The following is a 130587-nucleotide window of genomic DNA, read 5'->3' as shown; positions in this document are numbered from 1 at the left end:
ACTTGATGTACAAAAACTTGTCAAAACCTACACATCTATGTGGCAGGAGCCATCTGCGCTTCAGTTAGTAATCACTCACTTAGAATCATGAGCAATTAGGTTGCAGATTTTGGTTTTATTATGACTAATACTAGTTGCAAATCTGTGCTTTTTCTCCCCTTTGTTATAATTATGATTTCTGCTTCTTTGGAAGCTACTTTTGCTGGTTTTCTTTTACTAATTTCAGACAGATCTGTTTCTGTCATAGAGTTGCTTCAAAATTATTAGACTTTTCTCACTCCTACTTGGAAAGATGCAATATTTTTTTGTGAATCATTACTAAGGACACAAGCAGGTAAAAAGTGACATCACAATCAAGGAAGGACAAGACAGATTCTTTTCTCTCTTGGAAAAGTGAAAGGGACAGATAATTTTTGTTAGAAGAGCTTAGCTAAAAATTTGGTTAAAACTTTTAATTTTAGTCTGAGGATTACATGGAATTAGACTGAGGACTGGATCACTTTGTGGGGACCACAAATTGGTTAATCTGGGTCTGGACTTCGTTGTTAATATCCTGACATTGTGGGAAGAAATAGAATATCCATCTAATTCAGTTCCAAGCTGGGAAAAAGACACTGGAAACATGGAGGGTTGGAAAGATGGTTTATTGATGAAGCAGAACCACATGGGCTTGTGGTTCTGGGCAGCTGACAAAATGGAATTGAGAGTGAGGGGTTTTTATACCTTCTTTGAACTTTGTATTTGAGTTTCCTGTTCCTGTGCAAGAACATGTCTTCTATTGGCTGTTGTCGGATTCCTATGGAGTCATGTAGAGGTTATGTAGCTGGCTCTATAGGCAAAGAGGAAATACAAATCCTAGGTGGTTGTCTGAACTAAGTTTGGTTGAAGTTTGGACTGCTCTGAAAGGGTGTTGGGCAACTCTATTTTGGCTTAATGGCTTTCTTCCTGTTTTGGCTCTTGGGTGAGGGTATTTGCTTATGAATAGAACTATCTAGATACTTGTCTTCCTTTTTCAATAAGCTTTTTATCCCTTAAGTGCTGACATCTGCTGTAGGCTATTAAGGAAGGCTCTAAAACATGTTTCTCTAATTCTTATTTAGGTAAATATAATAGTCTGCCTTTTTAATATTTCTCAAAATATTTCATTCTTCCAGAAGGGTGGTAGATACACTACTACACTAGATAATTAGCTGGAATTAGCTTCAATAATATAAAAACAGCAAATATTTGTTCTATTACTATTTTAGTCTTGTGTTAGTATAATTTCACTAGTCTTAAATGCAATTGAGAAATAATTCATTGTCCACTTTGCAACATTCCCTCATGAAAATTATTCATTTTTCAGGATGGTAAGAAATTACCAACAGGATTGTATGCTATTCTTTTATTTCCTGTCAACCTTTGATTCATGCTGTTTGATCACCAGCAGCATAGGTGACCATAGGTTGGGAAGTGGAAATTATGTTGGGCTAGAAATATCTTAAACCAACAATTTATTATCTTTTTAGATGTCTGTCAAGATCATAAGTGCAGGTAGTCCTCAACTTATTACCACAATAGAGCTCCAAAATTTATGTTGTTAAGTGAGACATTTGTTAAATTAGCCTTGTCCCATTTTATGACCTTTCTTGCCACATTTGTTAGGTGAATCAGTTAACAGTTATTATGTTGGTAACAGTTGTTAAGTAACAGTCTTCCCTATACTTTGCTTGTCAGGTCATAAAAACTGAACACATGACCCCAGGACACTGCAGGTGTCATAAATATGAACCACTTGCAAAGCATCCAAATTTTGATCATGTGACCATGGGGAGCTGCAATGGTAATAAGTGTGAAAAATAGTCATAATTACCTGTACTTGTGTATCATAAGTATAAAGTGATGCCTTTGTGCCTCTAGAAATTAAATTGTGCTCGAACCATTTTCCTCATCTCTTTTAAAATTAAGCATAGGACTGATATTACTGTTGTCCTCTTTCCCTTTTACTAGAGCTGTTTTAAAAACTGTGACATCTATAGAGACATAACCAGTGCAGTATTTCAAGACATAAAAACTCTGGGAAGAGAATAGGGGAAAGATAGGAGAGAGAGAGAGGAACGTTAACTTTTCAAGGAATCTTGCTTTGCAGCTATAGAATCAGAGATTTATTTACAGAAAAAACAATGGCACCATATCTGATACAGGAATAATACCTCTGTCACAGAAAGAGAAACGATAACAAAACTAAAGAAATATTAACTATACATCCAGTTTAAAAAAAACCGTAGCGCCTTACACCTGTGTGCAATTGCTGGGAACTTAATTGCGTCAACGGAAGCATTATTTCTGTGGAAAAAGGGACTCAACCGCTGTCGATTCCAATCGCTTTCAAGGTAGGCCTAGTTGCAGAACCTGGGGCAGGTGGCTCTAGCTTAGAGATTTTGGAACGAGTACGGAGTTTCTTTTGGTCGCCAGCCTCTTCTTGCTCTTCTGCCCAGCCAATTGGCAATCGTAACAGCTTTGCCCGGCCAAGTTCTCCAGATTCCCACGTTCTGCCCCAATTCGCACGGGGGCGAGAATTCCCACAATGCACCGGGCTTCTCCCGCCATTTTCTGGGGGAGCGAAGGGTCGTCTCGGGGACTGAGCCTGGTGGGAGTGGGAGGTGTTTTCATAAGCGCGGAGACAAATGACAGGAGTGTGAGGAACAGCGATGATGGAAGTGGGGGAAGTCTCCGATACAGACAGCGATGAAACGATAGTTGAAGGGTTCGTGGTTGAGAGCCACCTGGAAGAAAAAGGGCTTCGTGCAAAAAGGTGACAGTGACAGTGACTCATGTGGGAGTATAAGGCGACGCTTGAAAGGTGTCTGCAAAAGCGCTTTGGCAGGACTTCATTCTTTACATGAACATTCCTCAACTTGGTGTCGCTTTTAGGCTGGCCTCCATCATGCCCAGAAAAGCGTGAGGTAGATTTTGGCTTTGGTCGATGGGCGTTGTACATAAATGCTTGGGCGGCTGCATTACTCTTTGAGGCGAGCTGCCAAATAGTCTTAATATTTACAGCCCTAAACAAGGTTATGCCCAATACTTTTTTTGCGGGTTCTGAAATGTTTTGTACCAAAGCCAAGCATGTAATAAGAGCCTTCTTGAAGCATTGTGCACCCTATGTCTCCTCTTTATTCATTTCAATTTTGCTGCTCCTGGACTCCAACATTGGACTGCTCACAATATAAAAGCAGAAAATACAAATAAAATAATGGAAATAACAAAATAGACAAATAAAATAAAAATATACAGTCTCAAATACCTCTATCAAGCTTCTTTTCCATGTTCAAGGTTTTTGTGGGCATATCTAATGTAAACCCCTCCTATTAGTTTACAGGGGCAAAGACTAAATGGCTAAGTTTGGGTGCTTGAATAGAATATATTCTGTTGAATATAAATATAATATCACTGACAATATACATTACAAGAGATTGTGGCAGTGGAATGAGGAGGTCTCGAGCATTCATTTTTATTTCCTCTTTGAGATGTTTAAATCTCAAAACAGGATTTGGGAATTAAAAAATGCTTTGTGCTAAGTATAAGAACTATTTATTAACTAGTCTAATGGAAACAAATATAATTTAGATAAAGGAAACCATGGGAAAGTCAACATGGCTAAAGTCCTGTTCTTTTTTAATGTGCATTATGTGCATCTTACAAAACAAATTATGGGGTTCTAGTTAGCCTGCCATTTTAATATTATTGATCCCCTCTAGATGTCCATAATTTGTTATTACCTTGATATGTATAATTAATAGTAGCATTGGGTAATTAATAACTAAATGGTCTACTATTTTTTTCAGACTTTTTTTTACAGAAAGCACAAGATTGTTTTGGCCAAGATATAAATAGATGAAAAATATCTGCTAACTGAAAAGTATAAAATATTTCATTGGTATATGTTTGTGAAATAGAACTTGTCAAGGCAGTACTTATTGACTGCTCTGGTATTTTACTGTATCCATGGATTGTTTTTAAAATATAGTTTGCAAACATTATTTATAATTACAGAGGAAATGTTTATGTATGAGTTCATTAATTAAAAAATTTTAACGGTTGTATTTTGGCCAATCCAAGACACTTACTTCTTAAGACAGATAAGAAAAAGTCTTTGCCTTCCATCCTATGTTTTGAAACTAAGCAAAGAAGTTCAATATAATTCAAACATTAGCAGTTGAATACTATTCTATATTTCATTACACTTTTGAGTATAGGCAATTCTCCAATGCCCTTAAGTTGCTTATTTCATATTCAGAACACCTTCATACTATTATTAGTTTTCTAGCACTTGTATATATGATACTTTCTAAAACATCTGTCCTGGGCGATCTGTTTTTTTATCAGCTCATTTAGAGTATTTTTCACAACATGTTTATCTTAGTTAATGAGAGTGCACAGTCTATGTTATGTTCCATCCTATGTGTTCTTTAATTATGGCTCTCCATTTATCAGAGACAATTACTATTTCTGTTTATCACAAAACCTGTATTTGTAATCAAGGCTAACTACTTAGAAATGGGGCCACTCTGACTTCAGAATAGTGAAGCCTCACATGAACATGATTAAAGTATCCGTCCTGTATAAGGGAATGTAATGTATAGATTTTTTAATGGCGCCTTCTCAATGATGGCCCCTGCTGTGAAACAGCTTAATTATCTGCCCTATCCCTTTTCTGATAGGCTTTACAATAGCTATGAAGACCTGCCTATTAAAGAAAGTGTTTAGAGACAATATGAAGGGAGACGGTGAGATGGTGGCACTTGCAGACTGGTTAATGTAGGAGACCCACTTTTTAAAATGGCCCTAAATGTATATGTGTGATACAACAGAAAAAAATAATGATGTTATTCATAGGAATAGAATCCGTTTTTTAGCTCATTGAGAAAAAAATAAGGCTGATTTGGGGGTGAGAAGTGTTCAGTCCTCCCTTCTAGCTCCCCAAACAAGTCTAGATTCCTGGATGTCAGATTGCTAAAGGCTTTCTTCTTGGATTGGTTCTTTGAATACTTTGTTTACTTGTAATAAGACCATGCTCCTCCATGAATTATTCTTCTGCTTTAACTATTTAAATATATACTTTGTACAAAGTATAGTAAGAAGAATAGTAAGTCAAGATGGCAGCCATTTGAGAACTGGTAAAAATTGGAGCTACCAAAGACAAGCTGTAGTTGGTAATAGCCTTTATGAAATATTGTCATTAGTGGTAGTCTTTGTAATATATTGTCCTGCTTTAATTATTTTGAAAAATAAAAATTCTACAAAGAACCTCTTTGATTGCCCAAATAAAGACTGCACCCCATTGAAACTAGTAAAAACTGGAATTACCAGACATAAGTTGTTAGTAATAGCTTTTGCTATCAAGATTTATAACTGAGTTCAGTACTAAATCACAGCTGTCCAGATACTACCCTTTAATTCATTTGGCTTAATTTGGAATAAGTTTCTCAGAGATTCTGCTACATTAGGATATTTACTGCACATAAGAATGATACCTTAAATGTAACAATTGCTTGCTTAGTGCAAGGAAAGGCAGTCAGAATCTTCTGCATTTTTTACTTAATAGATACTTGGTCAGTCTCATATAGCTTGAAATACAACTGATATATTTGTATAATAATTCTATCTTGAGAACCTCTGGTTTCTGCATTGCCAATATCAATCCTTATACTATGTGTAATAGAAACTAAAACTAAAATGTGTTCTATATTTTTAGATTCTCTTCAGTGGATAAAGACATGGTGTTAGCAAGGGAAACCAGCATTACTTCAGAAGTAGCTAATACATATGGAGGTAAGAAGAAATATTTTTTCTCTCTTATATTTTAAGAAAAGGAAAAAATACAAAATTAACAAAAATACACAAATAAAAATTAAAACAAACAGGCAGAAAATAATACATATTAAAAAAATAAATATACAATGGAAGTTAAGTCTAAAGAACACATTACTTTAAATATAATTTTATTGAAATATTTAAAAATGGTTTTATCACAGAAAATGCCCTCATTGATTTCTCCCGTTTTAACATAATCTTTTTAAGCTTTATTCCATATCTTAACATAATTATTTTAAAATAACATATAATTCACATTTGTCATGGTGATACAAAAATATTTTACTTTTTTCTCAATCTTAAAACCCATTTTCTTAATCCATTCTATTTGATCTTTTTGCTATTTTTGATTAACATTTTAAAACCTGCTAGTGTACTAAATTCTTTTAATTTTCCTATTAATGTCTCTCTTCTCTTTAATGGATCCTCCAAATCACTAAATCAAATCTTCAGCAAATGCCCTTACCTTATAAGTTTCTTTTTAAAATTTTACTTCCTTTTCAGTCTATCAGCAAAAATCTGATGTTTCTTTTTACAGAACAAATCAAATCTTGTTATGTTATGCTATATTAATCTCTTTCCAGCTGTGTAGCAGGTAAAACAGAATTTGTGACATTTTGTAAAGGTCATTAATAAAGTTCATCTTCAAAGCATTTATGGTAAGAAGTGAGTAAACACCTTTCCTATTTTAGTTTTCTTTTATAGCTTCACAAACTTCCCTTATTGTTTTTTAAAAGAGTTTTTATTTTTTTTAAACAAACATACACATACAAAACATAAAAACATAAAACCGTCTTCCATTTTATATACATACAGTGTGTCAGTTGGTTACAAATCTTTTGTGCTCAAACTTCCCTTATTGTTATGGATCTTATTCATAACCTCTTTCTGTTTGCCTATAATCTTTGGTAAATTTTGTTTCTTTAAATATTTTTCAATTTTCTCCAGGGAATTTTTTTATCCTTTATGTATTTTGTATAATATTGATAAAATACTTTTTGCATATTTACACTATCTCATCTTGTAATTTCAGTATTTACTTTTTTTGTAATTTGCATGCGAACCATTTACATGGTTTATTTGCAAACTCATAATTTTTTATTTTGCATAATTCATCTTTCATTTCTCTCAGGATTCTTTAACATAACTGTTACTCTAGATGCTACATTTGTTGAAAAATATTTATTTTCTCTGGAAACATCTTTAATTCCTTTTCTTTTTATCTTTATATTTAGCAGCTTGCGTTTTCTTTTGCCACTTCTTTGAGTTCTTTAAACAAATTTATAAGAAATTGAAAAAGAATTTATGGGAATGTGAAAGTCTTAAGTGTTAACCTAGGATTTCCTAGACACAAACTTGATCATTCTCATCAGATATCCTCATCATTTTTCAGAAAGATGCGTTTTTTCTCTTTCTGCAGTTAGCTGTGTGGATTTAATGTGGCAAAGGTAACCTTTTTTAATGCCATGTGCCATATGTAGATGCAGATGCATGTATATGGCAACTATTTTGCTCTCTTTGTTTCAATGAAGCAGTTTATTATTGCATCAAATTTTGTTGCCAAGATGGCGCTGATGATGACTGACTCGGTGAAATGCTCTCTAATGGTTTCTTTATTCCATATTATTATCTGCAATTCACTACGGATTTCATACTCATGAGACCATCTGCTAAGAATTAGGCAATGTTTCCTTAAGGAGCAGCTTTCTGATTCCTCACCCCCAACTGTCTTTGCAAACGCGGAGGAGATTCTAACTAATTCCCCGGTGCTATGGATTACAACAAACAAAGGAGGAAAGTGGCAAGGGCGAAAAAGGAGATGAGGTAAATGAGCAGGAATTTTAAACAGACTAAGGAATAGGATGGAAAAAACTCCTCTCCCTTCAATCTTTCTGACTAATTTACACTCACTTGCTAACAAGATGGATGAAATTCATCTGTTAAATAGATGGAATTCTGATTTCTATAATTCTGCAGTTCTTTGTTTTACTGAAACCTGGCTTAATCCACAAATTCATGGGACAATACCATATACATCCCAGGATTTTAGACATTTAGATCAGACAGAATTGAAGAGATATCAGGTAAAAAAAGGGTGGAGGATTATGTTTATATATCAACAACAGATGGTCTCAGGATATAACTATAATATATAAGTTCTGTGATGAAAACTTAGAGTCTTTACACATCAAGTGCAAGCCATTTTACTCTCCATGTGAGTCCTCCTCATTTCTCCTAATAGCTGTGTATGTTCCTCCACAAGCCTGTGATGACCCGTAGTCTCTCAAAATAACCCAAAGCATATATTAAAGTCCGCTAAGGCCTTCAACTTAACTTCACTGTTTTATTAGGCACAGTTTAAAGTCACAAAAGTAAATAATGAGGCAAACAGAAAACCAAAACAAACTGCATTGATGAGAGTTCCAAAGCAAGCCAATTTAACTAATCATAAACTCCAGAAAAATAACTGAGAAAAGTCCATGGGAAGAATGCCAGCAAAGATAAACCTCTTTCAAGGTGAACACTAAATTGACTCCTGCAAATTCTAACTGCACAGTTGCAAACTTATATATGTAGCTCCCACCTGCAAGCCACGAGGAGGATCATGGTAATTTCCTCTTGAGTAGACCTCGTTTTTCCCTAATCCTCTCTTCCCTGCGTGACCTAGGATGGATAGGGGATGGGCCTGGATCCTCTTCTGACTGCTCAGCCGGACTCTGCCCTTCCCCAGCCTCCTCCACCTCTGGAGCCATACTCCTACTCCCTGTTGGCTGTTCCTCCTCTTCCTCAGAGTCAGTCTCCACCAGGGGCATGACAAAGCCTGTGTAAACAAGGCATTATGAACTCTTGCTGATTAAATTATGGAGGCTGAAGCCAAACACCCAGATTCCCTTTCCATCATTTTAGGAGATTTCAATCAAGCAAATTTAAGGAAAGAGCTCCTAAAATATTTCCAGCATGTAAATTGTCCCACCAAAAGCAAAAATACTTTAGACCACTGCTACACAACAGTAAAAGATGCTTATAGGTCTTTACCACGAGCAGCTGTGGGGCACTCTGACCACTGCATGATTCACCTTGTACCTGCCTACAGTCAAAGACTTAAAACCATGAAACAAACAATTAAATCAGTGAAGACTTGGTAGGATGTGGCAAAGCTGAAACTCTAGGCCTGCCTTGATTGCACTGATTGGAATGTTTTTGAAGATGCCTCTGCAGACCTAGATGAGCTCACAGATACTGTAACATCATATGTCAGATTCTGCGAAGACTTATATGTACCAACAAGGAACCTGCAAATATATAGTAACAATAAACCTTGGTTCACAGCTAAACTTAAGCAGCTACGTCGTTCCAAAGAGGAAGCCTACAGAAAAGGTGTCAGAATGCTATACAACCAGGCCAGAAACATATTAACAAGAGAGATCAGGGCAGCAAAAGGAAGCTACTCTGAAAAGTTAAGTCATCAAAAAAGCACAACAAAGAATGTTGTTTCTGCGCCAACTCAGAAAGCTCAAACTGCCCAAGGAGCTGCTGATCCAGTTCTACAGAGGAATTATTGAGTCTGTCATCTGCACCTCTACAACTGTCTGGTTTGGTTCTGCAACCTAACAGGACAGACACAGAATTCATAGAGTAATTAGAACTGCAGAAAAAACAATTACTACCAACCTGCCTTCAATCGAGGACCTGTATACTGCATGAGTCAAAAAGAGGGCTGTGAAAATATTTACAGACCCCCTCACATCCCAGACATAAACTGTTTCAACTCCTTCCCTCAAAATGATGCTATAGTGCATTGCACACCAGAACAACTAGACACGAGAACAGTTTTTCCCGAAAGCCATCACTCTGCTAAACAAATAATTCCCTCAACCCTGTTCAACTATTACAAAGTCTGCACTACTATTATTGTTAATCTTGTCATCACTCCTTATCACCCATCCCCTTGCACTTGTGACTGTATGACCAACTTTGTCACTTGTATACTTATGATTTATATTGACTGTTTCCTAGTATGATTTGATTGCTTATTGTACCCTATGACCATCATTAAGTGTTGTACCTTATGATTCTCGAATCTTGATGAATGTATCTTTTCTTTTATGTATACTGCGAGTATTTACACCAAGACAAATTCCTTGTGTGTCCAATCACACTTGGCCAATAAAGTATTCTATCTTCTATCTTCTATCTAAATATCCCTTCAGACCAGTTGCTTTAACATCTGTAGTTATGGAAACCTTTGAAAGATTAGTGCTTGGCCCACCTGAAAACCATCATGGATCCTCTGTTAGACCCCTTGCAATTTGCATACCGAGCAAACAGATCAACACTGCTGCTGCTGCTAATATGACTCTACACTACATCCTACCACATCTTGAATCTCCAAAGACCTATGCAAAGGTCATCTTTGTAGACTTCAGTTCAGTATTCAATACCATCATTCCAGATATTGTTATAACTAAACTAAATCAGCTAGTTGTACTGACCAAACTTGTAAATGGCTCATAAGCTTCCTAACAGACAGGAAGCAGCAGGTGAAGCTGGGTAAAATCACTTCAGATACCTATACAATTAGCACAGGAGCCCCCCCGGGCTGTGTGCTCTCTCCACTTCTCTCTATACACCAATGACTGCATCTCAAAAGATCCCTCTGTTAAAATACTGAAGTTTGCAGATGATACAACAGTGATTAGTCTCATTTGAGACAATGATGAATCTGCATACAAATTGGAGGTTGAACAACTAACCTTGTGATGCAACCAGAACAATCTTGAATTAAACAGACTCAAAACCATAGAAATGGTGGTAGATTTTAGGAGAAACTCTCTTATACTACCACCTCTTACAATACTAGACAACATAGTATCAACAGTAGAGACCTTCAAGTTTCTAGGTTCTATGATATCTCAAGACATAAAATGGACACTTAACATCAAAAACATCAAAAAAGCACAACAAAGAATGTTCTTTCTGTGCCAACTCAGAAAGCTCAAACTGCCCAAAGAGCTGCTGATTCAATTCTACAGAGGAATTATTGAGTCTGTCATCTGCACCTCTATAATGGTCTGGTTTGGCTCTGCAACCAAACAAGACAGACACAGACTTCAACAGATAATTAGAACTGCAGAAAAAACAATTGCTACCAACCTGCCTTCCATTGAGGACCTGTATATTGCATGAGTCAAAATGAGGGCTTTGAAAATGTCTACAGACCCCTCACATCCTGGACATAAATTGTTTCAACTTCTAACCTCAAAATCACGCTACAGGCACCGCACACCACAACAACTAGACACAAGCACAGCTTTTTACAGAATGCCATCACTCTGCTAAACAACTAATTCTGTCAAATTATTTACTAAGGTGGTATTACTATTATTCTCATTCTTCCTAGTACCTATCTCTTCCCACTTATAACTATAACCATGTTGCTTGTATCTTTACAATTTATATTGTTTTATTTGTTTCCTAGTGTGATTTGATTGCTTATTAGTAACCTATGATTATCACTAAGTGTTGCATCTTATGATTCTTCATGAATGAATTTTATTTTTCTTTTATGTACACTGATATGGTATATACACATATGCACCAAAGACAAATTCCTTGTGTGTCCAATCACAGTTGGCCAATAAAGAATTCTATTCTATTTGACTGGTCTCTCCAGAGCTGGCGTCACGACGATACGGCATGCGATCTTGGAGGTCTGAGATCGCTGCCGATATCTTTGCTCCTGGACGGTCCTATCAGATCTAAACCGTCCCGAAGAGACGGTGAAAGTGAAGAGCACATCCTGTCGATCCCAGGGATACTGCAAAGTCCCTGGTAGATCCAGGAGAAGCTCTTCTTGCCAGCGGCAAAGAGGGAGCCATTAAAGCTGCTGAAGTTGGGACAGCTCCGAAACAGAAGAGAGCAGAAAGAGAGAGTGTGCCGGTTTGGTGAGAACTTTTATTTTTTCTAAGATCTGAAAGGACACCCTAAGGAAAAGAAAGAATCTATAAAAGTTTTGACAGAAGTAATTAAGCGGCGATTTTAAACAGGAATGTCAAAGTAATGTTTTGTTTTGTTTTCTCATCGCTGGATTTTCTATATATGATCTTGTATTTTGAAACTGGACTGGTTTTTTCATTTATATCTATTTTTTTCTTCTCCTTTTTGATTTTGTAATATTTTAGGCTAGAGGCTCCCTTTAGTTATTTCATTTTTTAAAAATATATTTTTGTTTTTTTATTAATTCTTATTATATCCTGCTCGGAAAAGGAGGGGGAAAGTGAGAGCAAAGAAACTTTGTAACACTGCCAACTAGAGGCTTGAAAATATTCTATTTCCCTGTGACCAGACAAAGCTGAGAAAGAAAGAACTGATACTCTTTTTCAAGGACATTGCTATTTGATAAGATAGAGGGAAGAGCATGGGAGAGTATTATTGCAGGTGGTCTTCTGGGTTTCTATCAACAGCTGGAGTCTGGTGTTGAAACGTAGGGGGGAAAAGGTGATAAGTTTTTGGAGAAGAGAGTTGTAATAAGAGCCTTGGATAATCAAACAAAGTGCAGTGTGCCCTTTTTACTTTTCCTAAGTTGTGCTATCCCTCCTCACCAGCTTTATTGTATTTTTTTAATCTTTTTTTTGTAATAACTATTTGGGTTTTTGGCTTTGTTGGAGCTTGTCTTTGTTTTTCTTACTTTCTTTCTTTTTTCTTTTTGGAAGTCCAATCTCTACGTTTGCTTTTTATTTTAAAGGGAAAGCCTTAAAAGCCTTTTTTCCCTTTCCTGGTATTTTTGTTTTTTTTCATCTACCTTTCTGGTTTATTTTTATGCACTTTTTTCTATTTGAGACCTTTCAATTGGATTAAGGTGTTGAAGAACCTGAAGAATTTTTCCTTTCCTTTTTTTTCCTTTTTGTTTTCTTAAGTCTTTTTCTTTATCTAACTATTGATTGGATTAAGGTATACAAGAACCTGAAGAAATTTTGTCCTCCCTTTTTTTTTCTTTATTATTATTATTGGGCTTCTTTTTTCTACTATTTTTATTTTGAACTATAATTGGTAACTTCACAATTGGATTAAGGTTTAGAAGAACCTGAAGATTTTGAATTGCTTAAAATGAGTAGGAAATTTATAGCGCCTGGTTCTTCAACTTTACTTCTTCCTCTCCACCATTTGGAGGACAACGTTCAATACAGCCAATGTTAAAGCAAGAAAAAGAACAAGAAAAAGTGACTCTGCAGATGATTATGCAAGGAATTCAAAATATTTAAGCAAGATCAGAGAATATTGAAAAGAGAATAAAGAACATCGAACAGAGAACATTGAACAAAGAACAGAGAACATTGAACAAAGAACAAGGAAAACCGATGAAAAAGTGGAGAACATCCAACAAATGATGTTGAAGTATGATGAGAGATTCCAAAAAATTGAAGAAGAAGATAAACAAAGAGACAAGAAGATTGGAGATATTGATAATAGATTAACGGTGGTTGAACAAGATAAAAGTGGTATGTTGAGATGGGAGATGGATAGATCAGAATTCCATCTTAGATTCCAAAACGTAGAGGAAGAAAAAGGATAAAACCTAGCTGAGATAATGATAGAAATACTGGCTGAAGCTTTGGAAATAACTCAAGAGAAGATGATGGATGGAATAGATGAGGTTTATCGAGTTTTCACAAGATATGCGATGAGAAATAGCTTACCAAGAGAAGTTCACATTAGATTTACAAAGAAAGCCATTAAAACGCAAACATTGCAAGTGGCAAAAGAGAAAACATTGAAATACTAAGACAAGGAGATTGTGGTCTTGAAACAAATACCCAGAAGAGTGAGAGAGATGAGAAGAGAATACCGATTCCTGACTAAAATGCTACTTAAAAAAGAGGTGAATTATAGATGGCTGATTCCAGAAGGTTTAATGTTCACATGGCAAGAACAGAGACATAGAATTGACTCAATTGAGAAAGCGGAATTATTTTATACAGAATTTTTTGGAAGGAAAGAGGAAGAGGCAGAAAAAGAGATCTCACTAATTGAATTCCAAGAGGACTGCCAAATGGCGACTGAAAAAGAAGAAGGCGCAGTAGGTGGAAAGGTGGAAGCCAAAGAATAACGTGAACTAAGATCTACGAGAGCTGCTAAACCTAACTATAAAATATAACCATGGAAGAGAAAAAATTGATTACAATTAATATAAATGGACTTAAATCAGCCGTTAAAAGAAGGAAAACTTTTCATAAATTAGAGAAATTAAAATTTGATATAATTTGTCTACAAGAAGTACATATTAAAAAAACAATATGAACAATTGTTGGTACAGAGAAAATTAGGGAAAATATTTACTTCCTTGACCCAATGTAAGAAAAGAGGAGTGGTTTTATATATTAAAGAGACCACCCCAGCAAAGTTGATCTATACCAATGATGATGGAAGAATACTAATGGTGGAAATAATGGACAATAATATGAAAACACTCCTGATTGCAATTTATGCTCCAAATGACAAACAAGAAGAATTCTACAAAAAATTACATATGAAAATAATTGAACTGGACTATTCTAATATAGTTATGATGGGAGATTTTAATGGAATTGTAGACAATAAATTGGACTATACAGCACAGAAAACAATAAAGCAAAACAGAAAGACTCTCCCTAAATCTTTTTTTAAAATGGTAGATGAAATAAACTTAAAAGATACATGAAGAGAAAGAAATGCTAAAACTAAACAATACACATTCTATTCAAATAGACACTTATCATGGTCCAGAATAGATATGATATGGATGTCAACAGAATTAATATCTAACATTCAAGAAATAAACATTGAAACAAGTACTTGGGCAGATCACAATCCAATGACAATTAAATGGAAAGGACAAAAAAGAAGATCTAGATGGACGTTAAATAATACTATTTTAAAGGAAAAAGACTTCACACAGTGGATGGAGAAAGAATTGGCTTTTTTCTTTAGAGAAAACAAAAAAGAAGATACATCAATTCAGAATGTGTGGGATACAATGAAGGCATATGTTAGAGGCTTGATAATAGACTATACAAGGAAAAGGAATACTATGAAAAGGTTAGCCTCTAAGGCCCTAGAGGATGAGCATAAAAGACTTGAAAAAGAGCTACAGAAAATGCCACAGAAAAAGGACATCAAGCTAAAAATGGATGTAATTAAACACAAAATGGGTCAAATAGAAAAAGAAGAATTAGCACAGAAAATTAGAGGTGCTAAACAGAACTACTTTGAAAACGCAAACAAACCAGGTAGATGGTTAGCATACAAATTGAGAAAGAATCAAGGAAAATATTGCAATTAATAGATGACCAAGGCCAAGTTTGCCATGGTAGCAAAGAGAAGAAGGAAATCATTCAAGACTTCTATGGGAAATTATATATGCAAGAGAATATTGATGAGGAAAGAGTTAAGCAGTACTTACAGAATGCTAATTTACCTCAGATACCTAAAGAGACTGAAAAAATGTTAGAAAGCAATATAACGATGATGGAGTTAACTGAAGCACTCAAGAAGCAAAATAATGGAAAGGCACCAGGCCCAGATGGACTTCCGGCAGAATTTTATAAAACATTACAAGAATCGTTGAACCTTCCATTGCTAGAAGTTATGAATGAAGTTATGTTAAAGAAGAAGATACCTAAATCATGGTCAGAAGCCTATATTACACTTATTCCAAAAGAGGAGGCCAACCCATTACAAATTAAGAACTATAGACCCATTTCTCTACTAAATGCAGATTATAAAATCTTTGCTTCAATATTGGCAGAAAGACTTAAAAAATATTTAAATAATTGTATTCATCCTAATCAAAATGGATTTCTGCCAAAGAGACAAATTAAAGAGAATATGAGAGTAATCTTGGATACTTTGGAATACTACGAGGCACATCCTGAAAAACAAATGACTCTGATATTTCTAGATGCACAGAAGGCATTTGATAATGTGAATTGGCAATTCATGTTATTACTGTTGGAACAGATGGGTTTTGCTAGAAAATTTATTCAAGCAATAGAAGCTGTATACTATAAGCAAATGGCAAAGGTAATGATAGAGGGAGAACTGACAGACTCTATCAATATAAGAAAAGGAACAAGACAAGGGTGCCCACTATCACCTTTGTTGTTTGTGTTAACTTTGGAAGTGTTAAATAGAAATATTAGAGATGAAAAGAATATAAAAGGAATGAAAATCAAAAAGGAAGAATTTAAGCTGCAAGCATTTGCGGATGATCTGGTTTTCATCTTAGAAGACCCTTTAAAACAGGGGTCTCAAACTCAATTTACCTGTGGCCGCTGGAGGCAGAGGCTGGGTGAGGCTGGGCCGCATAAGGGATTCCACAAAAAACGTTGTTAAAAAAATATCCTCAAATGTCATCAACAGTTAATGATTTCTCCAATACATGAACTGTCCTGAACACATGAATGGAACATTGAATGAAGATCATGAACAGTTCCTCAGAACATGGCTTCTCCAGCTTACTCCTTGCTGCCAGAGACTTGACAAAGCTTCCTCTCACATATCTGAGCCACATTTGGCTTGAGAGAGGAGGCACTTGAGACCTTCAGTATGGCTTGAAGATGATCATCAGTAAGTCTGGACCTGTAATTGGACTTTTCAGAGTGGAGAAGGAGCCATGACGAGGAACGGCGGGCGGGACTTCCTTCAGAGGTCCATTCCCCCTGCGGGCCGCACTAATATTATACTTTCATATCACGGTGGGGGCCACAGGATATTGTCCTGCGGGCTGCAATTGGCCCGCGGGCCGCGAGTTTGAGACCCCTGCTTTAGAAACAGCATCAAAATTGATAGAAAAGATAGAGACATATGGAAAGGTGGCTGGTTTGAAAATAAATAAAGATAAGACAAAGATTTTGACAAAGAATATGCTATTAAGACAAAAGGAAGAACTGGCAGATCTATTGAAAATTCAGGTCACGAATAAGATCAAGTACTTGAGGATATATTTGACAGCAAGATGTAGTACATTAAAAGAGAATAATTATATTAAACTTAAACAGCAGATAGCGCTAGATTTGGCAAAATGGAAAAACTTACAACTGTCACTAATAGGGAGAATTTCAACAATCAAGATGAATCTATTACCCAGAATTTTATATTTGTTTCAAACAATTCCAATTAGGCTTGGAAAAGACTACTTTGAAGATTTAAATAAAATTGTGTTGAAATATATATGGCAAGGTAAGAAAGCGAGAATAAAGTTAAAACTTTTGCAAGATGCTAGAATTAGAGGAGGATTTGGTTTGCCTAATTGGGAGTTGTACTACCAAGCTACAAATCTGATGTGGGTTAAGGAATGGATAACACTAAGAAATACTAGATTGTTGACATTAGAAGGACATGATTTGTTGTTGGGGTGGCATGCTTTTTTATGGTACAAATGAACTAAAACACAGGGGTATTTTAGAAGACATTATATACGGGAGTCTCTGTGGTTAAACTGGGAGAAGATTAAAAGACAATGTTATTTGAAAATTCCAGTCTGGTTATCGACTATTGAAGCATTTTCGTATCCTATAATATACAAAAAGGAACAAACAGATATGGTGAAATATTGAATGAAAAGGGTGAACTTAAATGCTGGGTTGTTGCCCTCCTACGGCCTCCTCCACGTCTCCTGATGTATGGCCTGTCTCCTGGTGGCGCCTCCATGCTCTGGACACTATGTTGACAGACACAGCAAACCTTCTTGCCACAGCTCGCATTGATGTGCCATCCTGGATGAGCTGCATTACCTGAGCCACTTGTGTGGGTTGTAGACTCCGTTTCATGCTACCACTAGAGTGAAAGCACCGCCAGCATTCAAAAGTGACCAAACCATCAGCCAGAAAGCATAGGAACTGAGAAGTGGTCTGTGTTCACCACCTGCAGAACCACTCCTTTATTGGGGATGTCTTGCTAACTGCCTATGCTTTCCACCTTTCCATGTGAAATTGATTGTCAATCAGTGTTTTTACCTAAGTGGAAAGTTTGATTTCACAGAAGTGTGATTGACTTGGAGTTATATTGTGTTGTTTAAGTGTTCCCTTTATTTTTTTGAGCAGTGTATATTGAATCAACTATGCATTATGCAGAAAGATTTTTAATATTACATTTGGACTTGGATTTTCTGAGTTAAAGAAACTGATGCATAATTAAAATCCATCTTCACCCTGGATTTGGAATAATGCAGAAAGCAAATGAAATTTTGATTTTTAAAAATAAATATAATGATAAAATCTAAAATAATCTTATTCAGAGAAGTTTAAAGAATTCTTGTTTGTTATTTTTCTAGATTTAGAACATAAAGTGCCCCGAGTTCTCAAGATGTCATACCAAAATGTCGGTGTGTTAATGGTTCTCTGCTTGTAAATAGTTACATTTGTATTGTTCAACTAAAGATTTATAAATTAATACAAATCTTTAGTTGAAGAACAATATTTTACACAGATCAGGAGCATTCTAAAAGTCATATAATAACCTAGTGCCTAATAAAATAGAATTTTACTTTTGAAGCAGTGCTTTTATATATTGCTTAAAAATCGTAACACATTGGACCGATCAAGTAATCTATGTGGCCATTAAAATAAAGTCATGTAATTTTCTATAACCCTTCCATTGTTCTTATTATACTGGACTAGCATAAAAACCTACATCTGACATCATTATCCAAAGTTTGTGCTATAACACAAAATAATAAATATGCCATACCTATGGCTATAATACAAAATATTTACAGAGCTTTCTAAATGAATAATGCTATGATTTCAGCATAAAGAACTTTGGAAATATTAATTGGAAATACTCCACAATTAATAGAGTTGCAATGTAAATTATAGCTGTTACTACAACTTTCTAGGCACTGTTGCCAAACAACTATTTTAGATCTACAAATAATTTTGGTTCCACAGAGTAAACGTGAAAAAAAAGGAAAAATTCTAGTGAAGCAAATTTTCAAATCCAAAGTATTTGAGATTTTTTACTCGGCTTAGTACTCATACTTAGCAGATTTGAGGTTTTCACTCCCAAGAAATACATTGCACAACAAAATTCATCCTCCCTTCCCTTAAATTAAATAGTATTTTTTTTAATGTACAAGGCAGCGATTTTATGTTATCATTCTAGAAGGCATTGAAAAAGGAGTAAGGCTCTTTACAAATATTCACTGCTGCCACATACCAGGCTTATTAAAAGTTAAAAGAAGTTGCCAATGATATTTCAACTATACATTATATAGCTTCATTTACTCTTTTGGTTTGTTGATCTTTTTTTTTAAATCTCAAAATATCCATCAAAATGCTAGACTCAAAAATTGTTCTGCTAAAATGGACAGTAAAACAAACAGGATTTTCGAGGTTTATCTATTTAAAAATACCCAGATTTTTATTCCAAAATTTTTAGTACTTGTTCCCTATTCCCCCCCAACCCCAGAACTTCAGCATAGATCAATATAATAAAGGGGAATTAGCTGCTGTGCCCTGTTTGGAATTATTATATATTTAAATTAATTAAAATATTGATATTACAGAACTAGTTGCACTTATCAAACTGCCTTACTATAGTACATCACTATATAAATAATTATGCTAAGAATGAAATGATTATTTTTGTATATATGGCCGATGAAATCTTAGATAATCTTCCATAATTTATCAGAAAAGTCAATTAAAGATAATAATAGAAACTACTGGAAATTTTAGGTCATTGTGTTGTGGCAGCATAAAACGTTTTGTAAAAAAAACATCCTTAATTACTATTAGATTAACTTGTATTGAGAAATATAAATGTGTTCAAATGGTTGTAATAAAATGATAAAATGCCAAAAAATATAATTAAATTTATACTAAAGAGTATCTTTATAGAAATAATGTGAGTTCTTCTTTATTGTAACCATGGCATTTTATTTTTATTTTGGGGTGATTCTCTAGAAGAAACTCTTCCCTCAAATATGAATGCAGTAAAGTCATTCTCAAATGATGTGCCAAAATACCCAGGAACATCAGTGGCTTTCCAAAGTGTTGGAATGATCGGTGGCAAGAGTGATGCAGCAGATAACGATCTAATTCATGAAGCAATAGCATCTAATGAGACTATAAATAGTGTGGCATCTAAAATGTTTGTAGTAAAACCACTTGATGAATTTGAAACCAACCAAATACCTGACATGTTAGAGTATCAGAATGATTATTTTTCTATAGATACATCTGTAAATGAGGAGAATAATACTTTGCCAGAAGAACTTTTCACAGCTCTAAACACCTTGACAGAATCTGTAGTTGCAGTAGAAGGCATGACTGGATCAAGCACAACAGTGAAGCAGCTAACACCCGAACAGGCAGGTGATGATGCCACAGAAATAATAAAAACTGATTTGAAATCTCAGTGTTATTTGCAATGCCATGAAGAACCAAAAACTGTAATGATAGCCAAGATGTCATGCACTTCAGGCGAACAGGTATGTACATACATGCATACATACATACATACACACAGTATATATAGAGAGAGTGTGTGAGAGTGTTATTAGGAAACATTTTCATCTTATGTTCACAAGTTTATATTCTTACATCAGCAATGTATATTTTATATCTTGTTATCTCAGAGTACTGGCTAAAAAATATTTTTCCAGAACCCTCCTTGGGCTTTGCCAAAATGTTTCCTGGGGATTGGGAATTTAGTCTGCATCTTCTCTCATAAACTGAAGGACTGAGAAGGGACAGAGAGAGAAGGACTGAGAGAAGGGAAATGCATAAGCAATATGTTAAATTGACCTGTCAGAGTCATTCATTTAAATTAAGTGTGCTAAAGTTATTCTATATGCCCTGGTTCCTTTTTATTAATTTGGCCACATACTTGGAAAAATTGCAATTTACCCCTTTAAGTCGCTCCTGCTGCTTTTACTCCTGAAGAGCTTCCCTATACAGTATGAGATCCCAGGGGTCATATGTTGTATCACCCGTCCTTCACTCCATTTCAAGTGCTCACTCATACCTCCCTATCTGTCTTGGCTCTATGGCAACTACCTGCAGCTTCCCCCACAACACATACACACCATCTTCCTTACCTGGGACTTTCGCCTCTTCCCACTTAATGATTTGCACAGTCCTGAGATTATAATACCTGTCAGGATTGCTGTCACTGAGGAATTCATTCGTATGATCCATCATTTACAAATACATCACTTAGCAATGGCAATCCCAATCACAAATGCCATCATAATCTGAGGACCACCTATACTTAAAACTTGGTAAGGTCATGTTTTTAAAATCTGTTTATGCATGCACAATTGAAATTAAGTTTGAAATAAAAATGTTGTAACGAGACTTTTCCATTGTATTAATTGATGTATCATATTTTCCCCAAAAACTTTGATCTGAAGTCTCATGAATAAAGTAGCATAAGAGTGCAGGTAGTCCCCAAATTACGACCACAATTGAACCCAGAATTTATGTTGCTAAATGAAATGTTTGTGCCATTTTCCTTGCCACAGTTAAGTTAATCATTACATTCGTTAAGTTAGTAGCATAGTTGTTAAGTGAATCTGGTTTCCCCATTGACTTTGCTTGTCAGAAGGTTGCAAAAGGTGATCACATGACCTCAGGACACAGCAACCATAAATATGAACCAGTTGCCACCTATCGGAATTTTGAACATGTGACCAAGGTGATACTGCAGCGGTTGTAAGTGTGAAAAACGGTCTTAAGTCACTTTTTTCAGTGCTGTTATGAATGGTCCCTAAATGAACTGTTGTAAATTGAGGATTACCCATGTGGTGAATTCTACTGTATATCCCTTTTTTCCCCAAACCTAGAATATAGTTGGAATTGAAGAGACTTTCTTTGTAAGTCTAACATTGTTCCATGTTGAGAAGCTGATCATTAGTTATGTATTCTTAAAACAAAACAAAACAAAACAAAGCAAGTCCAAACTTTATGTTTGTAACAGGAACATAGGGGCAAGTCCAGTTTAACAACTTTTTCCTTCATCTGTCAGCAGGAAATTTAATGAAGAAGAGGAAAACCTCACTGCTATTATATACACTATAATGTCATGGCTAACATATCTTCTTTAAAAATACTTGAAAAATAGTACAGAAAATGCAAAAAAAAAAAAAACCTAGTGATTGCAAATTTGTTTTGCATAATTTCTCAGATTCAATTCCTGATATCTCTGGGTAAAGAATATCATATAAAGAAAGACTATCTTTGAAAATATGTAAAGATGCAGGCTGCTTTGAGTTGAGCTCAGCTCCTTATGACTTAATGAACAATGCATTTTTCTGGGAAACAGTACAAAAATAATTATTAGCTTCAGATATGAATTTTGTCTCTTCAATCTGGTACTGGATCCAAATATTCTCTGGTAGACTCTAATGCAGTAAAATATTATTTAATATCAATCTAGTTTAGTTCCTGTACCCAAATAGGATTCATTGAGTGCTCCCAACTGCTGAGGCATTCAGAACATGTACAGCATTCATAGCAGACAGTTCAAGTCTGTTAAATAATTTTTAATGCATGTATGTGTTCAGTGTTTATTAAAAGAATATTTGATTTTCTAAAGGATCTCAATGATTAATGAATAATTTATTAGGATGGGCTCACTTTATAATCAGAAATTTGATTTTAATCGCTTCGTTTAAGTATAATTTGTATAACTAATATCAGCAGAACTTCAGAGACAAATATGGCCTTTGGAAAGAAAGGAAGCATAATTTGTGGATCATGACCAAATCTGATTTTCAGGGTATGCAATTATTTGAGTAGGCCTCATACAACAAGACTGAATATGTCAGTGAAATATCAATAAAGATAACTGGATATTTTAACAATAACTCTATTACATCCCCATATGTATTTAATTATTTTATACCCTCTGCCAATAGATATTCAGCATTTGGGCATCTAGTCTTCATCTTTGTTTTGATTTACCAACCCTTGAGAATCTCTTGTTTTGTTACATATATTTCAAGCCTGCTAATTTTGTGTTTCATATGGATTTGGATACATAAAAGAGGAGATATACTATATTAAGTTATACAGTATAAGTTAACTTAGCTCCTTCTTAGAGAGTTTATATTTGTTAAAAACAAAATCCTAAAAATGTGAACATAAACTGAGAAAATCCTTTGTTCTTGAAACTTATATTTTAGGTTATTACCCAAACCTCTTTCTAATTTAAGTGAAGAGATCTCAAATTTAGCATGACACCCAATAAAAACCATAATCTACTTTGCCTTAAAAAAGGTACAAGGTGGATCAGAATTGCAATATCAGGTTTCAATTCAATTGTATAGAATGTGAAGGATGTGTGTTTGTGTTTTATTTTTATAGTTATAATGTAGACTGAAGATGACAATGACAATAAAGTAAACTAAACTAAACTAAAATTACATATATTAAAGTTTCTCTTTAATCATTGACACATTTTGGAGTTTTGTTTTTATATTTTCCAATCCAACTGAATTTTGGAAAGAAATTATGCAAAGGGCCCTGCAACTTTATCTCTCTGTTACCAGGATAACACTGAAAACTGAACATGATGGGAACAAATTTTCTATCTGGGGAGAAGCTGTTTAAAAAAAATCAAGTTTGAAAATGGCCCAGATCAGCCTGGGTGCTGTGGAGAAAATTTCAGAAAAATAAATCCCCAGTGCTTCCCTAAGGGAGAGACAATTTTCTTCAGAATGTTATTGATTATTGCCTTCTAGGGCTTGCTCCATCTTGGAGATGTGATCCAGAGCAAAAGACTATGTAGCTTACCCAGTGCTGCTCAGGGTGCATAAATACAAACACAAAAAGGTGCAAATGAGGGGAGAACAGGCACATGCAAACAATTGCAACATGTTAACTTTGTTATGCAGAAAATTATGCCTCTTATGACCGCTGTTGGTAAAAAGATTAGAAAGAATTCCAAAATCATCTTATTTTTTCTACTGTATGTTTTTTTCCCAATGAAGAAAAATACCTTGAAACATCTGGGTGAGCATATGTACCATAACTACTCAAACTCAGATGTAATTGAGATGGTTGTAGAAATTTTAGTTAAATCTTTTGACTTTAGTGTGAATGATTAATATAATAGCAGTATTGTATGTCTTACAAAAAATCATACTCTGTAATTACTGGGGCCCAGGTTCTTCAATTGAGTAATGGTGAGGGTTAAAACATAAAAGGTTAAGAATTACTTTGCTGAACTATGACTTGCAACATAACTTTAATGGAGATTTCCTCTAGTTTGGTTTTTGTTTAGAGAATGAGGAAGAATGGTCACAGCAATGCTGTTACTGACAGCATGCTGTTACTAAATGCTGTTACTGACATAACTTACAAATGTGAAGTTAATAACTGGTTTTGTAAGGTTTCTAAGCAAAGTTATGCTCCATAAAATTGTTTTAAAAACTGGACAAACTAGTTGATTATGTTACTTTCCTTAAGTGGGTCAAGAAAATTGACATGTCATTTTGCTGGAATACATTTTTGGCAACTAGGAATATGTAGCTATTGAACTCTGATCCAGGATGAGCAGCTTCTTTAGTATGGCATTGACAGGAACAGTGGATGTGTCTACATTAAATTTTACATTCTTTTCCTTTGTGGGTCCAAATAGCTACATTTTCCTATTAATAATATAGTCAAAATGAAAGAACATTAAGACATTTCACAAATACCACTGATAACACATTTGCTTGGGTCAGTTTTTGTAAATTGTAGTTAAATGAATGTAAATGCATGGATGAGTTTCTAGAAGAAATTCGTTTTGTAAACCTTTAGAATCGGCTTTAATGGCATCATAATCTATGTCCCTAAGACTGAAAATGTTGTATATAACTGCAAAAAAGATAGCTATTCAACTAGCTGCATATGTAAAGTTGTTTTCCTTACCAATTATCAGGTTTATTTTTTTAAAATCCTTTATTTTTAAAGCTACAGAAAAAATAATGATTAGAAGTGTCAATATTTTAAACTCTTACAAATATTTTGAAACATTTTGCAATTTATTTTTCATAGATCGACTATGAACAATGTATGCATCCATTGTGCCATCCAGATCCTCAAAAAACTGGTTTTCCTGACAGACCATTTAAAAAAGGAAATTCCAGTTTAAAAGACATTCATTCATGTGAGCATCTCTTTGAAGCAACTTCATATACATTAAAGAAATCAGAGCACCAAAGAAAGACCGTTGTGATAAATGATACAGATGCTACTTTTGAATGCCAACCATTTTTAGAAGGAATGCATCAGAAGATGCACAGGTATAATAATTGGTTAAATATTTGAATAAAGTATCATTAAGTATTTTTTACCTTGGGGAATTTTATTTTTACATATCCAGTTTAGGGTACTTAAATGTACAATTCCAGTTTAAAATTTAGGCAAGTTTAAATCTTATCCTTGGTGATAAAATTTCCATTTTAGTTAATTACAAGAAAAAGTTTTGTGGCGCTTTCAAAATATGTTTTGTAATTTCAAACCATTTATTTGTCGGCAGATTTAATGATAGAGATAAAGAATATGAATCTTTGCAACTGGGAATTTGCACATACCATTGCTCATCTTCAGATGCAAATACCAAAATTGAGCAAGTAAGAAAGAGCCAGAGGATTGCCAAGAAAACCAGTAAGTATTGTTTTTGATGGTCTGTTTATAGCTAGAAGGCAATTTACTTTTTTAAATATGTTACTGTAGCAAAGTGTATGAGTTTATATTACAATGTACAACTTTGTATTAAAATGTGAATATTTTTTAAAGTTTGCATTGTTTTGGAGGAAATGGTTTCAATTAAAAGTAGAATTTCATTGAGACAAAGGAAGATTTATTTTTTTCAGACTCAGATGCAAAAGCAATCAGCATAAATACTTTCAGATTATAGTGTACTTTGATATGTCATCTTCCATCAAATCTGAATGGTAAATTCTCATCATCTGCATTTAATCCCTATTTATCCAAGGACATACAAGACTGATCTAGATAATTTGTATGATTAGATAAAAAGTTTAGTAGTGGGAATGTGGGCCACTATAGACGTACTTGTAGTTGTGATCTGAGAATCGTACATCCCACCCCAACATATATACACACACATACACATATATATATGTTATGACTCCCCTTCAAAATTCAAACGAGCAACACAGAAAGCAGCCGTTTCAAAAGTAAATCAAACAGAAAGGAGTCTCACAGGATAACGGCTGCCATAAATCACAGTCCACAGCAACAAGCTTTGCTCTGTTCAGCAAACCAGTCCTGGCAAAAATTCTCAAGCCTCAGAGCTTTGGCTGTAACTTCTCCACGCAATCAGTCACTTTGTTCCTGGCAAATTTTACCAGCCCAGCTGTGTCCTTTTATACTTGTTGAAGTAACGGGCTAATTTCCTTAATTACTGGCTCGCCCTCCTCCTTCGTTCCAGCTGGGTTTGCCTCCTCAAACGTCGTCTGTTTCTGACGTTTAACCATAAGTCTTCCAAGTTCTCATCTCCACTAGAAGACTCTCTCAAAACTTCCCTGTCAGCCATTCCCGGCTGTTGATCAGATAAGGAACCAGAGGAGGTCAAAGGTCCTGACAATTCCAATACTTCTGGTCTGTCTTCCTTTGTCACATCCATCTCCTCATCCTGGTTACTATTCCCATCACTGAGCAATGCCGGCTCATATTGTTCTGCCATGTCCTCCTCACTTGAACTCAGATCTTCCACAGGAGCTGAATCCAGACCCGGAGCCACAACATATATATATATATCGAAATACCACTCACTCATCATCACAAAATCTCCAAAACTATAAAGCCTATAAACTTGAAATTTGGCATGTATGTTCCTCTTGGCTTCTAGGTGCTCACTAAGAAAGAAATTTTTCGAAATGACCATCAGAGCATTAGTATTTCGTATATTATTATTAACACGTTCTGATGCTAAGGAGTTCTACTCCCCTTCCCCACCTGAAAAGAAATCTGTTCTAAATGCAAAACACAAGCAGAGGAGAGGAGTTTCAGTTTCAGTTTTAGTTTCACAGAACCAAGCAGCTTTAGTACAGAACAGTTGAGCTAAGCCATGCCCAGTCTCCTTGCTGTCTCCTTGCTCACACAGCAAATACTGTTTCAGTTTCCAAACAGCCCTCAACTCTAGCCAGATGGATAATGATGGATGCTGGTACGCAGAGGCAGAATTTTTCCCCTAATTTTCCTCCCTCAAAGCTAAGCCCAACCACATACTTTCGTAGCGAAGCACGGAGATATCTATAATCATTTTCAAATTGTTTCCCCTCAAATCTGAATGGTAAATTGTCATATGGCAAATATTAAGATATTTTTTTAATTTATTTTAAATAATTAAATTGAATTGTTAAATTGTTCCATAGTGAGTTGACTGTGGTGAGTTGTCCTGTGGCAAATTGACTGTGGCAAGTTGTCCCATTCATCTTCAGGGATACATTTCTTTGGGGAGTTAAAAACACAGCATTAACAAAAGTTTTTTCATCTCAACCACCATATTCCTCTGTTCTTTTGTAGGCTTCACTTAGCATATTATCAGATATATGAATAACATCAGTTGATGCTTTATTTAATATATGTCCTTTTAACCTTATATACTACTATATATATGTTGTAATGACGAGGCAGTCGAGGTGTTTGATCATGATCAAATGAATCATGATGACTTTATTGGAGTCTAGTCTTGTATTTATACACATTTTTAGTAATCCTCTAACATTGGTTAACTTTGGTTGTTGCTCAACTTTTGTTGCTGTTTAGCATAGTAATTAACACAATTAATTATCTCTAGTTAAAGTCTAACACATGTTTACTTCCTCTCTCTAATCCTTCTTTGCATTAGTGATTTTGTTTGCCTGAGTTGTATTTGCTTTTGTCCTTATCTGAGGTTTGCCATCAAGATAATGACTTTCCTGCAATTACAACTCTACATATATAACTTTATGTATTAATAACTACTCTGTGACAAGTAATCAAGTAAATAGTTTTAATTCCTTACAGATGGAAAGTCAGTAACTCTTGATGTTATCCAATAGAGTTCTTCCATAAGATGTTTTGGAAACAAAATATAAAATCATGAAAAATATGGCAGGTTGCAAATAGAAAACCATTTTGTTTGTTTCTCCTTTAAAATGTATTAAGAAGGCAAGGTGAGTGCATAATAAAAGTTTTGTTTGGAAGTACAACAATCTCTACTGAGAGACATGAGTTGTGCTACTTAACCATGTATGCAAATGTAAAATGTCAATTACATTTCTTGTTACAGTTTGCATAACAAATTAGAAGCAGGAGAACTGTTACATCTTTACACATTACTAAAACAAAAACACATGTTATAATTCATGCCATTTAATGCCATTAAAACATTTTCATTTGTTCCAATTTTATTTTACTTCTCAGGAAAGCAGACTATTTTTAATTATTACTCCAATGATTCCTCAGGTAATTACACTTCATTGTCTGTAATCAACAGAAGAGATGCTTTTGGTCAGACATTGTTGCATAGAGCTGCTACAGAAGATGACTTAGATGGTGTGTGTGCAATGATAAAAGCTGGTGCAAATGTTAATGCCCAGGACTATGCAGGTAAGTACAATATCCAACATAAATTTAGTTTTATAAAAATTACAGAATCAGTATTATTAAACTGAAAGTTCACATTTTTTATGATTTTATTTTGTCCAGTGAAACTAGTGTTCAGCTTCAAACTGGAATGATAGTTTCTTTAGATGTAACTTTCATGCAAGACTTTAAACGTTACTATAAGAGAAAACAGAATATAGATAGACAAACAAGCAGATTGTTTTCTCCCTATAATACATTCTGACGTATTTTGGAATAAATGGGAGTATCTTGCTTTTTTTAAAAAAAGAATGAACAAGTTGAATGGCTGAGTAAAACTTGATCTTCATAACAATACTTACATGAGTCTAATGTTAAACAGACTTTTTTTGAAATTGATGGGAATTTAGTATATAAATTGTATTGAAATGGAAAGTAAGTCTGTAGAAAATAATTATACAATAATGACTTTGGTCCACTTAGAAAAAATAATAATGTATTTTTCACTTCTATAGGTTGGACTCCGTTACATGAGTCCAGTTTGGCCGGTTGGTTTGAAATATCAAATGAACTTTTAAAAGCAGGAGCTGATGTTAATTGTAAAGGATATGAGCATGTAACACCATTACACGATGCTGTTAAAGAAGGTCACTACAAGGTATAACTTCTATCCCTGAAAGTATTCTATAAAATGTTTTGCATGATGCTTCGGCACGTCACATTGCATGTTTCCTTACCTATGCTTACAGTAATTAAAAACTAACATAAGTTGAGTTTATATTCCCAGTAAACATATATTTCTCTCTGCCATAGGATTCAGCTTTTAATTTGCAGGAACTTAAAAATACATCATTTTCTAGGCTTGCCTATTGTACTAAGTGAGAATGCAGCACACAGTGATGTCTCTGTGGCTGCTGCATTATATTATGGAAATGGACTGTGTTTTGGTCCAAGTAATAGATGTCTTAATGATCTTTATTCAGTGAGATTAGAGGTTGTGTTGTAAAGCGAAGAAAGGAAATGCCATGTATCTTCTGTCTGTGATTGCAGTATCCTAACTGAAGAAGAAATCATCTCTTCAACTATCAACTAGGTTGAGTCTGTAAAATATGTTGCTAAGCGATACTAGCTAGATTAGTTATGACTGTCTAATACTATAAAGAAGCTTCATTTTCTTCAGTTTTGAATTATTCTTTGCACCAATTTTGGGAATAATACGGAAATAATTCAGCCACCCTGAAGCTCCATGATAATGCAGGAAGCCTAAGTTCTCTTGTGCAGTACATACATCTGCTCCAAGACTTGTTACAAGTTCTATTGCAATGTATTCCTTTCCTATATGAGAGTGACTATTCAGCAGGGGGCACTGTAACATTTCCAAATCTGTATTCCTGAGCATGCCTTTTTTTTTTGCCTCCAAATATTTAGCAAATTTTGCTTTAATCTACTTCTAGTTACTTGACAGTTAATTAAAATATGTATGTAGATACATATTCCATAAATGTGGACATTCTGAACAGTTTTCTTATTAATCATCTGACTTACTGATTTATAAAGTGATTTTCTTCTAAAAATGATTAATTCTTCTCACTACTCATTGCTAGTGACTACTAGTCACTAGTTAATCCTAAAGTAATTCATTGTTCTCATCTTGCCTGGTCCCTACATGCTTGTACTTGACTTTTTACATATAGTATTAATGATACAACTCAACCTTTGATTTTTAATGTTTTGCAAAAGTATTGCAAAGCAGTCAAAAGGCAGTACTTATCACATCTCTTTTATAAAGTAAGTGTTTTTCATTTGCTATGCCCCTAAATATATATTCAATCCTGAATATATTTCAGGATTGAATTCTAAATCTACCTACTTCACTTAATGAGTTATCTTCTAGGCAGACTTGGATATATTTGATACTTTTCTTCTGGACAGCTCTTTTTTTAATATAATGACAATGGTTAAGATGCCATATGGATATTTACCACATCATAAAGCTATAAAATAAAACACAATAATTTATCATGTTCTGTCTGCAGATTCAAGGTTAGGATAACTTCGTTTTCATGGGTTTCTTGGTAGGATATTTTTCCTATTCAGTGTTTTCACCTGCAGCTGCTTCTGTCATCTTTTGTTCATAGAACTGAAGGCTTGGAAAAGGTGTCAACTGAATAATATAACTCAGTTCTTCATTAATGAGGTTTACCATGCTGACACTATTTTTCACTCAAATGGGAACTGAAAAAAAAGTAGCACTGCCATCTAGAGGCTTGGATATATTGTTTCTTTTTTCTTCTATTTGTTTATGTATTTGTGCTATACTCAAGGACTCTGAGCTTTGCACTGGAAAAGATAGTGGGATGAGCATGGCAGATTGTTTACGCAGGTGCCCATCTGTGAAACTATTGATAACTAGAGTCTGGAGTTGAAGTTGAAAGAAAGAAGATTGAAGTGACCTTGAAAATACTGGATCTAAAACTGAGTTGACTTATTAAAGAGCCTTGGATACTTAGTGGCAGTGACTGGCTTTACATTAGAACTGTTTGTTATTTTTCACTTCCTTTTTTACTCCCCCTCCAGTTGGATTTTTATATTTGGATTTCAACCTTTTACTCCAGGAACTAGAATGTAAATTTTTTATTCTTTTTGCTCTCTTCCTTTTCTTCTTCTTACTAAGAGAAATAATTGGATTAAGATATACAAGTGCCTGAAGATTTTTTTTTCTCTTTTTATTTTTTTGGAGTGGCAATTGCCTGCCTGTGCTCTTTTTTTTCTTTTTTCTTTAAATAAAGTTTTATTGAGTTTTAACAAAACAAATAAAACATCTTATTTGAGTACAGCATGGTTCCAGGTTATCACATTTCCATACAGACACAATTTCATATGCATATTCATCTTATATATTCAACTTCATATCTTATTACTCTTTTTCCAACTTCTCGCTATTTCTCCTTTTATTTCTCTTAATTTTCTTTCATGATTATCTCATTTTCTTCTTATTTAATTGTATTTATTTTACCTAAATTTCTATATCTTTTTATTCATTATACTTATACTTTCGTCTGTCTTGTTTACAATTTCATTATGTTCTCTTCCAACATTCTTAAAAAGCAAAATTTCCTCTATAATTGCCAATCGGAGTGCAACACCTTTAAGTCTTATTGTTTTTATCATATGAAATTTCATTAAACATTAAATTTAAGCATTCTAAAATTATAACATTCAAATTTCAAATATCTATTTTATATCATGTAAATCTAATCATTCAGACTCTGCTTGGTACTTCCCCTTAAAAATGTAAAAAGAAAAGTTCTAAAAACATAGCAAAGACAATATATGTATATAAACATTAGTGAAAAAAATAATTATTCAAATTCATTCTGGTACTGGTATGAGCCTTGTAAATCTTTCACGTTTCTTTTCAATATTTATCAATCTTTGAGAACAGTTGAAATGTTTCCCTCCCTTCTTCATTATTACTTAACCGTTAATAAGCATACCATTGAATAGTCATACAATTTTATCTTATAAGTTATTTACTATTAATAAGCAAAATAATTATTCAAATTCATTTTAGTAACTGGTATAAATTTCCTTGTAAATCTTTCACATTTCTTTTCAATATTTTATCAATCTTTAGAAACAATTACAATGTTTCCCTCTCTTCTTTATTATTGCATTAACTATAAATAAACATACCATTACATAACAATACAATTTTATCTCATAGATTATTTACTTATTTCATTTCTAACTCATTACAGTATTCTACTGTCACAACACTACCTTTTGTATCTTTGCAGAATCCTCACTTTTAACTTAATTTAGCCATTGTCTCTGTGTTTTCTAGCTGACCTTTAATCCTAGTACGTTTCCCCTTTTTCTTTTTTCCTGTTTTTGTCCCTCATGAGTTCTTTCCCTTTCTATCTCCCCCCCCTTTTCTCATCCCTTTTTTTATACCCTTCTCTCTCTAATTTTCTCTTCTGTGGTTTTCTTTTCTGCTTCTTCTTGTTGTTATACTTCCTTTTCAGGCTATTTTTCTTTTTGGCAGTTCCCTTTGATCTCAAACTTTTAATTCCTTTCCCCCTTTTTCCCCTTATTACCACGCTTTGCATTATTTGATCATCGAAAATGGCTTCTTCTTTGTCCCGCCCTTCTTCTTGCTCTTGAAGCTTTTCCTTTTGCTTTTCATAGTTCAGGATCTCCATTTCAAGAAATTCAAATACGAAGCCAAAGGATCTTCCTCCCCTTTCTGCATCTTTCTGTTTTTTAAGACTCATCTTCAATTCCTCCAGGAGTAATGCTTTAAACACTTTTGAACAACCACCTGATTGACTTTAAGTAAAAACAGAAAAAGAAAGAAAAAACCAATGCCAAAAACTTTTTTTTTTATATCACCAAATGATCCCAGACTGTTCCTTCTTGTTTCTTTCCTTTACTTTTCCTTTCCGTGGATTTCTATATCTTTTAATAAGGTTTCAGTTACAAAGTATTCTTGGGAGGCTTTTCAAAGTTTCGCTGTTAATCTTTATTTTTCCAGGTGGTACTCCATTTTTTCATTATTCCAAGTTCCACTCTTTTGCCTCCACTTTTCTACTTTTTAGGGCTTTAAAATGACCAAAGAAAAAATCTTTATTCTCCTTTGACACTTAAATTTCAGCTTAAAGTTGCCTATTAGTGTCAAAATAAATTAATATAGATTTCTTTCCATACCATTTGCAATTGTCAATATAAAGGTAAAAAAGGGTTTTTAACCTCCTTTTCTCTCTCCTTCGCCGCTTAAAAGTCTTCTTTCAGAAGTATCCCTCTAAGTACTTTTAGATTCAGGGTACCTTGCTTAGATGTTCTCTGTTGTTTAGCCCGGTCTGTCCTGCTTTCCTCTTTGTCTTCCTTCTGCACAATCTTATCCAGTCGGGTTCTTCTTTGAGGTGGCCATTTCTGACCACCGCTGCAACCGCCTTCGGGAAAGGGAGTTTAGACCAGCCAAGGAGGAGAGATGCGGCTCCCCTCCACTCAGCTAGCTTTCCCCCCCCCTCTTCACCACCTCTACGGGGTGGCTTCAGCCCCGAATCCAAAGGATTGGGGCGCTCCAGCGGTGAGCACAGATTGAAACCGCCCACGATCGCGGATTTTGGTCTGTTGCTGAAGAAACCCAAACCAGAAGTCCTGCTCTTTTTTTTTCTTTTTCCTTTTTCCTTTTCTCTTTTTTCTCTTTCTTTCTTTACAGATAACTACTACAAGATGAGCAGAAAGACAACAGCCCCAGCTTCCTCAATACCAATAGCCTCTTCACCATCTGGAGGACAACGGTCAATACAGACAATCCTACAACAGGAGAAAGAGAAGGAGGTGACATTACAAATGATTATGCAAGGAATTCCAAAGATTGAAAAGAGAATGGAGAATATCGAGCAAAGAACTGAAAAGTCAGAGGAGAAAGCAGAAAATATTCAACAGATGATAATGAAATATGAAGACAGATTTAAAAAAATTGAAGAAGGTATACAAAGGGATAAGAAAATTGGAGATATTGATACTTGATTGAGCGATGTTGAGAAGGGCAGGTGTGAACCATTAGGATGGGAAATTGATAGATCAGAATTCTACTTAAGATTTCAAAATGTAGAAGAAGGAAAAGGTGAAAATCTTGCTGAAATAATGACATAAATACCGGCAGCAGCGTTAGAGATAACCAAAGAGAAAATGATGGATGGGATGAATGAAATCTTCCAGATCTATACAAGATATGCAATGAGAAACAGACTACCAAGAGAACTCCATATCAGATTTACTAAAAAGATCATCAAGACACAGATACTGCAGGTAGCAAGAGAGAAAACATTAAAGTATAAAGACAAATTGTGGTGCTTGAACAGGTACCAAGAAGAGTAAGAGAGATGAGAAGAGAATACTTATTTTTGACCAAAGAGTTACTTAAAAGAAGAGTAGACTACAGATGGTTGATGCCAGAAGGACTTTTGTTCACCTGGCAGGAACAAAGACACAGAATTGACACAGTTGAAAAAGCTGAGTTATTCTACTTAGAATATCTTAGAGGAAAGGAGGAAGAAGCAAGAAAGGAAGAGTCATTAATTGAATTCCAGGAGGAGTATATAGCAGTAATTGAAAAAGAAAAAGAGGAAGGTGCAGTAGGTAGTGAACCCAGAGAGCAACGAGAATTAAGACCTACTAGAGCAATAACCCCCCCCCCCCACAAAGCCTAACATGGATGAAAGAAAATTGATTACGATTAACATAAATGGACTTAATTTGGCTACTAAAAGAAGGAAAGTATTTCACAAACTAGAGAAATTAAAATTAATTTGCTTACAAGAAGTACATATCAAAAAACAACATGAATATATATTGAAACAAAAAAAATATAGGGAAATTATTTACATTGCTGGCACAATCTAAAAAGGGGTGTGTGGTATTGTACATTAAAGATGCAATCTTGGCAGAACTAATTTACACAGATGACGACAGAAGGATTTTAATGGTGGAAATAATGGACAATAATGTTAAAACACTTTTAATTGCAATTTATGCTCCGAATGATAATCAAGAAGAATTTTACAGGAAATTACATATGAAAATAATTGAACAGGATTATGTTAATATTTGTATGATGGGAAATCTTAATGGAATAATTAATGATCGATTGGACTATAAAACACAGAAATTAACAAAGAAAGCTAGAGAGATACTACCAAAATCTTTCTTTCGAATAATAGAAGAATTTAACTTAAAAGATGCATGGAGAGAGAGAAATGTGGAAAGCAAGCAATACACTTTTTATTCAAACAGGTATGCATCATGGTCTAGAATAGACATGATATGAAAGTCAGCAGAATTACTGGCTAATATACGAGAGATTGAAATAGAAACAAGCACCTGGGCAGACCATAATCCTGTGACAGTTATTTGTAAAAGATATAAGAGGAGATCTAGATGGACTCTAAATAACACAATATTAAAAGAAAAAGATTTTAAACAGAAAATAGAGAAAGAACTTGCTTTCTTTTTAAAAGAAAATAGAAAAGAGGATACATCTTTACAGAATCTCTGGGACACGATGAAGGCCTACACAAGAGGCTTGATAATAGACTATACAAGGAAAAGAAATATAAAACAGAAAAAGACTTTCAAAACATTGGAGGATGATTATAAAAGATTGGAAAAAAATCTACAGAAGTTCCCGCAAAAAAAGACATTAAAAATAAAATAATTAAACATAAAATGGGACTAATGGAAAAAGAGGAACTAGCACAAAAAATTAATTAAAAATGCTAAACAGAATTACTTTGAAGATGCAAATAAACCAGGCAGATGGCTAGCCTATAAATTGAGAAAGGAGAGAGAATCAAGAAGAATTAGCCAACTAATAAATGAAGAAGGACATACATGTTATGGAAATGAGGAGAAGAAAAAAATTATACAAGATTACTATGGGAAATTGTATTTTCAAGAGAATATTCAAGAAGAAAAAGTTAAACAATATTTACAGAAAGCAAACTTACCCCATATACCTAAAGACATTGAAACAATGCTAGAAAGGAATATAATGATGATGGAATTAATAAAAGCCTTAAAAAAGCAGAATGTTGGAAAAGCACCAGGTCCAGATGGTTTGTCAGTGGAATTTTACAAGACTTTTCAGGAAATATTGAATCTTCACCTGTTAGAAGTCATGAACGAAGTTATGCTAAAGAAAAGAATACCCAAAACATGGACAGAAGCATATATTATACTTATACCGAAGGAGGATACAAACCTGCAGCAAGTTAAAAATTATAGACCCATATCCCTATTAAATTCAGACTATAAAATCTTTGCTTCAACTTTGGCAGAAAGACTAAAAAGATATTTAAATAGCTTTATCCATATTGATCAAAATGGATTTCTGCCAAAGAGACAAATCAAAGATAATGTGAGAATTATTCTGGATATTCCGGAATACTATGAGGTGCATCCTGAAAAGCAAATGGCCTTGATGTTCCTAGATGCATAAAAAGCCTTTGACAATGTGAGCTGGCAATTCATTTTATTTTAATTGATGCAAATGGGCTTTGGTAAAAAAATTATCTAAGCCATTGAAACGATATACCATGAACAAACTGCAAAGCTTATGGTAAATGGAGAACTAACAGAATCTATAGATATAAGAAAAGGTACAAGGCAAGGTTGTCCGCTGTCGCCTCTGCTGTTTGTGTTAACATTGGAAGTGTTGAATAGGAACATTAGAGAAGAAAAAGAAATGAAAGGAATGAAAATCAAAAAGGAAGAGTATAAATTGCAAGCCTTTGCAGATGACCTGGTATTTATATTAGAAGATCCATTGGAAACAGCACCTAAACTAATAGAAAAAATAGAAGAACATGGAAAAGTAGCAGGTTTGAAAATAAATAAAGATAAAACAAAGATATTAACAAAGAATATGTTAGTAAGACGAAAGAAAGAGCTGGAAGAAATTTTAGAAATACAGGTCACAAACAAGGTTAAGTATTTAGGGATATAAATTACACCAAGATGTAGCACACTGAAGGAGTATAAATATAATGATTTGAATTGAGATAATTAAAACAAAGTTGAGAAAATTAAAAGAGGGGAAAAATTATGTAGAAAATATAAAATGGTAATAAGATATGGAATAGAATATAAAAATGAGCATGAAGAGTTTTGTGTCTGTATGAAGAAGTGATAACCTGGGACCGTGCTATTTTCAAAAAAGATGTTTTATTTGTATTTTGTTTGTGTGAAAAGCCAAATAAAAATTTCAAAAAAAAAAGAAGCAGTAGACTATTGACTTTAGAAGGGTATGACTTGCTGTTGGGATGGCATGCTTTCCTTTGGTACAAGGGAACTAAAACACAGGGGTATTTTAGAAGACATTACATTCGAGAGGCATTGTTTTTGAATTGGAAGAAGATAAAAAGACAACACTATTTAAAAATTCCATTATAGATATCTACTATTGAAGCTTTTTCTTATCCAATAATATATAAAAAGGAACAAACAGATATGGTGAGATATTGAATGAAAAGGGTGAACTTAAATCTATGCAAGAGTTGGAAGAAAAAGGTGTAAAAATGACCTGGTTTTCATATTTGCAAATACAATCTAAATTTGACAAAGATATTAAAACAAGGTATTTATGCTAAAATTTTGGATACGGGATTGATTTAGAAAAATGGCAAAAATTGTGGTCTCAAAATTATAAAATGACAATGTCAACTGCATATAAAGAAAATTTGTATGTTTTACAGTTGGCATCTATCCCCGACGAGACTCACGAGAATGTTTAAGAATAAATCAGATAAATGTTGGAAATGTCATCAGATACCTGGTTCATATTACCATATGTGGTGGACATGCTCGGATGCAAAGAAATATTGTACTAAAATCCACACATGGTTGGAAAAAAATGATAAAACAACATAGACTTTAAACCAGAGATCTTTTTGTTGGGAATTATACCGGAAATATACAACAAAGAGTTGAAATATTTGATTGTAAATGTTTTAACAGCAGCTAGAATTGTATTTGCTAAGAATTGGAAAAATGATAAAATACCTATGCAGGAGGAAGTTATTAAGAAAATTATGGACTGTGCTAAAATGAGCAAATTGACATTTGAAATTAGAGAACAAGAAGATAAACAATTTTATATGATATGGGATTTGTTTTATCAATGGTTGGATAAAAAGACATGGTAATGTAATAGACTAGATAATTTTGTAATAGAAGTTTAAAAGATTGATATAAAATACAATATAAACATATATAACCATTGGATGAAAGTATAATCTAAATTTTGAAACAGAATTTGGAATATCTTGTATAAAATGATGGAATAAACAGTTTAGTCATGGATGATTAATAACTGATAAATATATAAACATATGCTAGTTTGACAATGTGAAAATTGATATAAACTAGGAGTAATGATTACAAAAGGATAGCACAAACTATTTGTAACCAACTGACACACTGTATGTATATAAAATGGAAGATGGCTTTTATGTTTTGTTTGTATATGTTTGTCTTAAAAAATAAAAACGTGTGTGTGTGTGTGTGTATACACACACACACACACACACGTTTTTATTTTTTTAAGACAAACATATACAAACAAAACATAAAAGCCATCTTCCATTTTATATACATACCCGAACAAAGCTATATATATATATATATTATATATATATATATATATATATATATATATCTATATCTGCCATATATCATATATATTCTGTATAGTGTTCGTCTGTGAGTCAGACTTTTACAGTGGTTTAAGATTTAAATTTGGGGCAGCCTATTGCTGTGCCAGAATGGTTTTTTCTTCATCCTGATTGGTTGGGAGTCTTGGTCTGTGTTTATTGGTCTCAGAGTTTGCTGTGTTCTGCTTGATTGGTGTCTCTAATATCTTCTGTCTGTTTTTTGGCTCTTTTTGTATCTTGATTGGCTGGCAGCATTGTGTTACTTTATTGGAGGCCTTTAGTGCAGCTTGGCTTCGGGTAAATGGATGGCTATCATTAGTTAGGAAGCTGGGTTTCATCTGGGTGCCTGGTTGGGGTGTGTTTGAGCTGGAGGTATCAGGGGGGATCTGTTTGTGCCCAGGTGTTTGCCTGGCTTGTGGTGTGGAGATTTTTTTGTTTGTGAGTGCAGGCTTCCAAATGATTGACAGCCTGGTGGAATCATCTCTTCTATTCATGCTTTCAGGTCTTTTTTCAATCTCTATGGCTTCTCTGATGATTCTGTAGCTGGGGTTTTCTATAGTGGCTAGGGTTTTGGTGCCATTGAAGTTGATGCTATGACCTGTGGCTTTCATGTGTTGGACTAGTGAGGAAGTGTGTTCCAGCTTTTTTACTGCATTTTTGTGTTCATCCAGGCGGGTACTTCAGGCCCAGCCTCAGTACTGTGCTGAGTCCCACTGTTCAGGGTGGTCTAGATGGACAGGGGAGATAATTTTTATTTATTTATTTTTTCACATTTTTCAACCACCCATCTCCCTAAAAAAATTGTTTCTCTTTTGTTCAGCGGGAGGTTGTGTGACACACCAGGAGAGTCAAGTTAGGCATTTTCTGAATTTTTGATGTGCCAAGTCCAAGTCATCACTGTCTTAGGAACCTAGCCAGAAACATTCTCTTTCCTTTTAAATGTATAATAATAATGATGCTGAATTCAAAGTATGTATTATACCATAGAAAATTTTCAAACAATGAGCAAAACAATGTAATATCAGCTCAGCGCTCTTATTCCAGATTAGTCAATATGCAGTGTAATGGTTTATGCAGAATCATCCTTGCTTACTTTACAAGTAGAAAATTACAATGCACAAAAAAGCTTTTGCTTTTCTCTGCTCAGTTGTCATACATTTTTAAATTGAGTCTTAAGAGTGAAAATCTATATCATGAAAAAGGGAAAGAAAAACTATTGAAAACACTATAAGATTTGTATTTACCTCTAGGTGGCAGAATTATTGCTTTGGTATGGAGCTGACCCACTGTTCAAGAATGAAAGAGGAAAGAATGCCTTAGAAGAAGCTACCGACAAGCATATGAGGAAACTAGTGGAAAGTTATATAGCTCATTCTGATAAAAGATCAGCATCAGGTAGGAAAGCGCTAGTATAACGTTAACTCTTGTAATACACAATTGAAAAAGAAAGGTTTGAAAAATAAATGTAAGTATGGATTTGTTCTAAAGTGATTTCCAAATAGAAACAATTTTTTTTTAAATAAAGCAATCAATTTAACCATCTCTACTTTTGTTCTTTTTGTGGGAAATAATATATATTTATGTTTATACTTATTAATATATTGTCATCATTTATATTAACAAAATTTACTAGTCTCAGGTTCTTTAACCTTAAAAGGGACAATTTTTAAAAATATCATTTTAAGATATTAATTTTAAGACTTTAAAATATTTCTAAAATCAATTGAACATAATTCAGTAACATTTTACAAACTGTAAGAATGACTCAAGCAGTGTGTGTGTATGTGTGTATATAAACATTTTTCATTTATAAGCACAAGACTATATTAGAGCTTTCTTTCAATTACGTACTATATATCAGACTTGTAAAAATCCATCTTAACTCCAATTAACTCATTTAAGTCATTCCCTTCAGGTTATCTTCATACAATAAAATCTTCTCTGTAATGTCTATCAAATCTATTTTTCTGAAAGAATTCTCAACCTTGTTAGTATCCATGAAGAAAAAGTCCCAAACTTGCCATCTTGAGAATTGTGTATTTCCTTGGAGCTCTTGTTTCAGTTGCGCTGAGAGGATTGTATTTAAACCATTGTCATGCTAAAGATTGGTGTCAGATTTGTATTCCAAAGATGTAGTTAAGTTCTTTACAACAATGATCCCCAGCCTGTGGGCCATGGCCCACTACCAGGCTGTGGCCTATTGGCCACTGGGCCACATGAATGGCTGGCCAGTGTGCACATGTATGTTCATGTACATCCCCCACTGGCACCACTGTCATTGCGTGATCACTGCTGTCGCCACAAGTGGCCCTATAGAAGCTGCGAGCGCCGCACGGCCGCGACCATCACTGCAATTGTTGTGCATGCACTTGCAGCTCCATTCGACTGTGACTAGAAAGAAGCACTTTTAGCTTGTAAAGATAATAATCCCATAAAATGATTAAGAAATTAAAGGCACGACTTATTGTCAGTTTGAAAAATAAATTCCAAAACAGCTACTTCTCAACCACTCTCCAGCAGAATGGCTCACTAGTTGCTTCAATACACAGCTCCTGAGGCTTCCTGCAGATTTTCTTCTTTATATTTTTATTTCCCATTTTTCTCTCTCTTTTTTTATATATATAGTATTCATTTGTATGTTTGTATTTTTAATACAAATATATATTTTTTAAAAACTTACAACAGGTAATAACTGTTATGGTGTCCCTGTTGCCAAATATCAAAATTGCCAGCCAGCCTGTATTTATAACTCATAGAATCCTGTGGTCACATTCTCCCATTCTGTACAAACTGTCTCTACTTCAATCCCGCCCCCCAGCTATTTCTCCTCATCTCCCCCCTTTTGTCCACCTTGCACAGTATGGCTGACATGAAGAGGCTGCTGAATTCTGCCACTCGTCAGCTAATTTTTTTTCTTCAGGCCTCTCTGATAGCAGCTGGCTTCAAGCTGCACATTAGGGGGCTCTGTTGGCCATACTGGGCAGGTCAACCCTGCCTCTCAATTCTGCCTTCCCCTCTAGTTGTAGAATGCTTCACTAGAAACCCTCAGCTGAGCACCATCTCCTAGTGCAGGCATGGCCCCTTATCACTGTTCAGAGAATACAAAATGGCAAGAGTGACCAATGGGTAGGGAGACTGTTCAGCTACTATTCCTAGTAAGATCTGACATCATTCTGGAGAAACGCTGTCTTGGCCATGGGATTGTGAGCTTAACCAGCCCTGCATAGTTAGTGCTATGGCTGCTCCATTTTTTGCATTGTCAATGGAAATAATATCAAAGAAACAGTGGCATGATGGCCACCCTGACCAGAGTTCTTTACAGCATTACATCTTGTTCACCAATTGTAGCTATTGCTGATCACCAGTATTGTGCGTATTTGCTCATGCCTTTGTTGCTATGATGTTCAAGTAGGGTTGTCCTTAAAGACACATTATCCACATTTAGTCCACAAAATAAAAACCAGCTTAGCTGAATATGTCCTCATTCATATCTTGATACAGTATACAACTACAACAAATCGGCTATCCAATATAATTACATCTCCATGAATAATGATACTTTTAAGATATTAAATATAGCAATGTTAAAGATGTTAAGTTTCTGGTAGTGAAAGACCATTTTTTCTCTTTGGATGACAAAACAAGCATAAATGGTGAAAGGGGCAGAAAAAAAATCCACTTAACATTCATGTAAATATCTTCTCTTTCTTTAAACTAAAGCAATAATTTGGAATATTCCATATACTTCAGAGTAAATTTGTGAAATGACCAAAGAACATAGCTAATGAAAATTAGAAAGATACTTGATTATAAGTAATAATAATAATTATTATTACTATTTATTTAATAATTGGCTACTTAACTCCAATGGAATCTGCCTCATCAGAAAAGAAAGGTCATGAAAACTTTCAGTTAAAGATAGAAATCAATATATTGAATTCACATATGTCATTAAACTTTATTACAAGCTTTATCTTTTGTAATTGATTAAAAAATTAGCATAATTTGCATATTTTGTGCAAATATGTTAGGTTTGTTATAGCAGAGAGGAACCATGTGATATGAACTTTCTTTGTCTTAAAGCTGCTACTATAAATGACAACATTCAGACTGGTTAAAAAGTTGACTTGTTTGGAGAAATGGAGAAGTAAAAACTCTACTGACAAAAAATAGATTACCAGAAAAATACATGCATTCTCTAGCTTGTATAGATATGACTATATACTGTCATAAAGACATAGATAACGAGCAGGCTCTGAAAGAATGTTTACAACTGAAAAATGTTTTTATTTAAAATAAAATTTACTACAGTCATAAAGTACAACCATTCTATTGATATAAGGAATTGCACATGTGGGAGATTCAGAATGTACAATTCTTTTAGAACGATATACTTTAAATGCAGCCCAAAACTCAGATAAAAATACCTCAAAAGCTGTTGGAATTTGTCATGAACAAACAGCTCAAATTAGCATGGAAATATCTTCAACTAGTACATTTTCTCAGGATATTAATAGAGGTGAAATTTCTGAAAGCCCTGACATTCACAGCTCGAATGAAAAGTCATGGTAAGACTTTACAGTCTTGGTATGCATGAGAATATAATGGTAAGTCCAAAAGGAGAAGAAAATGATAGTAAGATGAAGAATAATATTCTTCTGATTTTACATATGCTAGAATAGAATAGAACAGAACAGAACAGAACAGAATAGAATAGAACTCAATTCAATTCAATTCTTTATTGGCCAAGTGTAATTGAACACACAAGGAATTTGTCTTGGTGCAAATTTCAAGGTAACCCATTTATCTACATATAAATACACATACATACACAGTGTATGAGTTTCAAATCTATATAAAGTGTCTTTGCTTATTTACTGTTTTGTTACTTGTTGATTTCTGTTTTGGGGGGGTTTACTGTAAATTATCTATGGATTTTTAAAAATTAAGAGCAGCATGGATATATTTGAAATACAAGTAGTCCATAGGGAGCTTGGGGCGGGGAGATTGTAACTTTGAATGGTCATTAACCAACCAGTTGTTAGTCAAGGGCTACCTGTAAATACATAAATTAAAATAGACACCTTATATTACACTGAAATAGGCTTCTACAGAAAAGGACATTCCACTGGTTGCCTAGTCAAAAGGTTAAGAATGCACGAGAAAAGGAAGTAAATGCAGTCTCTACCTTTTCCCAATTCTTGTCTCTGAATTGCTAGGTAGAGTTATTCTTATTTAAAATTTGTTCTATTTGAGGGTTCTTATGGATTAGGGAGAAAAAAACTGTACACGTGGCAACTTCCATATTCACAGTTCCTTATTTAGCTAGAGATTAATGCTGAAGACTGCTACTTATGCTTGATTTTCAAACATGGCCTTTTATAGTCATATACATAGAATTGGTTATCATCATGCAAAGTGAAATTCACAGCTAATTCATTGATTTTTTCCCCACAAAATTGGTAAAATTCACAAGTCTTTATATATACCATGTTTCTCATGTAATAAGCCTGGGCCTTATTTTTTTTTGAGCCCCGAAAAAATGGCTAGGATGTCTTTTCGGGGGTGAATTAATTTCTCCCCCCATGCACCCTCGCACTACCAGCAGCTATGCCTCGCCACCAGCCACTCCTAACAGCCAATCATGGTGGAGCGTTTCAGCCACTTCTCAGGTAGGGGAGCCACCTCCGTAACTTCCACAGCTCCGGCCGCTGCTGCCGCTGTTGTTGGAGACGGCACTGGCAAGAGAGGAACAGCTGCAGCTCGGCCTGGGCTCTTGGAATGCAGAAACGGGCTGTGCACCGGGACTTTTAGAAACTTGCAGAGCCCGAGGCTGGAGCACCAAGGGTAGCAGCAGCAGAGACGCTCACTCGGCTCTTCTCACGCCCACCCAGCCACTTGGGATTAAACCAAAACGCAGCGTGCGGCGCTCCCAGGTACCTCAAAATGTTTTTTTCCCTGTTGTTACGGGAATGGGGGAAAAGTGGGAGCGACTCAGACGCTGTTGGAGAAGGCGCTGGCGAGAGAGGCGCCAGCACTGGTGGGAACCGTGGAAGCTACAGAGGCCTGAGAAGCGGCTGAAACGCTGCTGGCAGACATCCACGCCAACGCCGCCCACCTGCTGACCCGGGTCTGCAGCAAAGGCGCTTGGTCGGGGTAAGGGAGCCCTCCATGCTCCGCCATGATCAGCTGTTAGGAGCGGCTAATGGCGAGGCGTAGCTGCCCGCGGGGCGCTATTAATGGCAAGTTCCCCCTGCCTTCCCCCCGCAATTTCGCATGTTTTAAAATAGGCCTAAATTTGGGGGGAGGGGCTTAATTTCATTTTATGCCTAGAAAACATGCTGGGTCTTCCTATGGGGGGGGGGGCATATTGTTGGAGAAACACAGTATATATATGTATTTCAAGTCAGTCTTCAGCAATTGCCTGGACAAGTTCTAGCAGTTTTCTAGGTAAGATTTCAGAAGTGGTTTGCATTTGCCTCTTTTCTGCAACAAAATGAGTGAGTGGCTCAAGATCACCCAGTTGGCTTTCTGCCTATGGCAGAAATGAGTTCACAGTCTCCTGGTTTCTAGCCTGATGCCTAAACCACTACACAAAACTGGCTGTCTCTTTACATATTTACTATGTATTTTTTCTGTTTTCTCTGAACTGATAAGAGGAATACTTTAGGGAAGATTCCAATAAAATAAGAATTAAATCCATAAATTTATTATTATTCCAGAATTTGTTTTTATTAAATTCCAACAGGCCACTGAATATTTCAAAATTATTTTTTCTTTTCAGGGAAGGCAACAGAAAATTTAATTACTTTTTAGAGAACTATCCTCTAGTGTTTTATCTCAAAATTTGTAAATATTTTGTAAATATATTATGTTCATTATAATATACCATATAGTAGTTCTATAGACATTGTTTCTTTTGAGAAAAGCATAATAATTCACTTTTTAATTTAATAAATATTGAAAACAGAGAATCTGGAAGTATGTTGCAATATGGAAAAAGAGAAAGAAAAACAAAATTTTACATCAGATGTACCTTTCCAATCAGTTGCATTAAAAACTGTCCAGACCAAGTATAATGGAAATTGTCAAAATGCCAATTTGGGTTCCGGCAATAATGTGAAGAATGTTTCTTCAAGTAATACACAGTTCAGTCAAATTGAAGAACAGCATACACCACGAATCCTAGGTAAGCAATAAATAAATACATGAGAATTGACAAACCGATGTTCAAGCTAAATAAAACATGGCTATTATTAATTTAACTTGATTAATTTATCTAGCTTGAACCTCTATTTATTAATGATCCTCAGTTCACAAAAATAAAGTCAGCTTTTCTGGAGGACATTGTATTTTGTCGGAGGACTAAATTCATAGCTTGAGGATTATAACAGTCATTTATAATAAAGACTCAGATGATTTCTGTGACATAGAGCACCTTTTACCAACTTAGGCTGGGTTCGAGCTGTTGTTCTGGGAGACTTGACTGCAATAATCTATGTTCAATTGCTTACTATCTGGATTACTGTAATGCATTGTAAATCAGGTTGTCACTAAAAACATTTTGGAAACTAAAGCTGATGCAAAATAATGCATCAAGAATTGTGAAGAGTTGATTTAATCATATTACATCACTCCTGCCCTGCTTGGACTGATTCCCAGTTCATTTCTGAGCCCAATTGAAAGTGCTAGTTTTGACTTATAAAAGTCTTCATGGTTTATCACTTTGATAATTGATGGAACAATACTTCTCAGTTTTATGCCCATCCAGACCTGTGATCATTTTAGAATCATCTCCATGATACATCCTTATTTTATTGTAAAAGTTGAAAGACAGTTATTAGAGAAGAAGTCTTTTTAAATGTGATGCCTTTTCCAATATAATGTTACCCACCATTTTGTTAACTGATAGACTTTCTTGTTCTCCCCATATTTTAATTTGTTAGTAAAGTGTGTAAATGAAAGCACACCAGATTGATGGCTGCGTAGTTTCCAATTGAACAAATCCACTGTCAAAGTATTTTGCTAATAGGACGTTTCTTCTAATATTCAATTGGAAAATGCTTCAATTCTTGAAACTGAAATTCATTTATTTGTATTATGGACTCTGGAATGAGAGAGAAGATCTTAATCTGCTATGTGCAGTTATTTCAGCATGTAAAGAATATTATCACACATTCTTCAGTCAGCTTTTCTTTTTTTAGAGCATGCAAAATTTACTGAAAAAATATTATGATAAATTGGTGGAAAGCAGCATCCATAGAGGTCAAAGAAAATAGCAGGCCTTCATTGGTTTGTATTCTAGTGGATGGGTTAAAAAGGTTAAAAGGACGTTTTGTGAATACGAGGTTCCCTCCTGACCACCATTTGTCAGAGTTGTATAAGCTCTCTCAAAATTTTAAACATGACTACCAGTTCAAAAAGATTGGGGACCTCTCATACAGCTTCTGGTAACAATTTACTATTTCTTTTATTTCAGATTCTTCACAACCTAGGAAAAAGACTAAAACAATTATTAGTCATCTGCAAAGTACTACAGCAACTACAATAAATAAGAGAAATGCTAAAGGAGAAACTCATTTGCATTTAGCTTGCAAAAAAGGAAAATTACCTTTAGTGAAATCTTTGATAGCCTCTGGAGCATGTGTAAATCAAAAAGATAATGCAGGTCTGGTATTTTAACCACTAGTTGAAATTTTTTCTGCTAAACTGAAGCTCAGAAATGATGTAATAATTTCTAATTACAGCTGCTTTTCTTTGCTGTTATCAGAGTTAAACAATGTCTAACAGTATAATTAGTTAATGTGGGACTCTGTTGTAATATTTATTTGATCAATATATTTAAATGAAAAGATAGTCTTTGATTAATTACTCTGTGTTTAGAGACTGTTCAAAGTTACAATGGCACTGAAAAGTAACCTTTTTGTTCTGTAATGTTTATTAAAGATATTGATTACAATAGTAAAAACTAATAGCAATAGCACTTGGATTTATATATTGTTTTATAGTGCTTTACTGCACTGTTTGAGCAGTTTACAAATGTCAGCGTATTGCACCAACAATTTGGAGTCCTCATTTTACCAACCTCGGAAGGATAGAAGGCTGTGTCAACCTTGAGTGGTCAGGATAGAACCCCTGACAGCGGGTGGGTTTCTACCGGTTCTGTCCCCCTCTGTAGAACCGGTAGCTCTGAAGAGCAGCAGACAGAACCGGTTCTATGTCTGCTGATGTTTTTGCCCACCCACCCACCTGGGCTGTGACCTGATCTTTATTTCCTGATTTTTCAACTTCAGCTGCCGAACGAGGCACAGCTGCAGTTAAAAAAACAAGAAAAGGCTGTTTCAAAGGCTGCTTCTCAGCAGCGGCGGCGGCAGCAGCGTGCTAATGATGTGCTAATGACGATTGACAGGCACGCGGCTCACAGTGGGCAGGGAAGCCATAAATCCCAAACCGGTTGTTAACCCTGTCGTATCCCACCCCTGCCTGTAATAGTGCATTCTAATCACTACGCCACCATGGCTCTTAATGCAAACTAAAAAAGAAAAGAAAAGAAAAAAGAATAATGTGGGAGAGCAACCATCCCAGATGGAAGGAGGGCTCAAGCGAGGGATCAGCCTGGAATCAGTACATAAACACAAGAGGGCTAGCTCTGGTCAGAGCTAGACCTCCTCTGGAATACCTTAGAGCTTTATCTAGTCTTTCCCAGGAGAAAGCTGCCAGGCTGGGGAGATTCCTTTATTATAGGCAGAGAACACTAAAGTAGCTACTTTGAACTCTACATGTCTGGGTCTGGTTGTTTGGACCTGACAGATAAGAAATAATAAAAAGTAGAAGGAAAACCAAAAAAAGAATAAGATAAAGAAATATATAAATATTGATTTCCAACTTTCATTACAACAAGCATGGACAAATTCAGGAACTTTTCATTCCCTATAAGATTAAAGATATCTCTCCAACCCATATCTCATCCTTTATAAGCAAATCCATACAATATTAATTTTTCAATCCTAGTATCAGCAAAAAGTCTATAAAGAATTCAAAGAACTTTGCAAATACCTTATTCTAATCTTGATCAAGTAAACTAACTTTATACAGGTAGTCTTCAACTTACAACTACAATTGAGCCCAAAATTTATGTTGTTGAGTGAGAATTTTGTTAAGTGACTTTTTGACTTTTTTTGTTAAGTGATTTTATGACTTTTCTTGCCACATTTGTTAAGTGAATCACTGCAGTTCTTAAATTAGTAATATGGCTGTTAAGTGAATCTGGTTTCCCCATTGACTTTGCTTATCAGAAGGTCGCAATGGGATCACATGATTCCAGGACACTCCAACAATAATAAATGTGAGTCAATTGTCAAGCATCCAGATGTAAACCACATGACCATAGGGATGCTGCAATGGTCATAAGTGTGAAAAATGATCATAAGTCACTTCAGTGCTGTTGAAAAAACAGTCAATTTCTTTTGTGTATCCAATAAAGTATATTTTTCCAAATAATTCTCTAGGCCTATGGCTTATAGTTCCACTTTTGGTATTTTCTCCGTCTTGTCAGATAAAATTTGCTCCACACCTGTATCATTAACTGGATCATTAATCTGTTTGCAACTTTCTTAGATGAAAATCTTACTTAGCTTTATAGATAACAGTTTTAAAATGGTTGATAGGCAATTTCCAAAATGGATTAGAAACTGAGACTTGCAAATTTAGGTATCCTTTAAAAGATTCTGTTTTTGTGAGCAAGATGTTTAATCTTCTCCTGGTGCTGAAACCCACAGACAACCACTAACCTGCAGTCTCCTTATAAGGAGCAGCCATCTGGAGCCCATGTGGTCACTCTCCTTATCTAGATAACCAGTCTACTCACTTTTTTAAAGTCTTTGCCGAGGTCATGAGCTTGCCATGTCTCCCTTAGATGTCCTGAAAAAATGATATTATGATTGGCTTTTGGATTGATGGCTGTTGAGGCATCTTCATGGTCACATGTTCATTTGGGATCTTCACAACCATTTGGGATCTTCACAACCAGCTTCTAACAAGCAAAATCAATGTAGAACCCAGCACTGAAATCACAAGTTGCAGTCATATCTCACTTAATGACCATGTTGCTTAGCTGTGGAGCTGCTAATCCCAAATGTGATCAGTAAGTGAGGACTGGACTACCTACTTCCCTCTGCATATGGTATTCACAAAGTCCCTTTTCTTCCTGATACAAATTCTACAATCTCAGAACAGGTTATGCAGTTCTTTGAGTTCAAGCTAATATGATACAATTTTAAAAATATTATCTATGTAATGGTTACATATATGTGTGAAAAAAATATGTGATTGAAGCATAAATTCAGTGTCATGCCTGAATTTGCTTTTACTAGGTTGGACCCCAATTCATGAAGCTTCTATCAGGGGATTTACTGAGATTATTGCAGAATTACTAAAATCTGGTGCTGATGTAAACAGTAAAAGCTTAGATGGTGTTTTGCCCATTCATGATGCTGTTTCAGGCAACCATTTTGAGGTATGGCGCTAACGAGACTTTGACTTAATGCAGGATTTTCTATTTGGTTTCAGACCCTAGTTTCATTCCTTTTTAAGAAGGACTTTGATTTAACAAAAGTAGTGGGAGGGAAATATGTAGCAGATGGTATGTATAAATGATTCATAACCAAGTATGCAAGGTCCTGATTTCTAATGTCTGAGAAAGTTGGCTTTCGGATACTCTTATTGGAGCAAAAAAGTAAGGTACTGTGAGGCAGGATTCAACTTAATTTTGAGATTTGAATCATTTACTACTACATTATTAATTCTATCATTCAATTCAACTGTTACCATTAATATTCCTCCTCAATTTGCTCAGTGCTGTCATATAATTTGATTTGTTTTAATTAAATAAATGTTTCATTTCACTAAATTCATGCATAAATACATTGCCTGGATTCTCACTGCATGAAAGTAAAATTCAAACAATGTACGAAACCAGCACAGTAGTTTATGAACCATAATTTAAGATATGGTATGTTTTGTAAATCAGTTTTTAGTTATTTAATACAATCTACCATAATGCACAAAATATGAACCTAAAGATTGAATGTTGACTTTGCTATTTCAATAATACATTTATCAATGATTAACTGTAGTTTACTTAACCTAAGTATTTAAGTTCACAGTATATATTAAATAATAAATGTGGACTGAGTAGACGTATTAGGCTAATGTATTCTTGCTGATTTGTGTTAGTGAGAACATAGCCAAAATCTAGACTGGTATAAGATAACAACATACTGTAAATGTGGTAATGTACTTATAGCCTTAGCAGTTTCTGAATCAATTTCTCAGAAGAAATTGTTAAGAAATATATTGCAGGCAGTACAGTTGCTGTTGCTCCATGGTGCAAACCCCAACGAAAGAAACAACAACGGGGAAAATGCCCTGGATGAAGCTACTTGTGACCAAATTAAAAAGCTTCTTAAGTCTTATGGTGCTACTGAAGTTAAAGAGACTGTTTTGATGGATCATGATGCTGGTATGTTATCGTCATACAAATTGTAAATTGTTGTGCTCTTTACAATATTTTAAAGATGATTTTTTTAAAAATATTTGTTTTCCACAGTTCCAGAATTATTTTAATGTATTTATTTTAACTATTTAATTAATTTTAATTTAATTTAACGAGCTCAGTGGCACAGTGGTTAAAGTGCTATACTGCAGGCCACTTCTGCTTGACTATCGGCTGCCTGCAATTTGGTAGTTCAAATCCCACCAGGCTCAAGGTTGACTCAGCCTTCCATCCTTCCGAGGTGGGTAAAATGAGGACCCAGATTGTTGGGTGCAATATGCTGACTCTGTAAAACCACTTAGAGAGGGCTGTAAAGCACTATAAAGTGGTATATACCATAAGTTTAAGTGCTATTGCTATTGCTAATTTATTGAATTTCTTCTAAGTAAAGGAAATAAGCCTTATCAAACTGTCTGCTATTCTACATATGTCAGTCATACAGCCTGAGTTGCAAACCAGTGCTAATGAACTACAAATAGCAGAAAGTGCAGGCTGCTATGAGACGTTGGCCAAAAAAGTCACATTTTGTTTTGCTGTGCCTCCCCATCAGATATAATGTGCATTCCAGCATATTTATTTGTTTGACTTTTTAAATTGAAAATACTATTTATTTGCCATGTCTTTACCACTTAGTTCACATTTAATGCTCATTAATCCCGCAGTGATAAACTCCTGAAAATGTTTACAATATACAAACAGTTTAATTTAATTGAGGACTAATCAAAGAATAGAATAGAATACCTTTATTGTCATTGCATTCTATAAATACCATGAAATTTGAAAGCTACTCCAGCACAGTGTCCCAAACACCACATCACAATCACACTACAGAGTATTTAAAAATTAAAATAATTAAAATAATAATTAAAAACCTAGTCTAAAACCTATCTAAAACATATAGTAAGTTAGATAGTTTAAAAATGCCACTATATACATAGGGCTAAATCACATATGCATTGTTTGATTCAAGACAATTATTGCCTTGGAAAAGAAACTGTTTATCAGTCTATTAGTTCTCATTTTAAGACACTTATAACGCCTCCCTGATGGTAACAGTTCAAAATATGAATGTCCAGGATGAGAACGGTCTGTGGAGATTTTTAGTGCTCTACAGAGGAGTCTGGTCTTCGCAATCTCTTCCAAAGAAGAAAGAGAGCAACCGATGATTTTTTGTGCTGTGTTTATAACTCTCTGGAGCATCTTCTTATCCACTACAGAGCATCCAGCATACCACACCGTTACACAGTATGCCAAAATGCTCTCGATGGTAAAACGGTAAAAAGTAACCAGCAACTTCTCACCCAGACCATTCTTTCAGCAGCCTCAGAAAGTTCAGGCGCTGTTGGGCCTTCTTTGCAGTAGCCAAATTGTGGACTGACTAAGTAAGGTTGTCAGAAATATGAGTTCCTAGAAATTTAAAACTATGAACTCTTTTCACACAGTCTCCATTGATATATAGTGGGAGAGGCTCTGCTTTGCATCTTCTGAAGACTATAATCAATTCTTTGGTCTTTTTGATGTTCAGGGTGAGGTTATGACTCTTGCACCACAAGACCAGTCTGATAACCTCTGACCTATAGGCCATCTCGTCTTCTCCTGATATGAGTCCCACCAACGTGGTGTCGTCTGCAAATTTTATTATAGAGTTAGTGGGACAAGAGGGAGTGCAGGTGTAGAGTGAATACAAAAGGGGGCTCAGCACACAACCCTGTGGAGAGCCAGTGCTGAGAGCAAGAGTGGAGGAAAAATAGCTGCCAATCCTAACAGTTTGGGGTTTGTTAGTAAGAAAGTCCTTTATCCAACAGCAGATGTGAGAGGAGAGGCCCTTTTCTAGCAACTTCTTAATCAGTATATCTGGAATGATGGTATTAAAGGCTGAGCTGTAATCAACAAAAAGCATCCTTACATAGCTCCCACTATGCTCCAGATGTTTCAGTGCAACGTGGAGAGCCATGGCAATAGCATCCTCTGTGGATCTGTTATTCCGATAGGCAAACTGGTATGGGTCAAGGTTTGATGGGAGGCAATCCTGTATATATTTTAAGACCAGTCTTTCAAAACACTTTATAATTATGGGTGTGAGAGCTACTGGTCAATAGTCATTTAAAGTATCAGGAGAGGGCTTTTGGGGAACTGGAATAATAATGGAAGTTTTGAAACAAGATGTAACAATGGCTTGTGTAAGAGAAAGGTTAAAAATATTTGTGAACACACCTGCGAGCTGGTCAGCCGATGCTTTGAGTACCTTCCCAGCTATCCCATCAGGGCCAGCAGCCTTTTTCACATTCACTGCTCTAAGCACCTGCTTCACATCATACTCTTGTACTGTGAACAGTTGAGTACCGGTGGTTTGTAGAGGCAGTGTGTTCAAAGACCTATTCAGTTCGAATCGGGCAAAGAAGCAGTTCAGTTCTTCTGCCAGTGATGCGTCCTTATTGATCGATAAGGGGTTGCTGCCCTGTAATTAGTGATGTGTTTAATTCCCTGCCAAGCCCGTTGTGGATCATTATTTATGAAGTAGTCCTCAATCTTCCTTTTATAGTCCTTTTTTGCCTCCTTGATGCCCCGCCTCAGTTCCGCTCTTGCCTTGTTATACCAAACCCTGTCCTCAGACCTGAATGCCATATCACGTGTCTTGAGAAGTAATTGCACGTCCTTGTTCATCCAGGGCTTCTGGTTTGGAAAATCCGTATGCGCTTATTCACAGTAACTGTATCCACACAGGTCAAGATGTAAAACAGTACAGTTTTTCTATATTCCTCCAAATCCTCTTGTTCAAATAAATTCCAATTAGTATTTGAGAAACTGTCCTGCAGCTGATCAAGTGCTCCCTCCGGCCAGATCTTGATGAGTTTGATTTCAGGCTTAGTTTTCCTTCTGAGGGGTGTGTGTGCTGGTATAACAAACAGTGATAAATGATCTGAAAGTCCCAGATGTGGAAGTGACACTGCTTTATATGCATGCTTTACATCAGAATACACATGATCAAGTGTGATGTTTCCCCTGGTGGCACATGTCACATACTGAGTAAATTTGGGAAATAAAGTCTTTAAGCATGCCTTATTAAAATCACCAGTTATTATATGAGCCCCATCAGGATAAGCCTTAAGTTGTTTATTTATTGTAATATGCAAATATGCAAGTGCAGTGCTAATATTTGCATCAGGAGGTATATAAACAGCTGTAAAAATCACCATTCTCAGTTCTCTAGGTAGATAGAAAGGTCTGCACATGTCTGTCATCACCTCTAAATCAGGAGAGCAGTATCTGTTTATAACATGGCTGTTGGTGCACCAGTTATTATGAACGTAGAAACAAAGTCCACCTCCTTTAGTCTTACCAGAGTCCTTATTACGGTCTTGTCGGTGGATGGTACGACATGCCAGTTGTAGTGAGGCATCGGGAATAGCTGAGTGAAGCCAGCTCTTTGTAATAACTATCACACAGCAGTCCTTTATCATGTGATTGCTTGCTGCCATCAGATTAATCTCATCCATTTTATTGAGGAGTAACCGAGCATTTGAGAGAAAGATACTTGATGGTTTGTGTGGCTGTCTTTTTAAGCAAGTTAAAACTACTGCTCTGCAGCCCCTCCTCCGCCTTCTCTCTCTGCACCGCCTGCACAGTTTAAATGATCCCATTACAATCCATGGAGATCCTGGTGATCTTGCTATCGCCTCGGGAATACTGTGAGTCCTCTGAAAATCCGACACAATAGCTCTAGCAGACTGTAGTCCATAGCATATTAGTTCTTGTTGGGTGTAAACCTCCCCCATGCAACAAAACTCAGACACATATATCACCAAACACACACACCAAATCAGAGTGAGAAGCCGCTGCAACCGAGTGTGCTACCATTTTTAACGGAATTAAAGGACAAGCTGATTAAATCTATAGTGTGTTAGGAATGGCTTGCCAATTGAACAGGATGTGGTAAATAGCATATATGTTCATTTAGTTACCAGAAAGTTATATTTAGTGATAAGACCAATTATTGAGTTTCCCATACATACTCACAAGTTGAATATTTTCCTAGGTACTTTACATATTGTAGCATTAAGAACCTTTAATTTTCCTAGACATTCAGATGCTTATGCTGTTTTTTCTTTCACGCTGTATGTTTCATTTGGTGTTTATGGCACAAGATAAATCATAAGATAACAGATAAGAGAATCCTCTTGAATTCTCACATCAGAAAAATAATTTGAGATATAAATCTGGAATTGACTGAAAGCCCAATTATATTGATTTGGCTTAAATAATTTCTATGTCTTTTGTTATTGTGATGGGTTCTTAATTTAGGGAAAAAAGAGCTGCGCAGATCAAGGCTTAGGAGAAAATCTGTTTGTTATGATTGCCAAGAAAAGGAAGATCTGGTTTTAGCTGGACAAAAATTTACCACAGTAAGTATAATAGCTCAATAGTGTATAGTACAGTAGAACCGTGTTACCTGATTTATACCAGTGGATCCTGAATTAAGCACAAAGATTGTGTAATATTATGTTTTAAGCTACCTTTCAACCTATCTCCCCTAAAACAAGCTTACAAAATGTTCAACTTGAACAAATCCTCCTTCCTCTTCTAAAGCAAACCCTTGTGATTTTTCCTCCCGAGTATTAAAAGACAGCAGGAATAGAGTTGCTATTTCCCAAGAGAGTCACAGTCCTTTAAACAGCTGCTAAAGATAGCCACTATTGCAAAGGAACTCATTATAAGAAGAGGAGGAATTATAAAAGCTTGTTAGGTCCCAGTAACAGAGGCAGAAATAGGAACACATATCTATCTAAGTAGACTTCAGATAAAACAACAACCCCATGAGATACAAAGTTAAAAATTAAGTTTGGTAGTTTAATTTAGTCTTTTTTATGGTCACTGACCAGAATTCTGCAGATTAACGAAGTAATTAAAACAGTTTCTGTTCCAAGTAAAATATAAACATAAAAGTATAACTAAATTACTCTGGGTATCAAGATGGATCATGTATTACAAACAGCATAACAATATTTTGCTATATTTAAAGGAACGGTTTGACAGGAATAGCTGTATATAAAAGAAATTAGTTTGTCTAATTTTATCAAGTGAAGTTATGAAAAAGATCTATGTCCTCATAGGAAGACAGTATAACAGAATATAGGCTATAATTTAGTTTAGGATAGAGTTGGAAGGTACCTTTGAGGTCTTCTAGTCCAACCTCCTGCTTAGGCAGGAAACCCTATACCATTTCAGACAAATGATTATCCAATCTCTTCTTTAAAATTTCCAGTGTTGGAACATTCACAACTTCTGGAGGCAAGTTGTTCCACTGATTAATTGTTCTATGTCAGGAAATTTCTTCTTAGTTCTAAGTTGTTTCTCCCCTTAATCAGTTTCCACCCATTGCTTATTGTCCTGCCCTCAGGTGCTTTGGAGAATAGTTTGACACCCTCTTCTTTGTTGCAACCCTGAGATACCGGAACACTACTATCATGTAACCCCCTAGTTCTTCTTTTCATTAAACTAGACATACCCAATTCAAGAAACCATTCTTTATATGTTTTAGTCTTTAGTCAATGCGTCTTTCTCAAAAGGGCACAATTGTAGTTCACAAGAGCTTGTTTACACTTGAAAGCAGCTATTGGGAGTGTATTAAAATATGTTGATGCAGGATCCTTGGTACTCCCTGAGCTTGGTTGTTTTGTTGCAGTTGTTTCATTACCAAACTAAGTAACGTCATCAGTTCTTGCCTTAGTGCAGTGATGTCAAACTCACATTGTCATGTTGTCACATGATGTATCGTGATTTTTCCCCTTCTCTAAAACTGGGGTGGGCGTGGCCAGCATATGACGTATCCGGCCACGAGTTTGACACCCCTGTGTTAGTGTTAATCTCTGCTCATCTGGGTGTTGATTGCTGGTGAAAAGGTGTTTTGTGTCTATTTGTTTCCTAACATTTTCATCTTCATTGTACTCTTATAATCTGTATGTTGAGTTTGCTTGGATTCCTTAAAAAGCTACAGACAAATGCTATATTAACGTCCTTGATAACCAAAGACTTGCTTGCCTTCAAATCAGAAGTGTGTGTGTTTGTATTTTTTTACTTCAGTTGCAAACTGTCTTTCTTTAATAGACTTAACAATGGCTTGGTTTTGACAGCATGAATTACTCAATGAAGCATTGCTGGACATAGAAAATAAGCAGGAGAGGTTGTTGCTGTTTGAATTAAAATGCCAAAGAGATGCAGGTAGGGATGAATCACAGTTAACTTATGAAAGATTTGTTTTCCATAAATTGATGATAGATTATAATAGTTACATTGTAGTAATCAGAGTTTTACCTTAGCAAAACAATTGCTGGACCTCACATTATAGAGACTGATGTGACAAATGAGGTTAATTGTGGGGAACATTGGCAAGGTGTTGGGAGAAAAGTTGTTGGAAACTTGACCAATTCAGCATCCTGTAGATTTGTCTGTGTGGCCGATTATGTTATATGCTATTTGTTGGCTGTGGAGGCTATGTTTGTTCCTATTATTTTTCTGTATTGTTGGAAAGATTTTCCTCTGAGCTTTCCAAGTATACAGAAAGAAGATTGCTTAATACATGCTTCATGGACACTAAAAGTAGATCAAAATTATAGAGCAATTGAATCAGAGACCCATATAAGATCTCCTCTAGTTTTAGAATTTTGCTACTGTTCATCAGGAATACTTCAGACATGAATTGTAGGATCACCCTAGAATGTTGTGCTATCCAAAATAAAGGGCAATATCATTTCAATCTAATATTCAAAGCACTCTCAAACGAATTCTCTTTTAGCAATAGCCACTGTCATCTGTAATAGCTGACAGTGACATTAAAATAATAATTCATGTTTCCAAATGTCATTTGACAAAAGATACAACTTTATATTTGCAACCTAACACATGATTGTCCTTTGTTCGTCTTTGGGTAAAAGAAGAGGAGGTCAAATAATGAAATATGCATGATGATGAAAGGCTGGCTTGGAGAAGATATGAGATACATGGCTTGTGGAAAGAATGAGAGGCCAGCTTGGAGAACAGTAAAAGGCAGCATTGTGGGTTTGAGGTGACATTTATAGCAGCAGTGATAGTGCTGGAGTTGGAGCTGAAGTAGAACTTGGGGATAGTGGCAGCTAGCTGAGACTGCTAAAGGCCCCAGGCCTCTACAGTTCCAGCACTGTCATGGATGAAGGTCACTGCGCAGAGTGGCTAAAAGGGCATAGACTGGAGGTTTGGGGAAGATAGGTGGGGGAATTGCAGCATCCCTGTAGAGTGGGCAGCTGAAGGTTCCCATACCATGGCAATTTGTACATGATATGCACTTGGCCTTCCCAGGCCTCCCCCTTCCCCTTGAGGCACCCCATACTCCTTATCTGGGACTCCATTTAACAAACCACAATTCTTACTTTATGACCATAACAGGGAGTGTTGAGATTGAAGCCATTGAACAAAAAAGTCATATGACATTTTGATCACATATGAGTTTCTCCTGAAGACAATGAGATGTTACTGGTTCCCATTTTTCTGAGCACTGTTCACTGCTTTGTGTGATATACTCAACGAGGCACATAGTGACTTCTTTGTGATATTCTTTGCTTTCCTCAATTATCTTGTGTGGATTAGCAATAGTATCTTTCATTCTTTTGCTTTTTCTAAACCCAGTTTGTACATCTGGCATCTCTTTTTCTATGTAGGGCTGTAACCTACATTTGATTAATCTAAGCAATATTTTTCTAGCATGTGAAATTAAGGATATTGCATGTTAGTTTGCACACACTTTTAATCTTTTTTTGGTATTGGAATGTAGATTGACCTCTTCCAATCTGTTGGCCACTGTGTTGTTCTTGTGGTGTAGCATGGTTAGAATTTTTATTGATCCTTCTGTTGCTTGCCTATACATGTTTTTTATTTACAAGACTTTAGAAAGTTCTGTATGCATCTACACCTGTCATTCAGATTGTCTCTCATTTTTCTCTTCATTGGAATTGTTTGTAACTGTACCTTCAACATCTGGTTTTGTAGGAATTCCCAACTTTGTAGGGCACTTTTCTCCAGAATTTAAGGCCATTTGATCTGAAGTACCCTGTTTCTCCAACAATACGGCCTCCCCCAATAGGAAGTCCCAGCATGTTTTATAAGCATGAAATGAAATTAAGCCCCTCCCCCCCAAATTAAGGCCTATATTAAAACATGCGAAATGGGGGAGAAATGGCAGGGGAGGGGCTTTCTGTTAGGAAGTACTTTTGTTGCATACCCTGATATGGTGCTGCCTGCGTTGACCCTGATACAAAGTGCCCCACCAACGCCAAGGTCAACATCCAAGCTGTTGCCGCCCGCCCTAAGATGCAAGGGGGGGGAATTAAGTCACCCCCGAAAAGACGGCCTAGCCGTTTTTTCGGGCTCAAAAAAAGAATAAGACCCGGCCTTATTATATGAGAAACACGGTAGCTTCCATCAGAGTTTAACAAATAGTTTTGAAATCCAGGGTATCATGGTCAAAGATGTAGTTGCTTTAAGGAGCTGTAGCTATGTGCTATATTTGTGCTGTATAACTCTAATAAATAATACCACAACCTCATGCATATTTATTCAGAAATAAGCTTCACTGAAGTCAATTTATAATTCTTTTGCAAAAGAAAAATTATATGTATAATTTGAACAATTGTTAACATATTCATATTTTTATTTTTAAATGTTGAACACAAAATATAAAATAAATATTAAATTGTAAGGAAAATTATAGAATAAAAATGGGCTACAACCATTATGGTGTTTAGAATATTGATTAATTTTTTTGCAATCTGTTCTGTTGTTGTAGCATTATACTGCATTTGCAGCAAATGATAAAAAAAATTCATGTCCATTCTTAAAATTATATAAATTTTGAATAGATCTGTATATCCAGGACTTTTCTGAAATACAGAACTCTTTGAATACTACACTTACCAGACAAAAATCTGAACGAGATGAGCTTGCTAAGAAATATAGGTAAGTGGGAGAAAAAATGTATTTTTGAATGTTGTGTTATAAAAAGAAAACATATGTAATTATGAAATAAAAAATAAAATCATCTATAATAAAATCATCTAAATTCATCTATAATAAATTTTGTATTTATATAATCTATCCTGTTCCCAGAAAAAATATCAAAGTGTTACGTTAGATAAGCATCTTAGATGATTATTTTAGCTACTATGGTCAGTACTTAACACATTTAGAATTTTTTAAAAACTTTATTACATTTAAAATTATTGTTCATACAAGGATAAATTATTCATGGCAGTACATCTTGTATTCTTGATTAACTCAATTAATATTTTAAAATTTGATTTTAGAGCTTCTGTGGAATCTTTTAAACAGGGAGTGCTGAGAGAAAAGCTAGTAAGCCTTGCAGCCCGACAAAAGAATCTTTTGCTCATGGCACGAAAACAGAAAGAATTATGGAAAAAAATACAGAATTTTAAAAATGCAAAAAAAGAGGGTTTCCAGTTATCAAATCAAGTCCCAGACACACTTGATTCTTATGAAAACAGCAATACAAAAAACAGAATTTCTGATGAAACAGTTCCATGTCCTAACATTATTATGGGCCATGAGAGTGTCTGGGAGATGGAAAATAGCTCTTTAAATCAAGACCATCCAAACAGATTTCCAGATATATCAGGAGAAAATGGAGAAATTAATAGTCAGAAGAAAGATGGTCCACAGCTTTTGGTATTTGAAAACAATGTGAAGAGATATAACACTGCAGAAGTAACAAATTCAGAGTCCTTGGATACTACAGATTCAGCAACATTGCTTCTAAATTCTGTTATCTGTCCTACTCAACAATTAAAAGAAATTGATTGTATATTGGTGACACCACAAGAAACCCAGAACCTAAGTGCCACATCAAGATTGCAGATTAATAACTCAACAATTGGAAGTGATAATAATAATATCTGTCAGCCATCTACTGACAGTCAGAATGTTTGCATGAATATGCTTTTGTCACAATATTCAAATATGAACAATGCTTCCTCAATACAACCAATTGTAGAGTTAGAATCCGCATGTGGCTTTGTTAGTACTGATCAAGATAACATGGCCACAAGTAAAAGAATCTTACTTAATGTTAATTTAGAATCTCCAGGGCCATTTTCTCATGTAACATCACAAAGCACGATCAGTCAGAATACTTTCCAGAATTCAAAAAATCAAGATTTTGAGAAAGGCCTACATTTCAAGAGAAACAGGAAGAAAAAAAATCAACTATTAGATCTGCTTGAACTGGGAAAAATTAAGCCAGGAGATGATGTTTTAGAATTCACACTGCAGGTAAATAATTCATTTGCAAAGTAATATTCATTTGCATATTAATACATAGTTTAAAATCTTAACAATAAATATTGCATTCTACCAAAGTTCTATATAATTATTAAAAATTTCCTTAATGATTAAGTTTTCTACAATGAAAAAGCACCAGTTTTTACAGAAGAATGAGCCCTGGTGGTACAGTGGTTAGAATGCAGTACTGCAGGCTAACTGTTTACATCCTGGAATTCAATCCTGATGGCTCAAGGTTGACTCAGTCTTCTATCCTTCCAGAATCAGTAAAATGAGGAGCCAGATCATTGGGGAAAATATGCTTACGTTATAAATAAAAATAATATTGTAGTGTTTTTTAACTCCAGCAAAGAAACTTGATTGAGCCTCTTTGGAAAAGCCTTGTCAAATTAATTGGTTATGCTATCTTAATTTCTTTAAAAGGTTTAGGAACTCTGTTATAGAATTTCAGTTTCTTCTCTTTGTCCTGATGCTAAAAATAAGAGTTGAGAGAAGCTATATTGTCTTTTGATTGGGTTGGCTTGATTCTAATGATAACATGAGGTTTTTACAGTTGGTTCCAGTGGACCCTTTTCATTTCCTCCATTTTCAGTAATAGCACTAGCACTTAGACTTATATACCGCTTCACAGTGCTTTACAGTCCTCTCTAAGCGGTTTAAAGAGTCAGCATATTGCCCCCAATGATTTGAATCCTCATTTTACCGACCTCGGAAGGATGGAAGGCTGAGACAACCTTGAGCTGGTGAGATTCAAACTGCCGAACTGCTGGCAGCCGGTCATCAGCAGAAGTAGCATTCGGTACTGCATTCTAACCACTGTGCCACTGCAGCTCTAGGAAATCATTGTCCCATATATTTTAAAAATGGCTAATATGTATCTATTAATTACATGGTGTGCATTTTCCTCGATCTTGAAAAATGTGGAAAAACTGACAACAAAGTTTGATATGGTATGTAAGACCATTTGAATAGACCTAAAAAATTAAACCAAAAATGATTTTATTTTTCCCAACAGCCATGCCTCAACAGAATTCTTAAGCAGGAGATGAAGATTTACACACTCCCAATTTTCTGCTCCTTTAGCTAATATAATATCTTCCCAGCTTAGAGATAAGACTGAGACTACCAAGACTAGTTTGAACAGACCTGTCTTCATGAATGTAAGGCTGTCTAAATCAGCACTCATCACCATGTCTTGTGATAATAAATTGCACAGAGTACTTATACCCTATATAATAAAAATTCATATTTTCTATGCACGTAGTCTCAGAAACATGAGTTTTGTGTACCAGTGGGCAGTCTATTGCCTTAAGTCCTTCACAGGAAATTCCCTATCATATTCATTCCTGATAAATACCAGATAAATTTTATATAGCTGGTGATATCTGCTACTATTACCTACAGTACCAAGCAACTAAGTAGTTAAGAGGATCCTCGAGATAAGGCTGTACCTGTATTTATCTTTTTGCATTGAATAGAATAGAATAGAGCTGGAAGGGACCTTAGTCAATAGAATAGAATAGAGCTGGAAGGGACCCTGCTCAAGCAAGAGAACCATTTACCACGTACCATTTCAGATAAATGACTGTCTAATCTCTTCTTAAAAAATTCCAGTGATGGAGTGCCCATAATTTCTGAAGGCAACCTGTTCCACTGGTTAATTGTCCTCACTGTTAGGAAGTTTTTCCTTAATTCCAGGTTGCTTCTGTCTTTGATTAGTTTCCAATCATTGCTTCTTGTCCTGCCCTCTGGCGCTTTGGAGAATAATTTGACTCCCTCTTCTTTGTGGCAGCCTCTCAAATACTGGAATACTGCTATCATGTCATCCCTAATTCTTCTTTTCTTTAGACTAGCCAGACACAAAACCTGCAGCTGTTCTTCATACTGTTTAGTCTACAGGCTTTTGATTATCTTTGTTGCTTTTCTCTGAACCTTTTCTAAGTCTCAGCATCTTTTTTATAGTATGGTGACCAAAATCAGTTGCAGTATTCCAGGTGTGGTCTTACTAGGGTTTTGTAAAGCAGCACTTCATGTGAACTTGATTCTATGCCTATGTTTATACAACCCAAGATTGTATTAGTGGTTTTTGGTGGCTGCTGCACACTGCTGGCTCATATTCAAGTGATTGTCCACTAGGACTCCAAGTCCTTCTCACAGTTACTGTTTTTAAGCTGGGTCTCACTTAATCTGTACTTATACCAGGGGTGAAATTCAACCACCTCATATTACCTCGGGAGAGGTGGTAGGAATGATTTGAATTGGTTTGGAGAGGGGGTAAGGACGATTTGAATCGGTTGCCTACACTCGCCCGCCTTCTTCCTTTTAGAAGCTGAGTCTCACCAAGCCACGCCCACAGAGCTGGTAGGGAAAAATTTTGAATTTCACGTCTGACTTATACCTTTGATTTTCCTGCCTAAACATATAGCTTTTCTTTTCTCCACATTAAAATTCATTTTGTTGGATAAGGCCCATTGTCCAAGTTAGTCAAGATATTTTTGGGTCCTGAGTTGTCTTCTGCAGTGTTGACTATTCCTGCTAGTTTAGTATCATCTGCAAAGTTGATGAGTTCTGCTTTTATCCCTTCATCTAAGTCATTTATGAAGATATTGAAGAGTACTGAGCCTAAGACAGAGCCTTGTGGTACCCCACGGCTTACTTCTCTCCATATGGATTTGGTACCATTAAGGATTACTCATTGAGTACTATTTGTCTACAAATCCATCTGGTGGTCATGTTGTCTATTCCACATTTTCTAGCATACCAAGAAGGAGATTGTGGTCTACTTTGTCAAATGCCTTACTGAATTCATGCAGAATTAGCATTTTTTTGTATTTGGTCTTATGTGTCCTAGTTTGACTTTCAGTATCTTTAAACAAGACATTTTGGTTTAAATAAAGCAAGCAATAACACTGTTACTGGTGATGTGAGAAATCTTTCTTATTAGAACTGCTTTGATACACAAAACCAGTTGACAAACTTAGATCAAAATCTTCATGTTTTAATAACCTAGGCTATATCCCAGATTGTTGGGGCCAATATGGTTGCATTGTAAATCAGTCAGACAGTGCTGTAAAGCACTGTGGAACATTATACTGTATAAGTGCTAAGTGCTATTGCTAAATTCAGGAAATTTATAATTATTTTGTTTGTTTCTATTTTCTTTTTTGTTGCAATGATGAGGCAGTCGAGGTGTTTGATCATGATCAACTGATTCATGATGAACTTCAATATTGGAGTCTAGTCTTGCATTTATACACATTTTTAGTTATCCTCCAACATTGGTTAACTTTGGTTTCTGCTTGACTTTCGTTATTGTTCAGCATAGTAACTAACACAATTAATGATCTCTAGTCAAAGTCCAACATATGTTTACTTCCTCTCTCTAATCCTCCTTTAGATGAGTAACTTTATTTGCCTGAGTTGTATCTGCTTGGAACCATTCTTTTCTCTGAGGTTTGCCATCAGATAGGAACATTCCTGCAATTACAACTCTACACTTTTTCTTTCAGGATTCCAAACATAAAGCTAGCCTTCTTGGAAATGGAAAAGTCCAAACTGGAAACAATTCAGTTTATCAAAATCCAGTTCAATGGATAAAGGCAATATTAGGAAAAGACATCTATGTAAACTGGAAATATGTATACAATAAGGTATGATGATGAGATGATGATGATAATGGTAATAATCTACTGCTTCCATTTGGGAGTAAAGGTGCCATCTAAGGCACATCTATAAAAGATGTAATGTCTTGACCACTAGATCTTAAGGCAGAACAGAAACATCAGGATAAAATTGCTTGTCTTTTGCCAAACTCAATCCTGCCTTGTTAACAAATTTGGTGATTACTGCTCTTATAAACTGCAGGTTAACAGGGAATGGTGGATTTCTTGCAAAAGAGAAAATGTCCATCCTAATTCTTTCTAATGTAAGGCAAAGCTGGAAGATCAGGCAGGTTCTTTTTTTTTGTAGTAAGTTTTTATTTTATAGCATACAAAAAAATCCAATTTCAATTGAACAGTGTGTTGTTTGGGTACAAATCTACTGCTCGAGTTATCAATTTCAATAGATTTTTTATTAGATGTTTTACATTTCAATAAAATGAAAACTTCAATGTACTAGGATATTACAGTAATGTTAAAAAAAAGTATTTCAGTCTGGAATGTCTCATTTGTGATTGTCAAAACAGAATTCACAGCAGCCATCAATAAACACATAGAAATAAACCATATTTACACATTATTCAAAGGAGGCTAGATGCCTGGGTGAAGGTCAAGACTGAATTGGTAGCAGGAGGATTTGTTATCCTAGATGACAACAAAATAGCATAAAATGGCAAAGCATTTGCACTCCTTTAGCTCAGGCATTAAAAGATTGATATATTGAGGTTTCAGAAGAGAAGTGGGCTAATCAGTATGTGAAGAAAAGCACTAGAACAGGGGTGTTAAACTCAGGGGCCAGATCCAGCCCGCAAAAAAAACCCTCTTCTTGTCCATCTTCTTTCTGTTTTTTAAGTTCAATTTTCGGTTCTTCCAAGAGTGATGCCATTTTGAACACTTTTAAACAACAAACAGATTGATTTTAGTCATTTAAATCCAATAACCAAAAATCCAAAAATCACCAAATGATCCAAATAATCCAAAGCTGTTTCTTCTTGCTTCTTTTTTCCACTTTCTCTTCCTGGGGTTCTATTTATCTTGTTACAAAGTTTCAGTTAGAGTATATCTTTTAGGAATCTTGTTAAAGTTTCACTGTTAATTCCTTTTACTTCCAGGTGGTCTCCTCCATTATTCCAGATCCCACCCTTTTATTTTTTTCCTTTTCTCTTCTTTCCTTCTTTTAAAAGTTTTTAAATATCCAAAAATCTTTATTATCCCTTTGACATTTTATTTTCAACTTAAATGCCTATTAATGTCAAAAATGAATTTTTAGCAATTTATTACTTAAGTCTCTTAGCTGTCAATATGGGGAAGGAAAGAAAAAAAGACTAAATCTTTCCCCTTCCCTCTCTCCTTTGCAGCTTCAAAAATCTTATTTGGGAACAAGTTATTATTTGTAATTCAAATTCCAGGGTACCTTATGTTGTTGCTTTCTCAGTTCAACCCAGTCAGTCAAAACTTTCTCTTCTTATCTTCCTCCTGCACAATCTTTTCCGGTCGAGTTCTTCTTTGAGGTGGCCATTTCTGACCACCACTGCAACCGCCTTCGGGAAAGGGAGTAATGGCCAGCTGGGGAGGAGAGATGCGGCTCTCCTCGACACTACTGGTGGTCTCTCCTCTCTTCACCACCTCTACGGGGTGGCTTTTGCCCCAAATCCAGCCGGCTCAGGGCACTCCGGCGGCAAGCACGGATCGAAACCACGCACGATCGTGGATTTCGGTCCATCGCTGAAGAAGCTCAAACCATAAGTCCCAGAAAAGTTTAATGTTTCTTGATTCATCATTAAAGACCTATAAAACCCCAAATGTCTAAGTGTAAGTCTTGAAAAAGATGCCTTGAAACCCACAGAATCGTAAATGAAGTATCTCTTCATATTTTTAAAATGACCACAATATTTTGCAAAACTTGTACAGGTAACCTTCGATTTACAACTATTTGTTTAGTTTGAAGTTACAGCAACACTGAAAAAAGTGACTTATGACCAATTTTCACTCTTATAACCGAGCCTGCCCTTAGTTGAAAGGGCAGTTACATGAATGTTGCAAAAGATGCAGCTATTTTTTAGGATTCCAAGAGAGACATTTTATCCACACTCTTGCTCATTGTGAAACATTTTTTTTCAAGAGCTTTTTTCAGCTCAGATGACTAATATATTGGCTGCTGTTTTCAGGTCACATACTGTGGAAGGCCATTATCAACAATTGTTAATGAAATGCATGTTCCTAAGGAATCAGAAGTATTGCAACAAAAAAATCTGCTTGGTATGTATTGACTGAAGTACTATTTCCAATATGAAAAGAGTGCAAATAAGTGACTTCATTCTCACCTCTCTCCTGGGGGCAGGAATTTGTAACAGCACAAACAAACTATCCCACACACTTACTAGGTTTTCTAACATAGTCTTTTCAAAAGCATATTCTGCAATATTTGCTAAAACACAGTAATGTATCGCTCTTTTTCTCTCCTCTTTTTCATTCTCTTTCATGAGTGAACTGGAATATTTTCCCCTCCAGGGCTTTAATTCGCAATACCTATAGAATATACAAAGCTTGACCAATGGGAAGGCTGCCTACATCTGCCTCACAACTGTCCTGGCTAGCAGGATTGTTCATTCTCAAGAGTCCTTGTGACAGCACAGTTGTATTCCAGGGCCATTCCTGAGCTTTTGTTCTTTTTGTTCTTTGCTTCTGCTGACTCACACTAGTGTATTAGCTACCAAACAATGCCACTAAGATCTATATGCCACACCCTTTTACTTGCTTTTTGTGTCTTTCCTACACCTGTCTATGGTCACTGACAAAAGATGAAGCTGTCTCCATCTATCTCTGATTTATCACAGGAGTTACTTAGATGTGGCTCTTTATTCCCTGCTGTTCTTCAATTGCCTGTTTTCATTTTGTATGCCCATAGGTAGAAAAGTGATCATGGTAGAACTAGCAGGGTAGTCCTATATATCTGTGCTTAAAGTAACTCCCACTGAATTCATCTGAATTCAGGCTACCTTTTAAGCAAGTTCATTGGTTTTAGAAGAGAAAATAACTAGATGGACAGACAGACAGAAAGACAGATGTTTTGAAAAATTCTGCTTTAATATATTACTATTACTAACAGAAGAAAGACTTGATGATTCCCTTAGTCTAGGAGAGGAAAGGCAAGAGTTGGTTATAATGGTCATTGTTGAAGGAGGGAGACAGTAACTTTGCATGCTTTCTGACATTTTCATAATGAACCTTACACATTAGATATTGGATAGTTCAGTGTGCATATTAGCCCAGTAATTGAGTTGAGTAAACTATGTTTACTAAACTGCAGGGCCTTGTCCGGGCAGGCTCCTAGAATGAAAGATGATTGAATAAAAGAAAAAGGAAAGGGGAAAAAAACTTAATCTAGTTAATATGAGTAAACATATTATACAAATGCCATAATTTAATGGTCTGTGTGAAAGGAACCACTAATGCAAAATGAAATTTGGATAAACGTTCATTAAGTATTTTGGGTTAGCATTATATGATAGACTAATCTATATTACAGAACTATTCAATATTTACTAAGAAATTAAATGAATTTTCATAAAACATTTGCATGCATTTCAAGAAAATGACCATGCATACATACAGTACAATTTACTTCATCCCTTCACCTTGAGTATGGTGGACTTGGTTAGCCTAATAAGGATAAATGAACATGATTAATGGACTTGTGGTTGAAATTTATGGAATCTATAGAGACTATAGAATTGACTGCAAATTTGTCTTGCTCACTGCAGGAACGAGATCTCTTATGGGCATTTTAAATTTAAAGCTTGATAGTTTAATTTAGTGTGTGTTTCATGTTTTAATAGACTCATCCTGTCAGGCTAATTCTTCAAAAACACCCTGTTTTCTACACTTCAACAAAATAAGGTTAATTACAGATGAAGAATTTTTGCCATGGCATACAGGAGAAAAATACTGGGACTTCTTTGTCAAGTGTGAAAATTTTGGATTTTAAAGTGCAACCTACTATACATTTCCTTTTCCATGGTAACTAACATTTTTTGTGTTAGATTTTTTAAATTAGTTTTATTAATATTTTAATTTACAAAAATTATATAACAACTTTCATCTAAAATCTAAAAAAAGTGAAATTTTTTGACTATGGTCTGTGGGAGACAGGAACTTTAACCATTATGTCAATAAATATGGTGAAGATGAAATTTTACTTTTCATTTTTAAAGTAACCAATAATTTATAAGAAAATAGGTACATTAACCCTAATAGAAGTAGATACATCTACTGTCTCTCTTTTTACATATCTGTCAGTAAATCTAAACTAAGACTTTAAAGCACAAACTGATGTGTGATTGTTCTTCATAGGAGCTTTATCTTCTAGGTTATCCAGAAAATACAATTTTAATGAACTGTTCAATGTAATGTATGGGTCAGTTTTCACGTGACATTTTAAAGAAAAATTAACAAAATGACTATTCAAAGAGAGGAGGTGTATTTTTACACGTGTTAGTTATATGCAGGGGTGGGATTCAGATTTCTTAACAACTGGTTCTGTGGGTGTAGCCTAATTTGTGGGTGTGGCTTGGTGGTCATGTGACTGGGTAGGCGTGGCTTGCTGACTGGGCAGGGCTTGGTGGTCATGTGACTGGGTAGGCATGGCTTGTATGTAAATATTATAAATATGTAAATATTGATTTTTTATATTAAAAAAGAGCAACTTTTACCCAAAAGCAGGCAAAGCAGGCAGGCAGATTGAGTTGCTCACAGAATTACAGATTCACTTAGAGATCTATTTTTCTGCAATCGGCTACCTGAGTCTGTCACATAAAATTTGCTAGCAAGCAAATTCACAAAATTAACTCACAACAGACCATGTATGTAAATATTGAATTTTTTATTTAAAAAAGAGCTTTTACCCCAAAGCAGGCAAAGCAGGCAGGCAGATTGAATTGCTCACAGAATCGCAGATTCACTTAGAGATCTATCAATCTGCAATCGGCTACCTGGTCTGCACTGAAAAGCTTCAGTCCTAAGGAAGGTTCAGCTCTGCTTTTAGATTAGCTAGAAAGCAAGAAATCCAAGGATTTCCTGCTTTCAAGCTAATCTAAATCTCCCGGCAGAGCAGAACAGCTGATGGTCAGGGAAAAAAAGAAGGAAAAATAGCAACTTACCAAACCAGGCAAGTTGGATGGTTCGCATGCCAGGTAAGGAGTGAGTGGAAAGGGAGGGGAGGGGCCAGCCAGTGGAGCGATTTGTGAGTTCTCCGAACTGCAGACAATCATAACACTTGCGTGCGTTTGCAAGAAATCATCAGCTGTGCCGCCTGGACAGCTGACAAGTGCGTGCGGGTGTGCAGCATTTGAAAATCCTCTTGTTTCCTGCTTTTTCAACCTCAGCTATGCCATGTAAAGCAACTGAGAAGGGAAAAGCAGGGAATAAAGGACAGCCTAGAGCCTGGGTGGGCTAAACACCGAACCAATTCGGTGTCAGCTGCTTTTTGCCGCTACAGGTTCTATAGAACCAGGCTGAACCGGTAGGATCCCACCCCTGGTTATATAGACACTCATTTTTCTCTGTGTACCCATCCATATTAACTAATAAGACTGATTAGCTTTAATTAATAAAGATCCTTGTGGGATTTTTTTTAACCTTCAATTTAATTTGATCATAGAAACCAATTAGTAGCAGAATAAAACTGTTTCACTTTGTCAGATATGAGAAAGTAAAGATAAACACCTTGATTAATATCTGTAGTAATTAGCTATTGCTTAAGTTGGAAAATGTTTGCTGTATTGTTTTATAATGGAGATTCTTATATAGTCAGTGATGCTTGCTATAATTTTAACACTGTAGTTTGAGATCCAGTTACCTGAACATTGTTCACATTTTTGAATCTCAAAAATGCTTATTTTTGAAGCTATTTTCTTCACACCAAGATAGTCCTACTGGACATGCTTACTATTTAACACACTGATTATTAAGGGTAATAGAATTAATATTTAAGAGGGGAAACCCTGTGGGAAGAATTATGATCCATTCACTCCTTCTGATAATTAAACTTCTGTTATTTTTTATTTATTAATTAAATTTATATGCTGCCCATTTCACCATCAAGCAAGACTTTATTGAGATAAAGTGGAATGTATTTTCCGATAACTGTTTTTAAGTCCACAAAGAGGGATGCTTAATTATCAGTATTTTGTTCAACTCACCTATGAAGGTTTACCAAGCGAAACACATTTTTTCAGATAGAATAACCTTCTTGAATTAAGTATTGTATCAGCTATATAACATATCCGCAGTATTATGCTATGTATCAGCCACTGAAAGGACTGCACATGTCTTACAATTGCTTTTGTTTCCTAGAATATCTGTAGTTTTGCATATGTCTGTTCCTTGGATTAAACAAAATATTAAAGCTGTTAAATGAAGATATGTGTGAACTCCAGCTGGTAAAGAGGTCAACGAAATGATGCAGAGTATTTCATAGTAGTCTTTCAACAGCTAGCTATGATGGATGCTAAAATAGCAGTACTGAAGTGGTTGATTGTTGGCTTAGGCAACAAGATAACATCAGATATCATAGAGGTAAAAAATATGAAGGAAGGAATGAAAATGTTTTGTTTTGAAATTGTTGGTAGTAACTAATTCAAATGCCAAAATTGTCATGAAATTAAAGAAAATTACATTTGGATGAGTAAGATTAAACAAGGCTTATTGTATCCCACTTTCAATTCTCTTATACTGTAATTATGTTTTTCTTTTGTGACAAGAAACAGAATGAAAACATTTATTAATCGTTAAGCATTACTTCATATTCAAGTTTTATATGTACAAAACTTTAAATGTATAAACAATTTATTTTACTGTTTACTTGAGTAATTGTTTATCCTGTTTTGTTTGTAAAAGTCAGAACATTTAATAAATCAGCAATATTTCAGTGATCAGATTTTGTAGTTACTTTTTGGATTAGATTCCGTCTTATAAATGAACATAACATGATCAAGAGAGATAAGTAGGAAGTAGGAATTGACTTTTGGGTAGTAGAAATGGAAGAGACCATTCGTTAATCCTTATTTTCTCTGTATTTGGTCTTACTAAAGTATAAACCCTAATGTTATTATCTTTTCTTGAAGGCAAAATCTATAAAATTTTGTGCAAAATGTACAGTACAAAACTGCCTAGCATAATAATTGCTATTTTTCTTAGGGATGAAATTCAAGGGCAAATCCAAAATACATTGGATGAAAAAGTACAGTTTTCTAAAAAAAAACCAATTGAAATAGATATATATTCATAATTGAAATAAAGAATTTATACTATGTTTACATTCAAAACCAATAAGGAACAAACATAATTTAGTTTGTTATGTTTTCAATTTGAGCAATTGTTGAGATAGCAAAAGGGAATTAGCATAGCAAAAAGATCTTGAATACACCAGCCACTCAGTTCCTTTTTTAGCAACAGATAGTATTTGGGGCCTTGGACCAGGATATACATCAATAGTAATTCATGCAAAGATCAGTTGCAATTTTATTTGTTTGATTGATTGATTTTTATAGCCACCCATCTCAGAAAATGATTCTGGATGGCTCACAATTCAGAAGAATCAGAAGATTCTTCTGACATGTTTATTTTTTTTCTTTTGGTTTTTATATTGTATGAATCATCTTATAACGTACCCAGAGTCCATTCAATTTGAACAGGATATGGATATTGGAAATAAATAAAATAAATATGTTATTTTGAGAAAAGAGCAGTGATTTGAATGGCATTTGTTTTCAAGTAAGTACACTTTTATTTTGTAAATTTGATGGATCTTACTGGAGAATTATAGTGTCTTTTAAATCCTACTCTGTTATGAGCACTACTTGGATTTATGTCCTTACAAATATCACTATTTAGTAAAAGTTATAGGAGCTGGTAGTATATAATACTTTGATGCTGAAAAAATAATACACTACATTTTTTAAAATAATTAAATTTAAAGAAAAAAAATATTGCCATATTTATATTTAGGAATCCATATGTTAAATAAATAAATATATTTAGGAAAATATGGGATGTAAATAAGCTTTGAGCAGATTTATTCCAACACTCAAGCTATGCTAGCATGAGATTAAGACTTATTTTAATAATTGAGATATATTTCCAGTAAAATCTGAGTTAACTGAGTAAATATGGGTGTGACATTCTGGAGAAATAATTTAAGATGTGATGGGCAGGTGCTATGTTTTTGCTCTGAAACCTCTTTTTAAGACTGAATCTGAAATGTTACACAGCCTTATTAGTTACATATTGTTTTCACTGTAGCTCATCTAATGATATGTTTAAAAGAAAAACAGATATTTTTAAGAATACCTGATATAACTCTGATCCTTCTTTTCAAAACTTCCTATGGAATACATTCATTTGAGGCTTTGGGATATAACACAAATATTAATTTCAGTATTTGATAAAAGCATTTAGTCATTTTGGATGTGCTATTAATTTATTCTAGAACAAATTATATGACTATGGCATGCATTCTAAGTCAGTTAAACTTAAAAACAATGAAAACCACTATAAAGCATAACATATATTCTATTCAGTCTGTTTTTTAAAGACAACAAAACAGAAGGCAAATCTAATGTTAGTATGTTTGTAAGAAAAAGGCTAATAATAACAAAAAAAAAAATAGTAGCAGGATTGGTGACATTTTTATTAAATTTTAACATATAATAACCCAGTATGGGACAGAAAACAAAATTGTTTTTGTCCCATTAGAGATTCAATTTTTGATGCAACATATCTTCTTGCTATGAGAACTATGAGATGTCCTGCCATTCCAAACGTGACCCTTCCATTTGGAAGTAAAGGTGCCATCTAAGGCACATCTATAAAACGTGTAATGTCTTGACCACTAGATCTTAAGGCAGAACAGAAACATCAGGATAAAATTGCTTGTCTTTTGTCAAACTCAATCCTGCCTCGTTAACAAAGTTGGTGACTACTGCTCTTATAAACTGCAGGTTAACAGGGAATGGTGGATTTTTTTGCAAAAGAGAAAATGTCCATCATAATTCTTTCTAATGTAAGGCAAGGCTGGGAGATCAGGCAGGTTCTTTTTTTTAATAGGTTTTTATTTTATTTTATAGCATACAAAAATTTCAATTTCAATTGAACAGTGTGTTATTTGGGTACAAATCATTTTAGGAAATAATGACTATATTTACAACAGTATTCATTGCATTAGTATCAATTATATTAGTATTAATAACAATAATAACCATGCTATTTGTTTAACAGATTTAACGTATCTTCCTTATATCATTAATCCTTTCATATATTTCCCTATTTCTAGCTCCTGTTTTTGTCAGCTAACCATTGATAAAATAAATCCCAAGTAAAAAAATATTCAGTTTCTGTCTTTTCCTTAATTGTAAGGGTTAGCTTATCCATTACTACACATTCTAATATTTTTCTAATCACATCTTCATCTGTTGGGATCTCTTCACTTTTCCATTGTTGTGCAAATGCTATTCTTGCTGCAGTCAATACATGTAAAATCAGATATGCATTCCTTTTGTTATACCTGTTTGGTAAAATTCCCAACAAAAATGTCTCTGTTTTCAAATCTAGGCAGGTTCTGATAGATGGTTATAGTTGTGAGTTTAGCTATCTGTCAGAATCTGATTTCTGGGAAGAATGGATCTGGAGATCAGGCGATTCCAAAATATGGGTGAATTACTACTTCTAGCATCAGTGTTTAGTCTGACCTGGAGAACAGCTTTTATAGCCTGAAGCCACAATTGAGAACATTTTTGTACTTCTCAAAATTGTCTCCTATATAACATCTTTGCACTGGCTCCTTCAAATCCCACAAAAATATTTTCCGCATCTTTGCCTAAGACATGCATTATTTTCCTTCTTTTAAAAAGTTGTAAAGTTAGCAAAAATAAGAACTTAAATCTGTGAACAGCACATATACTATTTACAGATTTGGGTCACATAACAATAAAAACAAATATGGGGAACTTCTTGATTGCAACATAGAAGAAAACATTGTCACTAATTCCCTTTTTCACAATTTACGACATCTTCCTGGCAGTTTTGTGCTTTATTACAGATAAACAGACACTTCAGCTTTTCAAAATGTATTTTGACAATGCTGGAAATTTTTCAGTGAACAACTGATGGAATTGTAAACAACCATTCTGACTAAATACAAATAAGAGCTTCCCAGGGGACAAGTTAAAGTTTGTATAAAAAAGATTACAAATTCTTTATTTAACTTCTTTAAAAGCACCTCCCATTGCTAACAATGCCTGATACTTTATTAAAAGTTCCACCCTTTCCTGTTGTAATTTAGTTAGAAGTCATAGAATCATAGATTTGAAAGGGATCTTCAAAGTCTTTTGGTCCAACTCATTGCTTGGACAGAAATCCTCAAACCATCCTAGATAAATGGCTGTCCAATCTCTTCTTGAAAATCTCCATGATGATTATCATAGAGAGTAGTCTGCTCTGCTTTTTAGTAGCTCTCATGATTAAAAAATTACTCCTTATTTTGAGTTTGGAGCTCTGTCCATAAAGCTTCCATTCATTGCCTTCAGTTGGGCCTTACAGAGAATAAATCCACACCCCCTTTCCTTGTGAGAGCCCTTTAAACATTGGAGCACTGCTATCATGTCTCCCTTCAGTCTTCTCTTCTTTCAGTTAAACATATCCAGTTCTTTTAACTGCTCTTGATAAGATTTAGCCTCTGAACCCCTCACCATCTTTGGTGTTCTTCTCTTAGCCCCTCTGTATCCTTATATTGTTGTGACCAATATACTTAGTTGCAGTGAAGCTTAGAGCAGAAATATCATTTTACATGCTCTCAACATTATGCTTCTGTTGATGCAATTTAAGGTTACATTGGCTCTTTTGGTGGCGGCAGCACCTTGGGGGATCATCCTTCTCACAAGTACTACTACTGAGCCACTTAAATATCTATCTTGTACGTCTGATTTTTTTCTCTGCCTCATTACAGAACCCATAATTCTCACCATTGAATTGCATTTTGTTGGGAAAGGTCCAGGGTTCAAGTCTATCGAGATCCTTTTTAACATGAGCCTTTTCTCTAAAAGTGTTAAAAATCCCCGCTTGGGGTTGTCTATAAATTTGCTGACCATCCCTTCTTTCTCTTGCCTATGTCATTTATAAAAAATGCTGAAGAGCACTATAATAGTCTCTGGGAATGACCTTAGGAGAAAAGGGAGAGCCAGGGGAGTGGTTGGAAGAGGCAGCTTAGCCTGCAGCAGGAATGTGGGCATGCCTGACATCTCAAGAAGGACTCTCCCTGGTTTCTCAGGCTTATAAAAGCAATGGAAGAAATGTACTTTCAGATTTGCAAGATTCTGTGAATATAACCTTACATATAACCTTATATAAACCTTACATAACCTTACATAAAGTAGAATTAGTTATCTGAGTCTTTTTCCTGTCTCGATTACTTCACAAACACTAGGCTGAAGACAGAACCCAGAGGTATTTCACTACAAAGAATTTTCCATGTGGACACGGATATATTAAGGATACATGTTAAGTATGGTGGTTCATACTTAATGTGGTAGGAGACCATCTCTCTCACAAGGTCCCATTTTATCAAGAAGGCAGCTATTATAAACTTAATCAGATGCCTTTCTGAACTCCAGGTATACTCCTTCCAAAGCATTTCCTTGCTCTACTAATTTAGTCTCTGTCAAAAAAAAAAAAGTAAGTTTAAGTCTAGCACAACTTACACAATTCCATGCTTGCTTCTAGTAATCACTTGTTCCTTTAAACACTGGCAAACCCACAGCTTGATCTATTCTAGGATTTTCCCCAGGGAACTGATGTCAAGCAAGATGACTGGTATATTGTTCTGGCTCCGCCTTCCTTCCCCCTTTGTAAGATTGGAACAATGTTAACTTTTCTCCAAAGTCTGACTTCTCTGTATTCTGCGTTCCCAGCAGGTTCCAATGACTTGAATTCATTAAAAATAGCGAGCTGTTATTCTTACAACTTTTGACTTCTATCCCCTATGGTACATCTTCTGACAGGTTGGACCACTTTTTCTTTTTGTGAAAAGAAAGATGAAGATAGAAATTAAACAGTTCAACCTTCTGCCTGTGAGCTATCACTCCTTGCCGTGTTTCCCAACCAGTAGAATGACTTTTTATTCTGCACATTCATAAGCCTTTTTCCTTTTGTTATTTTTATGTTCACTGCAACACTCAGCTCATTCCTGATTCCATCTTTGCAGATTTGGGCCATTTCCTGAGATTGGGCTTTTGTCATATGCCCCTCTTTCGACACTTGAAATTTATCCTTTTTGTTTGTAAGGTCATCAGAAAAGTCTTTATGCATCCATACTGGTCACGTCGTTTGTCTCAACTTTTTTGCAGTTGATTTATTTTTCAGAATTTCTCAACCTTCTTGAACTTTTTTTTCCTTCAGGAAGTCCACCTTTGTAATTTTTCCTACTTAGCTTACTGAAGTCAGCTTTCTTGAAATCTAGAATACCAATCTAACTACTTTCAGTTCTTCCTGCCCTCAATATGGTGAATTCTAGAATCACATGATCACTATTTTCTAAGCTTCCTATAATTTCCACTTCCTCAGCCATTTCTTCCTATTGGTAAGTGTTAAGTGCAATACAGGTGATTTTGTATTTCAAAATGCAGGCTTCCATATCTTGTGTGAGGTACAGCCCATCTTTTACCAAAAGCTTTTCTGTAGATGCTGTGCAAACCATGGTACAGGAATTCAACATCTTCTGAGTTACACAATTCAAAATCTTCTGTACCTTTCTTGGGCTATGGTTTTTAGTTGGAAGCATGGACAAAAACATCATCTGTACACCAAACTGTTTTGTCTTTCTGGCTTCTATTTGTAGTCCTTCAATATGCTTTTCAGTTGTTGTTGTTTTAAGTAATCTTTGTTCCAACATCAAAAAAGAAAAGGATAAAGGTAATTAGATCTGTTTAATCAAGCCAGCTCTCTATCACATCACAGATATTTGTACCTGGGCAACAATATACAGCCTCTCAGCAGTGAGTTACCCTCCAGGGAAGGTCCTGAAACTGATTGTGCTGCTTCCTTACAAAGACTGGGACAGACTGTCCTTTGACTGTTTAAGTTCTCTGCCATCAATCCAGAAGCTCATCATCTCCCTTGATGAGTCTCAATATTGCCAAACATACTTTCAGGCCTTGCTGCAATGCAATGAGTTTGCACTCATTGCATTCATTGCAGGTGTGGTTGGAATCTTCCTTGGGCAGGAACCCAAACTTAAAACATACTTGGAGATGATCATAGAATTTACTTCTTTGTTCACTCCTGTATGTCCCCAGAAGACTGTGCAGTTCCAAACAGTTCTTTCTTTTCTATATTCTTTCTCTAGGCTCTCCAGGAAAAAAGGAGTGGCAATTAATAGATATCCTAAATTTTGGCACCTAACAGTGTGCAATTTTCTAGCTTGCGCAGATGAGAAGCCCAGTTTCTCTGCTGTTCAAGCTAACCTTCTGCTCACTTCCCAGAATATCTTAGAGCTATAACAAATTATTTTGATGTTGGATGTGACCTCCAAGGAATTACTTTAAGTAGCTGAATACAGTATAGGAAGGCAGTCTCTCTGGGTCTTGGTAATACTCCAAGTCCCAAAGGTATGTTGAAATGTGAGAACTATTACAAAACTGAAATTGTCCATTTCATTTTAAATTTAAATTTCATTTAAATTGTAAATGTAATGTTGGAAAGAGATTCCGTGAAGAAACTGGGATTCTCCCAAGTCTGAACCAAACTATACCAGAGAGGAAAAACTGATAAAAGAAAGATAAAGTTAATAAAATGAGCTGGATCCAGCTTGGTCCTGCAGTAAAGATAATCGAGAAAAACCCATTAATGAATCCTTATGGAAGGAGCAATTGGGCAACTGCTGAGAAAGTGGCTAACCTCTTCATTCTACTAAGCCCCCTTCCATTTCCTTCCAGGTCAAGTGATCAGGGCACAGCTATTTTTTTTAAGAGGCTGAAAGTATCCCAGAAACGAGGTTCATCAGGGTTTCCCTCATTTGTCTGTGGGGAAAGGCGTGTTGGGGACAAAACTCGCTGCCAGAACCAACTCGCTGCCCAGAAAAACGGATACTCTACATTTAGGTCCATTCGATCGCGAGTGAGGCGCTTTACTAGAGGCGCTTTGGTTGATACCGGGGCTGTAAAGCTGTGTATATATGCCTGTTGTACTGCGGGATGAACGCGGGGCGGAGGCTTGGCTTTCCCCGAAGAAGCGAATCGGATCAGGAAGGTCTGCGGGCCGGGGATTAGAGGACCGCCGGCCGCAGGAGCTGGACTTTTCCTCTCTGCTTCCGAGACAAAGCCAGAGTAGAGGCGACGCTAAAGGCAGACGAGATCCCTCAGCTCGAAGGAGCGCTGGCGGGCAAAACCGTCACGCTGTTCTCAGGCTGCTGCCGGAGACGGCCCGGGACGGAGTGGGAAAATGTGCCGCTGCAGTTTGCGCTCCTCCCTTTTGGGTATGGAGGCGCTACTGCCGCGCCTCCTCCTCCGCCGCCGCCGCCGCCCGCGTCACGGAACCTTCACTTGCAGCCGCAAACTGTTCCTTCGCGCTTCCTTTCTCGGAGGCACCGACGCGGGCGAAAAGGCAGGAGGGGGAACCGGCCACGTGCGCGCGCGCGCGCTGCCAGGCCAGGTGGGGAGGAGGGGGAACGCCCAGCTTGCTCCCTCTCTCGGCGCGACCGCAGCCAGGTTGGAACCCGCCTCGGCCCGCGAGTTCACTTTTCAGAGAAGCAGACAACTTTCCATCTGCCTGTGTCTTCGCTCCGGTGGACCAAGAGAAAAGGAGAGGAGCCCGTTCACTTTGGAAACCAAGGCTGGCCAGCCTTGAATGCCTGCTTGGGAAGATTTTCCTCCGGACGGTAATGTAAATGCTTTCCACCCGATTCTCTCCCGCCTCAGTTTGGAATTGGCTTGGCTTTTGCTCTCCAGCACTTGGTTTGGGAAACTCAGGCAAGTTCTTGGGAGCTTCCTGTGATTGCATGTGACTGACCATTTCCCCGATTTAATTTTAGCACGGCTGTAGGACTTTTGCAACATTCTTGCCTTTTTTTTTTTTTTAACAATGCAAAATATTAAGTTTGCTTCATTTCTGGGAGCCAGTTTGTACAGCAAGCTAAGCTATTAGCCATGTTTACCAACTACTTGGGATAAGCCATCACTTTAGAATAGTCTGTAAATCAGATCTTCATATTCAGGGGTGCTGTTGTTTTTTTTAAAAGCTTTGCATGTATAGCACTTAGGATTCCTCAGCCAGGATACAAGTTCAGCTTGTTGCTGCATATGAGCATGCCCTCTTCTCATGTAGTCTTTGAAGTGTTCTCCTGACGTACAGTGGTAATTACCTTGCAGGGCAAGTTAAGGGTATTGAGTTCTGATGATGTTTTGTCCACAGAAAGAATCATTTGAGGAAGTTGTCCAGGGTGTAATCATATTTAGGCTGCTGACAAAGGTGTGAAACCTGGATTGTAAAAATGCAGGGGATGACTAGAGAGCAGTAAAAAGTTGAGGGTTTTCTATATCTCTTTGCTTCATCTAGCAGTTGCCTCAATTTTTGCAACATTCTAATTGCCTTAATAGCACTTAGACTTATATACCACTTCACAGTGCTTTACAGCCCTCTCTAAGCGGTTTTACACAGTCAGCATATTGCCCCCAACAATCTGAGTCCTCATTTTACCCACCTTGGAAGGATGGAAGGCTGAGTCAACCTTGAGTCTGGTGAGATTTGAATTGCCAAATTGCAATCAGTCAGAAGAAGTACACATTGGCTGTGTACATAAGGAGTACAGGAACAGTGTTCTGTATGCAGTGCCAGGCCAATACATGCACCCAATTAGTTAAAATAATACATTTATATCACTAATTAAATTAATATAAAGGAAGTGTATAGGATTTGTTCTGGATTTTATGCTTTGGAACAGGGTCAGAAAAGGAAGATTAAGGGGCAGGAAAGCAAGTCTTACGTTGAGGGAGTGAAGATGCTGTGCATATTTAGCCTTCAATAGATTGATAGGAGAATATGATGGTGTTCTACAAATCCTACAATGATGTCTCATTGAAGAAGAACAGAACCTCCTCTCCGCAGGTTTTGAAATGATGGATTTAAGTTACAGGAAAGCACTTATATGTATTTTATATTTTACAGAGTATAAAGTGGTGGCTCTTGAGGTATATGTGATCTGAATAACGATAATGAGAAATCAGTGGAATAGCATTTTATTTTGATTATCCTAGATACTACTAAATATTATTAAGTTTGTCTGGAAACTGAGCTTTTTTTGGAAGGAGAAATAAACCACGCAATGTTTTCCAACAATGCTTTATGAAAGAAAGTAAAAGGATAAAATCAACTACAGGTAATCCTTGACTTATAAAACTCATAGTTTTAAATTTCTAGGAACTCATATCTCCAACAACCTTACTTGGTTGGTCCACATTATAGCCACTGCAAAGAAGGCCCAACAGCGTCTGCACTTTCTTTTTCTTTTTTTAAATTTTTTTAATTGGTTTTTAAAACGAACATAGACAAACAAAACATAAAAATATCAAGCCCTCTTCCCTATATATACATACAGTATGCCGGTTGGTTTACAAATTGTTTTGTGCTTCCATTTCATAGTCTTCAATTACAATTACATTGTATATATTCTCATATTTTCAATCAAGTATTAAATACATTAATATCATTGTTAATCATTTGACTATACTTTTATTCATTCATGTTTTACGAAATAATCATATTAACTTAAATTTATTTTATTTATTTTTATTTATTTATTTATTTTATTTATTTTTTATTTATTTATTTGATTTGCCAATTGTTTACAAGATAATAAGTATAAGTGTATACATAGTTGTGAATACATGAAATGGGTACATATAAGAAAAATAAAAGAATAAGAGAAACAATAGGACAGGGACGGTAGGCACGTTGGTGCGCTTATGCACGCCCCCTACAGACCTCTTAGGAAAGGGGTGAGGTCAATAGTAGACAGTCTAAGGTTAAAGTTTTTGGGGTTTGGGGAAGAAACTACAGAGTCGGGTAGAGTATTCCAGACATTGACCACTCTATTGCTGAAGTCGTATTTCCTGCAATCAAGTTTGGTGCGGTTTACTTTGAGTTTGTATCTATTGTGTGCTCTTGTGTTGTTATGGTTGAAGCTGAAGTATTCATTGACAGGTAGGACATTGCAATGTATGATTTTGTATACCATGCTTAAGTCAGACCGAAGACGGCGTAATTCAAGGTTTTCTAGTTCTAGAATTTCAAGTCTGGTGGCATAAGGTATTCTACAACGAGTAGAGGAGTGGAGAACTCTTCTTGTGAAATATTTCTGGACTTTCTCAATTGTGCTAATATCAGATACTTAATGTGGGTTCCAGACTGATGAACTGTATTCGAGTATAGGTCTAGCAAATGTTTTGTATGCTCTGGTTAGTAGTGTGATATTACAGAGAAAAAGCTACGTAGGATTAGGTTAACAACTCTTAATGCCTTTTTGGCTATGTAGTTGCAGTGGGCTCTAGCACTTAGATCATTAGAGGTGAGTATTCCAAGGTCCTTTACAGAGCTTGGGTCATCAACAAGATCTTGACTATTCAGCTTGTATTTTATTTTCTGATTTTTTTTGCCAATATGTAAGACAGAGCATTTATTTGTTGAGATTTGAAGTTGCCATTTGTTTGACCATTCTGATACATAGTCAAGATCTTTTTGTAGGGTAGCAGTATTGTCTGTGGTATTGAACAGCTTTACATCATCAGCGAAGAGAACGCAATTGCTCTTGATATGATCACAGAGGTCGTTTATGTAGAGTATGAAGAGAGTTGGTCCTAGAACACTGCCTTGGGGGACACCACTATTGACAGGTACTGGATTTGATAGGACGCTCCCGATTTTGACCATTTGTTGTCTGTTTGACAGGAATGCTTCTATCCAGTTATTCAGTTGTCCAGAGATACCATAGGATTTTATTTTTAGGAGTAGTTTGTCGTGTACCACTGAATCAAAGGCTTTACAGAAGTCTATGTAGATTGCGTCTATTGCTTTGCCCTGGTCGAGTTGTGTCGTCCATATGTTTTTGCAGTGTAAGAGTTGTAGATTACAGGATAGTTTTTTTCTGAAACCAAATTGTTTATTGGAGAGTAGGTTATTTGTCTCTAAGTGGAGGATGATGGATTGGTTAATAATTGATTCCATGACTTTACAGGTGACGCAGCATAAGGAGATTGGCCTGTAATTTTCAACTAGGCTTGGGTCTCCCTTTTTGAAGATGGGGATGACTGTGGCTTGTGACCATAGGTTAGGCAAGGAGCTGGTCCTGAAAGATTTTTCAAAGATTATGCTTAGAGGTTTGGCTATGGCAGTGGACAGCTTTCTTAAGAAGTAGGCACATATTCCATCCGGTCCAATAGATAGAGATGGTTTTAGATTGCGTAGTGATTTTTCAACATTGTCTTCTGTGAAATCGATATGTATTAGATCATTATTGTTATCTGTGGTACGGCTAGGAAATACTGGGCATGAACCATTGCTGTTTACAAATACTGAGCCGAAGAATGTGTTAAAGATGTTGGCTTTAATGGTGTCGTCGTTGCAGTCTTTACCATCAGGTCCTATCAAGGGAGGGATGGACCTTGAGTTTTTTAGTTTGTTGTTTACAAAATTGTAAAAAGCACGGGTGGAATTGGTGCTTAGAAGGTTTTCCTCTTGTTTAATGTGATAATTGGTGCATTCGGTCTTTATCTGGTGGCATAAATTTTTGTATCGGTTTTTGAAATTGGCAACGTGACCAGATTTGTTTTTCCGCCAGAGTGATCTCTTTTTGGATTGAAGTTTCCTTATTGATATGGGTAATCTGCTTTTTTGTTTTGTTTTGGGAGTTGTTGTTGGTACATATAGTTTGATGACTCTTTTGACTTCAAGTAAAAATATGTTGTAATGGTCTTCAACAGTATTGCATCCGGTGAATAGAGATTGCCAATCCAGGGATGAGAGATCGTTGTCTATAAGATCATAGTTGCCTTTTTTGAAGTTACAATTGGGGATTACATCATTGTGGTGATTTTTGTGTGGACGTATGTTGAGACAAAAGTCAATCATATTGTGGTCACTACTGGAAAAGGGTTCTTTAGTTTGTATTCCGTAAATTAAATTCAAACTATTGCAGAAGATGAGATCGAGGCAGTTGTTTAGTCTAGTGTTGTTGGTTACTAGTTGTTCCAGTCCCAGATTTGTAATAGCATTGTAGAATGTTGTGTGTATGATTTCAGTTGTACAATCATTTAGGGTCCAGTCAATATGAGGTAGATTGAAATCACCAAGAAAGATAAAAGGGTATGGGCAGGATGCAGCCCATGTTAGTAATGTATTTAGCTTGTTTACATGTTCGATGTCATAATCAGGTGCTCTGTAACATAGTAAGAATCGAATTGTGATATTTAAGGATAGTTCACAGATGATGGTCTCAGGAAGAGCAAGCTCCTGGGTAACTTGGATATTTTTTAGATGTAAGGATTTTTTATAGAATATAGCAACACCACCTCCTCGTCGATTTTCACGATCTGATCGGTAAACATGATAGTCTCTTACTGTGGTAATGGAGTCGGGGAGAGATGCATTGAGCCATGTTTCACAGACAAATATAATGTCGAAGTTAGCCATATTTAGGAGGATGAGAAATTCAGGTATTTTATTCACGAGGCTTCTTGCATTGAGTAGTTTGCATTTAAGGCCGGCAGTAGTTGGAATTGAGGTAGTTGGGGGCGTGCGTGCCTAGTCTTGGGTGATGGTGGATCGGTTGAGGTAGGGTTGTGGTTGAGGGTAAAAGCTGAGTATTGGGTTGCGTGGCTTACTTTTGATACAGTCAGCATGGTAGTCAATGTACAGGTCCTTCTCTCCTTTGTCTAGACGGTTTTTGAGTTCAATGCGGAGTACATGGGAGCGGGCACGTTGCTGTATGGTTAGGTCAGGGCGGCAACGGAGGTTCTTATGGTTGGTGTTGGTTTTGGCGAGTGAGTTTATAGTATAAATGAATTTACGTTTGCTTGAATTAAAACATAAATATTAAAACATAAATTGTTTTATGATAGTTCGTATTAACATTTCAAATCTATCCTACAATCATTTTGTAGATATAATAAGAAAAGAATACCTCTTTATATATTTATTATTTTCTAAGAAACTACATATTTCATTACCATGTTTTATTGTCTAACCATTGATAGAATAGATCCCAAATTTTATAAAATTGTTTATCATCTTGTTCTCTGATTTCAAATGTCAATCTACTCATTTCAGCACATTCCAATATTTTCTTAATGATTTCTTCCGGTGATGGTATTTTCTCATTTTTCCAATTTCTGGCAAATACAATCCTAGCCGCTGTTAATACATTTACAATCAGGTATTTCAATCCTTTACTATATATTTCAGGTAAAATTTCCAATAAAAATCTCTGGTTTCAAATCTATCTGCTTTTTTGTCATTTTTTCCAACCACGTGTGGATTTTAGTCCAATATTTTTTAGCATCCGCACAAGTCCACCACATATGGTAATATGAGCAGGTATCTGATGACATTTCCAACATTTTTCAGATTTGTTCTTGAACATTCTTGCTATTCTTGTCAGGGGAAAATGCCACCTGTAAAACATCTTATACAAATTTTCTTTATATGCTGTTGACATTGTCATTTTATAATTTTGAGACCACAATTTTTGCCATTTCTCTAGATCAATCCCCTATCCAAAATTCTTCCCCCAAGCAATCATTGTTTCTTTAACTTGTTCTTCTTTTAGTTTAATTTCTAATAAATATCCATACAATTTTTTAATCACCTTTTCATCAGTACCTGTCAAAATCTTATCTAAATCAGTCGATTTATCATAGAAATCTTCTGTTTTAGAGTCTTTATCATACCTTGAATGTATTTGCGCATATGAAAACCAATTCATCTTTATACCTTGTTCCTCTAGTTTTTGTATAGATTTAAGTTCACCCTTTTCATTCAATATTTCACCATATCTAACTGTTCCTCTTAATATATTATAGGATAAGAAAATGCTTCAATAGTCGATAGCCAGACTGGAATTTTCAAATAACATTGTCTTTTAGTCTTCTCCCAGTTTAACCACAGAGACTCCCGTATATAATGAGATATTAAAAAAGATAACTAAAAGGGAGTCTCTTAAAATATTATAAAATCAAAAAGAAGAGAAAGAATAAGTGGAAGAAGAAGAAAAAAACCAGTCCAGTTTCAAAATATAAAATTGTATGTAGAAAATCCAGCAATAAGAAGAAAAAAAAATATTATTTTGACATTCCTGTTTAAAATCGCTGCTTAATCACTTCTGCCAAAACTTTTACAGATTCTTTCTTTTCCTTAGGGTGTCCTTTCAAATCTTAAAATAAAGAAAAAGTTCTCACCAAACCGGCACACTTTCTCTTTCCGTTCTTTTTCGTTTTGGAGCTGTCCCAACCTCAGCAGCTTTAATGGCTGCCTCTTTGCCGCTAGCAAAAAGAGCTTCTCCTGGATCGACCAGGGACTTTGCGGTATCCCTGGGATCGACAGGATGCGCTCTTTGCATTCACTATCTCTTCGGGATGGTTTAGATCCAAATGGACCGTCCAGGAGCAAAGATATCGGCAGCGATCTCAGACCAAGATTGCATGCCGTATCGTAGCGATGCCAGCTCCGCAAAGTAGAGCCTCTCCCACTATATATCAATGGAGACTGTGTGAAAAGAGTTCATAGTTTTAAATTTCTAGGAACTCATATTTCCAACAACCTTACTTGATTGGTCCACACTATGGCCACTGCAAAGAAGGCCCAACAGCATCTGCACTTTCTGAGGCTGCTGAAAAAGAGTGGTCTGGGTAAGAAGTTGATGGTTACTTTTTACCATCGAGAGCATTTTGGCATACTGTGTAACGGTGTGGTATGCTGGATGCTCTGTAGTGGATAAGAAGATGCTCCAGAGAGTTATAAACACAGCACAAAAAATCATCGGTTGCTCTCTTTCTTCTTTGGAAGAGACTGCAAAGACCAGACTCCTCTCTAGAGCACTAAAAATCTCCACAGACCATTCTCATCCTGGTCATTCATATTTCAAACTGCTACCATCAGGGAGACGGTATAGTTGTCTTAAAATGAGGACTAATAGACTGAGAAACAGTTTCTTTTCCAAGGCAATAATTGTCTTGAATCAAACAATGCATATGTGATTTAGCCCTATGTCTTTAGTGGCATTTTTAAACTATCTAACTTACTATATGTTTTAGACTAGATATTATTATTATTATTATTTTAATTTTTACATACTCTGTAGTGTGATTGTGATGTGTTTGGGACACTGTGCTGGAATAGCTTTCAAATTTCATTGTATTTGTAGAATGCAACGACAATAAAAGTATTCTATTCTATTCTATTCTATTCTATTCTATTCTATTCTACTTACAACCATAATTTGGCTCAAAATTTCTGTTGCTAAGTGAAGCATTTGTTAAATTAGTTTTGTCCCATTTTAAGACCTTTCTTATCACAGTTAAGTGAATCACTGCAGTTGTTAAGTTATGGTTGTTGAGTGAATCTGGCCTCCTCCCCATTGACTTTGCTTGTGAGAAAGTTGCAAAAGACCATGGGGATGCTACGACAGCCGTAAGCGTGAAAAATGGTCATAAGTCAATTTTTTCAGTGCCTTTGTAACTTTGAAAGGTCACTAAATGAACCATTGTAAGTTAAGAACTACCTGTAATAGAATTTCAGTGCTGAAGCCACATTTGCTGAGAACTCAATCAGAGGGTCTGCCTTAGAATTAAGATCCAATATATCTGAATGATATCAAATTGAGAAAAGCCACTGTAACAATATATACACATTAAGGCTGTGCAGTGCTTCAGAAATAATTTGGAAAAGATGATTTGGAACTTGTGTGAAAATGAGCATAATGTTTTCCTGAAGTTTTGGAAGGCAGGTGCAGTCTGTCTTTTTTCCTAGGATTGCTTGGCTGCCCTTTATAGCTGCTATGTGGTTATGTGTTCTCATGCTGTAAAGCAGGGGTCCCCAACCACCGGGCCACGGACCAGTACCGGTCCGTGGAACATTTCCTACCGGGCCGCCGGTTTGCTGGGTGCCGCCATCTTGTTTGACGAGAAAGTGCTTCCGGGTGAGCTTTTCCGGTTGGAAAGCGGCATTTGGGTCCTGAAGGAATCCTCGTGCCTTAGTTTCATCGAAGGGGGCTTGAACGAAACTAAGGCGCGGATCTTTCAGCACCCAAGGCAAGGCGAGCCGAGCGACCGTCCCGAAGCCGTCCCAAAGCGAAGCCCATCGACAAAGGTGGAGTTGAAGGTGGCGGGGAGAAGCGGGGGACGGCTGGCTGGCCGGTCGCTCGACTTGCCTTGCCTTGTCATGCGTACTGATGCCGGTACCGGGCCGCGGATCATTTTGTGATGCCGGTACTGGGCCGTGGCACAAAAAAGGTTGGGGGCCACTGCTGTAAAGCATTTCTCAGAGAAGAAAAATGACATATTGAGCCTGGTAATAATGAATGTAAGTTTGATTCTGAGAGCAGTTAGATAAAACTAAAAATTAGCTAGGTATTGTAGGAGGAGAGCTGAGTTAGTCTTTGTTGGAAAAAAATCAGAGCAGTCTGGTGCGCCTTTTTCAACTAACAATGTTTTATTAATAGGCCTAAGCTTTTGTGAACTGCAGCTCACATAATCAAGTATGTAGTATATCTAGAGTGATATGGAATTTAAATAAAGATGAGAGAGGAAGAGCAAAAGTAAGAACACAGTTTGTTTATACGGGTTACATGTGAAATAGGTTACAAGTATCTTATCAAGTAACTTTGTGTTTGTTGAGACTTTCCAAGATTGGCTGAAGATGATGATGTATATGAGCAGCAGTTTCTCACTCAGTGGTGGTGTTCTATTTTCCAAAACAGTCAAGAGATAATCTAGGTAATTTTTAGATTTTCAAAGGAGATACCTGGAAGACAAATATTTGGAAAATGAGATTAAACAACAAACAATAAAATTATTCCTTAGTGTAAATGATATATGAATTAATTGCTTTTACAAATTTGTAATGAGTAATCAATTCAAAATAACCAAAGCAACTAGATAAAATTAATTTTACATAATTAAAATATAAAAACATTACAACCTAATAAAGTACAACCAGTTCAATTAAACAAGAAATCCATGTTTTATGTAGATTACTATGAAAAATGCAATGATATAAAGAATCCATAAGCAATAAAGTATTAGTTAAGGATAGGATTTTATAGTATTGCCCTGGCCAGGGTAAAACCTCTTTGACGGAAATAAATATGTTCTTAAATATGTTGAAATCATATTGAAATGTCTGAAAAATATTTGGGAGCTGACACCATAGTCCCTAGAGATAAGCAGGCCATATGCTGATATACACCGCTTCTTTCTTAATCCCTTCACACAAATATCAAGCTAGAACTGTAAAGATTTGCATGATGGCCAAATCCAGATTTCTGGTTTATTGCTATCAAAAGTGAGAATTTATGCCCGTTCCTGTCTTATATGATTAATTTGATTAGGAGTAATATATGGGAGTCAAAGATCAGATATCCTGTAATTCAAAAGAGAGGAGGGAGGAGATGGCTGTCTGTCCAGCCCCAATGTGGTTTGTTTAATTTTGGTTTATTGTGATATGTGAACTCATTCACTTTTATTTTCCGACTGTAGTTCATGGCTTGGTAGTATGTGAAATGGGCACATTGTGACTGATTGTCCTGACTGAACAATGATTAAGCAAGCTATGAATTTTGTATGAACACAGTCACTGACATAGAAGTTCTGCAAGGAGGTTTAATGATTTTCAGTTTCCTTAAAATTGCTTTTATGTTATTCATAATTTAGTTATTGAGCATGGTTAAATAGGATGATTTTTGTATTTGCAAATCATTGTAGTATGTGGCCTTTGTCTATTAAGAGTAAGTTGCAGTTTATAATATAGAATGAGTTTTTGTAGAAATAGACTAGATTGTATTTGTGCTATTTACATCATCACTGTAGATATCACAAATGCTATGATTATGTGCCATCAAGCCAATGCTGACTCTTAGTGATGATCTGTCCCTACTCTGATCTTTCAGATATTGCAGTGGTCCTCATATCACAAGTGTAACAATCCATCTTGCTGCTGGTCGGTCTCTTCTCTTTCCTTCCACGTTTCCCAGGATTACAGCCTTCTCCAGAAACCTAGGTCTTCACATAATATGTCCAAAATAGGATAATTTGAGCCTGGTCATTTGCACCTTGAATGAACCCTAGGTAGATTTGCTCTATCATCTATTTCTCTTCTTCAGTGTCCAAGTTCAACATCAGTACTGCTTCTGTCCTGTTTTTTCAAAGTGCAACTCTGCTTCCATGGAGTGTCACAGGAAATACCATTGCTTCCATAATTCTGATTATTTTTTTTGTAGATAGAGACATATCACAGCATCTGAATCCAAGGCCTTCATGATTTCTGTATCAACTCCTACTCGATTACTTGTTTCTTTATTGTCAGTGATTGATCCTAAAGGGCAGAAATTATTCACTGCTTCAATGTCAGTTCCAAAACTAATGGTTCTACATTTTATCATTTGTCTGGTTTTGTTTATATTTAATTTTAGTCCCATGTTTTTCACTGTGCTTCTTAACTTTTATTTCTAGACTCAAAATCATTATTTATTTATTTTTCATCTCAGATGAAAGTGACTCTGTGCAGCATACGACACTTAATTTAAAAAAAAAGCCTTAAAAACAGTCACCTTTTTTTAAAAAAAAATGACTCTTAAAAAGGTACATAAAAGAAGAGAGGATGACAATCAGGAGGCTGTGAGTTCAATCGCTAATATTTGGAATAAATTCTCCTGCTTGAGCAGGGGGGGGGGGTTGGACTAGATGACCTCCAAGGTCCCTTCCAACTCTGTTATTCTATGAAATATTAACTCCAGTAAGGGTGCCATCATGGAATCTCTCCCCTCCCCTGGGGCTCTCAGGCCTGACAACACAGCCAGATCTTGAGCGAATTGCAAAATGTTGAGAGGGATGGAGCAAATCTCACTTCCAGGCGGAGAAGATTCCAGAAGGCCACAAAACAACAGAGCAGGCCTGCCTAAACTGCTACTAGCTAGATACTGACAAAATGCTTGCAGTATTCTTTTTTTTTTTTAATTTACTGCCACTTCACTTAATTAAAAAGATATTTGATTCTCTCCCACTTCCCTCTTTTTTCTTTTCAGTGACTACATGCACACAGAGCTCTTTTGGCTAATCTAGTACAAGACTCTCTATTCAGCTAAGCCAGGTTAAAACACAGTTTATCTTAATTACAGTTCGTTGAGCAAGCCATAGCAGCCTTTCTCACACATAAATAAATAGTAACATTCACAACATGCAAGGCTGCAATGTTGTTTGGCTAGTATGTAGCTTAATATGTTTTTGGAATCTAGCCAAAACACTGGCACATTCTGGTCTATTTGCATCTAGTGAGTTAAGTGTAAAACAGTAGCAGCATAAAATCTGCTGTCCCTATTGCCAGTTCCTACTCTGCCTTTTTTTTTTTAAAGTCACTGCTAATGGCATTGTTCTGGTCTGTAAATATTCCACTCATTATATTCAAGGTGACCCGTTTTGTCCGCCAACAGGAGAAGCAGCCACCAATGACAAAACACAGCATAATAATGTAGGTCTGACTTAGGGAATCTATCTGGCTTTAGGTGTCCCCCCTATAATCAACCTGGCATAGTTACCGTATTTATCGGCGTATAACACGCACTTTTTCCCCCTGAAAATAGGGGGCAAATGATGTATGCGTGTTATACGCCGATATGTTAAGAAGCCTTCGGTGAATGCTGCTGGGATCGGGGATCAAGGACACAAATGAAAGAAGGGGGGAGGAAGCAACCGAAGCCTGTCCTTCTCTGGGTCAGCTCTCTCAGTTGCTCTCTCGCTCCTCCACCAGCACAGGAAGAAACTGCTTCAAAGAAGCGGGGGGCTTTTCCTGTCGCCTCTCCCCCACCCCCACCCCGTCCGCCCGCCCGCAGTGCTCCGTTCTGCCTGCCTGCCTGCCTTCGTTAATGGTTGAATCGGAACAGCTTCGGCTGAGTAAAAGAGGCGAATAGTTATTATTCTCAGCCGAAGCTGCTCCCAAACAACCAGAAACTAAGGCAGGCAGGCAGAATTTTTTAAATTTTTTTCCTGAAATTTCCCCCTTAAAATGAAGATGCGTGTTATACGCCTGTGCGTGTTATATGCCGATAAATACGGTATTTGTGGGAAATTTGAAAGGCCATCATGTTCCAAGAGTATCCCCCAGGCCACATGCTCCACAAAGAGGACATACTTCAGGTCTCTTCTCTGAAACAATGTCCCCTTGTGATGACTCTTCATGCAGCCCCTGTTCTTTGTAGTGATCTAACTCCCACCCTACCACCCACCCCCCCCCAGTGGTGGGATTCATTTTTTTTTACTACCGGTTCTGTGGCTGTGACTTGGTGGGAATGGCATGGCTTGGTGGGTGTGGTGTGGCTTGGTGGGAGTGGCTTGGTGGACGTGGCAGGGGAAGGATACTGCAAAATCCCCATTCCCTCCCTTTCCCATTAACCTGCTTTCCAGCTCCGTTCTCCGGTGCAGGGCAACCAAAGAAGACCCAGTCGATCAGCTGGGACTCAGGCGGCAGAGAATAGATGGAGGCGGGGCCAGTCAGGGGTGGTATTTGCCGGTTCTCCAAACTATTCAAAATTTCTGCTACTGGTTCTCCAGAACTGTCAGAACCTGCTGAATACCATCTCTGCCATTCCCACCCCAATGTACAGCTGGCCCTGATACTACAGGTCTTTCAAAAGTCAGCAAGCCTGGCTTTTTTGCAGAATGCTTGGCTCAGCAAAAATAATTACATACTGTGAATTAATTTACATTGGAAAAGTGAAATTAAATTTGAATGCTTATTCATATTTTTTTTCTTAAAACAAATCCAGGTATTAAAATGAGCTTATTGACTAAGTTTACATGCATTCTAACTATATATTTGAAATACAATTGGGACAATTTGGAAGAAAATGTTTTTACTTATAGCATTTTGTAATGTTATTCTTTGTATTCCTTTAAACAATATCCTGTTTTTAAATAATGCAATATTAAATTAGAACCACCAGTTTTCAAATAGTAGCAATATAACAGCGAAAATGGTGATGTTGAAGTGAATTCTGATCTAAAATCTGTCAGATACAACTATGCTCAGAAAGAAGGAAAAGCTAACTTAAACAGCAGGGCTTTGCATTATATGTGGATTAAAAAAGAAAAAATATGATTCAAAGCATATGTCGATGCACACTTTGTTTCTATTTGCATCTCCTTAAACCAAACATATATTTTCTCAGGATTGTTCTGAAACACTACAAGTTTGAGAAAAAGTTTTCAAGAGGTTGCCAATGGGTGTGATATGTGTCGTTTCCCACCCCCGTACACTTCTGAATCATCTTTTCAAACACAGATCACTACATAACTTCTTGAATAAAGGAATCCAGCCTTTCCCAATATCTATTAATCCCATCAACATAATCTAATGACGAGCTGACAACCTGAAATTCAAAGTAAACATATGTGTCAGTTGACACACCTAGTCTAGATATTTGTTTTTTTAAAACATATAACGTATACATGATATGCAAACTTTAACTGCATAGCATTTTTAGAAGTCAGTTCAGACAAAATAGAAGCTATAAATGGCAGAACCTTCGGTAATGTGCTCTTTTAGTCAGAGCTAATAAACATTTACAACACTAAGTCATTATAAATCTGTTTATTTACAAGAACAGTTTAAACATGTACCTTCATGCTCTATTAAATGTACTGGGACATATTGCCTAGTAAATGTGGTTTGGATTGTGGTTTCTTTGACATGGTTCCAAGTTTCATAATCCATTTATTTGTATGAATTAGAATTAATGTTATGCTCAATAACAGAGTATGTTCTAAATGCATAAACGCTAACAAGTTGTGTAATAGACTTGTTTAAGTATAAGATTGTTCCTCATGTATACAAGAAACAGATTGAACCTAGGGTGAATGCAGTGCTAGTGGATCACAGCTCTGGGCCTTCTCTTAGAAAATATTAAGGAACTCCAACATAAAACGTGCTGAAATACAATCCTGAAACATTGCACCATAATGCTTCATTTGATTGCAGAAGTGTGGACCAGGCAAAAAAAAAAAAAAAAAGACATGGAGGAAATATAAAAAAATACAGTACTATACTAAAAAATAATAGGAAACATTTGAAATAACAGCAGCTATCAAAAAATCAAAGAATATGAGTGGCCTATCTTGGAATTCAAGGGTTTAACATGAAACACAAGGAAAAAAGACAGCAGCAAAGGATTTTGTGCAGAATCTTTGATAATGACAAAGAGCATAAAGATTGAAAGAGGAAGTTACTCTTATTAACTATGTAAGTCCTCGACTTACAACATTTCATTTAGTGACTGTTCAAAGTTACAACACTGAAAAAAGTAAGTTGTGACCGTTTTTCACACGTATGACCATTAACATCCTCATGTCATGATCATGTGATCAAAATTCAGATGCTTGGCAACTGATTCATACTTACGACAGCTCCAATGTCCTGGAGTCACGGGATCCCCTTTTGCGACCTTCTGACAAGCAAAGTCAATGGGGAAGCCAGTTTCACTTAATAACAGTGTTGCTAACTTAAGATCTGCAGTGATTCACTTAACAACTGTGGCAAGAAAAGTCATAAAATGGGGTAAAACTCAATACATGTCTCACTTAGCAGCATAAATTTTGGGCTCAATTGTGGTCATAAGTCAAGGACTTCCTGTATTATTATCAGTATGACTTAGTTTTTATTTTGATCTGTCTCTTGTGATCAGGATTGTCCTGAAGAAAATTTAAAAGTCTGAACCTTTAAATCTATTCTACATGAAAGTACGTATTCTTAGTTGTTAATCGATTAAACTTTGATTACTTGGTTGCATTGTTCATTTCAAAGGACAGTTGTATTACAAAGACCAGACAAAGTTATAAATGATCAGCTCTGTATGACAAGAATTGTGGGAGCTTCTCTTGAATGAAATGGTTGGCATATTTTGTATTAAAACAACTCTGTCAGTTCTGAATAGCAAGATTTAGCATCTAGAACAATTGTAGGAAAATATTGCTTCCTGCTATAGCAGCTTCAAATTCAGAATGTAAATACTTCATTACTGCAAGTAAACATGTTCTCTTATGCTACCACCGTAGTTTGTTTACTCTCTTTTTCTGAGTTATCTACATTGCATGAAGTTGTACTCAAGTTGTGGATCTATGACAGCTGTTATTTTAAGCTGCTGTTACAAAGATTGTGTGTATATCTGTAACCAGTCTTTTAAGTTATTAAACAACATTGTTGCCTTTATTTTAATTAAAGTATGGACATAGTGTACATGGGTTAAACACAGTAATATTATAATGTAACATTTAAAATTGTATATGAGGTTGAGCGTACACACACTTTTATAGGATATGTTTGGATGACATGTGAAATCATAGGTAAAGTTGATCCATTAGAGCAGAGGTGTCAAACTCGCAGCATCACATCACATGATGTATCGTGACTTTTTTCCCCTTCGCTAAACCGGGGATGGGTGTGGCCAGCACGTAATGCATCCAGTCCGCGGACCGTGAGTTTGACACCCTGCTTCTCTTTCAAGTGTTGCCTTCAAGCTATGCTGAGCACTATTAAGCAAGAACATCCTGGTGGCCTGTTTTCCAGCCGTGTTGTTGAGGGGTGTGTGTGTGTATTAGTGGGGGGAGTTTATTATGTTTTCTAAATGCAGTCACAAAGAAAATATATTTTCTTTCTGGTCGACATCATTTTAACATTGTAGCTGTACTTAAAAATATGCTTAAACATATTTATCTAAATTTAAAAACTGATTGAAGTTGAAATGTTATGCTGTCCTAAATCTGGAAAGTAAATTATAATTCTGCTTATTACTGTGGATATTCACTAATTGGCTGGAAGAGATGGTGATGATTTAAAAAGAAGAATATTTATTGTGGTTTATTTGTTATTGTTTGGGTATGAGATAAATGTTTTGGTTTAAAATACGGATTTATAGAATAGCATGAATCAGTATAGAGATACCATAGAAATTTTTTTTCTCATAGAATCATTGTTATAATATTCCACTATATATTTAGCAAACTGAACAAGCACAAATAGTGTTCCCTATCATTTCAATGGGTAAATAATTTAGTATAAACAAAGGGTTACATGGATATAGGTTTTCATGATCATAGTAGAGATATAGTGTAGCAAATATTTTGCATGTACGTATGCGTGTACATGAAACATGATAGAAACTGGAAAGCACCCTCTTTTTGCTAATTGATAGATACAACTTTCATCTCCAGGCATGTTTTCTCCATTAACTGAAAAAGCCAATGGTTTAGCAAGATTTATTTGCTTGCCGTAAGCCATATACAATGAAGATAAATACAGGGCATTTGAAATGAATTGTGGCTCAATAGCTTTGTAAATTAAATCCTGGTTATTTAAACAGCTATCTTAAAATGTCTGTTCCTTAATTCTGTTGTTTATATCACAAAGTTCTGTTTTGTTTCTTCAAGTCTATAGCTGCCCATCTCAAACAAGAGGCTCTAGTCTAGGCGATGAACAATCATAAAACAATTAGAAACAATTACAGGGTAGTACAAAATTAAATATATATGGCAGCTGAGAAAAAATATCAAGGTGAATGTGTATATGTTCATATGTTTATATATTTATATAATATTATTTATAATGAATATGAATAGTATGAAGTTGTATTACACAATGTTTATTATTTTGTGTTATATTACACAAAATAATAACAAAGTTAAGTTTATGCTACCTCTCCCATGAAAGCCAAATCTGGCTCTTGGTTCTGCCTCAGTTTACCTTCCTAATAAGCAACTGAGTCGGAAGATCATTTAAAAGCAGTTTATTAGGGTACCCTGATAAAGTGGGATCTCTCTATGAAAAGGGAGAACCTCGAGGCCCATCTTACATTCCTTTTTATAGCTAACACAACAAAGGAAATGCAAGAGGAAAGTTGATCGGACAGAATAAAAGTAACCTCCCCTTTGCACAGGAAATCAGTTACATAAGGGAGGTACTAATAGCACTCTATAAAGCCTTAGTAAGATCACACCAAGAGTACTGCATCCAGTTTTGCTCACCACTTTATAAAAAAGATGTTGAGACTCTAGAAAAAGTACAGAGAAGAGCAACCAGGATGATTAGGGGACTGGAGACTAAAACATATGAAGAACGGTTACAGGAACTGGGCTTGGCTAGTCTAGTAAAGAGAAGGACCAGGGGAGACATGATAGCAGTCTTCCAATATTTGAGGGGCTGCCACAGAGAGGAAGGGGTCAAGCTATTTTCTAAAGCGCCTATAGGCCAGACAAGGAATAATGGATGGAAACTGAACAAGGAGAGATTTAACCTGGAAATAAGGAGAAACTTTCTGACAGAACATTGAACCCATGGAACAGCTTGCCCTCGGAAGTTGTGAGAGCGCCATCACTTGAGACTTTCAAGAAGAGATTGGACTGCCATTTGTCAGAAATGGTGTAGGGTCTCCCGCTTGGGCAGGGGGTTGGACTAGATGACCTACAAGGTCCCTTCCAACTCTGATTATCTGTTATCTGTTACATGTAGTCAAATATGTTACATATTTGTATCCCATAATATCACATATGTTCATTAAAATGAGGTCTGACATCAGAAGGGGCGTAATTGTAAGGGGGAATGGTTGTTTAGACTAGAGTTCATGAAAGAGATAAGCCAGACTCCAAATTGTACTAACAAATTTTTCTTATCTGGAGGTAGTCTCCAGCTTGATTTCTGTTTAGGAATGTTAAAAGCTAATAAATCTGAACATCATTTTAAAAGACAGAAAATAAATCAAATTAAAATACAAGATAACTACCCTGTTTCGGCCTTATTATATGAGAAACACGGTATGTTAGTTAAAATAACAAAATCCATGTTATTTGCCGTTCACCCATGATACTCACACATTTCTTGTTTAATTCTTGGAAGAGCTTAGATAGGAAAGCAAGAATGAAATTGTAAATATTTTAAAATATCTTAACCTCTTTTTCTTTTTCTCTTCACAGAGAGAAATGTTGTCTTTCTCCTTCATGTAAGATAGCTACGTATTTGATAAAGCACTGTTAATTAGAGATATCCGACAATAATATAATATGCTGATATAATCCACTAAACCAGATGGTGACTGCACAATTTCCTGTAATACATTAAAAAAAGTGGAGGAAAGGGTAAAGAAAACTCCAAATGATATTTAAAAATCTGAATCTAAAACTTGATGAAATGTATACTTTCTATTTCACATTATCTTTTAATGTATTAATGTATATGCATTAATGTATATGAATTACTATGGCAGAGATTTTGTGATGTTTTACAATAATACTTTGTACTGATCATGTTATAGTAGTGTGTGGCACTTATTAGTAAACCAGTAACTATTGATAAGTATATTATACTTATTTGTTTTGTGTAGATTTGTATAATATAATCAATCTTTTAAGTTATTAAACAACATTTTGCCTTTATTTGAATTAAAGTATGGAGATACTGTACATGTTTTAAATACACTAATGTTGTAATGTACATTTTAAAATTATATATGAGATTGAGTGTATACATACTTCTATAGGATATGTTTAGATGACATGTGAAGTCATAGGCAAAACTAGAGTCATGTGCTGGCTTGCTTCTCTCTTAAAAATGTCGATTTTTATACTTTCTTAGATTGTGATTTTTAAAAAGCATTCTTCCTTTTTTGTGGAGGTTCTATTAATTTTTTTCCTCTAAGCATAAACGTTCTTAATTATATGGGTTATTTTAGTGTATTTACGCATTTTTTTTTCATTTTTTGTAATTCGTAAATAAAATTAAAACATATTTTAAACAATTTATACTTCATAGCTTGGATACCTTACTGTATAATAAACAAAGAATTAAAACTATTATTTTTGTCTTTGGAGAAGAACTTTTAGACATTTTTCCAGGTTTTTTTTTCTTTCCAAAATCACAGAATCTCAATCCAGTCTGGTAGCACCTTTTCAAATTAATACATTTTATTAAAAGGGATAGGTTTTTATGGCCTACAGCTCATACAGCATTAATGCACTCATAGCTTAATAAATAAAATATATATCTTAATAATTTGGGTTATTTTAGTCTCCCAAAACAGAACTTAGTTGTATCTCCTAGTCCCAGTACTGATGCATTTCTCAATAGTAGTAAACTGTGTGTTAAAGTGTCTTTAATATCTTAATAGTCTTCCATTCATGGAATAAAAACTTTATGAATCATATCTTTAGATTTATGCAAACCATAGTGAAATAACAACTGATGTTGCCAATAAATAGCATGATTTAACAAGCACAAATGATGGTCATTTGCAGAGTTGTACTCCATTATATGTGTAATATTTTAATTTGAAAGAAACATGTTCCTTACAAGTAAGTTATTCACAGGCAATAAAATGTGGCTATGAGAGATTTATTAGCATGGATGAGGAATACATCAATACTGTAATTAATTTACTCCAATCAATATTTTCAAATTTGGGGGGGGAATTGAAAAATATTTCTAGTACCAATCACTCCCTTCTGATTCAGATGAAGTGATTAAAATACATTAAGGTCATTTATCACCTCTTGTCCAGAAAAAAATAAAGCATCTTACATTATTCAGCACATTTCATACTTTTTTTGAGAATATAAAAGAACAGATGGATTTATTTATTTTTTAAAAAAAGCAAATTTGTAGCTTAAAAGTATGCATGTCTTCTAAGAAACAAGGACTATGTTTACTGGTGGTGACCTCTGAATAAAAAGTGCAGAATTGGAATTTAGTTTTGATTAGACAGGATTGTACGATACTAATAATTAAAACATACCAAATAGGGGCTACTTGTAAGTAAAATATTTTTAGGGTCTGTTTAAACTCTACAAGCAATGACAGAAAGTAACAGTGGGGCAACCACTGAAAAGCCTCTGTCCATGGAGGCAGACACCATAAAATTTAACATTTCGACGATGTTGTGGGAAATAGAATAGAATAGAATTCTTTATTGGGCAAGTGTGATTGGACACACAAGGAATTTGTCTTTGGTGCATAAGCTCTCAATGTACATAAAGAAAAAATAAAATACCTTCATCAAGAATCATAAGATGCAACAGTGATAGTCATAGGTTACTAATAAGCAATCAAATCATACTAGGGAACAAATAAAACAATATAAGTATAAAAATACAAACAACACGGTTATAGTTATAAGTTGGAAGAGATAGGTAATAGGAAGGATGAGAAGAAGAATAGTAATACAGTCTTATTAAATAGTTTGATAGTGTTATGGAAATTAGTTGTTTAGAAGAGTGATCACATTTGGGGAAAAACTGCCCTTGTCTCTAGTTGTTCTGGTGTGCAGTGCCCTATAGGTCATTTTGGGGGTAGAAGTTGTAACAATTATGTTCAGAGTGCAAGGGGTGTGTAGATATTTTCACAGCCCTCTTTTTGACTCGTGCAGTATACAATGGAAGGCAGGTTGGTAGCAATTGCTTTTAGCAATTGCAGTTCTAATTATCTGTTGAAGTCTGTGTTTGTCTTGTTTGGTTGCAGAGCCAAACCAGACACTTACAGAGGTGCAGATGACAGACTCAATAATTCCTCTGTAGAACTGAATCAGCAGAAGCTCTTTGGGCAGTTTGAGCTTTCTGAGTTGGCGCAGAAAGAACATTCTTTGTTATGCTTTTTTGATGACGTTTTTGATATTAGATGTCCATTTTAAATCTTGAGATATGATAGAACCTAGAAACTGGAAGGTCTCTACTATTGATACTGTGTTGTCTAGAATTGTAAGAGGTGGTAGTATAGGAGTTTTTTTTTCCTGAAATCTACCACCATTTCTACGGTTTTGAGTGTATTTAGGTCAAAATTGTTCTGGTTGTACCACAAGGCTAGTTGTTCAGCCTCCTATCTGTATGCAGATTCATTGTTGTCCGAATGAGACCAATCACTGTTGTATCAGTTGCAAACTTCAGTATTTTAACAGAGGGATCCTTTGAGATGCAGTCATTGGTATATAGAGAGAAGAGAAGTGGAGAGAGCACACAGCCCTGGGAGGCTCCTGGGCTAATTGTACAGGTATCTGATGTGCCCAGCTTCACCTGTTGTATGTATGCATGCATGTATGTATGTATTTCACATATAGAATGCCACAAAAATACCTCACTTCATTCATTACACTACACATCTAGTCTGATAGATCTGTGTTTGAAAGTTTAGTCAGTACGTTAATTAGGAAGTTAGAGGACAGGGCAAAATTGAAAGTTCCAAATTTCAGTTAATAGAGCTAAAATCACAGATAACCAGTAATCCATGACTTATGACCACAATTGAGCCCAAATTTTCTGTTGCTAAACAAAGCATTTGTTAAGTGATTTTTGGTCCACTTTATGACTTTTCTTGCTACATTTGTTAAGTGAATCACTGCAATTGTTAAGTTAGTAACACAGTTGTTGAGTGAATCTGGATTCCCCAATGACTTTGCTTGGCAGAAGATTTCAAAAGCTGATCACAGGACACTGCAAACCTCATAAATATGAACCAGTTGCCGAGCACCTGAATCATATGACCATGGGGAAGTGGGAAAACTGGTCATAAGTCACTTTTTTCAGTGCCGTTGTAACTTTGAATGGTCACTAAATGAACTGTTGTAAGTCGAGGACTACCTGTAGTATATACATCACATGGGTTGCTTTTCCTTTCCAAAAGTTTACTTCTGTGGAGAAAACTCTAATATTTTAAGCTTTTTTATACCGCGTGAAGATTGAGGTCTTTGTTGATAGCATAATTAGAACTGTGACAAAACAAGACAAAATTTACAAGAGGCGCATGTACTTACGAAATATGAGTGATATGATAGCAGTTGGTAGCATGACTCACTGGTTGCTATAATGATCCTTTCTACCATTTATTCATATAAGAAAACTTTCTAAAAGGCAGGGGAAAATGGAGAAGGAAAATGCCTTCATACTTTCTTACCAATAAGACCTTAGGAATTAAAAAATTATCCTTGTAGAAAAGAATGGCAGAAAAGGGAAATTTTCATATAATTCCCTTTCAATGCAGATATTTACCAAAGAAATGTTCTCTGGTTTTGTTATGACCCAGGTGGTCAAGGCAAGGAAAGCCTTCAGAGAGTCCTTTATTGCCCCCAAGAAGTGTTCAACAAATGGCCTTCCAATGAGCAGTAAGGCTTCCACCCGCATGCTACCCTGAAGGCGCCCACCCTCAGTCCCCCAGACAACAGCCCATATGTTACCAGGAAAGTCCACAAGGCAAAGTCCAGGCATAAGACGATGGCAGTCCTTGGGGCAAAGGCAAGGTACAAGGCCGAGGCAGTTCTGAAGGCAAAGCAAAATAAAGGGCAAAAGCAACCCACAAGACTACGTCAAGATAAATGGCAATCCTCAAAGCAAAGGTGAAAAGCAGCCCTCAAAGCAAGGGAAAAAAGGCACAGATCAAAGCCGGGGGGAGTGTAATCCAAAACAAACAATTGTTCTTGGCAAGACTAACTCCCCGTGGCTTATCCTTAAATCACTCCACTCCAGGTATTCCTTGTGAGGAGGGGAGGGGCAACCTTCTCCCACGTCGCCTCATAGCCATTCCCTGAGCTTGCCTTTGCTCTGCTCTCCTTGCCCTTGGATTGAGTGGAGGAGGCAGTTGTTCCTCACCAGAGGAGATCTGTCGGAGTCGATCTCCTGCTGGAGACCTGTCAGCATCCGATCCTCCCCTGTGTCTGTGAAGGCAGGCAGCTCCCCATTTGGTTGATCATCTCCCCCAATGTTTGAGGGGTGTGGGACAGCATTGTCCACAGCCCCTGGCCTCTCTAAACATGGCAAGGGGGAGTTCCAATTAATGGTCGCCACGATATAAAAAAAATATGTTGAGACTAGAGTGCAGAGAAGAGCAACAAAGATAATCAGGGGACTGGAGGCTAAAACATATAAAGAATGTTTGCCGGAATTGGATATGTCTAGTTTAATGAAAAGAAGGACTAGGGGAGACATAATAGCAGTGTTCCGATATCTCAGGGGCTGCCACAAAGAAGGGGGAGTAAAGCTATTCTCCAAAGCACCTGAGGGCAGGACAAGAAGCAATGGGTGGAAACTAATCAAGGAGAGAAGCAACTTAGAACTAAGAAGAAATTTCCTGACAGTTAGAGCAATTAATCAGCGGAACAACTTGCCTCCGGAAGTTGTGAATGTTTCAACATTGGAAGTTTTTAAGAAGAGATTGGATAACCATTTGTCTGAAGTGGTGTAGGGTTTCCTGCCTAAGCAAGGAGTTGGACTAGAAGATCTCCAAAGTCCCTTCCAACTCTGTTATTCTATTCTATTCTATTCTATTCTATTCTATTCTATTCTATTCTATTCTATTCTATTCTATTCTATTCTATTCTATTCTAATCTCTCTGATGGGGCCATGACAGGTTTCTTAGTTTTAAATAAGTTGACAGAATTAAGCTACTGCAAGTATCCTTTTGGGGGTCCATGATGGTTTGCTATGATATGTTGTAGGCATCTAAAAAAATCTGGCTGACTATTAAAAACAATGTCTCAATGAAACATCTGCTCTGTTAGAAGGCAGATGCAAAGGGACCCCTTCTGAGGAACACATCTACAGCAGGGCTGTCAAACTCTCAGCCTGCAGGCTGAATGTGTCACACACTGGCCGTGCCCATGCCCAGTTTAGTGAATGGGAGAAAAGTCTTGATACGTCGCATGATGCCGCGAGTGTGACATCCCTGATCTAAGTATCCTTTTGGCATGTCTTGCTATACTACAAATGTCACAGACACTCTATATGTAAAGGTAGTCCCAGCTTATAACCACCACTGAGACTGGTTTCCATCACTAAGCAAGGCAGCTATTAAGTGAATCGTGCCAGTTTATAACCTGCAGCAATGAAGCCAATCATTGTGGTCATTCAGTGAATCTTGTGATTATTAAGTGAATCTAGCTTCCCAGATTGATTTTGCTTGTTGGAAACCAGCTGGGAAAGTCGCAAATGGCAATGACATCATCCTGGGACACTGCAACTGTCATAAATACATGCCAGTTGCCAATCACCCAAATTTGGATCACATGACCCTGGGGACATTATGACAGTCATAAGTGTGGTCGTAATGTCACTGTTTTTCAGCACTGTTGTAACTTTGAAAAGTCCCTAAACAAATAGTTGTAAATTAAGGATTAGCTGTAATATATTTTCAAGGCCACCTTAATATATTCTTTCTCCCTTTTTTTACTGTATGTATCCATCCTCTCACTCCTTGTAATGCAGTTAAATATTGTGTGTAGCATGCAGAATGCAACAATAAACAGTGAGGAAGGTCAGGAAAATTGGAAATCCATCACCTCTGTATATAAGTACTTTTATTGCTCTTAATTGCTCTTTGTTATATAGAATATTTTGGTAAAAATCTAAATAGTTGTTTCTTAGTAAAGCTAATTTTCTAAATGATAGTCTCTTCTTTGAAAATCAAATAAATATGCAGAGGAAAAAAATTGCCTCGTTGTTCACATGTTAAAAACATTGAAGTACTGTAGACACCCAGAATTCCTCAGCCAGCTTTGTTAAGTCTTAAAGTGGCCAAGGTTGTAGACCCCTGCTGTAGAGTAGATCTAGCTAGTATGACCTAGTGGCAAGTTATGAGGGGAGTGTAATTTAGGAACATCTGAAAGGCCATAATTGTCCTATCAGCTATATTTCATCATCTTTGAATTCTATTCTGATGTCTCTACCTACTTCTAAGGTTAAAATACTCTACCTCGCAGTTAAATCCAGCCTTTTTGTGCTTTAAAGAAAGAGGTAACCTCATTTTGCTTTGTTTTCATTATAAACATGACTGTATTCAACATTTATTTCAGAATCAGTCTAACATTGGTTTACTTTTTATTCATTCATCAGTATATCTGAGTCAAAGTTCTCAGCTTGTTGCAGATTTTGAATAAAGACTGAACAATACTTTCTGAACATTGCTGAACAAGCCATTATACTGCCAATTCCCATGTATGTGTATCCTCTGCTGACAGTGTGTTTTTGAACGGTCTGTTTCAACAAATTAGAGAGGATCTGCTCTGTTGTTTGGGCTTCCTTACTGATAACATTTGCACAGGCACTTAATATACTAGAGGGGGAATATTGGATTGAATTCTGCTATGTGCACATGGTGGTTCTTCCCCCCCCTTTTTTTATAAAGTTGTTTCTAAATGCAGTATAATTGGGACAAGTTTGCCACAACTCTTTTCAATAGCAGTATGTAATATTTTTCACGTTGAAATCTACACTTGTCCTTTGAGTGATATGCCAGACATGAGAAATGGGGGGAAATTAATTTAACCATGTTTAATATGGTTATTTTCCCATGCTTTTAAAAAGTTTTGTTTTCTGAAAACTAAACATTGCAATTCTTGTACAGGCTCTGTTGGTTATATATGAAAGCTTTCTTGGGGTCACAAGTGGATAATATAATCTTTTGTACAAATGTTATAGCCTATATGTATAGCGATGGATTTTCAGAAAATGAAGAGAATGCATCAACACAATTTTAGATTAATTCATACTTAGCTATTATTCTACAAGCATCTTTGTATTAGGCCGTTTTATTCTTCTTAAGCGTTTTTCATAAGAAACAAGGCACCTTGTTAAAATAAAATAGAGGTGATAATAGAATAATTCTAGATCTTTTCTACACTGCCTAGAGTCCCTATCTGAGAGAGGTGGGTGGTTAAGAAATGTGAAAAATAAATAAATAAATATGCATACTAGAATATAGCAGTCCTTGACTTACAACTATTTGTTTAGTGACTAATCAAAATTACAAGGGTATTGAAAAAAGTGGCTTTTGACCGTTTTACACACTTTATGACCATTGCAGCATCCTCATGGTCACAAGATCCAAAATTCAGATGCTTGGCAACTGGTTCGTGTTTATGATAGTTGCAATGTCCTTGAGTCATACAATCTCCTTTTGCAACCTTCTGAGAAGCAAACTCAATGGGGAAGCCAGATTCACTTAACAACCATGTTACTAATTTAACAACTTCAATGATTCACTTAACAACTGTGGCAAGAAAGGTCATAAAATCTGGGCGAAACTCACTTAATAACTGTCTCACAAATCAAGGACTACCTATATGTTAATCATTCAAAACTAACTGATGTAAAGGTAATAATGTTTTCTAGTTGCAATTGTCTTATTCCAGAATGGGTTTTTTCCCCCAACATTGCCATGGTACCTAGATGTGTCTCAGAGTGATACATTTAACTCACAATCAGGCATTGTGTTTATGTCATACTACGGTTTGCATTTTTTCCCCAAAACAATAAACAAAGTTAAATGTTTATTGTTACTAGCAGATCACAAGTAAAGAGAAAGATAATTTTTTTAACCATCCTTCCCCAATCTAATGCGACATTTTAGACTGCAATTTATTATCTCTAGCAGCATGGCCAGTAGCTAGGAACAACGGGAGTTATGGGTCATTACAAAGTGCAATTTACGCTGTTTATTCTGCAGGATTCAATCTGGTTCAGTCACAAGGAGATTGGATCCTGCAATATTATCCTTGGACATGCCTATTCACCTTCATTTGTGATTATTTATTCTCTTGCTTTCATCCTCTCTTGACCCATGGTGGCGTAGTAGTGGCGCAGAAGCAGTGAAATGTAGTATTGCAGGCAAATTCTGCCCATAGCCTGGAGTTTGATCCTGACTGCCTCAAAGTTGACTCCACCTTCCATCTTTCCAAGATAAAACGAGGACCCAGATTGTTGGGGGCAATATGCTAATATTTGTAAACCAGAAAGTTCTGTAAAGCACTATGGAGTGGTATATGCCAAAGTGCTATTGCTATTCTTTGTCTCACAATAACATCAGAGTCACTGATAGGTTTCAGGAGGTTCCATCCCCATTGATGGACAGGACAGAATGAAAAGCTGGGAATGAAAAGCTTGTGTCAACAAGATCCTAGTAATCATCATAAAGTGAATAGCACACTCCTTATTTTATTTATTTTGTACCCTGCCTTTATTAATTTTACAAATAACTCAAGCTAGTGAGCATATCAAGCACACTTTCTTCTTCCCATTTCCCCAACAACAAACTTGTGAGGTAGGTTGGACTGAGAGAGAGTGACTGGCCCAAGGTCCCCCCCCCCCGATGGCTTCCATAGCTAAGGCAGGACTTAAACTCACAGTCTCCTACTTTCCAATCTGGTGCCTTAACCACTGGACCAAACTGGGTCTCTTGACTATCCATCTAACAGTATTTTCTGTAATATTTTGGGAGGGTTTCTTCCAAAACTGATTTTATTAAACTTTGTATTCTGTAATACAGGCATGCTGAAATCTTTTTTCACTCTTGTAGGAGCAAATAAGGCATCTTCTGATAGGGAAGAAGAAAAGCCACTTCTGCTGAATGGAATGGAGAAAAGGCAGTTCTGATCAGCAATTCTTAGAGAAAGTATGGCAAGAAAGCAAGTGAAAGAAGTTGGCCAAGGAGATCATAGATGACCCACAATAGATGATCCATTCCTGAGGTAAGACTGCAGAAAATTTTGAATCAAGAAAACAAATCTTTATTAAATCATTTTAAAAGATTTTTCTGGCATTTGTAGGAGAGAAATACAAGGAAATGCATTTATGTTATCACTGAAATAGTTATATTGCTAACTCCTGTATCGTTTATAAACATATTGAATGGTCTTTAATTAGTCTTTGACTCTTTCTTTTCACAGAATGAAGAAACTCAACTGCTTCAATATTTGTCCAATACGATGGCATATTTTAATACTGGTTTTAACAGTCGTGCTGCTCTTGATGCTCAAAGCTGATTGGATTTTATTCTTTCATAAAAATACGTACTTTGTAGAACCATTTTTAAGTACTTCATCATTTGTGAAAAACAAGTACAGCCCTGTAAAAAGATATGACCAATATAGAATTAATTGTTCTTTTATCTATGATCTAGATCCCATGGAAATTGGAAAGGTTTTAGAGATAAAGAGAAAAAAGATCATTGATTTAAAAGATGAAGATGTTATAGCAATGACCACTAACTGCCAGGAATACCGAACAATTAGAGAATATCACCTAAAGGCCGTTTCTCCAGAAGAGGAAGAATTCCCTTTAGCTTATTCTCTGGTTGTTCACAAAGATGCCATAATGGTCGAGCGGCTCATTCATACAATTTATAGTAGTCAGAATGTCTACTGTATTCATTATGATCAAAAGTCTTCTGACACTTTCAAACAGGCTTTGGAGAATCTGGCCAAATGTTTCTCTAATATATTCATTGCATCCAAATTGGAAGTGGTTGAGTATGCCTATATTTCAAGGCTGCAGGCAGACTTGAATTGTCTATCTGATTTATTGAAATCTGCAGTTCCATGGAAGTATGTAATTAATTTGTGTGGCCAAGATTTTCCCCTGATATCAAACTTTGAACTGGTATATGAACTTAAGAAACTTAATGGGGGTAACATGTTGGAGACTATAAGACCAAGCAGTAGTAAAAAAGAAAGATTTACCCATCACTATGAATTTCAAAAAAAGTATCATGAATATATGAAGATGCTTGAGAAAACTAGTATTTCAAAGAGTCCACCTCCACACAATATTGAAATTTTTGTAGGCAGTGCGTACTTTGTTTTATGTCGAGCTTTTGTACAATATATTCTTGGCAATTCCCATGTTCAAGATTTTTTGGAATGGTCAAAGGATACTTATTCACCAGATGAACATTTCTGGGCAACTCTTGTTCGTATGCCTGGAGTACCTGGACAGATTTCAAGAGAAGCTGAAGATATCACAGATCTTCAGAGCAAAACCCGTTTAGTTAAATGGAACTACCATGAGAACTCCCTCTATCCTCCCTGCACTGGTATACATCTTCGCAGTGTGTGCATCTATGGAACTGCAGAACTAAGATGGCTCCTCAACCACGGGCATTGGTTTGCCAATAAATTTGACTCAAAAGTGGACCCCATTTTAACAAAATGTTTGGCAGAAAAGATTGCACAACAGCAAAACCAATGGGTTGGTTTAGCTTCTGAAAAACGTGTTACGCACAAAATACGGGTGTCATCTAATAGTATAGAATAGTTATGAGTAGATGATGTATTTTTAAAGTGAGGAATTGCTCACTCACAGTTATGATGGTAACAGAAAAGTACTTTTATGACTCATTCTCATATTTATGACCTTTGCAGGTCTTTAGTGTAAAGCAAAGTAAAGCTGAAGTAAGATCACGAGCCCAAGTGCAGTTTCACTAGGGACGCCTTCATGTAAGAACCAAGTTTCCAATCCCAGTTGCGGTTAGTAAACCAGCACTTACCTGTACAACTTCAGTAATTAAAAGATTAGTGAGAATGAGCTCATTTATATTTGTTTAAGCCAATGGTTCTCAAGCTTAACTTCTCCCATTTACTTCATATGTTTTCCCTTTAACCAGCATAGATTGTTCTTGCGTTCAGCTTGGATGTTAGTCCAAAACTAAAAGAAGAAAAGAAGCAAGAACAATATTGCTCTAATTTTTTAAAGCCAAGTGCAGGGAAACATTAAGACAAAGCAGTAATCACTTGGGCCAGTCACTCCCTCTCAGTCCAAGCCACCTCACATGATTGTTATGGGGAAAATAGAAAGAAGGAACATTAGGTATGTTTGCCACCTTGGGTTACTTATAAAGTAATAAAGGCAGGTTAAAAATCTAATAGGCAAATAATAATAAACAGATTAGAACTGGGGTCCCCAAACTTAGCAATTTTAAAATTGCCCCAAACTTGTTGACTTCAACTCCTAGAATTCAGTTTTCAAGTCTTAAAGTTTTCAAGTTTGGAGACCTCTGAATTAGAACGAAAGGCAGATTGCAAAGTGCAGGTCAGGCACTAGAAGGGCAGATGCTTCTGTGCAAACCTGATGTTCAGGTTCTCCTGAAGTCCAACCCACAATGGAAATGAAGGGCATCATCCTGTGACTGAAAGTTGTGGCTGCAGCATCTTCACTTACCCAATAGGTCCTTGGCAGATGCCAGATGCAGACTGCATTAAGACCAAGGTTATGAACTCAGCTTTGTAGATCATTAGTATGCCCATTATTGTGTTGGGAGAAGATGGAAAACACTACCTGAAATTGCAATAGCTGAAGACAAATTTAGGTTGCCTTCCTAGGCAACTGGGGATAAGACAGAGGTTGTATCATGAGGCCATATCCTCTAAAACAGGGGTCGCCAACCTTTTGGACCTCAGGGACCACCAAACTCATAATTTTAAATCCCAGGGGCCACTAACCAGTTCTGTGGGTGTGGCCTAATTTTTGGGTGTGGCTTGGTGGTCATGTGACTGGCTGGGCATGGTTTGTATGTAAATATTATAAATATTTATATAAATATTGGATTTTTTTATAAAAAAAGAGCAACTTTTACCCAAAATTGGACAAAGCAGGCAGGCAGATTGAGTTGCTCACAGAATCACAGATTCATTCAGAAATCTATTTATCTGCCATTGGCTAGCTCAATCTGTCACATAAAATTTGCTTGCAAGCAAACTCATAAAATTTGTTTGCAAGCAAACTCACAAAATTAACTCACAACACACCATGCAGGTAAATATTGATTTTTTTATTTAAAAAAGAGCAACCTTTACCCAAAATCAGGCAAAGCAGGCAGATTGAGTTGCTCACAGAATCATTCAGTGATCTATCTCTCTGCCATCAGCTGGCTCAGTCTCTCAAATTTGCTTGCTGTGAGTCTGCACTGAAATTGCTTACAAGCAAACCTTCAGTCCTAAGGGAAGCAGAGCCGAAGATCTAAAGACTAGCTAGAAATCAAGAAATCCAACCATTTCCTGCTTCCTAGCTAATCTAAATCTCCCGGCACAGCAGAACAGATGATGGTCAGAAAAAGGAAAAATAGAAATTTAGCAGGCAAGTTTACCAGGTAAGGAGTGAATGAGCGGGGAGGGTTCCTGCGGGCCATGTGGGAGGCGCAGCCTTGTGTTTCTGCACAGCCTGGATTAATCGCTTTGGGGGTGCTCTGGGGGCGAGATTTCTCTGGGGCCCACCAAAATTTTCTCAAGGCCCACCAGTGGGCCATGGGCCACTGGTTGGCGACCACTGCTCTAAAAAATGGACAGTAGGTTAACTTTGTGCCAAAGTGAGCAGGAAAAAAGGATGAGATCCCAAAAATGCCATGAAATATTCAATGCTTTGAAAAAGTGTTCTGATGGTTGATGTTCAATGCTCCCTCAGGTTTTGGCTGATGTGGAGTTTTTATCTGCACAAACTCTTGTCCCTTATTAATTTTTCATTCTTTCTCCAGCCCTAGAACTGTCTACACTTTTCAAACCTCTGGTTTACTTCATAAATTTTTTATCAGATTTTATTTATACTATTGCTTATTGTCTTGTTTACAAAAACTGAGTTTGAAGTTTGGTATAATCATGGGTTAAATCTATGCAAAATAAATGAAAACTACCAAATCTATATGCAATTATGAGATGTATTATATATATTTAAGTATGTATGTATACTGGGTAATTATAATTTAATTATTTAAATAAAATGAAATGTAATAAAATTAATTAAAGTAAAATTTATTTTATCATTTTAATATATTTGAACAAAATCTCTGGAACAATGAGAGATGTAGATACCGCTTTTTCTACACAAATGTCTCCTTTGCCAAAACTGTAAGAAAGATACCAAGTCAGCAATACTGGTTAAATGCAGTTCTCTCATCTTGCTGGTACCACCATTGTTGTTGCAAGTCAGCAATAAGTATCACAAATAAAATGGTGAATAAATTCTATACAAAATGCAGAATTGCAATTCTGTTGGGCAGTGCACGGCACATCATATTTTGATAAGACATGATGAGCACTTCTTACTCAATCACTTTTTAAAAAAATATTAACTTTAAAAAAAGATTGGTAAACCTGAGCAAAGATTAGTTCACTCCAATTTTCCCTTCTTCTTTGAAGAGTGCATACTCATATCCATTTTAATTATTTGCTTTCCACCCGATTCACAAATTATCATTTTTATAGAAAAATTAGTTTCCCCCTGTTATTTTTTATAATTCTTTAAAATAGATGTGCAAGATCTTTTTATACTGGAAAGAAGCAGCATGGGAATTATAGAACATTAAGATTTATTCTAAAACAAATGGGTACAGTTTTTATTCCATCATTTTTTAAAACATTTCTGTAATCAGCTAAGATCATGGCCATTAGTGGGCTTAGCAATGTTGGAAATTGCAGAGGGTCCAAAAGAAAGTTACTCAAGGAAGCTGAGTGAAATAAATAGTATTAATGCATATTCCCATTTCTGACAAGATTCTGATCTTATGTAATAAAGCATCATAGGTTTTATCTGAGAATTATATACAAACATACATATATACTCATCATGTGTTCCCCTTTGGAGTAAGTATCATTAAAAATAGAGGGAAAGCAATATTATATAAAGTGCAAAAAGAATTTAAGAAACATTGATCACAAAATAGGCATGAGATGCAAGTAAAGAAAAGTAAATTAATTTCATCTAATATCAACACTGTTCATTATACTTTCTGTGCCCAAAATCATCTGTATTTCTACCATGTATAATAATTCATACTTTGTCTTTTCTTCTCTAAACTTCCCACCATTCCTTCTGAAAATCTAATAAATTCCCTCTAAGCGCTGTTTTCTCGGATTTCCTTTTTCTCTCAATCTATTCACTTTTCCTTCCTGTAGTTGGCAATTTGAGCAATTTGATCTTTGTTCTGTATGACTCTATGAACAAACCACCTCAAATTTCTTCTTTCATAATCAGTTTTGTATTCATATTACATTAACTCATTGCATCCATTCTTGAGTGAGTTCCCATCATTTGCCCTTAGCTCCACATAGCAGTTTGAAAGCACATAACAATGCAAATGGTAGCATTCCGTGCAGAAGCAGGAGCCGGTGCCAGTCCTGCCCAGATGCGAGGCAAGGTCGGTTGAAGAAATCCTGGATGATCCAACACCTTCAAACGCTGTTAACCAGCAGTTGCAAATCTAGTTTGGCCCCCATGGCTACACTGTGGATAGCACACATGCATGAACAAAATGAATAGCAATCTTAGGCTGCCAGAACTAATCTGGTAGAAAGCAGGGTAGACTTTCCTGGCTATGTACACCATATGCTAACCAATTAAAACAATAAAAATAAAATAAAACAAAATAATAAAAAATAAAATAAAACAAAATAATAAAAAATAAAACAAAATAATAAAAAATAAAATAAAACAATAAAAATAATAAAATATAAACTAAAATAATAAAAACAAAAGTCTAATTAATATTTGGCTTTCAAAATAGACTCAAACCTAGAACCTTCCTATTGTTTTTACCTCATTTTTTTCAGTCTGAAATCAGTAACGATTTAACATTCTTCGTACTTTAACGTGACCTGCTTTAACCTTGAATTCAATATGTGGGCTGGACAGCAACTCCCAGAATGCCTAGCTTCTAAAAATTCTATGAATTGCACCCTCAACCCAGTTATAGGATGCCAAATTGATAAAAGATTATATAAATCACAGGAAATAGTTATTCCTGACTATCCTTGGTTATGAGAAAGTTAATTTATAGTTTTCACTGGATGTATAATTGTAGGCTATTGCATTAGCTGGCAGCTTGGTGGGCAGGTGTCTCAAAGATTTTTTTGGAAATTTTGGAATCAATTGCTCAGCTTATTTGTGATCTTGTCATACATGTGGTCTCCTTTTTTTAATGCTGAATTCAAACAGCAAATTCTATATTTGGTTACTTCAGAGTTTTGTTAGCCAGGTTTTAAACTCTTGGGACTGATATATAAGAATTTTGATATTTTGTTGTGGCAATATTTTTTTAAACTTATTATTTATTAGCAGTATAAATACATAGTTATTATTTATTACAGCACAAATAAATAATAATAATTTATTATTATTTATCAGAATTGCTTGCCACCCATCCCGCCTGTAAAGATACTTCAGCATCACAAGAGATAGAATTATTCTTATTCCAAATAGAAGTGTGGTTGATGCCTTATGGTTTCTGTAGCATTTTAAAAGAGCATCTGTATTCTCTTTTCTTTAAATAAGACATGGTCCTTATTAAATATAAGAAGAATATCACTTTTGAACCAAGGCAGATCTACATGTCTTTGAATATGGGAAGTTCTAAATTCTAAAGCCAGCAGGGAGTTGAAATAGCTTCTTCAGGAAGAAAGCTATGGTGTGTGTGTGTGTGTGTGTGTGAGAGAGAGAGAGATTTAATTTAAGGAATAAGAGCTCTACAGAGCCATGTCAATAACTTGTATAGAGTAAAGAGAAAGGTTTTGCTATTTCAGGCTTCCAAATACATTGGAATAAAACTTAAGATTTTCCACTGAGAGGGAAAATTGAAGTGACTGGAAATGATGAGGAGGAATATAATACTATTATGTCTAGAGAGTGTCAATAGAGCAGGGATTTCCAACCTGTGGACCATGGGCTGATACTGGTCCATGGTCTGTTGGGAACTAGGCCACACAAGTGGCAGATGATCACGCAAAGATTTGTTTGTGCTAGATTGCACACACCAAATCATCCTCTCCTCCTGCTACCATCACCACCACAACTGCTCTTTTCTGATCTGTGGAGCCAGAGAGGCTGGGGACCACTGCAGTAGAGAAAGGCTGAGATAATGAAATGAGGGTGCTTTTCTTATATTAATACTAGACCTCCAGTGAACCTGCATATTTTCCTCAACTCTAGATGGGTTAAGACTGCCAGTTTATTGGAAGTCTATATATATTGTATTGCCCAGCTATGCAGGGGAATGGCAGGTTGGGAAAAGCTAATCTTGCAAAAAGGGTGTGTATCTGATGAATTGTATATATGACCAGCCTTCCTGTGGTGGTTGAAGATTCTGAAAATTGCAATCCCCAAATATGAATGTAAGATTCATGACAGTAATTAAATTAATTAATTACTGGAGAAGTTCTAGGGATTACTGAGGTTGGTTCCCTTTAGAATCAAGCGGTTAAAAGTACATGAGCTTTTGAAAATGTTTGCTTTTATTTGAAACATAGAACTCAAAGGTAGTCATAATGAACAGACAGCCAAAGTACATTTGTACGTATCACATCTCCAGGGAGTTAGCCAGCAATGTAATCTGTGTACACATTGTTCTTTCTTTCTTTTTTTTTTTTGCAACAGAAACCTGGATTATCTTTAGGTGAGAGGATGAAGGAAAACAGAGTCTGTTCCAAAGGTGCATCCAGGCATTCCGAGCAATTAGCTGATTTTCCTAGCTAAATTAATAAATACCTTATGCTACCAGGATTGAAAGTTTGGACCTGGACAATCTAGAACTACGCTGCCTATGGTCTGATCTAAGATTAGTGCACAAAATTGTCTGCTACAACATTCTGTCAATGACTACTTATGTCGAGATGCATCTAATGTCCAATTCTTTGCATAGTTGAAATCATAGTGTAAAATGATAGTAATCTTTCCCCTATTTCATCCCATAGTAGTAGAGCCAAAGGAGAGACGCCAGCATGAGGCTGGGGTCCGAGCAAGTGTGAAGAAACCTTCCCCAACCCACCAAGGGTCAATTCAGTGACCAATCAGGATTACAGATGTGGCCACATGACATGAACTACATTTCCCATGATACCTTAACTACATTTACCATGATGCATTCTCTTAAGGGGACAGCTCCCAATTCCTAACTATACCAATTCCCATTAATTATAACTGGCTGGACAACACAACTACCTCAGCTTCAACCGCAATAATACATGGGCAAACAGTTACAAACTCAGAGTAAACCGCTCCAAACTCAATTGCAGAAAATATGACTTCAGCAACAGAGTAGTCAATGTCTGGAACTCACTACCAGACTCTGTTGTTACATACTCAAAACCCCAAAACCTTAATCTTAAATTGTCTACCGTGGATCTTACTCCATTCCTAAGAGGTCCATAAGGGGACATGCATAAGTGCACCAGCGTGCCTACCGTTCCTCTCCTACTGTTCCCAATTATCCATTTATTCATACTCATTTATTATGTATATACTTGTACCTGTTTATACTTATATGTTTATGTTATGTTCATACTTATACTTGTTTTCTCATATATGCTTGACAACATAAATGGAAAAATAAATAAATTTCCTAACAAAACACATTTTGGTGAGTAACTCTGCTGAGACTATTACAAAGCTTGCATCTCTATTTACCCAATTAATGGAGCCTGAAATTACATTGAAAACAGCTTGAGTTTAGGAGATACCTTAAATAAATACTTTTAAATATCCTGCTGTAGATGCCTTTTAAAAATCCTTCTTTAAATAGTTTCATTAAAAGTTTCTTTCTTATTAGTTAATATCCTTTGAGACTCACTGCTGTTTGAACAACATGAGAAAATAAAAGGAAGCATTTGCTAGTACATTGAAGCAGTGAAGTTTTAAATACTGGGCTAAGCCAGAAGCAAAAAGTATAGTATACAAACCATAGTATACAAATGATCATGGATTCACACAACAGATTAAAGATGTGGCTGGTTTACCTGTGGTTACTCTTCGAGGAAATATTTTCCAACACTACCAGAAAAGATGCACTCCTATTATTGTTTGTCTCTCAGAAACTTTTAATTGGCCATGGTATCTTCTTAGGTAATGAATTGTGAGTAAGGGAAACTTTATTGCATGGCTGATCACAACAAACAGCACTGAGAGAAAGATTATCTCATATCCAGTGCTATTCAATATCTATACAAAGCAACAGGAAATCATTTCAGAAAATTTGAAGTACAAGTAATTTATATTTATATAAATATATTTATATGCTCTAGAGCAGTGGTTCCCAAAGTGGGCAGTGGGATGCCTTAGGGGGGGCAGTAAGAGGCAAGGGGGCCAGCAGAGGGGCGCTAAGAGGTGGCAGGAGGGCGTTCCAGGTGCCGGCCCCACAGGCTCACTGACTGCTTGCCACGCAGCCCATTGACTGTTTCATCACTCCGTAGCTGGTGCCTCGAATGTGGAACCCGCGCGCGGTGAGCCTTGCCAACCCTGGGGGGGAGAGGTGGGAGGTGGTGGAAAGAGGGCGCCTTAGCTTGCAGGCTGCCCTCTCCGGTGGAAGCGGTGGAGGCAAGCCAGAAGGCCCGAAAGCAAAACCCTCCCAAGGCGCACAATGGAAGGGGTGGGTGGTCGGGCATTAGGGCCCCCTTCCCCGGAGGAGAACAAGGGAGCGCGCAGCGCCTGCCCAGCCTCCGCCTCTCCTGCCAGCCGAGCTTGTGTGCAGGAAGTGGGTGGGTGCAGCTGTGGCTCTCCAAGGCGCGTGGCTCGGTTCGGTTCAGCTCTACGTGGCCATTCCGGACCTAGAACCTAGCCTTCCTCTGCAGCCCGGTTCTTCCGACTGAGCCCTGCACTTGCTTGCTTGCTTGCTTAGTTTCCAAGCAATTGTTCCCTCCACCTCCACTGGTCTGGACTGCTTCCGCATACCTTCCTCCTCCCAGGCGGAGCATAAAGATGGGCAGAATGTTTCACTGAAGTTGGGAGTCTCTGAATGTGTGCAGAGTACCTCCCCTTGCTTGGCCCGATGGAAGTGGACCTTGGGTTGAAGCAAAGAGAGTGAGGTCGGCTGCATTGCTGGAGAAGGGGCAGAGGGGCAGCTGCAGGGGGCTGGAGGAGGGGCAGAGGGGCAGCTGCAGGGGGCTGGAGAAGGGGCAGAGGGGCAGCTGCATTAAGGAGCAGGAAGATCTTAGCCATGGTTTATTCATTGACTAAGCCGGAATCAAACAGCATGCTAAACTCTAAACCAGAATGGCTGGGTTGATATATTCAGCCCGTGTTTCTCAACCTTGGCAACTTGTGTAGACTTCAGTTCCCACTCTGGCTTTGCTCTACTTCAGAGGTCTCATTCTCGCGGCCCGCGGGCCAATTGCGGCCCGCAGGACGATATCCTGTGGCCCCCACCGTGATATGAAAGTATAATATTAGTAAGCTGGAGAAGCCATGTTCTGAGGAACTGTTCATGATCTTCATTCAATCTTCATTCAATGTTCCATTCATGTGTTCAGGACAGTTCATGTATTGGAGAAATCATTAACTGTTCATGACATTTGAGGATATTTTTTTAACAACATTTTTTGTGGAATCCCTTATGCGGCCCAGCCTCACCCAGACTCTGCCTCCAGCGGCCCCCAGGTAAATTGTGTTTGAGACCCCTGCTCTACTTCCTCAAAGTGCCACTGCTGTCGCATTCTTTCTTTCTGTCTGTCTGTCCGTCCATACATACATACATACATACATACATACATAAGGTCTGCCTGCCTGTCTGCCTGCCTTTCTGTCTCTACCTACCTACCTACCTACCTACCTACCTACCTGCCTACCTGCCTACCTGCCTACCTACCTACCTACCAATATAGATCTATCTATCTATCTATCTATCTATCTATCTATCTATCTATCTATCTATCTATCTATCTATCTATCTATCTATCTATCTATCTATCCATCCATTTATTTATCCATCCATACATCCATCCAAAATGTCTGTCTGCCTGCCTTCCTGCCTACCTACCTACCTACCTACCTACCTACTCTATATCAACCGATATAGATCTACCTACTTACCTACCTATCCATACATTCATCCAAAAGGTCTGCCTGCCTGCCTATCTACTTATCTATCTACCAATCTACCTACCTACCTACCTACCTGTCTCTCTCTGTCTGTCTGTCTCTCTATCCATCCATCTATCCATGTTCGAAGTGCCAGCCCCACAGGCACATTGGGAAAGTAGAGCAAAGCCAGTCTGGGAGGGAGGGAGGGAGAGAGAGAGAGAGAGAGAGAGAGAGACCTAATGCATCAGATTGAAATGAGGCCTAGTTTAGACTGAGGCCCTTTTCCACATTGAAACATCTTTGCCAGCACGTTGAAACATCTTTGGCTTCTATAATTAAAGGTTTTGTGGACAAAACATGGTCAAGACTATCAGGAAGCTCTCACATTTTGTTGAGGCTTTAAACAGGATCCATTGGACCAGATCTCCATTCTAAAAATTACTTTTCCCCAATGTATTACAGTGCCAATTCTGTTGAAAGCAAAACCAAAATGTACTGGTAAATTACAAGGAGAACACACACAGACACACACACACACACACACTTCTAACCCTGCTGGAGCAGGTGATTGGACTAGAATAGATATCTCATTATCTTTCTCCTCCCTCCCTCCCTCCCTCCCTCCTTCTTTATTTCTTTTTCTTTCTGTCCCTTCCTTCCACTCCCCCCTCTCTTTCTTTGTCCCTTTTTCTTTCTTTCCCTTTTCTCTTTCTTTTCTTCCTTCTCTTTCTCTCTCTCTTTTCTTTCTCTCTTTCCCTCTCTCAGGCTCACCCCATTGACTTGACTTGCTTGGGCAGATCCATCCAGTGCAGTGGGCTCAATGGGGTGGACCTGTGGGGCCGGCACCTAGAACGTGGCAGTGTCGTCATGTTTGAAAAGTAAAGCAAAGCCAGAGGTCGGTAATTTTTGCTGCAAAGAATCACAAAAGCTTCTGGATTGTGCACAAGAAGGGACACACATGTCAATGCAATTCAGCAACATAAAAAAAAGAGATACAAATAAAACAAATCAACAAGAATCGGCAAAGCATCTCTGATTAGATTCTATTCACTACTAGAATCTAATCAGAGATGCTTTGCCGATTCTAGTGCAATGACCTGCTCCAGCAGGGTTAGAAGGGAGTGTGTGTGTATGTGTGTGCATAGCTGTCAAAACTCCAAAAACGGGTCAAGTATCTCTTGGGAGGCCAGTCATAAATTAGAACACTTGCTAAACAACCAGCCATTAAGTGAGGACCACTTGTATTTGGTTTGCCAGTCACCTGGCCATGCCCACCCAGTCACATGACCACCAAATCACACCTACCTTGTCATGTGACCAGCAAGGCATGCCCAGTCAGCAAGCCATGCCAGCTAGTCACGTGACCAGCAAGCTACGCCCACCCAGTCACATGACCAGCAAGCCATGCCCACTCAGTGACATGACCAGCAAGCCACACCTTCAAATTAGGCCACGCCCATGGAAATTTGAATCCCACCCCTGGGTGGGGGGCACCAAGGATGAGTTTGTAGCACCAAGGGGGCGGTGGACTGAAAAAGTTTGGGAACCACTGCTCTAGAGCAGGGATCCCCAACCTTCGACGCCGCGCCCGGTTCCGCGTCAGCTGGGCGCCGCGGCCCGGTTCCGGCGTCAGCTGGGCGCCGCCATCTTTTTGACGAAAAATCACTTCCGGTGACGTCACGGAAGTGATTTTTCGTCAAAAATGCGGCGCGCTTCTGGTGAGCTTTTTCGGGTGAAATGGCTTTCTACCCGAAAAAGCTCACCAAGCGCTGGCGCCGCCATCTTTTTGACGAAAATTGCTTTTTTACCAAAAAGATGGCGGCGCCCAGCAACCAGCGGCCCGGTAAGGCTTGTTCCGCGGCCGGTCCGGTCCGCGGACCGGCGGTTGGGGACCCCTGCTCTAGAGTAGACATACAGCTTTACTTTTCACATTATATCTAAATCAGGAGAGTATCCATGCAGATCTTTGGATGGTGTCAGGATTTAATGGTGAACTGGAAAAATGCCAATAAACTAAGTTTGAATTCTTGTATGAGTGGTCACCTATGAGCAATTGGTTCCTAATCCAGGAAACTGTGCTGGATGAGTTGCTCTCACTGTTGTTGATTTTTTAAAATCCTACAAGTCTAATTTAGACAAGAAAAAAATATACATGCTTTTAGTCAAATTAACAACTTAATGAAATATCAAAATCAATTATGGTAAGAAAACATAAATTTGTATTGCAAACAGAGCGTTCCTAACAAAAAGATATTTTTCCTCAGCACCATCAAAAAAAAAATATAATAATTATTTCAGCCAGCTCCCATGCTGAAAGTCTGCAATTCTTGGTATAGTTATATAATTGAAAAAGAGATCTTCCAAATATTTGCATCTCTAATGGAGTGATAAATCCAGAATCTTATAAACAATCTTAGCCTGCTGATTTCAGCTCTAAAAACAACAATATTAGACTAAGTCCAAATCATAATAGTTTATGATCTAACTCCTAAACTGCAACAAGACAATTACAAAACAAAAACAAAAAAACCCTCATTATACATTCTCCGAAATGTATTTTCTCTGAAATATACATGCAACATCCTTGTATTTATAGCCATCTGAAATAATTAAGAAATTCACTTGACATTATTTAAAATAGGACAGGATATTCAACCCAGGTATTATGTCTTAAAGAGGACTTGTTATGTATCTAGTAGTCCTGTTTAAGATCTCATTTCCAGTGAAGAGAAACAAACCACTGGAACACCAATTGGGCTGTTATTCTTCTTATCTGACATATTAAGTTGCTCAAATCTGTTTGGTGTTGGATTCCAATTGGGTAGATACAGTTGAAGTGCTTGTTTCAGTAAAATTCCAAACCAGGTTTCAATACCATTGGTTGCACCTGTCAACCTGTTGTAGAGTTGGACAGGAATAGTGCATCCAACAGAGTACTCTTTGATCTCTCAGCAGGTTGCAATACCATTGGTCATGATAAATGTGTAGATATTTTCTGTCATTGATCTTGGATGTGATTGTATTTCTCCATTTGGAACTGGTATAGAATCTGGAGGTAATTGTTGGAAGAAATATCCATCTGATTCAGTTCCAAGGGGGAGAAAGACACTGGAAACATGGGGGCTGATTGGATTGTTTAATGGTGAAGCAGAACCACCAACCACATGTGATTCTGAGTAGCTGACCACATGGAGTTGAAAATGAAGGTTAGTTATACCTTCTCTTGAGCCTTACTCTTGAGCTTCCTGTTCCTGTACAATAGCATGTATTCTATTGGCTGTTGTATGGGTCATAGCTAACTTTGCCTGAATTAAGTTTGGTTGAAGCCTGGAGGGTGAGGTGCAACTGAGATGATGCAATGAAAGAGCTTGTGTTCTGAAAGGGTGTTGGGCAATTCCTATTATGGCTGAGGGCTAATCCTACTTTTGTTGGGTGAAGGTATTTGCTTATGAATAGAGCTAGCCATCTCTTTATCTCTTAAGTACTGACGTCTACTGTGGGCTATTGAGGAAGGTAGGGGCTTTAAGAGTGAGTTTACTTCCTGCCTCAAAAAAAACCCCCATGTTTCTCCATTTCTCATCCAGGGAAATATAATATTCTGCCTTTTTAATATTTCCTAAAATATTTCATTCTTCTAAGAGAGGAGTGGGTGTTACCTTTCTACATAATCATGGACTCACAGCTTCTGCATGAAGAGCAAATGGCAGCTACGGAAGGATTGCACTGGTACATTTATTGTGCCCTTTCCTTGACCAAGAGGCTCTTCAGACTCACATCTTTGACATCTCATAGATTACTGTAAGGCAATCTAAAGCAGATATCTCCTACTTTGGCAACTTTAAGACTTGTGGACTTCAACTCCCAGAATTCCTCAGCCGGCAAAGCTGATCTAAAGGGACTAGACCAGGGGTGGGCAAACTACGGCCCGCGGGCCACATCCGGCCCGTTGGTCTTTTTAATCCGGCCCGCCGAAGATTGGTACAGAATTAAGGTTTGATGTGAATGATTGAATGATTGCATTCATTTGATTTTGACTTGTAATGACAGGCATTTCGACACCAGGTGGCGGCCCGTCTGTCAAATTTTAAAAGTCAATGAGGCCCCCGAGCCAAAAAGTTTGGCCACCCCTGGACTAGACCCTGAAGACCCTTGAAGAACTACTGTTGAGAATGCAGTGACGTAAGCAGTGATGGGTATGCCTCATGCCTATGTGACCCCATTGTTACACAAGCTGTACTTGCTGCCATTTAGCTTTCAGATGCAATTCAAAGTGCTAATTATAATTGATAAAGGGACTTCCTGGTATAGACCTGGTTATTTGAGGAACTGTGTGTCTCCAGTTGCTTCTGTCAGCCTGATGAGAGTGGTTATGCTTCAGGTGGTGTCATCTAGTAGGCCAAGGAAATGTGCCATAACAGTTGCAGTGTCTGCCTCTAGAATAATATCAGATCTTGATTGTTTACCCTGATAACATTCAGGCAGCTCTAGTTTCCCAGTCTTTGTGTAGGGTGAAAACTAAGCCCCTGTTAAACAGGTTTTTTGTTTGTTTATATGTTTGTCATCTGACCATTTCTTTTTTGTTTTTTGTATTTTTTTTAACTTTAAATTGCCTCAATTCATTAGAAATTGGGCGTCTCTAAATTATTTCTTTGTATAAAAAAATACTGTTAATTTCCTCATCTTTAAGATCCTGTAAAGTACTATATTACTGTAAAGCCTATAATTAACTCCTTCAAAAAACCCAACTCCTGTAGGACAGCAATAGCCATGGCATCTAGATCAGTTGGACCAAACAGCAAATGCTTGAGTAAATTACCAAGCATGCTACAGTAAATTAAATGTTAGTCCTGCACAAGTTTTAAAAATGATTTTCTCACAAAGGAATTGATTCAAGGTAAAGCTATTAGGACAGCCAAGGTTACTTATTAAATGGACTTACATTATTTTTAAATTAATATTATCCCATTGTGTAATATTTTAACTGATTAAAACAGGAATAAGCTCATCACAATGATTCATGCATTGGTAACCTCACATCTTGATTAATGTAGTCTATGTGAGGCTTTCCTGTACGATATGAAATCTGCATTGATACAATGACTAAGCCAGACATGACAATATGCCATCAACACTGAAAGAGCTGCATTGGCTATCCATTTGCTACTATGACATATTTAATATTCTAGAAGGCTTTAAATAGCTTGAGGCAGGATACCTGAGGAAATGTTCCACGTAGATCTGCCCGATGATCATTGTAATAATCAACAAAGATCACCTAATCATACTACACCCTGTAATTATTAGACACCATTCAGGAAGATTCAAAGACTATCTGGTGGAAAACTAGTGAGTTTCCTTGTGTAGTTGGTTGGCCACTCTTGGCTAGATCGGCCAAGAGTCTGATGAAACAGGGCACTGTTTATATTTCTATGAGGGTCTTCTCTGTCACAGGAGGAACTAAAAATGCATCAATCAAAAATGCATTGTATATTAATCAATAATATACTTTATGATGATAGCCTTGGTGGCGCAGTGCAAGTTACTTCTACTGCAATTTTTCAGATCAAATCCCACCAGGCTCAAGGTTGACTTAGCTTTCCATCCTTCCGAGGATGTTTTCTGGATGCCTTGGTCTATGTTAATTGTCATACTACTGAAACATCATACAGTGGTCTGGCTTTTGTGTTTTATATATTTTTATTCTTTTAAATGGTTTATTTTAAATGGTAAAACATGTATTTTAATATATACAATCTACAGATGTATTACCCACTCCACATTTAATGACTACCTCAGTGAGTGACCATTTGCAAATATGACAGCAATAAGCAGTCATAAAAAATATTTTCCAACCAATGCATGCATTTACAACCTTATTTCAGGTGCCTGAAAACAACAAATGCCAGAGCAAGAATAAGGCTACCATAGATGCATGAGACAACTCTGTCTGAACAAGATAGTAGCAACCACTGCTCTTTGCAATATCTCTCTCATTCTCTGTGTGTTTGTCATTTAGCTGTTATGTCATTTAACAAGCATGTTGTTGGAATGGAACTTAGTTACTAATGAGCAATAGATGTGTGGTATTAGAAACACTGTATTTTAAACAAATTCCTACAAGATTATCCCCTTCTCTGTGTGCCAGCATGTGGATCCATTCAGATTATTACAACCACATGGCATCAGTGCAGCACAAATGACAATTGAAGCCCTCCAAAACACTCTAAATATGCCAAAGGACCCAGCACTCAGAAGAAAAAACAGGAGTCATCTACAGTCTGTAATGCAAGTGCTGCAATAGCTACTACATAGGACAAACAGGCAGATGACTGGCAGAATGCATCCATGAACACCAACCATCAGTCAGAAGACATGATGAATACTCTTTAATTCACAACAGTTGGACAAACTTAACCATAATTTCAACTGAGAAACAATGACCATCCTAGACCAAGTGAGGTCTAAAAATGCTGCAAAATTCCTAGAAGCCTGGCACGCTTGACAAATTGGCCAAATCAAATAGACACAAAGGCATAAACAATATCTACAACATACTGTGTAAAAGAGGCAATCAACAAACCAAAACACCTCCCCACCAGCAATCAATACCCAGATGAACATAAATTAACAGCAAGATAAACATCAGACCAACAATCTAGAAGTGAGCAATCCCCAACCAAAGAACAGCCAGTAGTAAACAGCCCAACTTAAAATACCCCACCAAGATCACTCCCACCAACACTAACAAAATATAAATTGAGAGCAAACCCCACTTACTAGCACTCATGATGTTATCTAATTTGGGTAATGAAACATCTGAAGAAAACAACAAGCTCTGGGAGCACTAAAGACTCCTCATAAATAAAATTATATTTATGCATCACAATACAAGACAAATATTGTTTATTTGTCTTGTATTGATTGGAACAGTAAATATGTGAGTAGTCTTGTCTAAAGTTCCCAACAAATTAATTCCTGGGTAGATAAATAAATAGTCCCTATAACCAGTATTCCTTAAATTACATATTTTTCTACTACAATCTCTGATACAGAACTATATCCTGTAATGCTCCAATGTTAAATGGCCATCATAGGTTTTCCCCACTTTTGATATTAAATTGCAACTCTGTTATTCTATTATTTTTGTGTTCTACTGGCAACCCTGAGACAGCTCGCCAGTGGCTTGCCGTTTCGGGAGTTGACAGCGCTTCCAAACAAACTATCTCGCGTGTGGTTTTCTTGGTGCTGGAGACTCGGAACATGCCATCTATCTATTTTCACTAAGTCAAGAACAAACATAGGGTTTACTATGTTGTTGGTTTTTTTTTTTTTAAAAAACTATGATGTAGCTTCTGTAGGGTATTTTTGATATGGCTCACATACTGAATTCTGTGAGTTCCAGAAACCGCAGCCTTAGCAAAAAAATATTCAACAGAGTCCCGACACTCCATGTTTCCTTAACAGCCAGTTAACCTGACCCTCCCCCCAGGTTTATTTGTGAATAAACATTCCTTTCCTCTTCATGGAAATAAAATAAAATAAAAAATAATAAAATAAAATACATTGTTAAATTACTTTTTCTTCCCCCCTGGATCAATGCTTGTGATGGTAAATCATTTTTGCTTACAGATTGTCTACTACTGGAATGCTGGCAATTGTATACATTTGGACTCTGTTATCTAATCATGGCAGCAGGCTGCTAGGTCAATGATCAGACCACACCTTCAGGCCAAAGGCAATCTTGAAAGGATATCTTAAACTCTGAATAAGTGAGCTCTATCCACGTCTACCTTATCACTGGAGGAGGAAGGTAGCAGAGTTATGTGCAATTGCAATATAATAATTTGACCACTTCTGTGGTCCCAGTGTTAGGCGTATACATTTTGTTTTTGGAAAACCCCTTGACTGAAATTAGGCATAGGACACACAGAAGGACACACCTGAAAAATAATCTGTACCTGATATAATCAGTAGAATTCATAATGAATGGTTTCATTTGGTTTCCTCCTTCTGCTAATATTATTTTTACAGAGGAAAAGTCTTCTCAATGAACATGTTTATCAATTGCTGTTAAATATGATATACTATAGTTTAGCACCATGCGGGAATTCAGTCAATATTTGGTTACATTTAATTAAGTTCAGTTTTGCTGAATTCCATAAATTGTTTCTAAGTATGATTACAGCTAAAGCATAATAACATTAAGTGATAGAATGACTATAATAATTATTTTTGTCATGCCCCAGCATGTAACTTTATATTCTGTTGTTGCTCTCTAATCCCATCTAGTGGCCAAGGGACAAATATGCCCCAACATACAATCTTTATATACTGTTGTTGCTTTCTAGCCCTATCTAGTGGCCAGAGAGATAAATATTAATTATATTGTTTGAAGCTGACCCAACCCATTTTACACATCAATCTGTACTCTCACACAAGTTCACACTGGGAAGCCAGACTTCATTTTCTTTAGCATTTGGAAAGGCAGAAGCACAAAGAAGAATCCATCTTAATCTGTGGCACATGGTCATCCAAAGACAAGCCCACATCCCACACACAGAGCATCACTAGTAACATGTAAATTGCTTGTATTTATTAATTGTTATGTTCAGCAGTAACTCAATACTATCTATCTTGTATTTGGTTCTTATTGTATGTATCCCTATTTTCCCCAGCTTCATCATATCCTGTTCTTTCAATAAAGCATTCACATCTATGCACATGGTCTGTTTTATTGGAGGATAGGTGGGTTTAGCTGCATATCGAGCTGCACAAGACTAACGTGTAGTGAGGACAGAACAATTTTCACTATATTTCCCAAGTCTGCCAGTTTGAAGCATGTTTATTTGGAATTCAATTTTTGCAGCAAAGATTCACTGGAAAATATTCATTCTGCTCATGTATTGCTCAGTGTGTTTTTAGGAATGTACCAGCCTCTGAAGAAAAGGGTTTTGGGAACTGGGGAAACTGATACAGGACATGCCTTTCTACCCTTGAACAGTGTAACAAAAATATTTGAATCAATACACGAACTGAAACTTAATAAATCACTTTAAAGCTTGAAAGTTTTAGTGCAATTTATGTGTTTATAAAATATATGAACACACAGTCTGTACAAATATGCATGTAGCAGAGTTGGTATTCAGCAGGTTCTGACCATTTCTGGAGGACCAGTAGTTTGGAGAACTGGCAAATACCACCTCTGGCTGGAGATTTTTCATTATACTTCCCCTGCCATGCCCACCAAGCCACGCCCACAGAACCGTTAGTAAAAAAATTTGAATCCCACCACTGGCATGTAGGTTACATAAGGTAAGAGTTTACCATTGTCAGTATGACCAGCATAAAAGGGGGGAAAGTACAATCTACAATGAGATCAAATGTACAAATGTACAAAAAGGAAAAAGGAAATACAAAGTATAATATGATGCAATGCACAAATATGACATGAGTAAACAAAATACAATAAATGATATAATAGGGATACTGGTAGTCCTCAGCTTATGACCACACTGAGCCCAAAATCTAAATTGCTAAGTGAGAAATTTGTTGAGAGAATTTTGCCCCATTTTACGACTTTTCTTGCTACAGTTTTTAAGTGAATCAATGTGGTCGTTAAATTAGCAACTCAGTTGTTAAGTGAACCTGGCTTCCCCATTGACTTCGCTCATCAGAAGTTTGCAAAAGGTGATCATATCACCCTGGGACAATGGTCATAAGTATGAAACAGTTGCCAAGCATCTGAATTTTGATCACATAATCATGGGGATGTTGCAAAGGTCCTAATTGTGAAAAACAGTCATAAGTCACTTTTTTCAATGCCGTTTTAACTTCGAACAGTCACTAAATGAATTGTTGTAAGACAAGGGCTACCTTTATTATTATAGCTAAAATTCAGAGGTGGTATTAAGCAGGTTCTGACCAGTTCTGGAGAACCGGTAGCGAAAATTTTGAGTAGTCTGGAGAACGGGCAAATACCACCTCTGACTAGCCCCATCCATTCGCTGCCTCTTGAGTCCCAGCTGATGATCTGGGTCTTCTTTGGTTGCTCTGCAGAGGAGAACAGAGCTGGAAAGCAGGTTAGTGGGGTGGGGAGGGAATGGGGATTTTGCAATATCCTTCCCCTGGAGTGGGGTGAGAATGGAGATTTTACAGTATCCTTCCCCTGCCATGCCTACCAAGTCACGCCATGCCCACCAAGCCATGCCCCCAGAACCGGTAGTAAAATTTTTGGAATCCCACCACTGCTAAAATTCCTCAATAAAATTAGTATCTGAATCTAAAAAGAGAAGTAAATATTCAATTTATAGAAAGATTGACAATAGAAACATAAATCATCCTATAAAATGTTAAAATTACAGTCAACCATAAAGAATTATTAAAATAAAAATATAAGAGGAATTACTAGTGTAAGCTTTATACCTGTCTGCCGCTGTTATATAAAACTTGGCTACATTTTATATATTAGAACGTGATAGAAGAAAGTCAACTTAAAATACCTCAGACCAATCTAAAATCTGTAACAACAGATGAAAGATAAACCATTATCAGAGACTGTTGTAAAATGGACAATGTAACTGCAAATGAAAGATAAATTCAGTTGAATCCTCAGCACAAGGGCAGGTGTGACTAGCCACAGATAATACATTTCCTACATAGCAGTGCTAAGCATAAGTTATTGAACCTGGCCCTGAAAAGGAACCTTAATTATGATGGAGATATTAATGAATAGATATAATTAGCTGATTTGCATTGAAAGTGCTAACTCCTGAGACAGGGTAGGGTGTTGCACATAGCCTGAGCCTCATTTGGCATTGCACGGGCATATGATACTCCTCAATAATCAGACCTCATGTTTTGAAATTCACATGCTTCATGCTTTGAAATTCACAACTATGAACTGAGCAGGAGTAAACAATTCCAGAACATAACATTAGCTCATGCATGTCATTCCCAATATTTGGCAGCCCTTACAATCTATATGGTGTTAGTAATTTACAGTATTGTAAGAGTGAAAGGAGAAGACAGGAGAACATTATAGAAAAGCTAAAATGTGATAAGTAATATTTTTTCTAGAGAGAGTTTAAATAACTATTGTGTTTCTGCTTTTAATGTACACCTAAAAACAGTCAAAGCTTATTAGAATGTTGCTTGGGGCATTAAAAAGAATTATAACTTTTCAACTGGGAAAGGCATCTTGTCCAGCTTGACAGATTATAGGCTATTAAGAGAAAAAAAATCACAAAAATCTTGTAAATGACTGCACATATTTGCTTTCAGGCCAAAGGTAAGGCAAAATTATGTATTAGGCCCTAATTTACATCTTATATTAAACTACAATTTGTTGTGGGGCCGTGGTGACTCATGTGGTAAGACCAGGGGTGGGATTCTACCTGGTTGCACCAGTTGTTATGATTCTGCACAGTTCAGAGAACCGACAAATCATGCCACTGGCTGGCCCCTCCCTTCCCCACCCACTCATTCCTTACCTGGCATGCGTGCCTAAGTTTGGTAAGTTGCTATCTTTCCTTTCC

At 36.4% G+C, this 130587-nt stretch overlaps 2 protein-coding genes and 2 long non-coding RNA genes across 5 annotated transcripts; 3 read left to right on the top strand and 1 right to left on the bottom strand.

Annotated features, from left to right (window-relative positions):
• The first annotated feature begins 19709 nt into the window (after positions 1-19709).
• Positions 19710-69167, top strand: ANKRD31 (ankyrin repeat domain 31). Of its 2 annotated transcripts, XM_087958269.1 has the most exons (17): positions 19710-20326; positions 24882-25129; positions 25366-25493; positions 28305-28448; positions 28940-29082; positions 39895-40039; positions 45615-45833; positions 47124-47312; positions 50017-50159; positions 51005-51164; positions 55500-55600; positions 57329-57416; positions 60086-60182; positions 60530-61511; positions 65030-65170; positions 67348-67438; positions 69019-69167. In XM_087958269.1, exons 1-17 carry the CDS (start codon positions 19820-19822, stop codon positions 69165-69167), a joined length of 3675 nt encoding a protein of 1224 aa, XP_087814395.1. In that variant the 5' UTR covers positions 19710-19819. The 2 variants fall into 2 exon arrangements, with proteins under 2 accessions (XP_087814395.1, XP_087814396.1); XM_087958270.1 differs by lacking the exons at positions 65030-65170; positions 67348-67438; positions 69019-69167 and having other exon boundaries at positions 61318-61498.
• A 24-nt stretch (positions 69168-69191) lies between these two features.
• On the top strand, positions 69192-71894 carry LOC148132553 (uncharacterized). Its single transcript, XR_015748166.1, has 2 exons — positions 69192-69360; positions 71335-71894. It is a non-coding gene; the product is annotated as an uncharacterized LOC148132553 (long non-coding RNA).
• A 7848-nt stretch (positions 71895-79742) lies between these two features.
• GCNT4 (glucosaminyl (N-acetyl) transferase 4) lies at positions 79743-109664 on the top strand. Its single transcript, XM_026670618.2, has 3 exons — positions 79743-80105; positions 107799-107970; positions 108169-109664. The coding sequence occupies exon 3, from the start codon at positions 108170-108172 to the stop codon at positions 109532-109534; it is 1365 nt and encodes a 454-aa protein (XP_026526403.2). The 5' UTR covers positions 79743-80105; positions 107799-107970; position 108169; the 3' UTR covers positions 109535-109664.
• On the bottom strand, positions 88906-117301 carry LOC148132552 (uncharacterized). The gene is made up of 3 exons (XR_015748201.1): positions 116995-117301; positions 109767-109924; positions 88906-89236 (listed from the first exon to the last, which is right to left on the bottom strand). It is a non-coding gene; the product is annotated as an uncharacterized LOC148132552 (long non-coding RNA).
• Positions 117302-130587: the final 13286 nt, after the last annotated feature.

Source organism: Notechis scutatus, chromosome 2 (assembly GCF_049901735.1).
Source record: "Notechis scutatus isolate UNSWTSFEM ecotype Mainland chromosome 2, rNotScu1.2, whole genome shotgun sequence".
Classification (NCBI taxonomy): Eukaryota; Metazoa; Chordata; class Lepidosauria; order Squamata; family Elapidae; genus Notechis; species Notechis scutatus.
This window is presented reverse-complemented; position numbering and strand designations above follow the sequence as displayed.

Excerpts from the sequence above, each read along its gene's own strand:
- ANKRD31 (XM_087958269.1), top strand. The coding sequence starts at position 19,820 with ATGAATGCAGTAAAGTCATTCTCAAATGATGTGCCAAAATACCCAGGA. Across the intron at positions 55,601-57,328 it reads CTGGACAAAAATTTACCACA|CATGAATTACTCAATGAAGC; the intron begins GTAAGTATAATA and ends TGGTTTTGACAG. Across the intron at positions 61,512-65,029 it reads TTTTAGAATTCACACTGCAG|GATTCCAAACATAAAGCTAG; the intron begins GTAAATAATTCA and ends TTTTTCTTTCAG.
- GCNT4 (XM_026670618.2), top strand. The coding sequence starts at position 108,170 with ATGAAGAAACTCAACTGCTTCAATATTTGTCCAATACGATGGCATATT.